At 36.9% G+C, this 144,179-nt stretch overlaps 3 non-coding genes and 1 pseudogene across 3 annotated transcripts; 2 read left to right on the forward strand and 2 right to left on the reverse strand.

Moving 5' to 3' along the window:
- Nucleotides 1-30,120: 30,120 nt before the first annotated feature.
- On the reverse strand, nt 30,121-111,328 carry LOC130033636 (nucleolar and spindle-associated protein 1-like; annotated as a pseudogene).
- On the forward strand, nt 33,502-33,663 carry LOC130033811 (U1 spliceosomal RNA). The gene has a single exon (XR_008793984.1). It is a non-coding gene; the product is annotated as a U1 spliceosomal RNA (small nuclear RNA).
- LOC130033794 (5S ribosomal RNA) lies at nt 98,267-98,385 on the forward strand. The gene has a single exon (XR_008793982.1). It is a non-coding gene; the product is annotated as a 5S ribosomal RNA (ribosomal RNA).
- A 16,570-nt stretch (nt 111,329-127,898) lies between the features above and the next one.
- Nucleotides 127,899-128,000, reverse strand: LOC130033919 (U6 spliceosomal RNA). Its single transcript, XR_008794022.1, has one exon. It is a non-coding gene; the product is annotated as a U6 spliceosomal RNA (small nuclear RNA).
- Between the last annotated feature and the right edge of the window lie 16,179 nt (nt 128,001-144,179).

The raw sequence follows: 144,179 nt of genomic DNA on the forward strand, positions 1-144,179 counted from the left end.
GCCAACCCGAGTTCGATTCCTCTGCCCCTCTCGGAGAGCCCGGTAAGCTACCGAGAGTATCTCGCCCGCACGGTAGAGCCTGGCAAGCTCCCCGTGACATATTCGATATGCCAAACACAGTAACAACAAAGTCTCCAATGGAGACGTTACTGGGCCCGCTCGAGCCTTTATGAAAGAAATATGAGGAAAAGAAATTCTTGAGTGTAGAATTCATATCTTGAATGAATTTATCTATTTGTTCCCATAGTTAACAGATCAATTGAATGAATCTAACTGTTCCATGAGTTTGTGTGTACTCTTTTGGAATCAACTGATGCTTAAAACAGAATTATCCATCTACCACTTATCATATAATTTTTTAAATATATATCCTGTAATTCTCTTTAAATTTAGCAGTTAGCTTAGCAGTTAGTTAATCCAGGAAGTTGTCCTGGTGATATACATTTCTATTGCTAATATGCTTTTAATATAGCACTTACTATGTTTTATGAATAAACACTCATCAATTTATTATTGAGGTGATAAATATGAGCAAGTGCTTATCTTATCTTCTTGATATACATTGGAAGTCATATCTCTTTCTATACTACCTCTAATTATTGCATCTCTATCTTTCCACATTTCAGGTTGTGAGGAATATATGATCCCTTTGACTATTCTTTCATTTTCTCGGTTTACTAATGAGAATAAAGAACTGCTTTAACATAAGCTTTAAAAGAAAAATAAAATCTAGCATATTTAAGAATTTGGTTAATTAACCAGTTTTAAGGAGCACTGAAACTTTAAAATTTAAACTAAACTCCCTGACAGGTTGATTTCATGATTATACTGAATACTAAGTTATACAAAGTCTTGAATAAACTCATACTAATTTAGCACTGTGGCACTGTCCTCCCATTGTTCATTGATTTGCTCAAGCAGGCCCAGTAACGTCTCCATTGTGAGACTTGTTACTGTGCTTTGCATATTAAATACTTCATGGGTAGCTTGCCAGGCTCTGCTGTGCGAGCGAGGTACTCTCAGTAACTTGCCAGGCTCTCCAAGAGGGGCAGAGGAATTGAACCCGGGTCGGCTGGGTCGGCCACATGCAATGGCCACATGCAATGCTCTACCCGCTGTGCTTTCACTCCAGCCAAATATTAGCTTGATTTTTAAAAATGCTATGTTTATTAGACATCCATCAGTTTTGTTACTTTTGTTAGCCATTTTGTTTATTTAGGGGGGCCACACTCAGCAATGCCCAAAATTACATCTGGCTCTGTGCTCAGGGGTCACTACTGGCGGGACTTTGTGGAACACTATAGGGTGCCAAAGATCAAACCACAGTTTGTATGCAAGGCTAGTAACCTACCTGGTGTACAATCACTCTGTCCCAGACTATCCATCATTTGAAAGCAAAGATAGTCCTGAATTTTTTTTTGGTGGGGGAAATCTTTAATGCTTTAGATAAAGGTATTAGTTTTTAAATAAAATAGGATATCTCAGCATGATTTCTATCAATCCAATATTTATATTATACTTCTTATATATTTAAGAATAGAAATATTAACAGTAATAATTGAAAGAACCATGGTCATAAGGAGGGAGTTCAATTAATTCCTTGCAACATTGCTTATAAAACTAATAATACACTCAACACTTAGCATATAATAATAAACTCCTAGTTATTTACAATGGCTCTATGTAAAAGTACTGCTGCAATACTTTATATAATAACATAGTTCTCATATTGCAGGTCTACATTTTCTAAGATTGTGCAATAAGATATTGGTAGAGCGCTACACAATCCTAGGTCTACCCTTTTAAGATTCAGTATTATTTTTGCTCTGATATGCTTTCCCAAGGACATCATTTTCATCAGAGGACATTAAATTTTCACTTTTCATCTGTATTTGTTTATAAAATGATTTAAAACATTGTCCCTGTCACTGTTCTCCCATTGTTCATCTATTTTGCATAGCGGACCCAGTAATGTCTCCACTGTGACACTAGTTACTGTGTTTGGCATATCAAATATATCATGGGGAGCTTGCCAGGCTTTGCCGTGTGGGCAAGATACTCTTGGTAGCTTGCGGGTCTCTCCAAAAGGGGTGGAGGAATCGAACCAGAGTCAGCCCAGGTCAAACCAGGTCGGCTGCGTGCAAGGCAAACACCCTACCACAGTAAAAAAAAAAAAAATTATCACAGTAGCTTTTTATTTTTATATTGAAAATATATAGCACAGCAGGTACAGCATTTGCTTTGCATGCAGCCGGCCCCAGTTCGATTCCTCCACCCCTCTCAGAGAGCCCAGCAAGATACCTAGAGTCCTCACCTGCATGGCAAAGCCTGGCAAGCTATCAGTGACATATTCTATATTCTAAAAACAGTAACAACAGGTCTCACAATTTGTTGAGAGTCGTTACTGGTACCCGCTTGAGCAAATCGATGAACAAGGATAGGATAGTAATACAGTGCTACATTTACATACTTTCTAAACATTGACCATAAGCTATCTTAAAATATTCTGGAGTAATATATTCCTAATATACATTCATATGTGAACTATATTTGATAAACTTTATAAGCACTAAATATTTTATATATTATTTACACTTTATAAATAGTAATTCATTAAGTTATATCACCATCTGTATTTTTTATCTATTTTTAAGATAAGATAGAAATAAGTTATTTTATTTAATAAGTAATGAAAATGAGCTTGAACCTAAGGTCAGGTTTTAAAGATACACATATAAATGCTTTAATGTGTTTTGTATCCATATATAAATAATTATAAACATTATATTAACATATAATGAATTATATGAATATTACACAATCAGACAAAATAAAAATTAAGAATCATGAAATGCAAGCATATTTTAAAGTATATCGTATACTATTCTAAGCTCAAATGGACCATAATATGCATGCCATTTTGTAAAAAACAGATTCTGAAAATTGCACTTCACTTGACTATTACATTAGTGAGACTATTTTCAGATATATTTTAAAAGAGAATTATATTCCTTAACAAAACAAGAATGAGAGGTATGTGTTTTATTTCCTCAAAAGGTTTTGTTGACTAGACCCAAAAGATCATCATTTGAACATATGGAAATTAGATGCAAACTATCAAAACAGTGACATTACAGAAGCAATAAGGAGAGTTTAAAAACCATCTGTGTATCGATTAAATATGTCTAAATAATAAACATGCTTTGTAGGAGATCAGTTGGGTTGGCAAGAGTAGATTTATCTTTGTTCTTTGATTAGTAAAAGTATACTAACTCTAAAAAATAGTGGTTTTCTATTAGGCATAGAAACTTTGTAAACAAAAATCACTAATTAAATATTTATCTATGCTAAATGTATCAACCATAGCATATACAAATGAAAAGACTACTTCATTTGCTTTTAAAAAGTACATACTGACACAGGTTTTTTTAAAAATATATAATACACCACTAGATTTCCTCTGTTTGTCCAATCTTTGCTCTAGAAAAAAACATGAGTTTTAGCTTCATTGCAAGTTTCCCTCTGAGTTTCCTCAGCCACAAGAAGACAGGTAATTCATATGTCTCAGTGGGGGTATTTTTGAGAGTGTTTCATGCATGATTTCTGAGAGAGAAGCAAATGAGATAACCAGGATAGATCCCAGGAGCTAACTCTTCCTAGGCAGAAGTTCCATTTAAAAAGCATAAAATTATAATAAAAATTAAAAATGCACAAAGTGCACAGAAGCGATGTTTGTGGTAAGAGAAAAAGAAAACAAATTTAATCAATCTTTTCTGTATGAATTCTATTATTTATTGAAAATATTACAGGAAATTGTTTTGGTGGTAGAATTTAGCTAGTAGGCAAATGTCAACATGAAATTGCCAATTTAAATCATCAATGCCAGTCTCCATATCCTTCATTCTGAAAATAGTGTCAACTAAATTTGCTAACAACCAGAAGCTAGTCTATTCAGTTTCAAATATTAAAAGCATTTGAATCCTTAAAAGTTTCAGATATGCTGTTTCTCTCTTTTTATTAAATCATTCCACTAAAAGTTGCTTTATTTATAATATACTTATAAAAATAAGGGTTATTAGAATGAGAGCCTATTCTAATTTGTGCATTTTCTAAATTTTTAATGAAATTGGAATTAAAATCTGTGCTGCATATTTTCACATATACCTAAACCAACAGATTTAATATTTGATTATATTTTTCTCTGGAATATTTTAGAAATCGTTATCTCCTAGAAAACAAATACATAACAAGTAAAATAATAAAGAAACTTACTTAAGAATATTAAATTCAATATATTTTATGATTAGTAGCCTTAGTTTCTTAGGAAATCCTAGATTTTCTATTACCAATGTTAACTGTTCCTCTTGCCAACTAAACCATATATTCTGATGATCTCACTGGGATAATTAATCAGAAGCCAAAATAATTTTAAATCTAAGACTCTGACATTTATTCTGTTTTCATATTTTAAAATTATGAGCAATACTAAAGGGTAAATTCTAGAAACTATAGAACCATAAAATAGGTATGTTAAATAGGATAGATAAGACATTGAAAAATATATCAAAACTTTATTTGATCATTGATGACAAAAACATTTAATATAAGAATGATTTTGCATTAATCAAAAGAATATTGTAACTTTTTGTTCATAGTAGTATTATTTACACAAGCCAAAATAAAATCTATATTATTGTCCACTCACTGATGACTCAATAAACATTGTTTTATATCCTTAATGAAATATTACTCAGCTGTTTAAAAATTATGATAAACTGCCTTTCTCAACAATAGCGAAGAAATGAGTGATGAAGTAAAATAAGCCAGGGAATAAAAATTTAGTTTTAAATTGTTCCACTCTTATGCAATATAAGTAAGAAAAAAACTAAAGCAGCAAAAATAACTACTAAACTCTAAAAATATAATGATTTGGGGGCTGCGCTGATTGCAGAAAGGGTGTTTGCCTTGCACTAGGCCAACAAGTTTTATATCCCAGTTGGGTTTGATTCCCACCAACCCATATAGTATTCCAATTTTGCCAGGAGTTACCTCAAAACACAGCCAGACATAAGACTGAATATCATAGGGGAAATGTATACAAAAAATCAACAAATAAATAATAGAGGTTAGCAGAAGAAGAGGATGGACATGAGAGAAAAGCACTGTCATTTTTATAGTGTGATGGCATTTTGGTGGTTGGTATGGTGAAACTTAAACACACAAAAAGAAATGAAACTTTATTTTCAAAGTTTATATTATAAACTAATTTTTATATATTAAATTTAAATTAAAAAATAAAAACAAAATGAAAACACATTTTTATTCATAATTCTCAAGTATTAAGAAGGAAATCTTCAAATGGAAATATCTTTTATATAGATATGTGTGAATATATTACACAATATACTATGTAGCAAGAAAAATATTTTCAAGGATCGAATTTCTTTGTTCTTTAAAGATCAAATTTTTCTCTTTGACTTTATTTTACAAGTTATTTTGCATATAATCTTTGTATACTAACGCTTTCAAACTTGAAAAATCCAAATAGACTTATTTTAAAGATTATAGTGTCAAATCTCAATGCAAATAGTGTCATATATGTGGTGTCTGGTATGGTACAAAAGCTTTCTTGTGCGCTTATTTTGTTTCCACACTGTAGCACTGTCCTCCCATTATTCATCTCCTTGCTTGAAAGGGCACCAGTAAAGTCTCCATTGTGAGATATGTTATTACTGTTCTTGGCATATCAGATACACCACAGAGAGCTTGCCAGGCTTTGTCATGTAGGCGGGATAGTCTCAGTAGCTTGCTAGGCTCTCTGAGAGGGAAGAGGAATCGAACCCGGGTTGGCCGCATGCAAGGCAGCCCATTTCCACACTGTTTTAAATATTTTAAAATTTTCTTTATTACACATATTTATTCAATCACATTATTATGAATTGCCTTTAACAATCTGTTCTATCTAAAAGGTAAAACATAGTATTTGCAAAGGATTGTGCTTCAGAGGTTCTGAGGTTAGGAGATTCAGAGATTAGGAGGAGTGAGAGAAAGGGAAGGTAGATTACAAGTCCACTTGTAGTTCTCAGCTAACCAGTCTGGTGGTTCAATGTAATGGTATAAGGATGTGAAACTGTTTGGGCTCTGCAGGGCCTGGGATCACCTCGTGCTTGGAACTAAGTAACCTTAGTAATCAGATTTGGTGGGGGTGGGGAAGAGGGCATGCTAGGCATGCTCTCTGACCTAGACTATACCTCTGCCCTTTTACACAGTGGTTAAAATTAAAAGAATTATAATCACTTGGACATAGAAGTTTACTTCCTTAAATACCCTTTTGCCATTCCTAATTCATTAACTCTTGGATACAGTTTACACTGGTTTGTTTTATAGGCAGTTTTGCTCAGTGAGTTGTATAAATTGGAGTAACTGAAAACTAGTATTTTCTATCCTCAAACCAAACAAATTACTTCTCTTATTACTTCCAAATTTTACCTATTTTGGGGGTTGCAAATGTATAACTTAGATGAAAATTAAGTCTAAAAGTTTTAACTTTAAACTTATCTTTTGAAAAATGATATTTATACTATTGTGCATTTATATGAATATTATACCTTTCAGATATTGCTGCTTTGCAATCTTATCATTTTACAAGTAATCTTTATCAGGATAAAAAATAGACATTATCTTATCAGGCACATGACTACAAGAAACAAATTAAGTCAGAACAAAGTCACCCTTACGTCAATTATTGAAGCCCACTTTTGTGCAAACCTTGGGAAAGAAGGACTATACTAGATGATATAAATAATAGTCTTCTCATGAAACATTCTAAATAAATTTCCCAATCCGAATGTCTATAATCATCCCATGTTTGAGTTCAAGAGATTGTCAGGACATCTGTTGGACTTCACACATAAATGAAAATGTATGTAGTAAATTAGCCTTGGAGCCTGTCTGTGTAAACACAAATATAGGGGGGCAGGGGGGCCCTATATCTCCACACTGCCTGTTCGGTAGTCTCACACCACTTACCTCACTCTGGGGAGGTCGTTGGTGATCGGCAGGTGAAGGAGGAAATGAGGACCAGGCTAGCTGGTGTCAGTTGCAGTTTATTTTATTCCCATCTCCATTCTCTGATTCTCCTCCTGCTTCTTCCTCCTCCATGCTACTTCATTCTCCTTCTGCCTCTCTCATTCTCCTTCTTCTCCTGGCTCTGACTCTGGATCCCCTAGCACACTCTTAGAGTCTAGTTAAATTCCCCCGCATGAGGGGTTGGGGTTTACACATAGGAGTGGTCACAGTCAATAGGGTTAAAGTTCTTTCCCTTGGGGAAAGCCGCTTCTACAACAGATTCTCATTTAGCAGGTCCACCCATCCTAGAGTGGAATCTCATGGGTGTGTTTCTCCTCTCCTTGTCCAACAAACATATAAGCATTCATAATATTAATCATTTTGTACTGACACAGTAAGAGTTTCATTAAGTTTATAGAATCTCTCTCCTGGAGTCATCTCAATCTCAGACTACAGTGCTCAGGCCAGATTAGTCTTTCCTATCGACTAGCAGGGTCCTAGTTTCATTGTTACTTTTGGATCATGACAGCATTTGTCCATGATCAAGCTCTTAACTTATAGTTAAGAATTGTGGTGCTTTGGCCTGGCCCATTTCGGTGCCAGGGTAACTCACAGTTTGCCCTGGGTCCATTCAGTCCCTTGTTGGGACCCTGCTTTTGGGGTGCTAGGAACTGAGGGCAACTGAGTCTTAAGTTGAGAGAGCAGATGCCCGGGAGTGAATAATATTCTAAGCCAATTGAATCCTAACTTACAAAAGCATAATATTAACTGTCTTCCTGTGTCCATACAAAATGACATTGCTTTAAAGTAAACTATTCTAAAAGATATATGGAAAGGAGAAAGGCAATATTAGCTTAAAATACATGTTCAGTGTCCTAGAAGGATCTGACCTTATAAATTAACATAGTCTGACTCAGGGGGGAATCTGATTAACTGGTTAAGGAAGAGAGCATAGAGAAGTGGTTACAGGTAAACAAAGGAATGGGAGTGACTCGGGAGCACTGTGATGGGTATAACCTGATAAACCTAAGCTCCTTGTGGCAAGGGACAAAGGACAAATCAATGTTATCCTACACCTGTCCAATCAGAATATGATATTTTGTCCATAAGATTGTGTCTATCCTTATAGATCCAGAACATTCAATAGGTATTTAGAAAATTTTGAGGAAGCTATACTAGTACAGAGGCTAGTACGAAAGATAGAAGAATTATAACAATGATAAGGCCCTGTTCCTATTTTTATGTAGATGCTTAAATAATAACCAAATATTATACATAAAGTTGTTAGTTGAAATTACACTTACATATTTATATAAATTTTCTCTTTTGTCACAGCAATTAATATTAAAGTATTTTTTAATTCCTCTAGAGCTCTAATCTTCAAGTAAAAGTGTTTTTCCTCTAAAATATTGTGTACAATATGGATTGATGGCAACTAAGCAACTATAAACATAGATCAAATGAGTTCTTTATAATTGTCCTGCATTAACATTTAAAAAATTTCTTTTGCAAAATTTTCATTTCAATTTTCTCATTGAACCAATGCTTGTTCAGAAATACATCATTTATCCATTCATTTATTCATTCATTCATTTATTGATTCATTTATTTATTCTATTTGTTATTCACCATTTATTATTCATTCATTTATTTATTCATAAACACATTATTTCTTATGTATATGTGCATATTATTTTCTTATTTATTTAATCATTCACTTATTCATTCATTTATTCTTTTACTTATTCACTATTATTTATTTATATATTTAGTATCATTATTTATTTTTATATTCATTATTGATTTTTCATTCATGTGTTGATTTATATATTTATCATTCGTTCATTCAGCATTTAATCATTTATTTATTTATTATTCTTATATTCATTTTTTATTTATATTTTTATTAGTGAAACACCATGAGGTACAGTTGTAGATTTACAAATTTCTGAGCTTCGGTTTCAGTTATACAATAATCGAATATCCATCTCTCCACCAGTGCCCATTCTCCACCAACACTGATCCCAGTATCTCTACCACCCCCTGTCCCCCCATCCTACCTGCCTCTGTGGCTCTCTCTCCTTTTGGGTGCTGTGGTTTTCATATTCATTTTTTATTTATTCATCTATTCATTCATTTATGTATTTATTATTTACTTATATATTCATTGTGCTGGAGCAATAGCACAGCGGGTAGGGTTTTTGTCTTGCAATCGGCCAAACCGGGTTGGATTCCTCTGCCTCTCTCAGAGAGCCCAGCAGGCTACTGAGAGTATCCAGCAGGCACAGCAGAGCCTGGCAAGCTCCCTGTGGTGTATTTCATATGCCAATAACAATAACAACAAGTCTCACAATTTGTTGTGAGACGTTACTGGTGCTCGCTCGAGCAAATGAATGAACAATGGGAGGACAGTGCACAGTGTTATATATTCATTATTTATTTATTCATCTATTTATTTATATATTTACCATTCATTCATCATCATTATTTATATTTTAAACAGTCACTGTCCTCCCGTTGTTCATCGATTTGTTCCAGCTGGCTCAGTAACATTTCCATTGCGACACTTGTTACTGTGTTTGGCATATTGAATACATTACGGGTAGCTTGCCAGGCTTTGCCTTGAGGAGGAGATATTCTCAGTAGCTTGCTGGGTTCTCCGAGGGGGACAGAGGAATTGAACCTGGGTCAGTCGGGTTCGCCGTGTGCAAGGCAAATGCCCCACCCGCTGTGCTATTGCAAATGCCTTACCCACTGTGCTATCATTCCAGCCCTTCCTCTTGGAGAATCCGGCAAGCTACCGAGAATATCTTGCCCACATGGCAAAGCCTGGCAAGCTACCCGTGACATATTTGATATATCAATAACAGTAACAACAAGTCTCACAATGGTGACATTAGTGGGTCCACTCAAGAAAATCGATGAACAACAGGAGTGAGGACAGTGACAATGACAGTTATATTTTAAACAATTATTTATTATTTATTTAATTGTATATGCATTAATTTATTTTTTCATTTATTCAATCATTCATTTATTATTTACTATTATCTGTTTTATTCATTGTTTATTATTTATTTGTTTGTTTATTCATTTATTTTATCATTTATTTGTTATTCATTTATTTATTCATTTATTTTATCATTTGGGCTGGCGAGATAGCACAGCATTAGGGGGTTTGCCTTGTCCGCAGCCGGCCCGGCCAAACCGAGTTCAATTCCTCCACCCCTCTCGGAGCCCGGCAAACTACCAAGAGTATACCGCCCGCACGGTAAAGTCTGCCAAGCTACCCATGACATCTTCAATATGCCAAACACAATAACAACAAGTCTCACGATGGAGATGTTACTGGACCCATTCGAGCAAATCGATGAACAACAGGAGGACCATGACTGTTATTTTTATCATTTATTTGTTATTATTCATTTTTTATGTATTGGTTACTTATTCAGTTATTTCTTATTCTCCCATTGGTTGCTTGGAAATACATTATTTATGTTTCAGATTTTGCCAATTTCCTTCTTTCTATTGATTTATAAATATATGATACTGTGATTAGAAAAAATATCTTTTATTTACAAAAGTTGGTTGTTGCTTTATATTTCACAGATGGTCTTCCTAAAAAGGTCTCATGTGAACTGAGAAAATTAAATTTAGTTATTAGGAAGTAGAATGTTCTTTCTATAAGTTCTATTAAGACTATCTTACCTAGTTTATCATTAAATGTAGCTAATATTTTATTCCTTTAATTTAATTTCTCTACAGTTATAAGAGGGGTGTTAAATCTACTATTATTGTGCCACTCTCATATTCCTCTTTTCATTATAAATAAATTTTAATATAATGTGGTACTCTTTGTTGTACAGATATTGATAAGTTTAATAGTACATCATTCTTATAAAAATTGCACTTAAAAATAATTCTTATATAGAGCCATTAATAACTACTCTTACTTTATATTCCTTCCATTAACTAGAAATCTGAGCTGGAGCGATAGCACAGTGGTAGGGCATTTGCCTTACAAGCAGCCAACATCCTGACCCGAGTTCGATTCCTCCGCCCCTCTTGGAGAGCCCGGCAAGCTACGCATGATGTATTCGATATGCCAAACACAGTAACAACAAGTCTCATGAAGTCTCATGATGGAGACGTTACTGGGCCCACTTGAGCAAATTGATGAAATCGATGAACCAGAAATATATAGAGTCTAATGAAGTATGTACATTCCAACTTCATAAAGTTAGTGTTTGCTTGTAGAATTGTTTTTAATTAAATCATCATGAGATCAAGCACCACAAAGCTGTTCATGTTTGGGTTTCAGTCATACAGTGTTCCAACACCCATCCCTCCATCAGTGTGATGCTTATATAAAAGTTTCACAACCATTATTTAGTGTACCATTGCTCTTTTTTTTTAATGATATAGAAAGGGTCACACCCTGAAGTGCTCAGTGACTAGACGTGGATTTGTACTCTGGAGTTCCCCCTGGTGGTGCTAAGGGCAATTTATGTGGTTCCAGGGATCAAATATAGATTGGTGTGACAGAAGGCAAATGCCGTAACCCATGTATAAGTTTCACCCACCAACTGTTTACTCAAAATTTGAATTTTCCTTGTGATGGAAAATGTGCTTCCTCTAGACAAAAAAGATTGTCTTTTGTTCACACCCAGAGAGGCTCAGTAGTTACTCCTAGTTTTGTGTTCAGAAATTACTCTTGGTAGGTCTCAGGTGACCATAAATGGTGTCAGAGGACTGAATCTAATGCAGCCATGTTCAGGGCAAGCTGAACTCTCTGGAAGCCAAAATTCAAACTTTATTTTGATGCATCTGCGCTGTCGCACTGTCGTCCCGTTGTTCATCGATCTGCTCAAACGGGCACCAGTAACATCTCCATTCGTCCCTGTCTCATGCTAGTGTAGCCCAATAGCATCTGCTCGCTCCGGGAACAGGAAGTGAGATGTGTTGTTATTTTTGGGGGGATATCAAATACACCATGGGTTGATTGCAGGCTCTGCCATGCGGGTGGGATACTCTCTGTAGCTTGCTGGGCACTCTGAGAGGGACAAAGGAATCAAACCCTGGTCGGTCACTTGCAAGGCAAACGCCCTAGCCGCTGTGCTACTCCTCCAGCCCTTTGATGCATCTAAGCCTTTTAATGAACAGCCAATCTTTTTTTTTCCTTTCTTTTTTTTTCCCTTTATTTTATTTTATTTTTTTTTAAGTTGTAGATTTACAATTTTTTGTGCTTTGGTTTCAATTATACAATGATCAGATACCCATCCCTCCACCAGTGCCCATTTTCCACCACCATGGATAATATCCCTCCCACCCCCATCCCCCCATCCCCCCTGTCTCTGTGGCAGGGCAATCCCCTGTGTTCTCTCTCTCCTTTTGGGTGTTGTGGTCTGCAAAAGAGGCATTGAGTGGCAAACATGTTCAGTCCATAGTCTACTTTCGACATGCATCTCCCCTCCTGGTAGGATCCTCCAAACATCCTTTATTTGGTGCTCCCTTCTCTATCTGAACAGCCCTTTCCTCTAGGATACCCGGCTGGCCTCTAAGTTATGGAGTAATCCTCCTGGTGCTGATCTCAGCTATTCTTGGGTATTAATCTCATACTTTGTTACTTTATATCCCCCAGATGAATGCAATCTTTCTATGTCTATCCCTCTCTTTCTGACTCATTTCGCTTAGCATGATACTTTCCATATTGTACCACTTGTATGTAAATTTCATGACTTCATCTTTTCTAAGAGCTACATAGTACTCCATTGTGTAGATGTACCAAAGTTTCTTTAACCAGTCATCTGTTCTTGGGCATTCAGGTTTCTTCCAGTTTCTGGCTATTGTAAAGAGTGCTGCAATGAACAAACAAGTGCAGATGTCACTTCGACTATACCTTTTTGCCTCTCTGGGATATATTCCCAGGAGTGGTATTGCTGGGTCAAATGGGAGCTCAATTTCTAATTTTTTGAGAATCGTCCATACTGTTTTCCAGAAGGGCTGAACCAGTGGACATTCCCACCAACAGTGAAGGAGTGTCCCTTTCTCGCCACATCCACGCCAGCATCGGTTGCTTTTGTTCTTTTGAATGTGGGCCAGTCTCTGAGGTGTGAGATGGTATCTCATTGTGGTTTTGATCTGCATCTCCTTGATGATTAATGATGTAGAGCATTTTCTCATGTGCTTTTTTGCCATTCGGATTTCTTCTTTGAGAAAGTTTCTGTTCATTTCATTGCCCCATTTTTGGATGGGGTTGGATGTTTTCTTCTTGTGGAGTTTAACCAGTATTTTGTATATCCTGGATATCAACCCCTTGTCAGATGTGTATTCGGTGAATATCCTTTCCCATTCTGTAGACTGTCTTTGTATTTTGGTCACTGTTTCTTTGGAGGTGCAGAAGCTTCTTAGCTTAAGATAGTCCCATTTATCTATCTCTGTTTTCACTTGCTCGGCCAGTGGCGTGGCATCTTTGAAGATACCATTAGCTTCAATGTCATGGAGGGTTTTGCCAACTTTATCTTCAATGTACCTTATGGTTTCTGGTCTGATGTTGAGGTCTTTAATCCATTTTGATCTTACTTTTGTACATGGTGTTAGGCAGAGTTCTGAGCCTATTTTTTTGCATGTAGCCGTCCAGTGATGCCAACACAATTTATTAAAGAGGCTTTCCTTACTCCACTTCACATTACTTGCACCTTTATCAAAGATTAGATGAGCATATGATTGAGGAGAGATGTCAGTGTATTCAACCCTGTTCCATTGGTCTGCAGTTCTGCCTTTGTTCCAGTACCATGCTGTTTTAATTATTACTGCTTTGTAGTACAGTTTGGAGTTCGGGAGGTTGATTCCTCCCATTTTCTTTTTCCCAAGAATTGCTTTAGCTATTCGTGGGGGCTTATTGTTCCATATAAATTTCAAGAGTGTTTGCTCCATTTCTTTGAAGAATGTCATGGGTATCCTTATAGGGATTGCATTGAATTTATACAATGCTTTCGTTAGTATTGCCATTTTGACAATGTTAAGTCTCCCGACCCATGAGCAGGGGATATCTTTCCATTTCCTCATGTCCTCTTTTATTTCCTGAAGTAGCGTTTTGTAGTTTTCTTTGTACAGGTCCTTTACTTCCTTAGTTAAGCTGATTCTTAGGTACTTGATTTTCTGGGGCACAATTGTGAATGGGATTGTTTTTTTCATGTTGCTTTCTTCTCTCTCACTGTTTGCGTATAGGAAAGCCATGGACTTTTGGGTATTGATTTTATAACCTGCAACTTTACTATACGAGTCTATTGTTTCTAGGAGTTTTTTGGTGGAAGTTATTGGGTTCTCTAAGTAGAGTATCATATCATCTGCGAATAGTGAGAGCTTGATTTCTTCCTTTCCTACCTGAATGCCCTTAATATCTTTTTCCTGCCTAATCGCTATTGCAAGTACTTCCAGTACTATATTGAACAGCAGTGGAGAGAGTGGGCATCCCTGTCTCGTCCCTGATCTTAGAGGGAAGGCTCTCAGTTTTTCCCCATTGAGGATGATGCTTGCTGTAGGCTTGTGGTAGATGGCTTTAATTATGTTGAGGAAGGTCCCCTCTATACCCATTTTGGCTAGGGTTTTCATCATAAAGGGGTGCTGGATCTTATCAAATGCTTTCTCTTCATCTATTGATAAGATCATATGCTTTTTATCTTTTCTTTTGTTGATATGGTGGATTATGTTGATTGATTTCCGAATGTTAAACCATCCTTGCATCCCTGGGATGAATCCTACTTGGTCATGGTGTTTGATCTTTTTGATGAGTAGTTGGATTCTATTTGCTAGTAGTTTGTTGAGGATCTTTGCATCTGTGTTCATCAGGGATATCGGCCTGTAATTATCTTTCTTTGTGGTATCTCTGTCTGCTTTTGGTATCAGTGTGATATTTGCTTCATAGAAACTGTTTGGAAGTGTTTTTGATATTTCAATTTCGTGGAAAAGCTTAAAGAGCATTGGGAGTAAGTCCTCTTTAAAGATTTGGAAGAATTCACTAGTGAATCCATCCGGGCCAGGACTTTTGTGCTTGGGGAGACTTTTTATTACCATTTCAATTTCCTTGATCGTGATAGGTCTGTTCAGGTATTCCAGATCTTCTTGGTTCAGCCTTGGGAGTCTGTAGGAGTCTAGGAATTTATCCATTTCCTCGAGGTTTTGATGTTCCGTGGCATAAAGCTTCTCAAAGTACTCCCTGAGGATCCTCTGAATTTCTGTGGTTTCTGTTGTAATGACCCCCTTTTCATTTCTGATTCGGTTTATTAGGGTTTTCTCTCTCCCTTTCTTTGTGAGTTTTGCTAGAGGCTTATCGATCTTGTTAATTTTCTCGAAGAACCAGCTCTTGGTTTCATTGATCTTTCAGATTGTTTTTTGGGTTTCCATCTCATTAATCTCTGCTCTGAGTTTTATTATTTCCTTTTTCCTGTTCGGGTTGTGCTCCTTTTTTTGGTCCTTCTCCAAGCTCTTAAGCTGTGAGGTTAGGTTACTTATGTGTGCTCGCTCCTCCTTCCTGAGGAATGCTTGTAGAGCTATAAACTTTCCTCTTAACACAGCCTTTGCTGTGTCCCATAAGTTTTGGTAACTCGTTCAACAGCCAATCTTTAGAAACCATAATGTCTTCAATTACGTTATGGTTAAAGAGTCATACTGTAATTATAATAACATAATACATAATATTATAACACTGACAGTTAATATTGTTAATTGATCACTTATCACTTAACTTCCCGTTAGTCGTCGATTTGCTCGAGCGGGCGCCAGTAACGTCTCCATTTGTCCCTGTCGCGTGCTAGTGTAGCCCAATGGCATCTCTTCACTCCGGGAACATGGAGGGCCTCAAACCGATCGTTCATGACCTTGACAAAGAAGTCTGACCATCTGGTAGGTGGGCGGCCACGCGGTCTCTTGACATCCCGTGGAATCCAATCAGTAACAGCTCTAGTCCAACGGTCGTCTTTAAATCTCATTACGTGACCAGCCCATCTGATTTTCGACACCTTGGCAAATGAGACAGCGTCCCTGATCCTTGATCGTCGACGGATGTCAGAACTCCGGATTCGTTCTCTCATTTGAGTGAAACGTGATATTCCAAGCATAGCTCTTTCTATTCTTCTTTGGGAGACCTGAATGGCGTTCTCATCTTGTTTGCGTAGGGCCCAGGTCTCTGAGGCATATGTTAATGCAGGAAGAACAGTGGAATCAAAGAGATGTGCCCGGAGCCAGAGGTTCTTCGTCCTCTTAGCTATTTCTTCGACGTTCTTGAAGGCGTTTCAAGCCGCTCTCTTCCTCCTGCGCAGCTCGGGTGCCAGGTCATTTGTCATGTTGACCTCTCGACCTAGGTACACATAGCTGTTGCATTCGGAGATGGTGGTTCCATTGAGAGCGAATGGGGCGTCAGGAACAAGGCTGTTTCTCATAAACATTGTCTTCGTAAGATTCAGCTGTAGTCCGACCTTTCCACACTCACGGTCAAAGTCGGCCAGCATTTGTGCCGCTTGACTGATGTTTGGTGTTATTAAAACAATGTCATCAGCAAAACGGAGGTGGTGTAGTTGCCGACCATCTATCTTCACTCCCATTCCTTCCCATTCCAGTCGTCGCATGATGTTCTCGAGGGTGGCACTGAAGAGTTTTGGTGAAATGGTATCACCCTGCCGCACTCCTCTCTTGACATCAACGATCACTTCTTTGTAGAATGGTGTGATCCTGGTAGTGAATCCGCAATACAGCTCACGGAGGATCCTGATGTATTGGGCTTGAATGCCCTGATTGGCTAGGGCTTCAATGACCGCTTCCGTCTCAACAGAATCAAAGGCCTTCTTTAAATCAATGAATGTTAAGCAGAGCGGCATCTTGAACTCCCGAGAAACCTCAATGAGTTTGGTTATCGTGTGGATATGGTCGATGGTGCTGAATCCTTTGCGGAACCCTGCTTGCTCACATGGTTGTCCTTCATCTAGTGTTCTGCCAATCCTATTCAGGATGACTCGAGTGAACAACTTGTAGATGACAGACAATAGGCAGATCGGGCGATAGTTGCCAATGTCATGGATGTCTCCCTTCTTGAACAGTAGTACGGTCCTGCTGGTTTTCCATTGAGATGGAACCTTGCATTCAGACAGGTAGCGAGTGAAGAGCCGAGCCAGTGTATTGATGATTACTGACGGCAGGTTCTTCAGGTGTTCAGGTCTGACCTTGTCTGGGCCGGGTGCTGTTTGCTTCTTTACTGACGAAATGGCGTGTCGGATTTCGGAAGGGAGAACGTTGGGAACGACATACCCATCCTGTGGAATTTGGTATGTCGGCAAGTGGACATGGCTATCGAAGAGATTTGAGTAGAAGTCATGGATAATCTTCTCCATTGCCGTTCTGGAGGATGTGATGGATCCATCAGGACGTCGGAGGGCAGTCATCTTGGTCTTATAGTTGGCGAAGGACAGGCGGGCGTTACGAATACTTTTCCCGGCTTCTGCCGCATCTACAAGTACTTCTGCTCTTCTCTCTTTGAGGTCTTCCTTGATCGCATCTCTGCACTGCTTTGCAAGCTCGGACGTTAGCTTGCGGTTGCCTGAGGCATGCGCCAAACCACGCTGGCGAATTAGCTCAAGAGTTTTAGAAGATAGGCGACTTTTTGTGGCTATCTCTCTCTTGGCGTTCCTCGCACATTCATGGAGGTGCTGAACCAGTCGATCGTATTCCTCGTCAATGTTGTCAACAATGGCATCTTCCCATGTTGCCGCAATAGTACCAAAGAGTTCCCAGTTGGTGGTCGTTCTGGGAGTTCTCTTTTTGAACTTTGCAGCCCTTTCTCCCCGCTCTGTGAAGTAGAATTTTGCACAAAGGAGACGGTGGTCCGATCCCGTTCGAAATTTTGGGACAACAGCGACATCAGTCAGGCAAAACCGTCGATTGAATATGATGTGGTCTATTTCGTTGTGGAATCGTCCACTGGGAGACTCCCATGTCCATCGTTTAGATTCTGCCTTCTGGAACTGTGAGTTACCATGAATGGTCTTGGTCGACATGATGAACTCAGACAGTCTCTCACCCTGTTCGTTCCATTCTAGGCCATGGGTTCCGATGTGAAGTTCTTCAGCTAATCTTCTCGGTCCTATCTTGGCATTAAAATCACCCACAATGATCTTGTAGAAGGTGTGGTCTTCTTTATAGAATTTCTCTAGCTCCATGTAGAACTTCTCGATTTCTCTTTCATCATAATGAGATGTTGGTGCGTAGACAACGAAGATAGAAACTGCAGGCAGTGAGCCACATCTATTCAAATGTAAACGTCCGATTCGGGTTGTTAGGCATTCGAATGAATCAATGCTCTTGGCCAAGTTTGTGTTGACAAGGACACCGACGCCTCCAACACCTCTTTTATCGCATGTTCCGAGGAACAATTCTTCTCCAGTGTCGAAAACGGCATGGTGAGATTCGTGTCTTCTTGTCTCAGTCAGACCAATGATGTCGTACTTGATCATTCGCGCTTGTACCATCAGGTCCTCGATGGATGCATCTGATGCTAGCGTACGTGCATTGAAAGTACAGACGATCATTTTTGTCTTCCTTCGTTGTGGCAGCCTAGGTCGGCCTTGAGATTTTGTCGGCCTCTCCTTTCTCATCCTTCTCAGTGCTGCCATGTCGGTGAAGCCTTCAGGGTCAGGTGAATGAGACCAGTTGTAGTTACTGGTTTTGGCATATCGAATACAATTATATTTAATTGATACACAATAATATTTTTGAAGCATTTTATTAGTTAAATATTCAATATTAATTAAATATAATGCTTGTGATCAATACATAAATAATGCAAAATTAATGTTAAATTTCTTAATATTTGAGACTTTGACAATTGGATGATGAGTTAATTCACAGGAGATTTTTCACATTTGAATGACAAATGTAAGCATTAAAAACAACCAGTGTTTAGAGAGAATCGTGATAGAATAATCTATAGAGGAAGGAATAATCATAAATAAGATGACCTACCATGATTTCTGTGTATCATGAGCATAGAGAGTTGGGATAGCAGGGCAACAGTCTCTTGTTAGGGAAGCAGACAGATGCTTGCATCTACAAATACCACCATCAAGTTTAAGATTGAAACAGTTTGATTGAAGAGGGAGATACCAGCCCCCTGCTTCTAGGGTACTTGAAGCTCTTGAACCATTCCTGTGGCTGCCAAGACAAATTTTTTTCTGAGCCAGAGATGATAACAGTCTAATTCCTGAACGCAGACTTGGAGTCTAATCCTCAGGTTGAAGGAAAGAGTCTAACTATGGAGTGGAGCATTTGAGCACAGAAGAGGGATGGAAGGACTTTCCCAGGGACCTTTTCATAAGAATGACTCCTCTTCACACATGCAGAGCACCTTTCCAACCCATATCTGAACACATTGTTTGTACTATATTTACTTAAAAAGCATCCTGCCTTTCAGGATTTGGGTTGAAATTAGTTTGCAAAGGAGGTATTAAAAATTGTTGGTCAAGTAAAACAATTTTATTTAAGAAAAAATTGCTTATAGAAATGTGATGGAATAGGGAGGGAGGGAGGGAGGGAGAGAGAGAGAGAGAGAGAGAGAGAGAGAGAGAGAGAGAGAGAGAGGCCTAAAAGAGAACAAAGGCATATCCAGAGTGCAAAAAGCCTACACAAACTTTTAAGAGAAGGTTACAGGAAATGTATCCAGTTTGTCTTGATCTGGAGGTCTCTGCATACATAATCTGGGTTCTGTAAAGTGGGGGGTGGGGGGGAACCTTGGGCTCTTGAGGGCCCTTTCGTATTCTTATCATGACATTTAGATTCTCCAGTAGTGTCTCCTTTCTAGAGGGAGTTTATTCTAGGCAATGAGGGGAGGCTATTTTTTTAATACTGCAGATTGTAAGAAGTACGTCATATTTTATTGTGGCTTTTAATGAGACTGATATAACTGAAACCCAAACTACAGCCTCATGATTGCTCTATTAATCTCTACTTTGGTGAAATATTTGTTGGGAAACACTACATCTGAGAGTTATCAGTAAATTTTAGCAGCTAACAAAGTTCACATTTTAGAACCCGCCTAGGAAAGGATTGAGGACTTGCAGACCACTCTCTCCTGTGCTTGGACATTTGCAACTCTTTGAAAGACTTGATTTCAACATCCCTTTCAAGAAAAACTCTTCCAGTTTCTGCTCCCTCAGCTTCTCCTGGTTGCCATTAGAACTTGAACTAATCTAGTAGGTGCAGGAGTAACCATGATTAAGCAATAGTAACCACAATACCCTGGGGAACATATCCTAGATTTATAGCCTTAAGTCAATTATTTTGCATAAAGATTATGCTAAGAATTTAACGCACATGAGAGCATAAGCAGAAAAAAGGGGAAAAATCAAACACACTGCCAATAAATCATCCGCATTCATAAAAGTTTAAAAAATAAAGGTTTATGAGGTGCAGATTAAGATAGTCCCATTTGTCTATCTCTGTTTTCACTTGCTTTGCCAGTGGTGTGACACCTTTGAAGTTACGATTAGCTTCAATGTCATGGAGGGTTTTGGCAAATTTTTCTTCAATGTACTTTATGGATTCTGGTCTGATATTCAGGTCTATAATCCATTTTGATCTTACTTTTGTACATGGTGTTAGGCGGATCTGACCCCATTGCCAGCACAATTTGTTAAAGAGGATTTCCTTGCTTCAGTTCACATTTCTTGCTCCCTTATCAAAGATTAGATGATCATATGTTTGGGGGGAGATGTCAGTATATTCAACCCTTTTCCATTGGTCTGCAGCTCTAACTTTGTTCCAGTACCATGCTATCTTAACTATTACTGCTTCATAGTAGAGTTTGAAGTTAATGAGTTTGATTCTTCCCAACTTCTTTTTTCCAAGAATTGCTTTAGCTCTTCCTGGGGGCTTATTGTTCCATATGAATTTCAGGAGTATTTGCTCCATTTCTTTGAAGAATGTCATGGGTATTATTATAGGGATCACGTTGAATTTATATAGTGCTTTGGGAAGTATTGCCATTTTGACAATGTTATTTCTCCAGATCCATGAGCTGGGAATATCTTTTCATTTTCTTGTTTCCTCTTTTAGTTCCTGAAGTAGCGTTTTGCAGTTTTCTTTGTACAGGTCTTTACATCCATAGTTAAGCTAATTCCTAGCTACTTGATATTCCGGGTCAAAATTGTGAATGGGAATTTTTTATGTCACTATCTTCTCTCTCACTAGTTGTGTATTTTTGGGTATTGATATAGCCATGGATTTTTGGGTATTGATATAGCCATAGATTTTTGGGTATTGATTTTATAGCCTGCAACTTTACGCTACAAGTCTATTGTTTCTAGGAATTTGTTGCTAGAGGTTTTAGGGTTCCCTAAGTATAGTATCATACCATCTGCTAATAGTGAGAATCTAATTTATTCCTTTCCTACCTGTATGGCTTTAATATCTTTTCTTACCTAATCACTATTGCAAATATTTCCAGTACTACATTGAACAGCAGTGAAGAAAGTGGGCATCCTTATCTCGTCCCTGATCTTAGGGGGAAGGCTCTCAGTTTTGCCTCATTGAGGATGATGCAGGAGATTCTGCCCCTGCACCTTGCTGTCCTTGCCGGGGCCCCTTGGAGGGGGGCGGGTTGAGTTTCCCTCCCTGCCCTGAGCAGAGCTCTGGCAGCCGAAGGCATCCAGAACCAGCCACAACCATGCTGAGACCACTCTCCACACGCATGAAGGTATCGGCAGAGGAACAATGGCATCTGGGTCCTGGGGCTGAGATTTCTAAGCCTGCTTTCAGGGCTGAGCATCCTCCACCCAGATCCTCCATCTTCCAGTAGGCAGGGGTCACACCCACCAATTAACCCCCAGCGCTGTGTAATCCCATCAATGGCCAAGACCCAGAGACTACAAAACCCAGCTCCCAGAAGTGAGCAGCCGCATTCACGGACACAACATCTTATTATCCCATTCTTTCTTTGGGCAACCTGGCAGGCTACCGAATGTAACCTGCCCACATGGCAGAGTCTGGAAAACTCCCCGTGATGTACCCAATATGCCAAATATCATTAACAATGATGGGTCTCATTCTCCTAACCCTGAAAGAGCCTTGAAAATGGCACTTATTAAAATCTCAGAGCTAGGGCAAATGAGACGTTACTGGTGCCTGCTCAAAGCAATTGACGAACAACAGGATGATCATGATCATGAGATCGAGGATGATGCTTGCTGTAGGCTTGGGGTATATGGCTTTAACTATATTGAGGAAAGTCCCCTTATGCCCATTTTCGCGAGGGTTTTCATCATAAACAGATGCTAGATCTTGCCAAATACTTTCTCTGTATCTATTGATATGATCATATGGTTTTATCTTTTCTTTTGTTGATATGATGGATTATGTTGATTGATTTCTGAGCGTTAAACCATCCTTGCATCCCTAGGATGAATACCACTTGGTCATGGTGTGTTGGAGTACACGGAGCTTAGGTTTATCAGGTTGCACCCATCACAGTGCTCCCTAGTCACTCCAATTACTTTGTCTGTCTGTAACCACTTCTATGCTCTCTTCCCCAACCAATTTGTAAGGTCTCATCCTTCATAGACACTGAAGCTGTACCGCAAGTTAATATTGCCTTTCTCCTCTCCTTATGTCTTTTGAATAGTTTGCTTTAGTGCAATGTCTTTTGTATAGATACAGGAAGACAATTAATTAATATAATTTGTAACTTAGGAATTTATTGGCTTTGAATATTATTCACTCCTGGGCATCTGCCTTCTCAACTTAAGCCTCAGTTGCCCTCACTTCCTAGCAACTCAAGGGCAGGGTCCCCACGTGGGACTGGATGGAACCAGGGCAAGCCGGTAAGTTATGTGCTACCCTGGCATCGAGATGGGCCAGGCCAAGGTGCCACAATTCTTAACTATAAGTTAAGAAGAGTTTGATCATAGGCAAATGCTGTCATGATCTTAAAGTAACGACGAGACTAGGACTGCGCTGCTAGGAACAGGAAAGATATCTGGCCTGAGCACTGCAGTCTGAGATTGAGATGGCCCTAAGAGAGCAATTTTATAAGCTCAAAGTATTTCTTACTGTGTCCATACAATATGATTAATATTATGTATGCTTATATGTTGTTTGGACAAGGAGAGGAAAAAGACATCCTAGAAGCAGTTTTCCTTTGTGTCCTGACTAGCTGGGATGAGACTGAACTTTCTCCCCTTCAAACTGCCTTCAGTAAATGATTTCAGTATATTGAGGCAGTTTCTCTTATCTCACAGGAACCTAGCTGGCCTTAGGCATGCAGATCCCAGGTGCTAAACCAGGCCTGATCTTTGGGATGTAGATGCTTGGCTCCAAGCTGGCTGATTTTGGAGATATAGATTCCAAGCTCTAGCAGACTGGTCTTTGTTTTGCTAATCTAAGTGCTTGTAGCTTGTAAAAAGGTGAGGCCAGGATTATTGGCCTGCAGATGTAAAGAAACAATGTATGTTTTGCCTCAATGTTCTTTCTGTAACTCCTTTTGATGACATCACTATATTGTGCCCTTTAGAGGTACTATGATCTATATAAGGGAGATTTCAGGGCTCTCTGGGGGGACACATGCATCAGAGAGCCTGGGAAGATGGGGCTGAGGACAGAAGCTGAGAGAACAAAGGAGCACGTGTTTGAGAGATCCTGGGGCCTCCATGACATACATCTCTTCCATGTAATAAACTGCTGCTAAGAAAAACCAGCCTGGTCCCCGTTCCTTCCTTTGCCTGACCATCGTCATCGACCTCCGTGGAGTGGGGAAATGGTCTGAGACTACCGAACGCGGGCGGTGGGAGAGATAGATTGCCGGCCTTTTTATTTTTTGTGTGTTTACACAATGGTGTATGATCTTTTTGATAAGTTGTTAAATTCTATAGGCTGGAGTGATAGCACAGCGGTAGGGCATTTGCCTTGCACGCAGCCAACATGGCTGACCCGAGTTCAATTCCTCTGCCCCTCTCGGAGAGCCCGGCAAGCTACCGACAGTATCTCGCCTGCACGGCAGAGCCTGGCAAGCCACCCTTGATGTATTCGATATGCCAAACACAGTAACAACAAAGTCTCCAATGGAGATGTTACTGCACCCGCTCGAGCAAATCGATGAACAACGGGAGGACAGTGACAGTGACAGTTAAATTCTATTTGGTAGTTTTTTTTGTTGAGAATCTTTGCATTTGTGTTCATCAGGGATATCAGCCTGTAGTTTTCTTTTCCTGTGGTGTCTTTGTTTCCTTTTGGTATTAGAGAGATCTGGGCTTCATAGAAACCGTTTGGGAGAGTTTCTGTTTCTTCAATTTTCTGGAAAAGCTTGAGAAGAACTGGCAATCTGTCCTATTTAAATGTTTGGAAAAATTCGCTAGTGAGTCCATCTGGGCCTGGGCTTTGTGTTTTGGGAAGACTTTTGATTACAATTTCAATTTCCTTGATGTTAATGGTCTATTCAGGTATTCTATATCTTCTTGATTCAGGCTAGGGCTGGAGCGATAGCACAGCGGTAGGGCGTTTGCCCTGCACACAGCCAACATGGCCGACCCAAGTTCGATTCCTCCGCCCCTCTTGGAGAGCCCAGCAAGCTACCTGCACGGCAAAGCATGCCAAACACAGTAACAACAAAGTCTCCAATGTAGACCTTACTGGGCCCGCTCGAGCAAATCGATGATCAATGGGAGGGCCTTTACCTTTTACCTTTACCTTGATTCAGCCTTGGGAGATTATATGAATACAGGAATTATGCATTTCTTCTAGGTTCTCTTGCTTCATGGTATACAGACTATCAAAGTAGTCTCTGATGATATTTTGAATTTCTTTGGTTTCTGTCGTGATATTCCCCTTCTCATTTTTATTTGGTTTATTAGGGTTCTCTCTGACCAAAATACAAAGACAGTGTACAGAATGGGAAAGGATATTTGCCCAATACACATCTGGCAAGAGGTTGATATCAAGGAAATACAAAGTACTGGTTGAACTCCACAAGAAGAAAACATCCAACCCATCAAAAAATGGGGCAACAAAATGAACAGAAACTTTCTCAAAGAAGAAATTTGAATAGCCAAAAGGCACATGAGAAAATGCTCTACATCACTAATCATAATGGTGATGCAGATCAAAACAACAATGTGATATCATCTCACACAACAGAGACTGGCCCACATCCAAAAGAACAGACGCAATTGGCATTGGCGCAGATGTGGTGAGCAAGGGACCCTCCTTCATTGCTGGTGGGAATGCCGAATGTTTCAAACCTTTTGGAAAACAGTCTGGACGATTCTCAAAAAATTAGAAATTGAGCTCCCATTTGACTCAGCAATACCACTCCTTGGAATATATCCTAGTGAGGCGAAAAAGTATAATCGAAGTAACATCTGCACTTGTTTGTTCATTGCAGCACTGTTTACAATAGCTAGATTCTGAAAAAAAAAAACTGAGTGCCCTAAAACAGATGATTGGTTAAAGAAACTTTGGTACATCTACACAATGGAGTACTAAGTAGTGGTTAGAAAAGATGAAGTCATGAAATTTACATACAAGTGGTACTACATGGAAAGTATCATACTAAGCAAAATGAGACAGAGAGGGACGGACATAGAAAGATTGCATTCATCTATTGAACATAAAGTAACAAAATAGGAGAATAACACGCAAGAATAGCCAAGATAAGTACCAGGACGTTTACTCCATGGCTGGAGGCTAGCCGCACACTCTAGGGGAAAAGGCAGCTCAGATAGAGAAGGGAGCACCAAATAAAGGTTTTTGGGAGGATCCTCCCAGGATGGGAGATGCATGCTGAAAGTAGACTATAGACCAAAAGTGATTGCCACTCAATGCCTCTTTTGCAAACCACAACACCCAAAAGGAGAGAGAGAACAAAAACGAATGCCCTTCCACAGAGGCATGGTGGGATGTGGGGATAGGAGGTTGGAGGCATACTGGGATCAGTGGTGGTGGAGAATGGGCTCTTGTGGTGGGATGGGTACTCAACCATTGTATAACTGAAACAGGAACCCCTATAATATTTAATTACATATTCTTCCAGAGAAATTATTCAGAACAGAATGGAATGATGTTATGACGTTAAAATCTGATGTAAAAATCAACTAAAAATACTCTGATACCAGGTTGTCATTTGAAACAGAAAGGTTAGAGATTAAGAGGTTAACAAAAATTAATTAATGCATCAGTACTGAAAAAAGTTTGTAAGAAATTAATATTAAAGGATCTTATAAAATGAAAATCAACAGCACCTAGAAATAGTAGTCCTAGAATAAAGTACTAGTGAATTCCATCCTTCAAGAGTAAATGTTCTCCTGGGGAGACACTGCAATTTAGCAGTCACTGCATTCTTTTATTTCCTTGAGTAAACCTGCATGCTTGTGCAAAGACCAGTAACCACTATATCTTGTTTTGTTGCATGCCAGGCTGGAGTGATGGCACAGTGGGTAGGTTTTTTACCTTGCATGTGCTGACCTGAGTTTGATTCCTCTGCCCCTCTCAGAGAGCCCGGCAGGCTACTGAGAGTATCATGCCTGCACAGCAAATCCTGGCAAGACACCCGTGACATCTTCAATATGCCAGACACAGTAACAAGTTTCATAATATTACTGGGCCCGCTTGAGCAAATCAATGAACAACAGGAGGACAGTTACAGTGACAGTTGCATGCTAGAAAGATCAGCTTCCTCACTGCTCCTTAAATAAAAACCTTTCTAGGGTCCCATTGCACAAAAATATTGTTAAAGCCAGCAAAATAGCATTTACTAAAGGGCATGTGTTACCACTCTTCTGTGAGCTCAAGCATATTATTGCTATGTGTCACCCTCATGGCTGAAAACAACAATACTGCTGGACATTATACTTGAGACAGAATTCATAAAGGATTGAACAATATCAGCAGCCACAAGCCAGAGAACATTACAGAACTAGACATAATGTACACCCTTCTGAAAGCCTCCACTACCTTAAAAACACTAGTTTTGTTCTGTTTAAGGAGTTAGCCTGGTAGAAATCTTTCCCCACACTGCGAAAAAATTTTCAAAATTCTTGTAGACTTTAAGCATTCCCAAAAGCAATGTAATGTCTGCTTTGCTTCATAGTTAGAAAATTACCTGATACTGCCCAATTTTGTTAGTCTGTCACCAATGTATTATCTTACTACAGTTTTATTTTCTCTAATAATTAATGAAATTATTTTAGTCATTTTGTTTAATTATCATTTATCTCTATTCATCAATATTCTATTAAAACAATTCTTTCTTTATATTATAGAACAGCATGATTTAATAATGAGTCTTTATGCATAGTCCATATATAAATTCCCTATCTGTCTGATGTGCATTATATTCTTATTCTTCATATCTTGTTTTTTTTGCACCCTTTTCTGGAGGGATACTACAGTGGGTAGGGAGTTTGTCTTGCACGTGGCCAACCCGGCCGACCCAGGTTCGATTCCTCTGCCCCTCTCAAAGAGCTCCACAAGCTACCGAGAGTATCTCTCCCCCACGGCAAAGCCTGGATAGCTACCCGTGACGTATTTGGTATGTCAAACACAGTAACAAGTGTCACAATGGAGATGTTACTGGGTCCGCTCCAGCAAATCGATGAACAACTGGAGGACAGTGACAGTGACAGTGATTATTCATCCTGACATTTGTCATTTGATTGTTTATTTTAAAATTAGACAATGCTAATGCTAATGAATTAAAATTTATTATTTCTTAAATAATGTTTTCTTAAAACTTATTTGGTGGATTTGGCCCTCTTAGTTTAAAACTCTTTATTTCAACATTCATTATAAAGCTGGAGCTATCAGGCTAATGTTAACATTGACAGAAGAAATAAAATTTAAAGAAGTAGAATAAAAGAAATAATGCACTCACATATCTATGAATATGATCAACATTTGACAAGTCACTGATAAATTAAATGGAGAAAAGTTTAAAACAATATTAATAAGAAATTGTCCAATCCAAGTGAGAAAAAATAAATTTCACTAACTCACACATCGCCCGCATGGCAGAGCCTGGCAAGATACCCGTGATGTATTAGTATGCCAAACACAGTAACAAAAATCTCCAATGGAGATGTTACTGGGCCCACTAGAGCAAATCGATGAACAACGGGAGGATTGTGACTGTGACTGTGACTGTGACCTCACACATCATAGTGATGATGAACTTAAACCTCAAACAGTCGGAATGGTAAGAGGATATAAATTCCACAAACCATAGCAGAATATATTTGCAAACTCTGATTAGACAATAATTAGATAGGTAAGACATGAAACACATAATGATATTGCAATCTGCTAGTAATTAATAAAATTGTTTCCTCTCCTCAAAATACTTTCATTTTCTTAAATCTGTATGAGATTTTACTGCAAAATATAGAAATCCAAGGTGAAAGATTCTTTTTAGTTTAATCAACATTTTAGCTGTGTATTTTTATGATTATGATGTTTTTCTCTTGAATAACTTTCAATTTTATCTATGAGTTTCAACTACTGATTTCATCAGAATGGTTAACTTATATTAATCTTTATTGGGTTATATCAAGTTTTTTGTATAACTAGTCCACAGTATACCACTTGTCATATTTTTTCTCTTAACATCTCTCTTAATGCAAGTCAGCTTATTGTAATATAAACTGCTTAGTATATCTCATAAGCCACTGAGAAATTACTATGCTAGTTTTTCTTATTTTTCTCTGTTATAGTTTTGCACAACAAAAGTACTGAGGCTTCAATTCAACAAATATTTTTCTTCTGCAGTATCTGACCTCCAGTTAATATCATCTACCAATGCCCAAATAAACTCAAATAATTTTTATTAATGCAACATTTATTTATAACTTTCTGTTTTATGTATATAAATTACCATTTAATGTATATATATATATATATATATTGAATGATGATGACTCCAGAAGTTCTCCAATACCAGTTTTCAATGTCATTACCAATTACCAATCTCCATACCATTTCATCGTTCCTCCAAGCCCCTTATCAATTTAACCCAACTTCTAACCTATTCTCTTTTGTTAACTTGTTAGATATTAACCCTAAGTTTTTTAAGCTTCATCAGTGAATCACCCCTTCATCCCCCCAGAAAAAAGTGCTCTTACAAGCACCCCTAATACCCTGAGTTTATCTTTAACCTTTCCTTTGTGTTTTATGCTTATTGTCAAAATTCCCCAAGTCACGGTTGGTTACTTATAAATCAAATTTTCTGATAACTCTGAACATTGTATTTGTAGTGAATTACTTGCCTCTATATTTCCCCTATAGCATTTTCATATTTTAATATGAGTAATCTTTTTTGCTTTAAACACAGAAGGATTGTTAATGCTATTCTCCTAATACTTGGGTATTGGTTGTCCCTGAAATATATATACTCCTGTACATCCGTCATAATTGACTCAGGCTTTGGTTGCTGTGGTTCCTAACACCCCAAAGGGGAGGTCCCATAGCAGGACCTGGATGGACCTGGGGCAAGTGGCAAAGCTCACTCAATGGCAAAGATAAACTCAGGAGATTAGGTGTGTTCTTAAGAGCACTGTAAGTTTTTCTGGGGGGAGGAATACAGGTGATTCACTTATGAAGTCTAAAACACTTAGAGTTAATATCTAACAAGCATTAAAATGAGACAGTCTAGAAAGCATAAAAGCTTGGTCTTGATGCAAGACTTTATGATTTAGAGATAGGATCCTCTTAAGGAAGGACAGGCTGAACTCACCTGAAAGCATGGTCTGGGATTTATGGTAAAAGACTTACTTGCCCTCAGAGCCCGTGGAACTATGTTTTGGAATCTATATTTCTTACTGTGTTTATCCAAATAACTGCAAGCATTAATAAGGAGTAAACTTAATTTTTTAATATTCAATAATATCTAGGGGAAGAGAAAGGCAATATAATGTTTGTCACTTCTGAGCAAATCTCTCCATACAGTCCCTGAGAGACAGAGCATCTTCTTTAGTTAATCCTCCAATGAGAATTGCCTCCAATGATAAGTTTTGCCTCAGTAGAGCTCTATGTGCAGTACCATACCTCGATCCTGTCAAATGTTCTAAGTATTCTAGCAGCCTGCTTCAATGGGCCATTTTCATCATCAGTATGTAGTGTCTTGGCTCTTTGCTCCTCTGCTAGGGAGGCCATTAGTAAATTATCTAGAAGATGTTTTTAAAAATCTTTTGAAATTTCTTAATGTTTTTCTTTCACTTATCATAAAAATATATTTTCTAGTAAATGTTTTGGTCTATTCAATATAGCTTTGCATCTTTACATTCTAAACTAGCAATATTTTTTTCTGTTTCATAGTGAATGTACTTTTGTTCTCTGTTACCATACGATTAATAATTATTTTTAGTTATTGTAGTATAATGACTTCATTAAATTGAGATTTTAGTTTAAGTAATATAAATCTTTTTATCTGCCTATAAATTTAGAACTTACTAGCTTATTTTGATAATTTTAAGGTAATATTTTTCCTTTTATAATATCTATTTTGAGATTGTATAGGATTTAAACATGCAGTCAGATTGGCCAGATTACATGTGGCACACCAGGGCATGATTCCAGTACTGCATATAAGGATATGTTCTTCTAAGCTAAGCTCACTTCTAAAAAGTGAGCACAGAGTCAGGAATAAGCCTTGAATACTACTGGTCATGATACAACACCCCATTTCTAAGTATTTTGTATTCTCAACAAATTTAGCCTCATCACTGAAGCATAGTTTTTTCTGAGGTCGCCATTGAAAACTTTCAGATTTGAAAGTTATTTTTCTGCACTAACTAGTGGATATTTAAATGATTTTCAGATCTAAGGAAGTTCAGAAAATGTAACTATGAAATTTTTTTCAATTTTTACCTTACATGAGTGATGATTCTTATTGATTACTATTGTCAAAGACTGAAGGAAAGAATAGAGTTTAACAGCTCCTTTAATGCTCTTAGAGGTCTTTCTATACTAGGTCTTCACATTTCCCCATGAGCAAACAATGGAGCAAATGTACAGCATGGTTCATTTTCTTCCCTTCATTTATCAAGTGTTTTATATTTAAATTCCTCTAATCCAAGATTCAAAATGTATATTTCATATTTTGCCTAATTTTCCAGTGATTAGGAATATAATTATTAAAAATTTTAGTGCTGCACCACTTGAAATAGAACTCTCCTTTATTCTCTTTTGATGATGATAATGTTTTTTTTATTATACAGAAAGATGTTATCTATGTTCTGCATAGGACAAAATGTCACATTAATTGTTCAAAACAAAATATTTTACTGATAAAATAGGATAAAACTTGCTACACACATAAACAAGGACACAATTTTATTTTATACAACAGTATTCTGCCAAAATCTTGCCTCAGAATTTTCATCAAAGATGACAGTTTTTCAAATTTTCCCTTGGAATTCAGAGCATGGACTTTTGCAAACAATTTGAAATAACCCATAAGAGATTTGAAACTTATCATTGAAGTTGCAAATTTATGGTTTTGCTTTACTGTGTAGAAAAAGCTTTCCTATGTCTACTACTAATTTAATATAATGTGCTTCTCTACCCTGGAAAGCACTAGAGGTAATGACCTGAATTATACTTTTGCAGTACTATATCTTAAAGAATAAGAGAATGCTCTAGGGGCTGTATACATAGGACACACTTCACTCATTGCTGAAATGATACTTCCTTTGAACTGAAATATCACAATGATTTCCAGTAGTTATGTAACATAATGGTTAAAAGGTTGTTGTGTAAAGAAATGTAGCATCAAATCTACAGATCTATGAAACTTATAAAATCACAAATCAACAAAAGAAGCATTGACTGTAATGAAACATATATGTAGAAATAATATACACATATAAAGTGTGTATGTGTGTATATATATATATATATATATATATATATATATATATCTTGCCTGCTAGAGAGGTTTATGCACGTCTCCTGCCCCCGTGTCTGGCTATCTTTATTGGAGCCCTTGGAGGGGGGAAGGTTGAATTTCCCTCCCTGCCCTGAGGGAAATTTTAGAGCCCCAGGAGCTGAAGACCTCCGGAACCAGCCACAGCCATCCTCAAGACCACTCTCCACATGCTTGGAGGAACCTCACGCATCAATGAACCGGCAGAGGAACCCAGGTGTGCAGGACTTGGGGCTGAAATCTCCAAGGCTGCTCAGATGGGGGCTGGGCCTCCTCCACTCAGATCCCCCATCTTCCAGGAGCTAGGCATTACACCCACCAACTATTGCAGCGCCGTGTAATCCTATCAACAGCCAAGACGCAGAGGCTATAAAATCAAGTTCCTGGAAGAGTGTGGCCTCTTATTGTCTAGTTCTTGCTCTTGGAGAACACAGCAGGCTACCGAGAGTATCCTGGCCGCACAGCAGTGTCTGGCAAGCTCCCCATGGTGTATTTGATATACAAAAACCCAGTAACAATGATGGGTCTCATTCCCCTGACCCTGAAAGAGCCTCCAATGTGGCCTCGAGCAGGCCCCAGTAACGTCTCTTTCATCCTAGCCCTGAGATTATATTCAAGGCTATTTAGGAGAATGAGACCCATCATTGTTACTGGTATTTGGCATATTTGGTACGCCACGGGGAGTTTGCCAGACTCTGCCCTGTGGGTAGACTACATTCGATAGCCTGCAAGTTTGTCCAAAGTAGGAATGAGACAATAAGATGTCATAAAAAAAGTTCTGATAAGATGTCTTGGCCGCTGATGGGATTACACGGTGCCAGGGGGCCAGGTGGTGGGTGTGACCCCCGCCTACTGGAATTTGGAGGATCTGGTTGGAAGATGCTCGACTCGAATTGGACTCCAATTCGAGTAGGCTTGGAGGTCTCGGCCCCGGAACCCGCGTGGCTTTGTCCCTCTGCCAGTACCTTCATGTGTGCGGAGAGTGGTCTCAGCATGGTGGTGGCTGGTCCTGGAGGTCTTCGGCTGCCGGAGCCCTGGTCGGAGCGGGGAGGAAAGCTCAACCCGCTCCCCTCAAAGGGGCTCCGGGAAGGAACACCCAGGCGCGGGGGCAGAAGACTGCACTGTTCTCGTCCGGGATCTGGATTTTATAGTCTCTGAGTCTTGGCCGCTGATGGGATTACACGGCGCCAGGGGGCCAGGTGGTGGGTGTGACCCCCGCCTGTGGCACTTGCTAAAATTTCAGGGCTAGGACAAATGGAGACATTACTGGTGCCTGCTTGAGGAAATCAATGAACAATGGGATGACAGTGACAGTGATGACAGTGCTAGAAGAGTTCATAGACATTCATGGTATAGAGATATTAGTAATATAAGTTAACATAATAATTCATTGGGCTATTATTAATTAATAGAGGGAATTCTTTCCTGAGAATAATTTAAATTATTAGAACATAGCCAATATCAGCATCAAGAAATAAAGGAGCATACTACGTGGCAGTGGGGATATGCTTCTCATAAAGATGATTTTTCCAGAGCAAGGCTTATTCATTGCACTCCACATATGCTGGTTCCTGTGATTTACCTGAATGTGGGAACTCAACTGCACAATATAAGGTAGTATGGGACTGTTTTCACACTATCCTCTAGGGTGGGGGATGAGGGAAAGAGAGAGAGAGAGAGAGAGAGAGAGAGAGAGAGAGAGAGAGAGAGAAAGAGAAATAGGGAGAGAGAGAAAAAAGAGATTAAGAGAGAGAAGAGATAGAAAAACAAGAGGAGATAAAACTACTATGGTCCAAAGTGCCACAGGGAAAATTGGAAATTCTCAAGTCAAATATGGCACTCTCAAACAATTTAAATATTACTATATTATAAATCATACTTAGAAATTCTATATTTTATTTTACCTTAAAGTTTTTGACCTAGGGTGATAACAAATATAGAAAATTCATTTGGTTTGTCTTGATATTAATAGGCCATCACTTTAAATAATTTAAAATTATTAAACCAGAAAAATGTCAAGAAAATTGATAACATTCAAGGTGTTTCCTATGTTTGCTTACCTAATACCTAAATGTAAAAATCACTATATATCTTTAAGACTATTTGTTAATATTTCAAATACTAATTATTTCCATAAATTCCAATAATGGAGAAGGGTTTTATAAATACTTTATATGTGAAATGGTTATAGTAGCAATGGAATATGCTACTATATGGGAAATATTTAAAAAAGAAAAGAACTACCACTGGTATTGAAAATGGTTTTCACATAAATCATATTTAGTTCTTTTTTAATTCTTTAAAAAATACTGTATTAATTACCTAATCACTTCTATAATAACAAGGATTTAAACATTTAATAAGCTTTGATAGTTTGTATGTGTTTATAATATTCTTGCTTTTCATTTTCTTGACAACAAACAATAAAATAATTGAGATAAGCGTGAACAAAATACATGAGTAAATAGAGAATCAGTTTCTCTCTGACAACTTCATGATTTTACCTATGTTCCTTATAAAATTTTTGCTGTCCAGCCTTTTCAACTTTAATCTACACTTGTATGTATGTTGTAATACCATATCTCCATGGAAAATTCAAAGGTGGTTGTTGCCAGGTAAAATTAAATAAAAAATAATAAATCAGCTTCCATTTGCACACTATCAAAATGAAGTGAAACTTTAAACTTACTATTCATTTGTTATTTATAAAAGACTATAAGAAATGATTTTCAATTGCTTTTTTAAATTTAGAAATTAAATATATAGATATGCTATCAATTATTTTTTAAAATCATCTGTGGAACTAATGAATATTTATGTCAGATATCTTCAAGTGCTACAGTTTATAATAGTATATCATTATTATTTTAATGCTTTCTTTAGACTGTAGAAGGTTGGGAGTCAAAATTTCAGTCATCCAATTAGAATATAATCGTTGTTCCCTAACTATAATGCTATGACTCTAGTTCTCATGGTTCAATTTTATCCCCTATAGTTGACTATCTATTACCTAGCAAACAGTAGGCAATCAATATAATAGTAACCAATTGATGAACAATTGATAAATCAGTTACCCTACTTACCTTCCATGATATTTAGTTTATTTTTGCTATTTTGAAATCACTATGTTTTATTGACATTAGCAGCAATGGGAGTATGGGAAGAAACTATTCCTTTATTTTTTTTAAACTTACCACAATTTTATTTATGGAAATCATAAACAGGGCAAACTCAGAAGCTTCTGATAGGTGCAAAGGACACAGATATGATACTAAGCCACTCAATTCTTTGCCCTAAACTAAAACTATAATGGACAGAGTACAGTAATTCTCAAAGCAATATTTTTCAAATATCAGAATACATTTTTATGAGCAGGGATAGCATATGCTTTAGTTTTTGTTAAGATGGCAAATACATAAAATGATCAGAGCAAAGATATAAATAAGCTTAAATAAAACCCTTTAAGATCCCGATGCTGTAACTGGCTCCTGTGGCCCACAGATCCATGGTCCATCAAGCAGGTCTTTCTAGCCTACTCTCATTGCTTAATTTCTGCTAAAGCCTGCAGCATAACTAGCTACTATTAGATAAATGTTTTTACCTAGAAGAGCACTGCAAGGTTGGAGCCTACAGAGGGAACTTGACATGAAAATATCTAGGTTAATAAACTACTGGGTGGAGAGATAGCACAGCGGTAGGGCACTTGGTTTGCACGCAGCTAGCCCAGCCGAGCCGAGCCGGGCTCGATTCCTTCACCCCTCTGGGAGAGCCCACAATCTACCGAGAGCATCTCACCCACATAGCAAAGCCTGGCAAGCTACCCGGAACGTATTCAATATACCAAACACAGTAACAAGAAGTCGCATGATGGAGACGTTATTCGGACAGCTTGAGCAAATCAATGAACAATGGGAGGACAGTGCTACCCAATAAACTACTGAAGAAGTCTTAATTAGAAAACAGTTGTATCGGGACTTAAATAAAAATCATTCTAAAGGATTCATGGTCTTTAGAAATGAATGTCCTTTCAGTGCCGTGGCACATGGAAGGCCCATTCCCATGATACAATGTCAGCAAGGAGCAGAAAGATAGCTAGTGACTGAAAAGGAGAACACTAAAATATTTACAAGAAGTTCAAAATAAAAGAATATTTACATAATATTACAAGATGATTAATTTTTAGCCACAAGTCCTCTTCGAGCTGCCAAAACCTTTGCTTTCTTCTCCTTTTGCTCTTTTTCTTTTTTTTTTTTAATTTTTATTAGTGAAACACCATGAGGTACAGTTGTAGACTTACGAATTGTTGTGCTTGAGTTTCAATTATACAATGATCAAATACCCATCCCTCCACCAGTGCCCATTTTCCACCACCACAGGTCCCAGTATTCCTCCCATCCCCCACCCCCCCATCTCACCCTGCCTCTGTGGCATTTTGTTCTCTCTCCTTTTGGGTGTTGTGGTTTGCAAAAGAGGCATTGAGTGGCAATCATGTTTCTTGCGCTGCTCCTCCCTGGTCTTGAAGCAAGGTTGTTTGTACGTGTTCTTGTGGAGGCTGACTCTGCTTATGTGTTCATTCACACAGTTTTCTTTAGATTGTCCCCATGGTTTCAGCTTTCCTTTGTGTGATTCATAGCTGAGTGGAGGAGACAAACTTGCTTTGAAATCAAGCACTTTTTTTTTCTGGGAGACTGAAGTATTTGAGGCCTCAGCAGCGTGCTTCAACTGAGGTAGAAACAACAGCAGAATCCCCTCGTGGGGTCATTAACTTGTTTGTCCCAAGAGCAGGCTGGCCTTTTGAGGTACTCCAAGGCATGGTCACAAGGGGAGACTTTCTGGCTGGAGTCTTGGTGAGTGAATACTTATGCTCTTTATCTTTAGTAGTGGCTGAAACCTGACGTTCATTTTTGTGGCTGAGCTCTTTCCTGACCTCTTCACACATGAGGTGTTTCGAGACTTGGGGGTGTGAACCCAGCCCTGAGAACACCACTGGCTGACAGGCATGCAGGCTTCAGAGACACATCCTCTCTGGGCCACTGGAGTGGCCACTACGGCCTTGCTGACCGGCTGCTTCTTCAGTTCACTCAGTGAACTGTGTTCTTCAAAATGCTTCTTTTTCCTTTCCATATATTGATCAATGAACTCCATTTCCTTAAAATGAGCCCCATGAAGTTTCTTAAAGTTTGGAGTAATTGTGCTTGCAATTCTTTTCTTTACTCCAGATTTATAAAACCCATAGGTGTCGAGAGGCTTCTTTTTTCCTGAGGGTACCTTTGAACCTTCCTGACCTGCTATTTCTCCTTTCCCTGAGGCCAAGGCATTCTCCTCCCTGCAAGTCTGGTATGGGTGTGGAGTCTTCACAGCAGTGCTGAGCCCCAGGTCTCCAGGCTCTTCTGGATTCAGACATGCGGCGGAGTCACTTGTTTTCATCCCTGAAAGGTCCTGCTGTGGGTCAAGGGGGATTGTGCAGAGTCCTCCTTCTTCTCTTGGTTTTGGTGATGTGGCCCGCCAGCTCCCTCTCTGATCTGTACCTTCATCTCTTCGCAAGAGACTGCAGGAGCTTGACTTTCATCCTGATTCTTTTTTCCTTTCTTATTTCTTGTTCCAGGTGGGCTCTCAAGGATTTTAACAACTTGTCTGCCCTCTGGTTATCCCGGAGGCCCAGACTCTTAGCCCGGTTCTGCAGGTCACTGTACTTGAAGGACTCCAGTTCCTCCAGCTAGGGAACAGTCGTCATGTTCTGGGATGCAGTCGACCTCCGAAAGAACAGACGCACCAGCCGCAGAAGTGCGCTGTGGTTCAAAACTCCACCACCACTATATGCGATTACCCGGCCAGAGAAACTATTCCTTTTAAACCTCCAAGTCTGAGCTGCTCTTCTTGAGGAGATAAAAATGAAATATGAAATTCTGTGATATTGCTCTGCCTTTCCCTTCTTCCTCATCAATTCTTCCATCTCTTTCTCTCTCCTTTCATTTTTTCTCACCATATCTGAGAGCAGCCACCTTCAGAAAACTCTAGAACTCTAGCAAAGAACACTTTATTTTTCAGTAAATGTATTTATTCATTATGTTGTCTGAAATTCTTAATATCTGTGCAGACGGTTATCTTTACTAACAGTTCCAAAAGGTGACCAAAGTCTTATTTTTTGTGTGTGTAAGTGTCCTTGATTCTTGCTGACAAATACAAATTAAATAGCAGTTACTTTATGAAAGCTAGTTATATCATTTAATATCTTAGACATATTCATGTGTACTTATTTATGTAATTATTTACCAGAAGAGAAAAACAGAATGCATATGTCTTATTAGGTTGTTTTATCTTCAAAATTTGGGGTGGAGTTATATTTTTGTTACTGCTTAAGATTATTGCTTGCTTTCTTGACTAATAGCTACATCAAATGTATAGTTTTCTGGTCATACTTTTCAAAAGATTGATGACACAATCTCAGGAAAGATTTCCTAAGCATCAATATACCATAAAATTGGCTACTTCCCAATTTACACAATGAAGTAGATTAAAGCATCTTGAGTATAACAATGAAAATATTATACCATTGGAATGCAAATGTAGAAACAGCCTAAGGCTATTTGATTCTCACCAACATAATTATATTTAAGCAAAGTAAAGAATTTCTTTTCTTCTTCCCTTTAAGGGAAGATTTATTCCTACTGAGAAATAAGTAGCATCCTCCTGTCAAATGCAAACTAATGTGGAATCTCTCTTACAAGTACTTATTGCCTCTAAATGGATATGTTGTCTAAACATGAAGGTACTCTGAGTCTCTTTAATACACAACTAACTGAAAGTACCTACTTTAGTTCAGCAATCAACTTCAATCAGTCACCTATAAAATCTAGTCTTAACCCCTGGTCAAAAATATCATATTTTATAGTAATGAAAATTATAGAAATCATGTATCACTTCTTTTAGTTGATCAATGAAGTAAAAAAAAATAACCATTTCCAATGAGTAATCACTAAGAAAATTTTTTTAAAAATTCTAAAAATTTAATACGGATTTTTTTCCTTCTTGAGGCAAAATCTTTGTATGATCATCCTCATTCAATTTCTTTGCTTAAGAAAATCAGTTTGAGGTTCTTCTTTTTGAGGTTCTTCTTCCTTATGCAAGCAGATGCCATTGGGCTACACTAGCACAGGGCAGGGACAAATGGAGACGTTACTGGCTGCCACTCAAGCAAATTGATGAGTAATGGGATATCAAGTGATCAAGTGATCAAACAAATCAATTAAAAAACAGATGGATGGAACTACAAATAAAGCTACCTGTCTAGCTTAGAATGTTCAGGAAAAGAAGTATGCTTCACTATAGAAAAATCCCTTGTTGATTAATCCAAAGATATCACTTGAAGAAAAAGAAAAACATGATGCAATTGGTAGAATAAATGTGCTTTGCCAAGTAAATTTATTATGTTGAAATGTATGAATATACATTTCTCCTCTTGCTACAACATGCCATATAAATAGGATTCTAAGAGAAGTAATATTCAATCAAAACCATGAATAATTTAATTGTTTAATCATTTTAATAATAATAAATTTAATCATTTTTTGTAATTTCTAAGAAGTATTTTAATTTTTTTAAATTTTTCTATTTAACTGATTGCATAATTATGAATGTTGTACTTTTGAAATCAGAGATAAGAATCACTTATATCGAAGTTATGTAAACTAACTTAATATCAACTTAAATCGAGTTAATATTAATTTGGGCTGGAGTGATAGCACAGCAGGTAGGGTGTTTGCCTTGCAAGCGGCCAACATGGCTGACCCGAGTTCTATTCCTCCACCCTTCTCGGGGAGCTCCACAAGCTACCGAGAGTATCTCACCCACACGGCAAAGCCTGGCAAGCTACCCGTGATGTATTCGATATGCCAAACACAATAACAATTGTCACAATGGAGACATTACTAGGCCCGCTTGAGCAAATCAATGAACAACGAAGGACAGTGACAGTGAATATTAATTTGAATATCAAGATTTCACTTCGTTGTTGTGTCATCATTATAAATAAGCACAGCCTTTGTAACAATTAGTCCATGTAGATCAAGCAAAAGACAGGCCAATGCTCTATATTATGATGTTCTAAAATTTAGAGTTGAATTAATTTGATGGCTACAGAGATAGTATAGGGTTTAAGGCACTTGCTTTTATGTGATCAATCTGGTTACTATTCCAAAAACCACCTATGATCTGTCAAGCACCACCAAGGGTCACTCAATTGACTGAAGCTGAAATAGTCTTTGAACATTGCAAGTTAATGCCCAGAACATTCAAATGACAGGAGGTTTATTACAAATAATATACTAAGATATGGACCTCACAGATGTTGATAAACTGGTGTATATTCACTCTATTTGATCTCTTTCTTTGAAGATGCATCCTCTTTGTAATAAACATATGAATTAATTATCTTGTAAATTTATTTTAGAAGATAATGCTGAGCATTTTGAAAATAAAATTATTGAAATCACAGCTACTTTTTAAAAATTTTGTAAGTCATTAACATACCACAAAAACTTATCTATTAGGAAATATTCAATTAATATTGATATTAACAGACTTCATAAAATTCTCTGATGAAAATATATGGATTTGATAAGTTGTGTGTGGGCTTTCAAAGCTTTAGTGAATGCCTCACAATATACATCTGCACCTGTTTGTACTAGAATGGGAGAGTAAAGTACAGTCAGGGACATATTTCCTATCCTTTGGAATCTGACATTTAGAGTAAACCAAATGTTCATCAAACAGTTGGAGAATAATAAAGGACAGAACATAAATATAGACAGGAAAATATTGAATAGGAAAAATGTTCTAATCAAGTTTTTTCCCCCTCTTGTTTTAGGCTTAAACCATGTCATTGCCAATGTAAAATGGAAAACTGGCAATAAAAGCATCCATTTACATGAGAAATTACCCAAGTGCCCCCACACATACTGCTTTCCATGCACAATACAAAGTGGTTCCATTTTCAGTAGAACATATGCTAAATGTTTAAGCTCAAAGATGATTTAGACAAAATGGAAAAGATTTTTTAAACATTTATTTTACACTTTACAGGATTCATTTAGATTGGCAGATGTTCCAAAAACCCAGAGAAAAGTAATTTAACTAGCTAGTGGAAAACACAATATTTGAGTAGACAGGAGAAAAAATCTCTCACCTTGTAGAATGTAGTATCTGCATTTATATAAATAAATTTACAATAAATAAATAATATTCTAGAGGAAATCTCATAGTTAAAAGACTTAAGGGTTTCCAAATTCTTTTGAGTACCTGCAGCAAATGATGTATTGATTTTGCTGTTAAACTGCACAGCTGTAACCAACACATTAGACATGGAAGATAAAAGCAATGACTAAAGCACCTTATTTCATCTGTCACACCTGAGGCATTGCCTTCTGCAGACCTTTAGTATATTAGCATAGAAAATCAATTAGGGAAAGAGCTAAACAAATGATGGGAGAATAAAAAAGGCCTCATTCACAAAGAGTCAGGGATGTCAACAAGCCCAGGAGACTCTGGTAAACTATATAATATCTTCAAATAAGCCATAACAACTTTCTCTGAACTTTTAAAAGTCAGTTGTTATGTATTGCAAATTCCTCTAAGCCTATTTTGTAAGGTCTGTAGCTATTAAACAACACATGATAACTTGAAATTGCTTGTAACTATGACAAACACAGCAAAATATTGCTTAAAGGTTGGTATACATATCTTAAGTCATATCAATTGTATGTGAAAAATAAAGACTGTAAGGGCTGGAGAAATTACATCTATTCAGACGCTTGCTTAGTCCCCATTTCAATCTCTGATACTGCATAATTCCTGAGCATCATGGGTGTGATTCTGAAAGCTTCTGAGCATTGCCTTGGTGACTCTTTAATCTAGGACATGGCTGTAGGCTAAGAGTCACCAGGTGGGGACCAAGTGACTATTGGTAAAACTCCTGAGACCAGAAAAGTACATCAAAAAACAAGTAAACATCTGAATAAGAAAACAAGTTTCTAAAGTATTTAAGAGATTATTTAAATATTGCATGCATGAGTCTTGAGATACGAAGCAGTTATTTAAATTTGTATGGCCTTTTCTATGCTTCTATATGATCATAAACTTGTAATGCAACTGAGATACTTAATTTTTAAGTCATATTCATAGTCTTATTTATCACAATGGTCAAATGACACCTTGTTAAATAAACAGATTGCCTAAGCACTGTTAGACATTTTAAGCATCATGGTATAAACTTTTCTTTAGGAACATTTTATTCCCCCACAAAGAAAATCTAGCTATTCCTTGTAAAGGATATTATCATTTCTGGAGAATGTAAGGAAGAGAGACATATATAATCTGAGGATATTTTTTTTTAAATTTATAGTCTCAGATTTATTTTTTTTATCTTTTTATATTTATTTATTTTTTAATAGTGAGGCACCATGAGGTACAGTTGTAGACTTACACATTTTTGTGCTTGGGTTTCGATTATACAATGACCAAACACCCATCCCTCCACCAGTGTGCATTTCCCACCACCACGGATCCCAGCATCCCCTCCCCCCCCAACCCCCATCCCACCCTGCCTCTGTGGCAGGGAACTTCCCTCTCTCTCCTTTTGAGTGCCATGATCTGCAAAAGAGGCATTGAGTGGCAATCATGCTTGGTCGACCATCTACCCTCAGCATGCTCTCCCATCGTGGGCGGATCCTCCCAACACCGTTTATTTGGTGTTCCCTTCTCTTTCTGAGCTCCTCCTTCCCCTAACATGTGTGGTTGTCCTCTGGGTCATTGAGTAAAATTCCTGGTACTAATCTCTGCCATACTTGGGTGTTAGTTTCCTATTTTGTTACTTTATGTTCCCCAGATGAATGCAATCTTTCTATGTCTATCCCTTTCTTTCTGAGTCATTTCGCTTAACATGATACTTTCCATGTAGTACCACTTGTATGTAAACTTCATGACTTCGTCTTTTCTAACAGCTACATAGTACTCCATTGTATAAATGTGCCAGAGTTTCTTCAACCAGTCATCTGTTCTCGGGCACTCAGGTTTTTTCCAGATTCTGGCTATTGTAAAGAGTGCTGCAATAAACAGACAATTGCAGATGTCACTTCGGCTTTACTTTTTTGCCTCTCTGGGATATATTCCCAGGAGTGGTATTGCTGGGTCAAATGGGAGCTCAATTTCTAATTTCTTGAGAATCATCCATACTGTTTTGCAAAAGGGCTGAACCAGTCGGCATTCCCACCAACAGTGAAGGAGTGTCCCTTTCTCACCACATCCGCACCAGCACCGGTTGCTTTTGTTCTTGTGAATATGGGCCAGTCAATCTGAGGATATTTTTTGACAAATGCTTACTCCTTATTTTTTTTTGTAATTTGGTAAAATTCTATCAAATTATAAAACTTGTTCTAATTTATATCTCTATTTATTTTACTTATGAATACTGCTCCTGGGAGAGAACAAGGCAGAGTCTCCTACCCTATGCCTGACTGTCTCCACCAGGGCCCAACAGCTGAAGACCACCGAGGCCCAGCCAAGGCCATGCTGGGACCACTCTCCACACACTTGGATGAGCCTCAAGCATAAAAGAACTGACAGAGGAACCCAGGTGTGTGGGACCCGGGGTTGAGATCTCCAAGCCTGCACAGTTTGGGACTGGACCTGCCAGTAACTAGACAGTTACACCCACCAACTGCCGTGTAACTCCAACAACGGCCAGGATCCAGAGATCATCACACTCAGCTCCTGGGAGAGAACAAGGCAGAGTCTCCTACCCTATGCCTGACTGTCTCCACCAGGGCCCAACAGCTGAAGACCACCGAGGCCCAGCCAAGGCCATGCTGGGACCACTCTCCACACACTTGGATGAGCCTCACACATAAAAGAACTGACAGAGGAACCCAGGTGTGTGGGAACCGGGGCTGAGATCTCCAAGCCTGCACAGTTTGGGACTGGACCTGCCAGTAACTAGACAGTTACACCCACCAACTGCCGTGTAACTCCAACAATGGCCAGGATCCAGAGATTATCACACTTAGCTCCCGGAAGCGCGCGGCCGCATTCGCGGCCGCGTGACATCTTATCATCTCATTCCTAATTTAGTCAAACTGGCAGGCTACCAAATATAACATGCCCACATGGCAGAGTCTGGCAAACTCCCCGTGGTATACCCAATATGCCAAATACCAGTAACAATGATGGGTCTCATTCTCCTAACCCTGAAAAAGCCTTGAATATGGCACTTTAAAAAAAAAAATCTCAGGGCTAGGACGATGAAGACGTTACTGGCACCTGCTCGAGGCAATCGACGAACAACAGTGTGGTCGTGATCGTGATCGTGATCGTGATGAATACTGCATTGCTATTTTCCTAAGTCACTTAACTGCCTCTTCCTCTTACTTACCTAGAGCTGTTAGAGTAACATTTGTCTCCTACCTTCCCTGCCCAAAGGTCTATTCTTCTCATGAAACAGTTTATAATTCAATACACAGAGCTCCACAATCTCCAGCTCTCTGCTGACAAATTCTCATAAACGTCCACATTAGTTTGTATAATCTACTGTCTCACGTTAGCCACCGAATTCAATACATTAGAACCTTTCACAGAAAAACACAATAGTCCTACTTACCTTACTTTGCTATTAATTTGCTTCACAATCTGGAATCCCAGCCACAAATCCATATCCCACTTTTCCCTTTCAGTTAAGTAAAGTAAAGTAAGTAAAGTAAAGGCCCTCCCGTTGATCATCGATTTGCTCGAGCGGGCCCAGTAACGTCTCCATTGGAGACTTTGTTGTTACTGTGTCTGGCATATCAAATACTCTCGGTAGCTTGCCGGGCTCTCCGAGAGGGGCGGAGGAATCGAACTCGGGTCGGCCATGTTGGCCGCTTGTAAGGCAGACGCCCTACCCGCTGTGCTATCGCTCCTGATATTTTTTTGCGTACAATATTCTAGGCAATGTATTCCCACTTAAATTATATTTTGTTATTACTAAGACAATTTTGTTGAAAACAATGCTAATTGTATGTTTCTAGTTTGTCCCATTCCTACCCCATTCCCGTATCCAACTACCCAATTTGTAAGCATTATATGGTTTAGCAAAAATCCAACACCTTCTTGTTTTGTTTTTCTAAAGTAGTTATCACTTGATCACTTGACATCCCGTTAATCATCGATTTGCTAGAGTGGGCGCCAGTAACATCTCCATTTGTCCCTGCCGCGTGCTAGTATAGCCCAATGGCGTCTGCTCGCTCCAGGAACATGAAGAGCCTCAAACCGTTAATTCAAGGTCTTGAGCAAGAAGTCTGACTATCTCTTAGGTGGATGGCCACGTGATCTTTTTACATCCTGTGGAATCCAGTCAATAATGGCTCTGGTCCAGCAGTCATCTCCAAATCGCATTATGTGTCCAGCCCATCTGATTTGTGATGCCTTGGCAAACGAGACAGTGTCCCTGATTCTCAATTGTTGACTGAGGTCAGAACTCTGGATTCCTTCTCTCACTTGAGTGAAGTGTGATACTCTAAGTATAGCTCTTTCGATTCCTCTTTAGGAGAATCAAATAGCGTTCTCATCCTGTTTTCATAGGGCCCAGGTCTCTGAGATGTATGTTAATGCAGGAAAAATGGTGGAGTCGAAGACATGTGCCTGAAGCTGGAGGTCTTTTGTCCTCTTAACTATTTTTTCGACTCTCTTGAAGGTGTTCCAAGCCACTCTCTTCCTCCTGAGCAACTCAGGTGCCAGGCCTTTCACCATGATGATTTCTCGACCTAGGTATACATAACTGTTGCATTTGGACATGGTCGTTCCGTTGAGAGTGAATGGAACATCAGGAAGAAGTCTGTTTCTCATAAACGTTATCTTTGTTAGATTTAGCTGCAGTTTGACCTTTCCACACTCACGGTCGAAGTTGGCCAGCATTTGTGCAGCTTTGTTATTAGAACAATGTCATCAGCGAAACAGAGGTGGTGTAGTTGCCGACCATCTATCTTCACTCCCATTCCTTCTCTTTCCAGTTGTTGCATGATGTTCTTGAGGGTGGCACTGAAGAGTTTTGGTGAAATGGTATCACCCTGCTGAACCCCTCTCTTGACATGAATGATCACTTCCCTGTAGAATGGTGAGATCCTGGTGGTGAATCCGTAATACGCCTCACAGAGGATCCTGATGTACTGAGTTTGAACGCCCTGTTTGGCTAGGTCTTCGATGATCGCTTCAGTCTCAACAGAATCAAAGGCCTTCTTTAGCCTGGCCAGCTATCCGTGGCATATTTGATATGCCAAAAACAGTAAATACAGTAAAATAGTTACATTAAAATAAATTTACTTAGTTAAACATGAGAGAATAAAAGAGGAAACATGTGTTTAAGAGAACACACAGGTTTTTCTGGAGCATCTCTATATCACTGATGTCCCATTGGTCATCGAATTACTTGAACAGGTGCCAGTAATATCTCTATTCCTCCCAGCCCTGAGATTTTAGCAACCGCTTCTTACTCTTCTTTCCCCAACAACTGGAGCCTCTTTCAGGGTTAAGGGAATGAGAGCTATTGTAGTTACTGTTCTTGGCATATCAAATACGCCAGGGGAGCTTGAGGCTCTGTCCATGCGGATGGGATACTCTCGGTAGCTTGCCAGGCTCTCTGAGAAGCATAAATGGGTAGAAAAGTGGCCTTGATCATGGCGGTGGTTGGGGGTAGACATCGGCTGCTGAGGCTGGGTTCCCTTGGATTGAGGAGGGCTCTCATCCACCTCACAGCCTGGCCCGGAATCCGATGGCATGGTTCTGGGAGCTTCCTTTTATTCTCCAGTCTGGGAGGAGCAACCGTGAGTTCTGGAGGGTGGCTGTTGAGGAAATTTTCTGGTACCAGAAGGGAGTGGTTTATGGGTGTGATCCCTGTGTCACCAGAGACAGGTGGAAGCAGGCAGAGGATCTCTGTTCCAGGTCCTGTTGAATTCAGAATCAAAACTCACAGTTCTTTTAATAAAAAGTTAAACTTTGCTGTGTGACACGTGAGCATTTTGTTTAGCAGGTAACATATATATTTAGCTATAATACAAAACCAAGTGGTTCTTGATGGACCATACAGACTAATGATAGAATAAGTTTAGGGCTTGATGCATACTGGCATATACTCCAGTCTTTTCAGCTTTGTTCTTGGTCTTAAAATGTGTTTATTTTGTATATCTGCCATGCTCACCCCTTAAGATGACTTAATGATATATAAACACTTTAACACAATTTTGACATACATAAGTATTAAAATATTCATGTTTTAGCGGCATAATTTTTACTCTTACTTGGATAAGAAAGTGATAACTTTGAAATTTTACCAGTTTCTTGCAGCTAAATATACACACGCAAAAAATTCTTGATCCATTTTCTAAAAGTGAACAATCCAGTAGAAATCAACACCCTCTGATCACTTTGACTCCTTATAATTTGAAAAGGCAGTTTCAAACTACTCTAAGAGTCCAAGATGTTTAAAAGTTCAGCTTTTACCAACACTTGGATGCCATGACTAAAAACGTTACCAATATTATAGTACTAAATGGCTTTCCAAGTGACTTCATATATTAGGTAAGAGGCTTTCTTGATGCCTGAAAGTCTTTTTATCTATATAAATTTTCCTACATAAGTTAATGTCATAAGTTAATGTATCCAGAATGGCTTTTTGAAATGCAACTCTATTAGCTGGGAAGATAGAACATTGTTCCATTAACCTGTGAGAGGAATTACTTAGCAAGGTCCTTAGGGAATGAACACCAATAAATAAATTTTGATAAGGAAGTAAAATAAAATATCATTAAACTTTGTAAGAATGTATTTTGCCAATCAAATGGGTCCAGGAAGATCAATCTAAAATTCAGTGTAAGGGAACTTTAAATGAAGAAGAGGTAACTATGAGATCATACCAAAGACAAAATTTGTTCTGAAAGTGTTTCTGGACTCTATATTCTAAGTATTCTTTATTGAACCATATAATATGTATTCATTCTCATATCCAGATTCACAATCATCTGCATCTACTTCTCTGTAAAATAGGAATAATATTGATTCCATATTATCACAGATAACTCTGGAAATGACATGTGTAAAGCATTTTAAAGTTTATTATTTAAAAAATTAACATTTTTGTAGAGTTGCATTAATATTGCAATAGACTCTCCAAGCATATTCTCCACTTTGAAAACTTATATTACTTTTATGAATTATTCATAGTTCCAAAAACCAATGCCCAGAAAAGAAAATATATAAAATTAGTTTGTACAGTGTTTTATTTTCTGAAGCATGATCAAAAGTGCTTGATTTTTATATTTTCATCAACCTAGTTAAATATCTGAAGTCTTCCTACGTTAGAGAATGATTTTCAAACCAAATATAAACATCTGTCCTCAATTTTCATTTCTAACAAATGGATATATATATATTTTAAATTATGTTACAGGGTATAGTTTGCACTGCTTGTAGATGATAGATAAATTCTTCAGGTACTTCCCATCACTAGGAAATAGAAGCTCTTATTGCTGTTTGAATAGTATGAGAATACATAAGTGTCTCTGGGAGACATAACCACTCACACATTTTTATTTGTTAGCTCTCTGTAGTCTATAAGTGTCTATAGGGAAACTTCTCTGGAAGGAATTCAGAATAAGGGTTTTCTCCTTAATTTCATGGATATTCTCTATATATCCTCACAGTTATTTCTAGTTCTTTGAATCAGGCTACAGAGATAAATGTGTGTGCATAAGTCATCACCCATTTAAAAGTGATCCAGCTGTGCTCAGGACTTACTTCTGGAACTGAGCTCAGGGATCACTCCTGGTGGGGCTTAGGGGATCACAGGAACAACAAAGGTTCAAACCCATGTCAGCCAGGTGCAGGGCAAAAGCCATACATGTTGTCCTATTTCCCTGCCTTTCTTGATCCTTCTTTAAATTAAAATTTTGTGTGACTAATATTTCTTTTAATTTACGAGATAAAGTGGTGGCTTGCTTTATATGTGCTCTCCTATACTGCGCTTAGTCCCTTTCTTTTCCTTTCCTTTTCCAGAAGGCAGAAAAATAAGCTTTTGTATTTCAGTTCCAGTACATTTCTTTTTTCTTTTGAGGAACAACCATGCCTGGTTTTGTGTCTAAAGACCCTTCTATGCACACAAAAGGGAATAAATTATGTAGAAATAAGTCAGTAATTACTCAATTAAACCCAGTAAAATTGAAAGAACATAAGATATTGTCTCTTTTTACTACCAATCTTAACAATCTAAATATATGTGTATGTACATACCAAAAAAAAACCCTTAAAATGTGCATTTACTCGATTTACTTGATGTATTATATTTTGATATCGTTTTACCAATTCAACTTTTGCTATAATTATCTGTTATTTGCTTCTTTCTACGTCAGTTTATCTTCTTTCTACATAATTTTCATGCTCTTACAAATATGAAATATGTTCTTACCTTTCAGTATAATCACTATTAACTCTTTCTTTTCTTTATTTTGTGGTTCTTTTCTTGTTCAATTTTGTTTGATTTTTGTGGGGGTCGGTCATGTTGGCTGCGTGTAAGGCGAACGCCCTACCCGCTGTGCTATCGCTCCAGCCCGGAGCCTGGCAAGCTACCGAGAGTATTCGATATGCCAGACACAGTAACAACAAAGTCTCCAATGGAGACGTTACTGGGCCCGCTCGAGCAAATCGACGATCAACGGGAGGGCCTTTACCTTACCTTTGTGGGGGTCACACACTTTGGTTCAGGCTTACTCCTGACTCTGAACTTAGGTGTCATTCATTTCTAGTTTGGCTCAGGGGCGCTTGTGGGGTGTGGCGGAATAAACTTGCATCAGGCGTGTGCAAAGCAAGTATCCAGGAAGTTGTGCTATCTCTCTATCCCTTTCTCTTGTTAATTTTTTCCCCTCAACTTATTCAAAATGTTACTTTTAATCAAGTGTACCTGTCAGGTCTTTTTATTTGTCTTTCTCTTTGCTGAGATTGCTGTCCCCCATCTTCGTATACAGTGTCTCCATTATGCAGTGAAACATTTTTTATAGAACAGAGGGATCTGAGGAAAATCCTATTTTCAGTCAATAACGAGAATATTTCTTTCATGGAGATGCTCTGTGTGGAAATTTTAAATAACTCTAGTCAGTAATTAAGTTCTTTTAAGATTTTTAGATTTAAAATATTATGATATACGTACTATGCTTCATTATTTTCTAACATGTTTACGTGGGGGATTGGGTGACAAGAAGGTTTTACTTGGTGTTAAAAGCAGATTCTCAGTTCTCAGCCATTCTGCATATCAGATAGTTTCTTCTACCAAATTTTGCTCTTTCCACTGCTGTTGATAGTTATTAAGTTCTCATTAACTTCCTCAGAGAGTAATTTTTTTTGATTAGCTGAGTACCAGTTTTAGGATAACTTAGGTCTTAGGAAAGCCTTGTCTGACTCACCCAGAAATGTATCAAAGAAGACAGGAATTCGCAATCATAACTGCTTAACCCAATTTTTAATTATCTCTCTGCATTCTTTTTATTTTACTTACATTTTTAAAATTTTTTTTACATTTTTGTAAATGCCTTTTACTTTTTAAGATTAGGTTGAATCATATAATTCCTTTGCTTCAAATAATGGCCCAGCTTTCTATAAAACACACAAATTAAAATTAAAAGCTTTCAATATCTCAAAAAGTCAATGATGATCAGTTACACAGTTCACTCTCTGTAACAGCTTCATTTATCATAGTATTTCTTAAATCATGGTCTAGCTTAGTATTCATAAAACCCTCTAGTTAGCAGCCCAGCCAATATCCATTTTTGACATAGAAGATTTTTTTATTTGTTTGTTTGTTTGTTTGTTTTTCCCCAATGTGCTCTCCTTATGTTTAATCTCAATTCTCTTTTGAGGATGGCATGTTTTTATTACCAATTTAGTAAAAACATCCTACATGACAAAAACATTCTCATTTTTAGGATGTCTTTAAGTACAGCTTCATGTACTTGGAAATATTAATATATGTTCAGTAATCCAAAGATAATAATCAGAGGATATAACGATGAATTTTGTTCTTTAAAATGTTCTTGTATAAATTATGGATTATATTTTTACTTTACTCTCTGCATGACTTACCTAGAGAAATAGAGAGTAAAAAGTGAAAATGCTGAATTATGTGAAAGATCTATTCCTAATATCTTGAGATGTCACTATGTTACTTTTCTAGAGGTTGAACCAAATTACCTTCATGCTAATAGTAGATGAGGTTATCATTCTCTGAAAATTCCCACCTGCACCAGGTGTTTATGGTATTTTTGATATATGGCAGACTGAACTGACAATTTCATTCTGATTTGTATTTTTCTGAAATTAAGTGATGAAAAGAACTTTTTGTATACATTTGAGTTATCTCTATATTTTCTCAGTGTGGGAGTCTGCTTAGCTTGTCTCCCAAGTTTTTGATGTGCTTCTATTGGTTTCTAAGTGTTGTGATGATTTATAATTTTTGAACATAAACAATTTGTCAGATGTGTGGTGAATGAATATTTTCTCAAACTCAGTAGAGTTTTCTTACTGTAGTCATTATTTATTTTATATTGAAGAAACTTTAGTTCGATATAGTCACTTTTGCTTTAGAATAATTTCTTTTGAAGTCAGTATCATAAAAACTTTTGTCTATATTTGCCTATCTAGTATGAATTTTGATCCGATATTAGGTATTAAATACATTAAATATAATTTACAAATTATATTTAAAAATATTTCTCTCCTATGTCATACAGAATTGCAATGAAATTCTACGTATTCATTGTGTGCTTTGACACTAGGCTGTATAGTTTTATGTATCTAAGGATGTTTTTGGTGGAGTCTGTAGTATTTACCTCATGCAATATTATGGCAGCTGTATAGAGTCATAGTGTGATATCCAATTTTCTACCTTTACTTTTTTAATTTAATAATATTATTTTTATTTTTCATTATCAAATAACCCTGAGATTCATAGTTACAAAGTTGCTTATCACTGAGTTTCACTTATACAAAGTTCTATCACCCATCAAATTACCAGTGTACATTTCCCACTGTCAACGTCGCCAGCTTTCCTCCCGCCCTTGACTCCAAGCCTACTTCTATAGCCGGCAATTTTCTTCTCTCTCTCTCATTCCTTTTGAGCATAAGGGCTTAAAGTATGGGTACTGATAGTTTATCATGTGTGTCCCTTTACCTACTTGCAGCACTCAATTCTTGTTCAAAGTGATCATTTCCAACTACCTTGGATGATTTTGATCCTTTCTCTATCCTAGATGAACAGTTCCAAGCACACGACTTCTGGCAAGCTTCCAGCTGTGGACCATTCCCCCTAGCACTTGTTTCTATAATTCTTGGATACTGATATCATACTTTAAAAAAAATATGTCACAAATGAGTTCAGTCATTCTATGTCTGTCCCCTTTCCTTAAGGCTAATTTCAATTACCATGATACTCTTCATGTCCATCCAATTATAGGCCAATTTCATGACTTCTTTTTCTTTGTTGCTGCACAGTATTCCATTGTGTAGATATACTATGGTTACTTCATTCAATCATATTTTCTTGGGCATCAGGTTGTTTTCCGATTCTGGCTATTGTGAATAGTGCTGCAATGAACATCGATGTGCAATGGCTGTTTCTGCAATGTGTTTTTGAATCTCCAAGGTATATTCCCGGAAGTGATATTGCTAGGTCATTCCGAAGCTTAATTTCTAGGTTTTTGAGGAAAGTCCCTTTCTTCCTGCATTCATTCCAGTACTGGTTGCTCTTGTTCTTTTGGATATATGCCAGACTCTATGGTATGAGATGATAGATCCTTCTTGTTTTGATTTTCATCTACCTAATAATTACCTATGTAAAGCATTTTTTTCATGTCTTTTTGGCCATTTACATTTCTTCTTTGAGGAAGTTTCTTTTCATTTCTTCTTCCCAGTTTTTTTTCAGGGGAAGTTATATCAGTTATATTAGAAGTTATATTTTTTTCTTGCAAAGTTATATCAGTGCCACTTTGTAGTAGAATTTGAAGTTGGGGAAGTCATGCCTCCCATCTACTATTTCCCAAGAATTGTTTAAATTATTTGTGGAGGGTTATTGTTATGTATAATTTTTAGGAATACTTTATTTCTTTGAATAAAAACTTATGGGTATCCATAAAGGGACTGCATTGAATCTGTATAAAGATTTGGGGAGTATATTCATTTTGACAAAGTTAATCCTTCTGATCCAGGAAGCAGAGGATGTGTCTCCAGTTCCTCTTTTCCTTTTTGTTTCTAGAAGTAGTGTTTTTTAGGTTAATTATTTATTTATTTATTTTATTGGTCCTTCACCTCTTTAGGTAAGCTAATTCTAAGTGAGGACTTTGATTTTCTGAGACATGATTGTGAATGGAATTTTTTTAAAAATATCTCTTTTTTCATTATTTGTATATAGGAAAGCCATGGATTTTGGTGTACTGATTTTGTAACCTGCCACTTTACTATACAAATCTATTATACCTAAGAGCTTTTTTGAATTTTGATCCAAATAGTTAAGAATATTTGATCAGAAACTATAACGACCAGAAGAAAGGAACACACCAGTTGAAATGATAAAAAAATACCTCATTGTAAATTAATATCCTGTAATCTACAAAATCAAAAGCAAAATTTTAAAAAATCAGAAAAACGAATTTATTATATGCAAGTGGGTCTCAAAGCAGAGCTAGATTAAATTGCGATGACAGAAGGAAAATTATATTAGAATAAAATTTGGAGCATGAAGAATGAAAGAAACCAAACAAGGTATTAAATTTAGGTCAATGTTAGAGTAGTGTTCCTGGTTTCATTTTAACTCTGTCAAATATGTATCTTGTTTGAAAATTGTCACAGTCCTCCCTTTGTTCATCGATTTGCTCAAGCGGGCCCAGTAACGTCTCCATCGTGAGACTTGTTGTTACTGTGTTTGGCATATTGAATACGTCACGGGTAGCTTGCCAGGCTCTGCCTTGCGGGCGAGATATTCTGGGTAGCTTACCGGGCTCTCCGAGAGGGGCGGAGGAATCGAACTCGGGTCAGCCATGTTGGCCGCTTGTAAGGCTAACGCCCTACCGCTGTGCTATCGCTCCAGCCCCTTGTTTGAAAATACATACACATATGTTGCTATGATATTCAGCATATTTTTATAAACATTATATTGAATAAGAGAATATTTTGTATGTTAATTCTTTCACATTACACTTTCAGTGATAGACTGGTGATAGATATAAGGACAGGAATAACAATCATCACAGTACACATTAAGATACAGTCAATTTGAAAAATGATTTAATGTATTAACTGAAAACAACCTATTACCCCAAATAGAGGATGGAAGAAAGAACAAAATATAGAAAAGGAAAATGAAAAAACAAATAATAAAATTCAATAAAAACAAATAATCTGTTAAATATTGATTTTATAAATATATATTTAATGAAAAGATTGAATATATGGTAATGTACAGTTGTCTGATTTCAAATGCTAATACCTATTTCAAATAAAAAATGATTTAAATATATATAATTTACCAAGAATATTTCAAGGAAGATTTTGAATGTATATTTTCAGTATGAAGCCTATATATCTTTTGACTGGAAGGCATTATTTTCTAAAAGTTTGATAAAGGATCACTATGTGTTCCATGGGTTTAAAAATGTATATCGAAGATGATGTTGATGTGCTGGAGTATAATCCTAAGATTAAATGTGCAGGGTAAAAATAAGGCCAATTTTTAAATTTTTTAAACAATTTTATAACTTTATGAACTTTATGCTTCAAAAACTTTTAAAGGAAAAATATTCCTCATATATTTGTTAATTTTACATGAGAAATAGCTAATACAGATAACTAGTAAAGATATCATAATAAATTTTAAATTAAAATATCTCAGACTGGATATGTCTGAATAAAGAAAGCAGTGAGAAACAAGGCTTAAACACTTATTTTTTTAACATAATAATATAGTTAGGGTTCATTTTCAATGAAATGTTTTACATGGTAGAATTTGAATGTTATTAAAATCAGATAAATTAGAATGTAAATTCATTGTTAGAGAGGCATAAACATAAAAGTCATGCAATTTTTTATTTATTCACTATGCAATGTGTCTTCTATCATTTCATTTTGTTGATCTAAATAAACTTTGTTTTAAAAACTCTGCAAAGATCAGTCAGATGAAATGTTTTTGAATGGTAGTATTTAAAATTACAGAGATCATGGGGCTGGAGTGATAGCACAGCGGGTAGAGCGCTTGACTTGCACGCGGCAGACTCGGGTTCGATTCCCAGCATCACATATGGTCCCCGAAGCACCGCGAGGAGTAATTCCTGAGTGCAGAGCCAGGAGAAACCCCTGAGCATCGCTGGGTGTGACCCAAAAAGCAAAAAATAAATAAATAAATAAAAATTAAAAAAAATAAAATAAAATTACAGAGGTCAAATAATTGCATTCATATCAAATAAATAAAACCAATTAATGAATAATAGTATTTTCCATAAGCAGCCTGCTTTCTGCGAAGGTCACTTCACAACCAGTGAGGTTGTGAATAACAAAATGATTCCTCACTTAACTATCTTCCTAGAAATCTCTCAGGATATTTAAATTCTTGTCCAAAAAAACAAGGGAGCAAAAAATAGCATTAATCACCAGTCCTTTGATTCTTCTCCCCTTCCTCAAAAAAAGCAATGAAATTAAAAAACTATAAATTTGAAATCAGATTCATAAATTTATTTTTAGATGTCTCAAAATAAAAATATATTCTATCTGTGTTTTTTTCCAAAATATATTCAGGAAATTAGTCATCTAGCTAAGCACAAATAGATTTGCTAAAAAGATTCACAGTTATATGCAATTATATAAATGTAAAGTGTTGCTTAAAATTCAAAAAACTTAATAATATTTCAAAGTTTAAAAATTTCAAAGGAATTGTTTTTATTTGTATTCAACATTTATTTGCTAATATATACCTGTGAGTTACATACATACACACAGACATACACACACTCATACACACATACAAGTATATGGAATATTTTATGTGAAAATCTAGAAAAAGAAGAAAACAATAGACCTGTTTTTTTCCTATGCTTTTTAAAATTAAAATAATTCAGTCTTCTTTCTAATTTTTGATAGGCTCATAATTAGAACCAAAATCTAATATAATTAGTCAATGACCTTCACATACATGTAATAGAAAGAACATAGTATTTTGTGTTAAACAATCTCAGTTTATGTCTTGCCTTCACTTCTTATTTGGTAAGTGATCTTAAGACCTTCCATCTCTAAATTGAGGATAAGTTATAAATATTGTTTTTATTTCACAATGTCAATATTATATAAGAAATATCTCTAAAAGCATTGCAGAAGCAATCTTCTACTACCATTTAATACAGTAAGAAAAATAATTGCATAAAAGGGTCATTAAATGATAGCCATTTTTATCTCATATGATGAGCTGAGATTTTAAATCTGATCAGGTATAAATAAAATATTAATCAACTCTAACAAAAAGTTCAATCAATTAATTGTGATTTAGGAAAATTTGTTTTCAAGTATTTTGTATCACTGACCATTATTTATAGTTAAATAAATATTTGTGCAATTTCTTTGGCCTTTAAAGATGTATTTTATGGGATTAAAGTAAATAATCTACATAATATTTTATATTTTCTAAAAGACAAAAAAGGTGCATGACCTTCTGAATCTACCTGACAATTTTAAATTGACATTTTTGGATAAACTGTTACTTTTAGTCACCATAATGACCAAGTATATGGAATACATGGCACATTTTGTCAATCGCGTCAAACTTATTCTTCGAAGGATCTAGAAAGTACATTTTAACTGTAAAGTAGTAGATTTTGCTCATAGATATGTTCTCGCTATATTAACTCTCTCATCCACTGGAACCATTTTAGATATACTGATGGGAAGACATCATTTCATGATTCATTCAATTCTCAGTTACCCTTGGAAATGGGAAATAGCAGAATCTGGATGAATGAAAATCTCAAATAACTCCTTCTGCCACTGAAGTCATTAATGTTCACATCCTTAACTAACTTCTGTCCAAAAGCTCCAGTAAATAAGCAAATGACAAATTTTAAATTAATCTCCAATTGTTTTTTCTATTTTCTATCAGATGCAGATAATAATGAGCAGAAATAAATGGTGCTCATTTATGAAGTCAAATGCAAGAGACCAACAAAAGAGATGTTCTAGTTCTATAAAAATTTAGTTTTTATTTTATAGAAATTGTGCAGTGCTTTGTATTACCCAACTATTATTTAAAATTATATTTGTAGCTCCATATATCTGATCACCGAAGTGACTTTATACAAAGATTTGAAAATAAGACTTTTTCCAATTTGATATGGGGAGGATGGTCAGACCTTATAGAGTAAAGAGACATAAATGTGAGAATGCGTTACATCTTCAAAATCCTTAGGGAATCAAACTGGTTTATAGTAGAGTTAGTGAGGCAAAATGAAAAATGTCTTGGTTTTACTATAGAAAAAGTTATTAAAAGCTGAAATAAAATTTTATAATAAAATCCCATCAAAAGCATTGACAATATATATGGTATTCATTGAATATCACTACACATTTATGTCATATCAAAATATCTTGGCATTTGATAATCTGAGAGATTCATTCAGAGCATGGCTCCTAATCTCAATGAATTAGAGCATTAATTTAAAATATATATTAATAAGAAAGATGGAAAATTGTTCTTTATATAAAATTCATCATGAAACAATATATTATAAATACAGACTACATAAAATCTGATAGGGTTTGGGAGAAGTGATATTCTAACTGAATTTTGGAGTATAGGAATTGTTTTATAGTAGAATATTTAAGGGATAGTCAAAAAAGAATGAAAAATGCATACAGATATAAAAGAGCATCATGTACTTAAATGATAAATTAGCAGCCACATTCCATTATTCACCTCTCAGTATTAAAAACTAATTCAATGCAATAGTTTAAACTCATTTTATGGTCTTCATTGTGAACTTTTATGATCCTTTAGATAAACTTGATAATGATTAATGGGTAATATCTCTTTTTCTCATACATCTAGTCACCTTCCAGAATGTGTGCCCTCATAAGGTGACTTCTTATCTTGCACTTTTGGTGAGTATTCTGCTTTTATCCTATAACCAAATTTCTCAAACTGTACTGTCCTATAGCTGTTGAATAAAGTTAAATAAACTGCATGGTTTGAAAGAAATATTTTGTAGCAATTATAGAGTCTAAACATATTGATATCAATAATTCTCCCTGAAGGCTTTGGGGAAGAAAAATGTTCCTTGATATTTTTAGCTTCTCATAGTTCACTTTGAAATTCTTAGGCTTTCTGATTCATCACTCTAAGTCATCACTCAAATCTTTACATTAGCATGATCTTTTCTCCTATAAGTGTTCAAGTGTCTGTTGTATAGTGAAAAGTTTTAAATAATGTTCATCTTTTTGCAATTTGAATATATTTGCAATACCTTATTTATAAAAATTATCATATTTACAAGTTCTGAGTAGATAAAAAAAATTTGAAGGGTGAGAATGTTAGCACTGTAGCACTAGCCTCCCGTTGTTCATCGATTTCTCAAGGGGATCCAGTAACGTTTCCATTGTGAGATTTGTTGTAACTGTGTTTGGCATATCGAATACGTCACAGGTAGCTTGCCAGGCTTTGTTGTCCGGGCGAGATACTCTTGGTACCTTGTCGGGCTCTCCGAGAGGGGCGGAGGAATTGAACCTAGCTCGACCGGGCTGGTGGCTTGCAAGGCAAACACCCTACCGCTATGCTACTGCTCTAGCCCAGTATCAAATATTACCTTAAGAACATCACAATCAGAAGTTATGTTATTTTTTGACAAATAAAAGTATGTTTATGACCTTATTTATTTCACAAGTAGGGCATATTTACCTTCATTTATTTGTGCAGAAAACTTTAACTCTACTATTTGTAGTTTCTGTCTTCAATTTTTCTCTTAGCATTGCTTCTCATATTTACTGTTGATTATAACCAACTTCTATTTTCTAAGTCACAAATATCATGCGTGTTGTTGATTTCAATGGTCAACATTCAGACTTTACTTTTTTGATCTTAGGTAAGTGTAGACATTTTCTTGACCTATTTATTTTACTTGGCTTCCAGGACTCCAGTAAATTTATATTTTCCTCTTTAGTTTTAAATCTTCCATGAATGAACTCTGACACTTTATCTTGGGTTTTCATATCTTGTGAATTCTTTTAGTCTTATGTTTTAATATACTATCAATGTTTTTATTTTCCTGTATATTCATTTATAGCTTAATCCTTTATACACATTTCTTTAAAGTTCCACTTTTACAAGTTAACTTAAAGGTTATATAGTATATAATTAGCACGGTTTTAAGATATTTCCTCTTGACCCACTTAAAAATATCCATCTGCAAAAGACTTCATCAAACAATATTGTTCCTATTTCACATGCAAAAGCAAAATTAAAGTAAAAACCTTATTTATTGCTGTCTCTCCTTGCCCACATTTTAATATGAGAAAATCTGACTAATTTTTCATGAACTTAGCCACCATTATCTCTTGTCTGTATCACATCTATTTCCTTTTAACCATATTATTTATTCCCTTGCTTATCCATTATTTCTTATTCATTTCTATGTACTCATTGTCTCACTCGCACTGTTATAAAGCAATTGGATTTCCTGATGATCCCTAAATAAGCAAGGCTTATACAGTAGTCTCTCTATTCTATCAGAGCTGACTTTTCCCCCAATATATAACCTGACCTAGGTACACATAGCTGTTGCATTCGGAGATGGTCATTTCATTGAGAGTGAATGGGGCGTCAGGAACAAGGCTGTTTCTCATAAACATTGTCTTTGTAAGAATCAGCTGTAGTCCGACATTTCCACACTCACAGTCGAAGTCCGCCAGCATTTGTGTCGCTTGGCTAATGTTTGGTGTTATTAGAACAATGTCATCAGCAAAGTGGAGGTGGTGTAGTTGCCGACCATATATCTTCACTCCCATTCCTTCCGATTCTAGTCATCGCATGATGTTCTCGAGGGTGGCACTAAAGAGTTTTGGTGAAATGATATCACCCTGCCGAACCCCTCTCTTGACATCAATGATTACCTGACTGACAAATGACCTGGCACCCGAGCTGCGCAGAAGGAACAGAGCTGCTTGGAATGCCTTCAAGAGCATCGAAGAAATAGCTAAGAGGACGAAGAACCTCCAGCTCTGGGCACATCTCTTTGATTCCACTGTTGTTTCTGCATTAACATATGCCTCAGAGACCTGGGCCCTACGCAAACAGGATGAGAACGCTATTCAGGTTTCCCAAAGAGGAATTGAAAGAGCTATGCTTGGAATATCACGATTCACTCAAATGAGAGAAAGAATCCGGAGTTCCGACATCCATCATATTTCAAGAATCAGGGACGCTGTCTAGTTTGCCAAGGTGTCAAAAATCAGATGGGCTGGTCACGTAATGAGATTTAAAGACGACCGCTGGACTAGAACTGTTACCGACTGGATCCCACGGGATATCAAAAGACCCCGTGGCCGCCCACCTACCAGATGGTCAGACTTCTTCATCAAGATCATGAACTTGATTTAAGGTTTGAGGCTCTTCGTGTTCCTAGAGCGAACATACGCCACTGGGCTACACTAGCGCAGGACAGGGACAAATGGAGACGTTACTGGCGCCCGCTCGAGCAAATTGACGATTAACAGGAAGTCAAGTGATCAAGTGATATAATCTGACATCATTTTTCTTTGTACAAAATGATCTCCATGAATCAATCTTATGATGAGCCTTATTTTGCTATTACTGACATCTCAATTTTTGTTATCTATTTAATTTTGTTTGGGAACCACACCCAACAATGCTTAAGGATCACTTCTGGCTCTGTGTTCATGCACTACATGGGGTTCTGGAGACCAAACCTGGTTGGGTGCCTTGCAAAGTACCTCCTGTACTATTACTTCAGTTCCATAGCATCTCAATTTTTAATAAACTTTGCCAATTGACTTGATCATTCTTTATATATATATATATATATATGTATATATATGCATGCATATACCCGTACATCACTATCACAATCACAACCATCCTATTGTTCGTCGATTGCCGCGCGCAGGCCCCAGTAACATCTTCTTTGTCCTAGCCCTGAGATTTTTTTAAAAAGTGCCATATTCAAGGCTCTTTCATGGTTAGGAGAATGAGACCCATCATTGTTACTGGTATTTGGCATATTGGGTACGCCACGGGCAGTTTTCCAGACTCTGCTGTTTGGGCAGTTTACATTCAATAGCCTGCCAGTTTGTCCAAAGTAGGAATAAGATAATAAGATGTCACGTGGCCACATTCTGGGAGCTGGGTTTTATAGTCTCTGAGTCTTGGCCGTTGATGGGATTACACAGCGCCAGGGGGTCAGTTGGTGGGTATAACTCCTGCCTACTGAAATTTGGAGGATCTGGGTGGAGGACGCTCAGCCCCGATCCGAGCAGGCTTGGAGATCTCAGCCCCGGGACCTGCATGCCTTTGTTCCTCTGCCGGTACCTTCAGGCGTGTGGAGAGTGGTCTCTGCATGGTATACCCATACATATCTACTTTTAAATTGTGGATGTTTGTTTTATGGTTTTGCTCAGATGCATCATAAAGAGATTGTCTGAATGAATTATTGTCTGTAATGGGGAAATAACCTCTTCAGACTTTTTCTTTCAGCATATTATGTGCTCTAATTTGTCTACAGGTTTCCTACAGGGTGATTGCCAGAACTAATATAACTAATCATGTAGAAAATGATTCTTATAATATACATATAATATGCCAGGCCCTGTGCTAAACTATTTACACATAGTTATATGAGACAAACTTTGCCTAGTTTTTCTTTAGGGTCAAGGAGGCAGCTCAAAAGGTTACTGAGATCTGTTCATATGTGGGAGCTGGGGTTCAGTCCTTAATGCCAGGAGCAATCCCTAAGTAATATAATCCCTAAGCAAGGATTAGCCCCAGAATATAGTTCTTGGAGAGTGCTGGATATGATACAAATAAGCAAACACAACCTCTTGAGAAATAACTAATTGTATTGGCTCCAATTGTACTTTGAGAATGTCATAAAGACAAATAAGTATGATAACCAAAATATATAATCAGAAAGGAAAAAAACAATTAACTATTAAATAACATTATCCTCTATATTAACACACAGTATTGAATCTATTTACTTATCACCAATGTAGTGATTGCCCATGTGGTGTTATTAAATTATATATATGTCATAATTAAGATTAGCAAAATAAGGTTAGTATAATTTAAATCTTTTATTTTTGTATTTAATAGTTTTATTAATAAAGTTCATGATAATGTTGTAATCTAGTATTTTAAAATGTGAATATAAAGATATAAATATGTTAGTAGACATTTTATTGTATACCTAAAGTTACTTTTTTTCTGACAATATTAAAAATATACTTATGTAAGACACAGGAAGATATATATTTAATATATCAAATAATTTAAATGTACCTCAATTAATTAAATCTTTAATATAAAACGAAGTTAATACAACCCTGTAAAACAGACAAAGCCAATGAGTCTTTTCCTAGTTTGATTTGAATAAACACTTCACAGAATAAGAGTTTTAATGCTGGAATAGAAATTTCAGTTGAGAATCTATTTCAATATGAATAAAACTTTTAATTATTTCCTGTTCATCCAAACAAATTTATATTTGTGGATTCCACTTATTCAGAATCTCAATGCATCTGGCCACCTGTGTCTTTTCCCATTCTGCAAGGGCATTAAAAGTCTGCTCTTGTGCTACTTTCTACTTTCTATTCTGAGATATATTTTGACTGCTTAGTTTGTGAATTGGTTCCAGTGACATTTGTGGGACCATGTGATTACAGGGATCAAACCTGGATCCCCTGCAAACAAAGCATGTATTGTAGCCTTTTCCCCAATTTCTATGGCATTAAACTATATTTTAATTTTTAAATATCAAATTTATTCTTTATCTGTTAAGAAAATTGTGATTTTTGAATTGTGCAAAAATTTATTTTATTTTTGGAATTTTTCATTTTAAATTTTCTTTTATTGAACCATCATTAAATAGAACCTTATAAAGCTGTTCATGATTAGTTTTTAATAATTCAGTATTCCAACACCATTCCTCCACCAGTGTACATTTCCCAGCCCCAGTGTCGCCAGTTTCCTTTCCATCATCCCCCACCTCTCAGCCTGCTTCTAGGCAGGGGCTTTTCTTCTCTCTCTGTCTCTTTCTCTGTCACTCTCTCCATCTGCATCTCTCTTTGTTTCTCTCTCCTTTGGGGCATTGTGGTTTGCAATATTGCTACTGAAAGGTTATAAAGAATATCCCTTTACTTACTTTTAATGTTCAGATCTTGTCCAGTGTGATCATGCCCAGCTATTATTATCATACTGATCTCTTCTCTACCTTACCTACCCTCCGCCCCAAGCACACTTGTGGTGTATTCTAATCATTGACCAGTTCTCCTGGGCCCTATTTTCACTGGCCATGGATATTAGTCTTCTTCTATGTTATTTTTATATACCAAAAATGAATGTAGTCATTCTATATATGGTGAAGAGATGGGGAGAAAGATCCTTTCATTAATGCTGGTGTGAATGCCAACTGATTCAGCCTTTTGTGGAAAACAATGTGGACATTTCTCAAAAAATTAGAAATTGATCTCACATTTGACCCATCAATACCACTTCTAGAAATATGCCCCAAAATGCACAGCATAAATACCATCTGCACTGATTTTTTCATTGCAGCACTATTCACAATAGCCAGAAACAACCTGAGTGCCCAAGAACAGAAGAAGAGACTAAGAAACTATGGCACATCTGCACAATGGAATACTATGCAGCTGTTAGGACAAATGAAGTCTTGAAATTTGCCTATAAATAGTTGGACATGGAGAGTGTCATGCTGAATGAAATGAATCAAAAAGCGAGGGACAGATTTAGAATGATTGTAATAATTATTAAATTGATGGTTATAAAAAGGGAAAGTATGTGTAGTTGAAACAATTTTTATTGTATTTCTAATACAACAAAATGTTAGTCAAATGGAATACTAAATTAGGCATTTAGCACAGCGAGTAGGGCGTTCGCCTTACAAGCGGCCAACATGGCCGACCCGAGTTCGATTCCTCCGCCCCTCTCGGAGAGCCCGGCAAGCTACCGAGAGTATTCGATATGCCAGACACAGTAACAACAAAGTCTCCAATGGAGACGTTACTGGGCCCGCTCGAGCAAATCAACGATCAACGGGAGGGCCTTTACCTTTACCTTTATGATAGACGCAAGTAATTCATTTTTATTTGCTTGATAAGAGTTCCTCAAGCTTACTTTTGACTCAATGTTCAGGGACCACTCCTTACAGTGCTCAGGGACCATATATAATTCTGGGGACAAACTGAAGTTGTCCACATGTAAGGCAAGAGCTTTAAATCTTTTGCTATTTTTCTGGTTTCAAAAGCCATATCTAAGGATAAAAGTAGACATTATTTAAAAGTTGAATTGTGTCATCTACAAACTAAAATAAAATTTTAAATTTAATGAGATCTGTAACATAAATATCCATGCATATTCTATCAAACACTCCTAAATGTTGGTATTCTTCCTTTCATTCCTTTATTATATTCCAGAACCAGAGTTCCTATAGTTATTTATAACACAAAAGCGTTAAATAAAGGTTACTGTCTTTCAGACTTATTAAGACATATTTTGATGGATTTAAACGTCCTAAGGTATCAATGTAATCTTCCTTTGTCTATAAAATCACATAATATATTTTTGTATATATGCATTAATATTGGGCTGGAGAGATAGCACAGCGGGTAGGGCGTTTGCCTTGCATGCAGCCAACCAAGTCGCCTCAGGTTCAATTCCTCCGCCTCTCTCGGATAGACTGGCAAGCTACCAAGAGTATCTCACCCACACGGCAAAGTCTGGCAAGCTACCCCTGACGTATTCAATATGCCAAACACAGTAACAACAAGTGGCACAATGGAGACATTACTGAGCCTGCTCGAGAAATTGATGAATAATGGGAGGATAGTGCTGTTCCGTATTCAGCACTTCATATGATTCCCCCCTCACGCTTCCCACCATACCCAGGAGTGATGCTTGAAAAAGAAGTCCCGAACATTACTGACACTTGAGCAAAAAGCCCTGGACACTAAAGGAAATGCCCTGCCACAGAGGCAAGGTGGGATGGGGGGTATGGGAGGTGGGAGGGATACTGGGATCCGTGGAGGTGGGAAATAGGCTCTGGTGGAGGGATGGGTATTTGTTCATTGTATAATTGAAACCAAAGCACAAAAATTTGTAAATCTACAACTGTACCTCATGATGTCTCACTAATAAAAATTAAAAAAATAAATAAATAAATAAAATAAAAAAGAACATGAAAGAGTCCAACAAATATTTAAAGCTCTGTCCCAAGAAAATTCCTCCATAAACTCCTATTTTTTTTTTTTGAGAATTCCCAAGTCAAGGACTTTCTGAAGATAATCCATCTATAACTCAAAGACCATTCAGGTCTTTTATCCTTCTGGAAAAATCATGGTCCATATGAAAATTATGTTTTTCTCTTTAGCTCCTTTGATATTCCCTGAATAAACATGTCTAATTGCACTATTTTTCTCTTTCCTTAAATTGTCTGTGAGATTGGGGGATTATCCAGTGAACCAGAAAAGAGGTCAGTGTTGATTTCCTTTTCCTGTAGGGAACAAATCTTTATTCCATCCACTAGGCTGTGAAATCTGGTGGTGGAAAGAAGTTCTCACATTATGAAGATCAAGTGGAATTTGAGCACCTAATGGGATTAAGTGTCCATGCTGGGCAGGTGGTAATTTTAGATTTTACTAGTCTTAACCAATCCAGGAATTTTTCCAGGAAGGACAGAACATTATCAAATAAGATGATCGTAGAATTCCCTTTCTTGAGACTATAGTCTCACTTGCTTCCTAATTACCTAAGTGAAAATTAGATATTGCACATCAGATCTAGGAAACAGATGGATTTTCAATATCTCAAAAGCTACCTGTTAAACCAGGTGGCTTTTGAGATATTGATAATAACATGTTTTTGTTGTTATTAAGTTAAATCCACTTCTTCTTTGGATATGTGTGTGTGTATATATATATATGTATATGTATATATATGTGTGTACGTAAGTACATAAATACATATACATATATAAATAAATGCATAGGACACCATATATGAGTTATCAAGGATTGAACCCGAGTTGTGCATATCCAAAACCAGAATCCTACATCCTTAATAGTGACAGTTTTAAAATATAGAAGTCCTCTGGTATTATTTTTTCAATCAGTATTTTGTCCATTTTATTTTCTCTCTTTCTGAAAACTTTGTGTTATTTTTCTAATGCTGCCCATTAAAACAAACAGCTGTTTTTTTTTTTTCAGTTTTAACTATCATTGTTTTTGTTGCTCGTTGTTGTTGGGTTTTTTGTTTTGTTTTGTTTTGTTTTGATGATTTAATCTACCTTATCTTAGAGGCACTCCTTTGCTACCTGGCTCATACATTCTGTTGCTGAGGCCCTCTGTTTTGTTTTTGTTGTTATTAAGTTAAACTAATTACTCTGTTCTTAGCTATTTCTGCTTGAATTTTTTACAGATTTTTTTCTGTACTTCTTGAAGTCATTTTTTATTGCTTTTCTAATTTCAACGAGGATCCTAATTATAATTGCTTTAAAGTATTTATCAAGGACTTTAGAAAGTCTGATGTGCTTGGTGTCTATACTGGGTTTTTGTTCATTGATTTGCTTGAGCAGGCCCAGTAATGTCTCCATTTTGAGACTCGTTTTTACTGTGTTTGGCATATTGAATACGTCATGGGTAGCTTGCCAGGCTTTGCCATTCAGGCGAGATACTCTCCGTAGTTTGCTGGACACTCGTAGAGGGGCGGAGGAATAGAACCCATCTCAGCCGGGCTGGCTGCGAGTAAGGAAAATGCCCTACTGCTGTGCTATCGCTCCAGGGTTTTTGTTATAATCCAAAATAATCACTTAATCACTTAACTTCCCGTTAGTCATCAATTTGCTCGAGCGGGCACCAGTAACATCTCCATTTGTTCCTGTCGCGTGCTAGTGTAGCCCAATGGCATCTGTTCGCTCCGGGAACATGAAGGGCCTCAAACCGATCGTTCATGATCTTGACAAAGAAATCTGACCATCTGGAAGGTGGGCGGCCACGCGGTCTTTTGACATCCCGTGGAATCCAGTAGGTAACAGCTCTAGTCCAGCGGTCGTCTTTAAATCTCATTACGTGACCAGCCCATCTGATTTTCGACACCTTGGCATATGAGACAGCGTCCCTGATTCTTGATCGTCGACGGATGTCAGAACTCCGGATTCTCTCTGTCATTTGACTGAAACGTGATATTCCAAGCATAGCTCTTTCTTTGGGAGACCTGAATAGCGTTTTCATCTTGTTTGCGTAGGGCCCAGGTCTCTGAGGCATATGTTAATGCAGGAAGAACAGTGGAATCAAAGAGATGTGCCCGGATCCGGAGGTTGTTCGTCCTCTTAGCTATTTCTTCCACGTTCTTGGAGGCATTCCAAGCCGCTCTCTTTCTCCTGCTCAGCTCGGGTGCCAGGTCATTTGTCATGTTGACCTCTCGACCTAGGTACACATAGCTGTTGCATTTGGAGATGGTCGTTCCGTTGAGAGCAAATGGGGCGACACTACTTCCACCACCCAGCCATCACCACACTCCAGGACGCTTTCTGGACACATCATAAGACACTAAATACCCATCTTCTGGAATTGTCGTACCATATTTCATAGGGTTCAAATATGGTAACACCTACAAGGGTGATTAGAGGTTGCCCCAAAAGCCTCTATCCCTCTCGGAAAGACTTGCAAGCTAACGAGAGTATTCCGCCCGCATGGAAGAGCCTGGCAAGCTATCCGCTGTGTATTCGATATGCCAAAACCAGTAACTACAACTGGTCTCATTCACCTGACCCTGAAGGCTTCACCGACATGGCAGCACTGAGAAGGATGAGAAAGGAGAGGCCGACAAAATCTCAAGGCCGACGTAGGCTGCCACAACGAAGGAAGACAAAAATGATCATCTGTACTTTCAATGCACGTATGCTAGCATCAGATGCATCCATCGAGGACCTGGTGGTACAAGCGCGAATGATCAAGTACGACATCATTGGTCTGACCGAGACAAGAAGGCACGAATCTCACCATGCCGTTTTCGACACTGGAGAAGAATTGTTCCTTGGAACATGCGATAAAAGAGGTGTTGGAGGCGTCGGTGTCCTTGTCAACACAAACTTGACCAAGAGCATTGATTCATTCGAATGCCTAACAAGCCGAATCGGACGTTTACATCTGAATATATGTGACTCACTGCCTGCAGTTTCTATCTTCGTTGTCTACGCACCAACATCTCATTATGATGAAAGAGAAATCGAGAAGTTCTACATGGAGCTAGAGAAGTTCTATAAAGAAGACCACACCTTCTACAAGATCATTGTGGGTGATTTTAATGCCAAGATAGGACCGAGAAGATCAGTTGAAGAACTTCACATCGGGACCCATGGCCTAGAATGGAACGAACAGGGTGAGAGACTGTCTGAGTTCATCATGTCGACCAAGACCATTCATGGTAACTCACAGTTCCAGAAGGCAGTATCTAAACAATGGACATGGGAGTCTCCCGATTCCACAACGAAATAGAACACATCATATTCAATCGACGGTTTTGCCTGACTGATGTCGCTGTTGTCCCAAAATTTCGAATGGGATCGGACCACCGTCTCCTTCGTGCAAAATTCTACTTCACAGAGCTTGGAGAAAGGGCTGCAAAGTTCAAAAAGAGAACTCCCAGAATGACCACCAACTGGGAACTCTTTGGTACTATTGCGGCAACATGGGAAGATGCCACTGTTGACAACATTGACGAGGAATATGATCGACTGGTTCAGCACCTCCATGAATGTGAGAGGAACGCCAAGAGAGAGATAGCCACAAAAAATCGCCTATCTTCGAAAACTTTTGAGCTAATTTGCCAGCGTGTTTTGGCGCATGCCTCAGGCAACCGCAAGCTAACGTTCGAGCTCGCAAAGCAGTGCAGAGATGCGATCAAGGAAGACCTCAAAGAGGGAAGAGCAGAAGTGCTGGTAGATGTGGCAGAAGCCGGGAAAAGTATTCGTAAGGCCCGCCTGTCCTTCGCCAACTATAAGACCAAGATGACTGCCCTCCGACGTCCTGATGGATCCATCACATCCTCCAGAACGGCAATGGAGAAGATTATCCATGACTTCTACTCAAATCTCTTCGATAGCCATGTCCACTTGCTGACATACCAAATTCCACAGGATGGATATGTCATTCCCAACGTTCTCCCTTCCGAAATCCGACACGCCATTTCGTTGGTAAAGAAACAAACAGCATCCGGCCCAGACAAGGTCAGACCTGAACACCTGAAGAACCTGCCGTCAGTACTCATCAATACACTGGCTCGGCTCTTCACTTGCTACCTGTCTGAATGCAAGGTTCTGTCCCAATGGAAAACCAGCAGGACCGTACTACTGTTCAAGAAGGGAGACATCCATGACATTGGCAACTATCGCCCGATCTGCCTATTGTCTGTCATCTACAAGTTGTTCACTCAAGTCATCCTAAATAGGATTGGCAGAACACTAGATGAAGGACAACCATGCGAGCAAGCCAGGTTCCGCAAAGGATTCAGCACCATCGACCATATCCACACGATAACCAAGCTCATTGAGGTTTCTCTGGAGTTCAAGATGCCGCTCTGTTTAACGTTCATTGATTTAAAGAAGGCCTTTGATTCTGTTGAGACGGAAGCGGTCATTGAAGCCCTAGCCAATCAGGACATTCAACCCCAATACATCAGGATCCTCCATGAGCTGTATTGCGGATTCACTACCAGGATCTCACCATTCTACAAAGAAGTGATCGTTGATGTCAAGAGAGGGGTGCGGCAGGGTGATACCATTTCACCAAAACTCTTCAGTGCCACCCTCGAGAACATCATGCGACGACTGGAATGGGAAGGAATGGGAGTGAAGATAGATGGTCGGCAACTACACCACCTCCGCTTTGCTGATGACATTGTTTTAATAACACCAAACATCAGCCAAGCGGCACAAATGCTGGCCGACTTTGACCGTGAGTGTGGAAAGGTAGGACTACAGCTGAACCTTACGAAGACAATGTTTATGAGTAACAGCTTCATTCCTGACGCCTCATTTGCTCTCAACGGAACGACCATCTCCGAATCCATAATAATAATCCATAAATATACGTTATTCTTTTTTTCACTGTAAACAGTTATAGGTAAGTGCTAAGAATAAAAATCTGATTTCATAAGGCTTTGTAGCAATTTGTGGTTTATATTTGCTAATTCTATACATAGACTATATTTCTAATTTATATCATTTCTAATTTATATCATTCTAGGAAACTACTGGGTATTTCCAGTCACAAATATATGGTAGCAACAATAGCATCATGGCTTGAAAAATGTTGCTATATCCCAGAGTTTTCAGTTACACGTACCATGACATTTCAGTCAAGAAAGACTTTTCAGGAGGTAATGGAGAGTCCGGGTAATGAGTGTCTAAGATAAATATAATGCGAGCAAACCTGTGTAGTTATCAGGGTATTTGTATTTGTTAGTACTTGGCACCAACGATATTCCTAGACTAATGCATACCTGGAAGCATTCTGTGACCTAAAGATGCAAAGTTTAATGAATTCTATGACTCCGACATTGACCAATACTGGGTTGCAATAGCAAGTTAAATATTTCAGGTAAATCTGGTCACCAGAACTTGGCAACCTCCAAAATTTACCCACAAGATTACTCAGGTCTGCAAAGGTGATCTGTACTGGATAGTGTGGTGAGGTCAGATTAAATAGGTGTCAAAATCACAGAGCATATATTGACTGACTGAAAGGAGGCATGGAAGGTAAAGGAAGAACTGTTGGATTCTTTTCATCTTTTTTTTTGTATTCTAGAACATTTTACTATGTCCTTTTTGAAGAGTTTTTTCTTGATTCTATTCATTATAGAAGTCATAATTATCTACACCAGTGTCTGAATTATTTCATTCTTGGTCACTGATTTTCTTTCTCAACTGATATAATATATATGTAATATATATTTTTGTGTGTATATATATTTATGTATGCATATATACACTAGGTATGCTTCACTATATATTATATACTACTTTGGATTAATAAAACATCACTATTAAATAGAAGACACAAGGGTATGAAAATAGTTTTTGTTCATAGATTAGAATAATTAATGCTAGTAAAATGATCAGTCTACAGTAAGGTTGCACAGATTCAATACAATCTCATTCACAATTCCAATGACATTCCATATAACATTGTATTGTAAAGCTAAAAAATAAATATACTTTTTTAAAATCACTGGATATTTATTTCCTTTTTTTAAATTTTCTGGTGTACCAGTGCTTTTTTCAAAAAATTATAGTGATATTATTAAATGAAAGTTCTGTTTAGACAAAAGTTTCAAGCACTGAAATTTATTAAGGAACCTCAGTCCACATCCACAAAATTCAATCTCCATGCACAAAAACCTTTACTCATTTTAGTTTGGTAAGCTTGGGAATTTGCCAAATTTCTTAGTGGTAGAATTATCCAGAAATTTTGTCTCTATAAAATAAATCGATTTGCTCTATCACCTCATGCAAGTAATATTCATAATATTCATTCTTAAACAGTAGTTAAATCACAGCTTTTGTTAGTTCTTCTTCCAGATAATTAAAAATATTTATGCACAACCTATTAATCTTTAAGGATCATACATAATGGTAGGGCTTGAATAGGAGCAGAGAGTGAAGGACATGCTGGTTCAGTTACCAAAAAATCATGGTCACTAAGTACTACTGGCAGTACAACATGAGAACCACAAGGTATAACAGCAAAGACTGGAAAAAAAAGATATATGAGAACATAATCATTGTGATTTATCTTTTCATATTTGTTCTAGTGATTTCCTTCTGTGAAATATTACCTTCTCTTCTAAACTACATATATATTTATACATATTGCATCATATATAATATTTTAGCTAGTAAAAACTTGTTTGTATAAGTATTTGCCAAAATGTAAAATCTTTTTCTTAAACAGCATTTTGTAACATATTCCTTTCAGTTTGACCTAATAATGGAACACCTTTTTATGGACTGAGAAAGATAATGTTTCATTGAATATTTACAAAAATTTTATGTTAAACAAATATTATTCACCAGGTACTGTTCTAAGAAGATACTTGGATACTTAGTAAATGAATCATTTTGTTTCTGTTAAATGGTGATGATTCTGTCATCACAAGTTTCTTATGCATATGATATGCATAATAGATTGTAACAATAAAATTTAATACAATTTATTATAGTACAAACTTTTTTTGCCATTGTTTTCCTTCCTGTTGAAAAACATGTAGTTCTTATTTAATAATGTTCAGTAAGATGAGAGTAAACAAGGGCACTTGGTTCTCAGTAGTTCTTTGGTCATGTAAATTACTTCAAAGAATCAATTCTTGGCTAATATTGATGACAGTAATGCAATACCTCCAGGTGATGCCAAAACAGATCAAAAGTGCCAACACTGGTTTCACATTTTCTAATTCTAAACCAATGGTGGTGAAAGTCTTGGAAAACAGGAAAAAAAATCTGTCAACTCCCTCACCAGCAGCTGTCACCTATAGTTAATCTTTTTATTTCTATTTGTGTATTCCCCCTCACACCATCCTACCTCCCACACACTATGTCACCATCTGCCACACATTTTACTGCATCCAATTGACCTCTCCAAATATGGTCCTGCTATCATTTTCTGTAAGCTGGGCATCACTAAGTAAGTGATAGCAATGTCCTTTGAAAAAATAAAACTAAATATTAACTTCAACAAAGAGAATTTTAATGATAAACATTCTGTTTCATTAGTGTGTGAATATCCAGTTGTGTTCAGTTGCTCAAAGAAACATAGACGTTATTCTTATGTCAGTTATGTAATGGATTTGACTGTTTTCACAATTGTGTTAGCAAAAGAGACATAGTAAGGGATGTTAATGTGGGTTTCCTCTATGCCAATACTGAAGAGATCAACAATCATAATGAAATCATTTTTTTCTGGAAAATGTTCTAGAGACTTCTATCAGAAAATAGCATTTTTCTGATGTGACAAAAGAGGACGAAGAAACATGACCAAAGCTGATGCCTCATGACACTGAGTTCTTATGGATTATGATCAAAACATAGAAGCTCAGTTAGGAGTAAACACTAGTAGAGAAAAATTATTTTCTAAGTACAATAATGAATATTTCTTTTTCTTTGAAAAAGAATTAAATAGAGTGAATTTGGATGGGTTCCCAGATTGCACATCTGCCTGTCTAAATAATACCTGAGAACTAGCAACCAAACAGATGGAAATGAGGAGGATTAGGAAACAGTTTTCTTTCGATTTTATATGCCTATAATCAGTATAGCTCATACCACTCACAACAAAGGGTCTTCAAACTAACAGACAATCTTATAAATACAGAGAATAACACCTGTGTGTCAAATATGTGAATAATGTGAATATAGGTACAATGTGTGCACTCCCTTGACAAATAAAATAAACTTCACTGAGTTAGATAAATTCGTATTATTCTTGATGCTCTGCTCCTTTTCTAAGCAAGTCATTTATTGATTTTATTTAAAAAGATAATATTTAGTAAATGATGTATTTTGTTAAATTGCTACATTGTAGCAGGGTAGTCTGCGTATTACATTTTATGATCTACACCCGTTCTCAGCCTTACAGACTTAGAGCTTCATCAAAAGATTTTACTTAGTAATTTGGAGGCATTGCAGAAAGTTTAATGCTCAAAATGTATTGTCTTCCCATTAAAAATTTTTCAACGGCATTTAATATATTTAGTGAGTAAAATAAATATTTTTTTCAATAAACTTAAAACTGTCGAATTATTACAATGAGATTGAATTAACATTGTGCGCTTTACTTCAAAATACATTGGCCACATTTATGAAGTTGCGGGCATTTAAATGAGAGTATATAGAAAAATAATAATATAAGACAAGGGGGTAGTTAATGTAGTTTTGGGAAATTCAGTTGTACGGCATTTATGTTTGAGAAAATTATTTCTACTCAATAAAAGATTAAATGGGTGTGTTAGAGGAATTTTAAATAAAGTATAAAATGCCTCATCATTGCTATAGATCAACCACATAAAACCAAGACAGGGAATAACTGGAGGCAAAACTAACAAAGAATTAACTGACAATGTAAATTGATTTGCCAGTTTTGAGTATAGCACATGATATTTTTCACTAAATGATAAACAATTATGTTGTTTACCATTAATGACTCTTATGTGTCATATTTGTTAGCCCAAGTTCCTCAAAACAATCTGTGAGGTCCGAAGCAATTTTTATAAAATCTACTAGAAATGTAAGTGCAATTGGATTTTGCATGAAAAAACAAATAATGTTCTTATTAATTATAACTTGAAATCTACTTTTAAAAAAGGAAATGTATTCATGACTCTATAAATTATGTAATGGTTTGGAGCGATCATTTTAAATTATATCTGTTGTATATCATAGTCAAATACATTTTACCTTTTTTCTAACAAAACATGAAAAAATGGCCATTCTCTCCATTTCTAACAAAACTAAAATATAATTCACTAGTAATTGATTAAATTTAGATGAAACCTTGGCCCTCTGAAAAGAATGGCTACAGATAACTGATTTAAACAAATTTATATGGCAAAGCTTGTTTTCTCATCATTTAGAAAGGGTCATTATGAATTAGACAGGTCAAAGAAAATTTTATTGCAATTTGTCACAGCTTATTTAAATATCAAAGATGTGAGAAGACACAATATTACCAATTCTATAACACTCATTTATTATATATTTATTAAACGTGGCTGAATTAAATGAAATAAAGATACAGCAAATCATAGTTACAAATTCTTAGATTTTTGATGGCACAAAAGTCATGCACATTTGCAAATTTCATCTTAACTAGTTTCACATTAAAAGTAGATAAACCACATACAAACAAATTCACGCAATATGGAATATCTAATTCTCTGTGTGAGACTATTTTGATATTTTACAAAGCTTTCTATATATCAGGTTATCCCTTGTTCCTAGAAAAATTGATTATCACAGTACATAGAAGTGCACACTTATAAACATGCAGTCTTTTCTAACATTGAGTATGTATATGTGCATATATATTCTATATAAACATATTTATACATATATATATATGTATATCACCTTTAAAAGCACCTAATAGAAGAAAACTGGGGCATGATGGTATAATGAAAATTTTACCATTGGTCATTGGTGATTGGAAATGTACACTGGTGGAGGGATCAGTGTTGGAACATTGTATGACTGAAACCAGATCATTAACAGCTTTGTAACTGGCATCTCGTGGTGATTCAATTTAAAATAGAACAAAACAAATTAAAAAACCTAATACACGTTTGACTAAGAATAAAATAAAAAAAGGAAACAACAAAATTTATCAGCTAATGCTTTCAAAAACATTGAACTTCGGACTAAAGGACACTGATTCCTGAGACATAAGAAATTAGGATGACCCAATGATTTCCCAGGTTTATTGTCTTTATAAATCATAGAAAGGTAAGAAAAATGCTAGCAGATACATTTAAGATGTTAAGAGTTTCCAAGTTCAATTTTTATCAGTTACACAAGTTCACTTTCCCATTGTTTTCATCACCACATTATACATCTGAAGCTTGCTTGATAGAGGAAATGAAGCACTCTTTCCAGATTGTGCCATGAGTAGTGGACTGGAGAGATAGCACAGCAGGTAGGGCATTTGTCTTGTATGCACCCAACCTGGGTTCAATTTCTCTGCCCCTCTTGGGGAGTCTGGCAAGCTACTGAGAGTATCCTGTATGCATGGCAGAGCCTGGCAAGCTCCCTGTGGTGTATTTGATATGCCAAACACAGTAACAAGTCTCACAATGGAGATGTTACTGGTGCCCGCAGAAGCAAATCAATGAACAATGGGAGAACAGTGCTATGGCACAGACAGTGCCATAAGTAGTGATTTTCTTCTGATTCCTGGGTCTCCCATATTTTGCCCATATATTTAAGTCTACGGTTAACTAATTTATTAGATAACTAATAGGCTACAATCTCAAATACTTTGATTGAAATAAAAGCACATCTCTACCAACGTAAAGGAAAATTCAAATTTTACCTATTGAAAAATAATTAAAAAAGGAACAAGTATCTAGCAATAAAAATAGTGAGCTCTTCATGCGTACTTTATCATTGATTAATCTGAAGACAATTATATATAAAACACATAAGATAAAATATAAAAACAAATATTGAAATAAAAATATAGATTAGTAACAGAACATATAACTGGATCTGGTCACGAAGACTCACCATCTTCAACACAAGAAAATTCTAGTCAGTTTCTCTTCCCTATGAACATCTAGTAGATTAAATAACTCTAGAAAAATTGCAACCCTGTCTTACAGATTTATTGTTTCTGTGATTTTAGTTGGCTACCCTGGCAATCAAAATAAGCAGAATTTCCTACTAAAAGATGGGTATTTAGTGTCTTATGATGTGTCTTCGCTTTGCGGCCGCGCGGGTCAGGAAAGCGTCCTGGAGTGTGGCGAAGGCTGGGTAGTGGAGGCAGTGTCGATAGTGGAAGTCTGCCAGTGGGGTATTTATCTGGGTAGGGTGGGTCTTCTGTGCGCAATCCAATCCCTGGGTGGTTGAAGGAAGCAGACAGGGCAGGGTAGGGTGGGGCTCCTGATTAGAATCCCTTTGTCACCTGTGGTTGGTGGGAGCAAGCAGAGAAACTCTGTCCCTGGGTCCACTGAGCTGGAGTCCAAGGTCTCAGAGAGTTCCGCTTATCGTGTTCTGTGGGTCTTCAGTCGTGCGTGAGTCTTGGCCAGAGCTGCCATGCGGGTCCGGAAAGCGTCCTGGAGTGTGGCGGTGCCTGGGTAGTCATAACAAACTTGGCCATGAGCATTGATTCATTCGAATGCCTAACAACCAGAATCGGACGTTTACATTTGAATAGATGTGGCTCACTGCCTGCAGTTTCTATCTTCGTTGTCTACGCACCAACATCTCATTATGATGAAAGAGAAATCGAGAAGTTCTACATGGAGCTAAAGAAGTTCTATAAAGAAGACCACACCTTCTACAAGATCATTGTGGGTGATTTTAATGCCAAGATAGGACCGAGAAGATCAGCTGAAGAACTTCACATCGGGACCCATGGCCTAGAATGGAACGAACAGGGTGAGAGACTGTCTGAGTACATCATGTCGACCAAGACCATCCATGGTAACTCACAGTTCTAGAAGGCAGAATCTAAACGTTGGACATGGGAGTCTCCCGGTGGACGATTCCCAACGAAATAGACCACAACATATTTAATCGATGGTTTTGCCTGACTGATGTCGCTGTTGTCCCAAAATTTCGAATGGGATCAGACCACCGTCTCCTTCGTGCAAAATTCTACTTCACAGAGCGTGGAGAAAGGGCTGCAAAGTTCAAAAAGAGAACTCCCAGAACGACCACCAACTGGGAACTCTTTGGCACTATTGCGGCAACATGGGAAGATGCCATTGTTGACAACATTGACGAGGAATATGATCGACTGGTTCAGCACCTCCATGAATGTGCGAGGAACGCCAAGAGAGAGATAGCCAAAAAAAATCGCCTATCTTTGAAAAGTCTTGAGCTAATTCACCAGCGTAGTTTGGCGCATGTCTCAGGCAACCACAAGTTAACGTCTGAGCTCTCAAAGCAGTGCAGAGATGCGATCAAGGAAGACCTCAAAGAGGGAAGAGCAGAAGTACTGGTAGATGTGGCAGAAGCCGGGAAAAGTATTCGTAACGCCCACCTGTCCTTTGCCAACTACAAGACCAAGATGACTGCCCTCTGACGTCCTGATGGATCCATCACATCCTCCAGAACGGCAATGGAGAAGATTATCCATGACTTCTACTCAATTCTCTTCGATAGCAATGTCCACTTGCCGACATACCAAATTCCACAGGATGGATATGTTGTTCCCAATGTTCTCCCTTCCGAAATCCGACACGCCATTTCGTCGCTAAAGAAACAAATAGCACCCGGCCCAGACAAGGTCAGACCTGAACACCTGAAGAACCTTCCGTCAGTACTCATCAATACACTGGCTCGGCTCTTCACTCGCTACCTGTCTGAATGCAAGGTTCTGTCCCAATGGAAAACCAGCAGGACTGTACTACTGTTCAAGAAGGGAGACATCCATGACATTGGCAACTATCGCCCAATCTGCCTATTATCTGTCATCTACAAGTTGTTCACTCGAGTCCCCTTGGCTAGGTAGTACTGCACTGTAGCACTGTCCTCCCATTGTTCACGATTTGCTAGAGCAGGCACCAGTAATGTCTCACAACAAATTGTGAGACTTGTTACTGTTTTTGGCATATTGAATATGTCATGAGGAGCTTGCCAGGCTTTGTCATATGGGCGAGACACTCCCGACAGCTTGCCGGGCTCTCCAAGAGGGGTGGAGGAAAATATTCTTAGATATTTTTATCTATTCTTACTCATCTACTCTTATTTATCAGTGCTTATTTTTCACTTTCAAAGGGAAATTTTGCCGATTTGAAAATTTGTGGACAGTTTTCAATTATTGATTTACTTATATTTCCCTTTGAGAACATCTGATACTATCCACTGCATCTGGTTTGCACTTAACTTGACAAAGAGTTATATGAAGTCGATTTTAATATTATAAATTCTTGTTGACTATTACTTTTTCATTTCTTACAAGAAATATTTTTCTTTGGCTTTAAAAAATGAAATTTTACTGTCTTGCTAGATTTTTTTTAATTTCATGAATATCATTTTTGATATTAGTATAACTTTTAGCAAGTTTGGGAAGTTTTCAGCTATTATTTTTTAATTTCTTTTATTGGTCCAACAATATCACAGTGGGCAGGGCGTTTACCTTGCATGTGGCCAACCCAGGTTCGACTCATTCGTCCCTATAGCAGAGCCTGGCAAGCTACTGAGAGTATCCCGCCCACACGGCCGAGTTTTGCAAGCTTCCCATGGCATATTCTGTATGCCAAAAACAGTAACAAGTCTCACAATGGAGACATTACTGGTGTCCACTAGAGCAAATCGATGAACAATGGGAGGACAGTGCTACAGTGCTACTTCAATCGCATTTCTACTATCCTCTCTTTTGAATACTGACCTTACATTTGCAACAATAAATGAAAAATTCTTCATATTTCTCTTAAACTCTGTCCAATTTTCATCTTTTTACAAATTATGCAAACTTCATTATCTATCTTAAAGGTCACTGATCAAACTGTGAAGAAATTTATGCTTTATTTATTGTATATTTAATCTCAAATATTTAGGTTACACTTTATCATTTGAATAAAATGATAGTTTCATTTAAATTTTTCATGATGTACATTTTTCACTTTTTTTGGATAGTACTACTGATGTTAAATCTAAGTATATTTTGTGTAGTTCCAGATCCCAGAGACTTAAGTTTCTAATTTTTAGGTTTATATTTTATCTTTCTGAACTAATTTGAACAAATTTTTATATATGTTCTGAAAAATATTCTGAAAAGATAGAGTTAATCCTAATTTTAAAGTTTGTTATAATTTGGCAGAATTCAAAATTATAGTTTAAATTTACATGCACATTTTCAACAAAAGTAAATTTATAATTTGTGATTACATGATGTATCTCACTGCAATTTTATGTTTATGCTATTAACATGAAAACATTTTTTTCTCAATGTCTCTATACTCAATATTCCTGATTACTCTATTTAAAATAAAAGCATTATTATATTTATATATTGCCACTTTTTTTGCAAGTGACACTAATTATGAAGAATTTTGTTTATTTATTTTTTCCTTATATTGTGAATAATGTGTTAACTTCTGAGATAGAGTTTGTCACATTAAATGACTAGACAAATATAACACTCTACAGCATATTTACGGATATGAATATCATATCATAAAATAAGGGTAAATTACATTACTTAGTATAGTTCTTTTATGATTTTTTTAAAATTTTATTTTAAAATGTCTTTAGTTTTCTTTATACATTGATTTCACTTAGTATCTTAATGTGATGCACTTTATCTTTTATTTATTTTTATTTTATTTTTTAAAATTTATTTATTGAATCACCGTGAGAAAAGTTACAAGGCTTTCATGTTTAAGTCTTGGTCATACAATTATCAAACACAGATCCCTTCACCAGTGCACATTTTCCATCACCAAGAACCCCAATACATCCCCCATGCCACCCCTCCCCTGCCTCTGAGGCAGATGATTTCCACTTAACTCTCTCTCTACTTGGATTACATTCATTATTTAGACTAAAGATGTACCATTATTATTTGGAATTTTCCCCCAACAATCAAACCTGCTGAAAAGGCATAGTTAAATAATTTGTTTTCTATTGCTAGTTATGAAGAGTATATGACGAATTTGGATTTCTGATATTTTACTAATTATGTCTGGAAGGATTTCTGCCAAAAGCTGCTGTGTTCTGAATTGGGTCTGTGTGCATCTGGGGCCATGAAAGTGCCAGAAAGCCATTAGTGGGGGGAAAGTCATGGTCTCGGTGGGACAGGAAGGACGGGCTGGTTCTAACTCCCATTCCATGAGGCTGCAGTTGCCCCGTCACTGCCGGCTCATAGCTGGCTGTCCAATAGGCTCTGAGGCGATGGCCATTGTGCTACCGGGGGGTAGAAAGGTGGAAGGACAGACATCCTCCTCCAGTACCCCCACCCCAGTGGGGCATGGCGCCATAGTTTAATGCAAAGTAAAGTCACATTTCTGCCAAAAGCTGCTGGTTTCCGAATTGGGTCCATGTGCCTTTGGGGTCATGGCCATGCCGGAGAGCTGCTCATGGGGGACAAATCATGGTCTCAGCAGGACAGGAAGCTTTATCTTTGATTTAAATACAAAAATAATAAAAGGAAAATAAACTTGCAAAGTATGGTTTTCTTTCAATACACAAATACTTGTTAGCATTTCACTTATTGTTGTGTTGATACATACAATTAGATATTTCATCTATGCTTTTCACAGAATTTCTGTGTCTGCTCTACCTATCTTAAGAACATTAGAGAAATCTCATAAATAAAAACTTCAAATTCATTTATTTCAAAACTGCGTTAATAATTTTCATACTAATTACCCCTGCTGTATTTCATTTTATTAAGATATCATCCACTTGGTTATTCTATAATTATGCTAGTCATACCTGTTGATACCTGAGTAGCACTGCACTGTAGCACTGTCATCCCACTGTTCAATGACTTGCTCGAATGGGCGCCAGTGATGTCTCCATCCGTTCCAGCCCTAAGATTTTAACAGCCTCTCCTCATTTAAGGTGTTTCTGTTTTCAGTTAAGATCATGTGCATAATGGGAGCAGCTCATGAAGAAATTTTATTGTTCATGAACCCATCCTTCTTAAAAAGGAATGACTCTGTTCTCTTCCTCCATGAAAACTTTTTCTGTTTGTTTTTTATCACCATTTCAGACAATGTGATTGCTTTGAGGACATTATTTCCTGTCTTCCAACCTTCCAACTTTGTGAATAAATTTCTTCCTTAGTTTGTCATTTGATCCTTGAGTGACCTTGAAACTGAACCTTCATGGTTACAATCGTGGCTTGCTCTATTTGGTAATGTTTAATGTACACTTGTAAGCAAACATGTAACAGTTATACTCTTATATATCTTGTCACTTTCTATAGTAAATGGTTTCAGTCTTTTATCAGCTTATTTTAAATAACAGTTCAGTAGTATTTTAAATCACAAATTCAGACTCTGAGATATCACCACCTAAATTAAGATTTGGATATATCCTTCTATTTTATTTTGTCGGATTTCAAAAAATAAGTGCTAATATAGAAAGTTGTTTGCTGAAATAAATTCTTGATTTTTACACAATATCCTTTTAACATACTTAAATAAGGGTCATCTTAGTATATCTGTGTTAAAGGCACCTACATTATGTGTATTAACTTTTTGAATCTCTTGGGAGATTCTCATTACATATATTGGCAAACGTGTGTTTATAATAGTCTTTGAGACATGACTCTGAAATAATTAGTGTGAATAAAAAACAATATAGCATTGTCAGATTTCTAGGCATCATACTTGAGTATTGTGTGTTTATGATAATAAGAAACAGTGAGAGGTTCAATATATCGTACATTATTTGATGATTGTTTATTAATCAGGTATTTCTATGTAATTATTTTTCAATAGGATTGTATAGAATAAACTTATAGTAAAGCACATATTCCTAAATAGCTACTCTAATTATGTTTCAGGTTAAAAGACAGAGCTAAAAATTCCATTAAGACTTTTAAAAATATAGAATATGATATTAATGGCATAAAGTTGTATACTTCCCTGAAGAATAGGACTTTTAATAACCTCTAGTATCATAGATAAAACCGAGGCAGTAATCATTACTGAAATGGATTTTCTGGCAGAATTAGACATCACCTTCAAGAATCAATAATCATTTGAAGCTAACAGGGTGATTAAATGACCTCCTTTTTATTTTACCTCATGTTGAGTTGCTTTTTAATCTTGATTTAGAGTCACACTGCTAGAAATAAAGATAAACCGAGGACTCAGAACATGAGAGCAGCAATGAGAGGTCTATTCATTATGAAGGTTAAAGGTTTCCTTCCTTCAATCAAGGCATTTCTAGCTAACCAATGCATTCTAAAGGAAAACTTGAGTAATGTATGTGCAGACTGTATAAATACTACTATCTAAGGCTGTTAAATCATTAAAATATATTGCAAACTATATGCACCATTAGTTTTACTATAGGAAGTTATATGTATGCATACATATATGCATTTTATACATATATATGTTTATGTAATTTTTTAATAATTTACCATGCAAGCAATGCCTCGGATATCTTTGAATTGACAGAAAGTATTGTCATTAATTATTTTTATTCATATAATTTACTCTCCCGTCTTTTTTTTTGCAATTTTTATACATTTTATTTTCATTAAGTAGTTCACAACAGTTCATTACACTTAATATTCAAACACCCACCCCACCAGCGAGCATCTTCCCACCATAGTAAGAGAGAAGTGTGAAAGTTGTATTTCATTCTGGAGCAATTTAAGTCCATATATAAGAGAACACAAGCAAGTATGGAAAAACCATACAAATGTGTTCTACTTTTGGTATGTAAGTGGGCTAGAGTATAATAGGTCATCCAGGAAATACTGCATTGCTATCTTCTGGGAGCTTTGTTTTAGAGTCTCTGGATCTTGGCCCTAGATGAGATTACATAGTGCCCAGGGAAGTTTGTGTGTGTGACTGCCAAGCTACTGGCAAACTGGGGAGCTGAATGGAGGAGACCCAGCCCCGATCCAAGCAGGCTTGGAGATCTCAGTCACGGGTCATGCATACCTGGGTTCCTCTGCCGTTTCTTTCATGTGTGAGGCTCGTCAGACCATGTGGTGAGTGGCCTTAAGCATGGCTGCAGCTGGGGTCTGGAGGTTTTCGGCTGCTGGGTTTTTGCTTGGGGTGGGGAGGAAAAATGAACCCATCCGCTCTGATATGCCCTGTTGAAGACAGCATGGCACGGGGTCGGGAGATTCTGCTTCCTGTCTCTTTAGAGTACATAAAAGAAGTACATCAAGGAAGCTGGAAGTTAATTATGACAGTCAATTATTTCCTATCACAAAAAATGATGCAGTAATTTCAAAGTCACTGTCACTGTCACTGTCCTCCCATTGTTCATCGATTTTCTCGAGCGGGCCCAGTAACGTCTCCATTGGAGACTTTGTTGTTACTGTGTTTGGCATATCGAATACATCATGGGTAGCTTGCCAGGCTCTGCTGTGCTGGGAGATACTCTCGGTAGCTTGCCGGGCTCTTCCAAGAGGGGCAGAGGAATCGAACTCGGGTCGGCCATGTTGGCTGCGTGCAAGGCAAACGCCCTACCGCTGTGTTATCGCTCCAGCCCGTGTATTGAATCACTGTGAGATAGATACAAGCTTTCATGTTTGGGTTACAATCATACAATGATCAAACACCCATGCCTCCACCCATTCACATTCCCCACCACCAATATCCCCACTATACCCCCCATTTTCCTCCCTCCCCCTGCCTTCATGGCAGACAGTATTCCCCATACTATCTCTCTACTTTTGGGCATTATGGTTTGCAATATAGACACTGAGAGGTTATAATGTTTGATCACTTATCTACTTTCAGGTAATGTTTTTTTATAATTTTATTTCTTTATTATTGTGAAAAGAACTGTTAACCCAAAGAATTTTATGATAGTCCCTAATTATAAAATAAAAAACATATTATGTATGCTTATATGTAATAAGTAATAAAAATTTAAGAAATATGTAATCAGCCGAATTTTATAAAATTTAAAAACACATATTATTGATCACTTATCTAGTTAAATATTTAATCAAAGATAAATAGATACTTGGAGAGATTGATAGAATATGTGACCAACATGTCTATTTTATATGCATGAGTGGGAAAGAAGACAGTGATATAAAGATAAAAATAGTCTATGGAGATAACTATATTTAATAAAAATGCAACCAAAGACTTATTTTCCTTATTTTTGTGATTCTGAAATTACTAGATGTTATGGATAATTACTTATAGTTAAGTATTAACTTCTTAAGTTGTCTATCTCATGTGTTATACAATTAATATAAAATGACAATATAGATAAAACATATTAAAATATGCATTTAATAGCAAATGATTTCAATATAATTTAGTTATGATATAAAATTTGTACCGCCAAAATTTTTTTCCATTTTTTATAATTTTATTTATTGAATCACCATGAGAGCAGTTACAAAGCTTTTGGGTCTAAGTCTCAGTCATACAATGAAACACCCATACCTTCACCAGTGCCCATTCTCCACCACCAAAAATCCCAGTATACCCCCATCCCACACCCTCCCCCTGCCTGTGGGGCAGATGATTTCCACATTACTCTCTCACTACTTTGATCACATTCAATATTTCGACACCAGAACCACCATTATTTGAGATTTTACCCCAATACTCAGATCTGCTGAAAAGGCAACAATAGGCAATTTGTGTTCTGTTGCTGGTTATGAATAACATATGATGTCGTGTGGCTGCAGTAGGGCCATGTGGTTTTGAAATTCCAAAATTTTAACACTTAAATCTGGAGGGATTTCTGCCAAAAGCCACTGGGTTTAGAGATCTGCTCCTGAGTCTCTGGGATCATGGCCGTTGAGCAGCTTGATGAGGAGCCAGAGAGGCTGTTCGAGGGCGATGACTTGGAGTCTCATTGGGGTGGGGAGGACAGGCCCGGCTCCAACCCCCCCCCCCCCATCCCGTGAGGCCCAACAAGTTTCGTCACTGCGGGCCCAAACCTGACTGTCCAGTGGCCTCTGGAGGATGACAGCCACCAAGTCGCCAAGAGCGAGCAGGCTGAGGGACCGCACCCATTCCCCCCTGGGGTGGCCCGGCGACAGTAACCTACTGCGGGGTCCAGACACATTTCTGCCAAAAGTCGCTGTGTTTCGAGATTTGTTTCTGAGTCTCTGGGATCAAGGCCATTGAGCAGCTTGATGAGGAGCCAGAGAGGCCATTCGTGGGCGATGACTTGGGGTCTCGTTGGGGTGGGGAGGACAGGCCCGGCTCCACCCGCCCCCCCATCCCGTGAGGCCCAACAAGTTTCGTCACTGCGGGCCCAAGCCGACTGTCCAATGGCCTCTGGAGGATGACAGCCACCAAGTCACCAAGAGGGAGCAGGCGGAGGGACAACACCCTTTCCTCCCTGGGGTGGCCCGGTGACAGTAACGTAGAGTCCGGATGCATTTCTGCCAAAAGCCGCTGTATTTTGAGATTTGTTTCTGAGTCTCTGGGATCATGGCCATTAAGCAGCTTGATCAGGAGCCAGAGAGGCCATTCGTGGGCGATGACTTGGGGTCTCGTTGGGGTGGGGAGGACAAGCCCGGCTCCACCTCCATCCCGTGAGGCCCTGAGTGTCTCGTCACTGAGGGTCCAAATGTGACTATCCAGTGGCCTCAGACGGATGGCGGCCACTGGGCCACCAGGGGGAACAGGCCAGGGCACGAAACCTATTCCCACCTGGGTTGGCCCAGCACCGGTAGCGTACTGCAGAGACCAGACGCATTTCTACCTAAAGTCACTGGGTTCTGAGATTCGTTTCTGAGTCTCTGGGATCATGTCCATTAAGCAGTTCAATCAGGAACCAAAGAGGCCTTGCCTCCAATTATATAGCTGAGCCGGAGGTGGTTTGTGGGTGTGTTTCCGACATACCTAACTTTTGGCCGTTTACTTTCTTGGTAAACTTTGTCCCAAGTTTTTGGGGTCTGGCCAAAGGCACAGCAGCAATTTTGGGGTATCTGGAAGTCTGAAGGCACCATGAGGCTGCTGATGCACTCGCCTCACAGGTACAGATTGACCTGCTGGCGGCACCATACCCCCCGCCAAAATTTTTTAAAGAGCTATTTAATAGCAGAGGATAATTTTGAAAATGTTAAAACTAAATAAAATTTTGCCTTTAGAATTGACTGCCAGTTAGAAAATATATTAATGTTTTATAAGAAAACTTTTTATTTGGGGGGTTGAGAAATAGGTCAGATAAGTCATTTGCCTTGCCTGTGGCTTACCCAGTTGTTATCTCTGATACCCTCATCTTGTCCTCTTCACTGTCAATAGTAACTCCTAAACTTATATACAGGAGTAATCCTTTTGTGTGTTTTTTTATGATTTTTAATACATATTATTTTCATAAAGTAGTTCAAAGTAATTCATTACAGATAAATATTCAAATACCACCCACCCTACCAGTGAGCATCTTCTCACCACAAGAAAAAGGGAAGTGTGTAGAGGTTGTTGTATTTCATTCTGGGACTATTTAAGTCTGCATGTACAAGAATACAAGCAAGTATGTTAAAACCACATGTATGCTACTTTAGGTACATCAGTGCACTACAGTATAAGTGGTCATATGGCCCCCTTTGCGGCCACACTCTCCGGGAAATACTGCATTGTTCTTTTTCAGGACCTTTATTTTAAAGTCTCTGGATTTTGGCTGTTGATGAGATGACACCTGGAAGGGGGGGTGTGGTTTGTGGGTATGACTGTCATCCTACTGGAAAACTGGGAACCTGGGTGGAGGAGGCCCAGTCCCAATGCAAGCAGGCTTGGAAATCTAAGTCACGGGTCCTGCTACAGGAGTAAACCTTTTGTACCATCAGATGCAAGCTCCCCCTTCCCTGAAAATAGAAAAAAAAAACTAATATTATTTATTTTGAAACACTGACTGGAGCGATAGCACAGCACGTAGAGTGTTTGCCTTGCACGTGGATGACTTGGGTTCCATTCCTCTGCCCCTGTTGGAGAGCCTGGCAAGCTACTGAGAGTCTCTCGCCCATGCGGCAAAGCCTGGCAAGCTACCCATGATGTATTCAATATGCCAAAAACAGTAACAACAAGTCTCACAGTTTGTTGTGAGACTTTAGTGGTGCCCCACTTGAGCAAAGCAATGAACAATGGGAGGAGAGTGCTACAGTGCTATTTTGAAAACTATTTTAGCATCATTATATGATCTATCCATCATTTTTTAAATTTATTTATTGAATCACTGTAAGAACAGTCACAAAGTCTTTCAGTTTAAATCTCAATCGGTCATACAATGATCTAACTCCCGTTTTTTCACCAGTGCACATTTTCCACCACCAAGAACCCCAGTATACCCACCTTCTCACCCACCCCCCACCTGTGTGGCAGATTTCCACTTTACTCTCTCTCTCTACGTTGATCACATTCAATATTATGGCAAAAGACCCACCACTGTTATTTGGAATTTTCCCCAACATTCAGACCTGCCAAAAAGACATCATTAGATAATTTTTCTATTGCTGATTATGAAGAACATATAATGTCATGTGACCGCAATATCAGCCACGAGAATTTGGATTTCTGATATTTTAGTAATAAGCCTAGAGTGATTATTGCCAAAAGCCCCTAGGTACTGAGATTATTTTGTGTGCCTCTGGGATAATGGTCATTCAGAAGCCTGAGGAGGCATTTGAGGGTGGCAACCCGGGGCATTGTTATGGCAGGGAGCAGGCAGCCAATTCCACCCCCCATCCCATGAGTCCCCACATGTCTCGTCAATGCAGTCACCTACCTGGCCATTCTTAGGCTCTAAAAGATGCAGGCCATCATGCTGCCACCGCAACAGGGGACAGGTGAAGGGACAGACAGCCTTCCCTCCCAGAGTGGCATAGCACCATAGTCCAGATGTATTTGGGTTTGGCATTATGTTTTGCTCAGATTTTCCCACCACCATTCAAGCCTGTGTTTCAGAGACAAACTCTAGATCATTTACTTTCCATTGATCATTTTGTATTACGCAGCGGCGCGAGTCAGAAAATAGTCCTGGTACCTGCATATGGAGCAACGCTTTTAGAAGCTCATGGTCTATGCATCATTTTTAAGTGGAAAATATTTGTTCTCTTAATTTTAGCTAACAGTTTGTTATTTAACCTTTTATAGTCTTGAAACATCGTTGATACCACATTTGGGGGTGGGTGGAGGCAGGTGGTCCCAAGTTGTGCCAGGGAGATTGAGAGTAAAATGGCAAAACACAACCATCATGGCTGGTGGTTCAGTGCAAGAAACTGAAGAATCAGTGCTTTTCAGGTCCTCCTACAAGAGAATAAATGACCATCTCAGCAATGTTCAGCATCTCCAGAGCCAACTGAAGCGTACATAGACCTCCATGTCCACACCAATTGACATTTGGAGGGCCATATGGCACTGAGGATAGAAGCCATGTGCATGCATGCTGGGTTGTACACAGATTGCTCTACTATTTCCTAGATCCAAGACTACATATTCATTATCTCTAGGTTTTAATTTTTGTAATAATTAAATTTTTCAGTGGGATTTTAAAAATTTTAAATATTCTTTGTTCTAAAAAATTGGTAAGTCCTTTCAGCCTGAAAATTTAGATTTTTCAAACAAATGGCTTCACTAATTTCTGTGAGAATTAAAGATATCATTTTATGGCTGGGTTTTTAATTGAATCTCCATAAATTACAAAGTTACAAAGATATTCATGTTTGAGATTCAGGCATATAGTATTCTAATACTAATCTCTTCACCAGTGTCCACTACACTTCCTTCCTCCTAGCCTGCCTCTGTGGCAGGCACTTTAATCCTCACCCATTTTCCTAGTGGTCCTTCTCTAATTCATCACCCCTACCGCCCCCTTCCACACAAGCTTCCTACTGAACAAGCTTCTGACTGATGACCAGATCACCTACTCTCCATTGTTTATTACTTAGGGCATTTAGGACATATCCCTCACCCTCACCCCGAGTTTTTTTATGTCCCACAGATGAGAGATCACTCTGAGTCTTTTCCTCTCTCTCTGAATTCACTAAACATGACACTCTCTAGATCCATTCACATAGTTTCAAAGTTGCATGACTTCATTTTTCTTACAGCCAAATACCATTCTACTGTGTATATGTACCATTGTTTCTTTATGCACTATCTGTTTTTGTATACTTGGGTTGTTTCCAGATGTTTCTTGTTGTAAATAGTACAGCAATGAAAGAAGAAGTAAAAGTGTCATCTGCATTGTGTTTTTGGGTCCTTGAGATATATTCCCAGAAGTAGAATTGCTTGGTCAAAAAGAACAGTTCCAATTTTTGGAGAAATGTCCATAATGTCTTCCAGAAAGGCTGCACCAGTCCACTTACCCACCAGCAGTGAATGTGGGTTCTTTACCACCATATGCTCAGTCTGAACAGTTAAGATTCTTCACCACCATATGCTCAGTATGAACAGTTAAGAATCAACACTTCTTGTTGTTGATTTATTTTTTTGAAGAGTGCCAAGCTCTCTGGTGAGGTGAGATCTTGTTTTGAATTGAATTTTTGTGATTAATGATGCAGAAAAATTTAATATGTCTTTTGCTGATTTGTACATAAATTTTGAGGAAGTTTTTGTTTGTCTCTTCTCCCCATTTTTTGATGAGCTTGGACGTTATACTCTTGTACGGTTCTACCAGTGCTTTGTTAAGCTTTTATTGGTTGAGTTCTGGCAAATAATTAACCTTTTATTGGCTGAGTTATGACAAATAATTTCTGCTTATATGGAGGATGTTTCTTCATTCTGATCATTATTTCCTTTGAGGTACAGAAGTTCTAATTTCACGTGGTCCCATTTGCTCTTCATTGTTTCCATTTGCTTGGTCAGTTGTGTTTCATCCTTAACAATGACTCAAACTTCAGCCCTACATAGAGCTCTGCTTACAGTTTTCTCTATATATCTTATACATTCAGACATGATATCAAGGTACCTAATCCATTTTGATTTGGCTTCTGTGCATGCCACCAGAGACATGTCTTAGGGTTTCTTTTTCTTTGCAAGTGGCCAACCAGTTGACTCAGTACTACTTGTTGAGGACAATTTCCTTGTTAAAATTTATTTTTGGGTTTTTTTGTTTTGTTTTTTGCTTTTTGGATCATACTCAGTGATGCTCAGGGTTTATTCCTGGCTCTACACTTAGGAATTACTTCTTCTGGCAGTTCTTTGGAGAGCATATGAGATGCCAGAGATTGAACCCTGGTCAGCTGTGTGCAAGGCAAATGCCCTACCCTCTGTACTATCACTCCAGCCACCATGTTCCACTTCATATTGTTTGCTCTTTTATCAAAAATTAACTGACCATATACCTATAATCTGTCTCTGGGTTTTCAATTCTACCCGTAGATCTGAGGACCTATCATATTCCAGTATCATGCTGTTTTATTTACTACTTTGTAATGTAGTTTAAAGTTGGGGAAAGTGATGCCTTCCATCTTCATTTTCAGGGAGTGGATATTGTTCCATATAACTATCAGACTTGTTTTATCTATTTGATATGTCATGAGATTCCTTATAGAGACTGCATTGAATCCTTATAATACTATGGGAGTATTGCCATTTTGACAATGTCTCCCATGAGCAGGCAATATTTTTCTATTTTCTAATGTATTATTTTATTCCCTTAAAAAGTGTTTTGTTGTTTTATTAGTATATGTCTTTCCCCTCTTGAGTTAAGCCAGTAATTGGGTACTTTATTTTTCTGATGCACAATTCTGAGTGGGACTTTTTTGACATCTCTCTCATTTCTTTATTTGCTTATAGGAAAATTATGGACTTTTGCATGTTGTTTTTATAGCTGCCACTTTACTACACAAATATATTGTTTCTAGTGACTTTTTTGTAATCTTTGGTGTTTTATGATATAGTGTCATGTTATCTGCAAATAGTGAAACTCTGAGTTCTTCTTTTCTGATCTGGATGCCCTTAATATATTTGTCTTGCCTAATAGTATAAAAAGTACTTCGAATACTATATTTAGTGGAAGTGGAGAAAGTAGGAAAACTTGTCCTGTGCCTAATCTTAGGAAGATTTTCAGCTTTTTTCTGAGTATGTTTGCTCTAGGCTTGCAATAACTGACACTGGCTAAATTGAGGGAAGTTCCTTCAACTACCTTTTTTTTTGAGAGTTTTTACCATGAATGGTTGTCGATCTTGTCAAATTCTTTGTCTGTATCTATTGATATGATCACATGATTTATATTTATCTTGTATTGGTATGGTATGTTACATTGACTGACTTGTCTATGTAAAACCTTTTTCGGTCCCAGAGATAAATTTCACTTTGTCATGGAATATTTTTTGATGAGTTGTTGGATTAGATTTGCTCGTGTTTTATTGAAGTTTCTTGCATCTATGGTTATCAGGGATATTGGTCTGTAAATTTCCATTTTTAATATGTCTCTGCTTTTGAAACCAGGGGAGTATTTGCTTCATAGAAACTGTCTGGAAATATTTGCATTTCTTTAATTGCCTGAAAAGGATTGGAAATATTGGTAATAACACTTCTGAAACAATTTGAAATAACTCACATGTGAAGCATCTGAGTCTGTTTATTTTTTGAGAGGGGTAGGGTTTGGGGAGACATTTGATTACCATTTTTATGCCTTCAATAGTGATAGGCCCATTTGTTTATTTCTTGTCATATTTGTTCAGCTTGGGAGGTAATAGGACTCAAAAATTTGACCATTTCTACTAGTTTCTCTTGTTTTATCCATAATGATTTTCAAAGCAGTATCTACTTATTCTTTGAACTTCTATGGTACCTTTTATAATGTACCACTTTCATTTGCAATTCAGATGATTAGAATTATTTTTCTTTGTAATTCTGTCATGTGGGTTACCATTATTGTTTATTTTTAAAGAACTAGCTCTTGATTTTATTGTTAGATTTTTTAAATTCCACTCATAAATTTTTGGTGTGTTTTATTATTTCCTTCTCTCTGCCTTTTTTTGGTATCCTTCTGTTGGTCATTTTTCATTTTCTTACACTGTACTGTTACCTTATTCATATGATCCCTTTCTTTGTTGTGAAAATTTGCATACCTATGAATTTTCCTTTTAATACCACTTTGCTATATCCTAAAAGACCTGGTAGCTCATGTAATCATTCTCATTTGTTTCCAGGAATCTTTTGATTTCCTCTCTAATTGAGTTCTGGAGATTTGTGGCTGCTGGGTTTCTTTTGGGGCAGGTGGAGGGACACACATGTACCACTATGAGGCTTCCCATTGAAGTCACCCTGGTACAGGGTAAGGAGACATCTCTGCAATGTGTTGCTTTCTTCAGAGATTTACTTGTGAGTCGACTTTTTCATTTTTCCCTTCCCTTTAAGACACGGTACGTTTCCAATTCTGTTTCTGATTGAATATCATGCATATCACATTATCTTCTTTCAGAATCTCATCCTTGTCAGTGATCACTTTCCTCTACCATTTTTCAAGTGGGTTTTTCCTGCTTTATCCTCCAAGCCACAACTGGCAAACTTTCTACTAAGATAGAGTATACTAGATATATAAAGCACTGGTAGTAATTTTCAAGGGAAAACTAATCCAATCCAATCAAAAAGTGAGAACTCACTCAAAGAAGAAATATACGTGGTCAAAAGTGATATTCTATAAGTGTTTCACAATCTAATAATGTTCTGTATTGCAACTAAGTAAGGAAATGCAAATAAACACAGTGGATATCACACCGTCTCACAGAGACTGGTATTTATGAAAAATAATGAGACTAATGAGTGCTGGCATTGATGAAAGTAAAAAAGGAAACTTTATTGAGCTTCAATATGTTCCAGCCATTCCTCTCTCTGTTTCTTTTTAATTCCTGAAATAGATCTTATCTTTTACCAGTATGGTCATTCTGGTCATTTTACAGAGATTGTTTTCTTGTAACATTGTTTTCCAATAGTTTGTGTTTACCTTTCCTATCAAAATGTGTTTCTTGTAGTGGGCAGAAGGTTGAATTCAATTTTCTAATCCACCCTAGCACTCCGTATTTCTTCATTGGTGCATTTACGTCATTGATATTGAGTAAGATTACTCTCATGGAGTTTTGTGCCATACTTTTGTAGAAATCTGGCGTATTTGTTTTGTCTTACAGTGGCCCCTTTAGCTCTTCTTGTAAAGATGGTTCTGAATCTATGAGCTTCCTAAATTGTTGTTATTCTGTTAATTTCTTTATTGCTTTTTCAAATCTGAGCAAAACTCTGTCTAGGTAAAGTAATTTTGGCGAGTCATTTGTTTCATTTTGGTGTTGTTTTTGTTGGTGTATGTGCGTGTTTGTGTGCTTTTTAATACATTTAATACCCTTGTCTTCAGGCCTATAGGGTCTTGTTTGAGAAATCTTTAGGAAACTCCTTTGTACACAGTTTCCCCATTGATCTTGATGCTTTCAGTATTCTATCTCTGTCAATGACTTCCATAACTCTGATTAGGATATATATGGAGTCCTTTTATTGGTTCTCTTCTAGCTGTTATCCTTCAGGCCTCTTGAGTCTGTGTGCATGCACTCATCACTTCTGAAAAAGTTCTCAGTGATGATCTGTTTGACCAATGATTCTTTATCAAAGTTGATTTCTTGGGTCTCTGGGAAGCTGATTATTCTTATATTCCTCTTGAATTCATGCCAGAGTTCTCTTTTCTACTGTTCATTTATTTTAAGACTTTTTTAAAAAAAATATCTTCTTCTGTGGTATGGAACTCACTGATTTTGCCTCCAGCTACTGTTATTCTAATGTCAAGGTCTTCCATTGAGTTTTTCTTTTCACCTACCAAAATCTTTATCTCTTTCAGTTCTGCTATAACTTTCTCATTTCTGCTATCATATTCTTTAATGTGTTATTGGCTGTCCATTCCATTGTTTCTTTGAAATGATTAAACATATTCCACATTTCCATGTTAAAGTCCTAATTTGAAAGTTTAACATATCTGACTGGGCTGGAGTGATAGGACAGCCTGTAGGGTGTTTACCTTGCATGTGGTTGGCCTGGGTTTGATTCCTCTGTCCTTCTCCGCGAGCCCAGCAAGCTACAATAGTATCCCGCCTAAAAGCTCCCTGTGGTGTATTTGATATGCCAAAAAACAATAACAACAAGTCTCACAATTAAGACGTTACTGGTACCTGCTGAAGCAAATCGATGAACAAAAGGAAGACAGTGCTACTGTGCTACATATCTGGCTAGTACTGGTTGAGTCTTCAGGGATACTATTTGGCTCTCTGAATATGGTAGGATTCTGCACCACTTTCTCACTGTGCATGTTGTAAACTCTCCAGCTGACTATTTTTACTGCTCTACAATGAGAGAACTTCCTAGGTGACCCCACTGTTTTCGGTACTGTCTTCATTCCTATCAAAGCTTTTCAATGTGATCTACTACTACTTATTTGGGTTCCTCAAAATGGTCCCAGGAAACATCATATTCTATGGCTGACCACTGGGGTGTCAGACTAAATGTTTGCTGAGTCCACAGCCCTGAGCATAGATCTGCTAAACACCCATGGCTGCCATATTTTGTCAATCATATTGCCTTAATGAATGTCTCTTAAAAAAAGAGAGAGAAAAAGAAATGGTGGTTTAGACACAATGAAACATTTTGCTGTCATAAGCAATAATCTTGTCAAATTAACAGCAAAAATAAATGCTATTTTGGTGGGTGGTGGAAAAATCTGGTGAAGTTTGGGGATTACTCCTGACTCAGAACTCAAGGATAACTACTGATGGGGCTGGGAGGACCATAGTTAGTATTGAGGATCAAATCAGAGTTGGCAGTGTACAAGATAAGTCCCTATCCACTGTACGATCTTTCTTACCCAACTGCAAAAAAAAAAAAACAGCTTCAATAAATGAACAAATACATAAATACATTATTTTATTTTATTTTAAATATGAATAAGGGGAATTATTAAGCATCTCTTTGAGGATACATGGGCCTTTCTCAGCAAAAAGCACAGCTTAGTTGTGTGGTAAGTAAGATGGTGCAGCTTAGGCCCAACCATCCTGGGAGCCACACAGTGCTCAGGACCATGAAGTGCCTCTGTAGGCATGCATGGGATGAAGCCTTATAAGTATCTCTCAATTTAATAATTAAAAACATTCTAATCTTTGCATACCAACATCTCAGAAAGGACAGACCTTTAATGCCTTAGGTGAATCCTCTTATATTCTTTTCACTACTATTTTTTAGGCTGCCTTTGTATTTTTTGTACTCTCAGTATGTTTATAGATACATGGTTAGGCGAACAGGTAAATAACCTCTATCTTGTTTATATAGCTATCAAAAAAGAGACAATTAGACTCCAGTATACTTTCTTGGTGTTTTTTCTACTCCATATATATTCATTTTTATGAACCTTTATCTAATGTCAGTATAATAGTATTTTGATGAAAACTTTTTATAGAATAACATTTAAAAATTAAAAATAAACATTTTTTGTAGCACTATCATACTTAATATTTCTACTCTACCTTCTTCTCTTTCTTCATTTTTTTCCTTAGCACACTTTCAAACATACACTAAATTCTTTGAGAGAAACCTTCCCATTAGAACCATTGACATGCTCATTCATCCAGCTATTCCTGCTAAATATTCTATTTACACTTCATCTTTTAAATTACTAACATTTTATTTTTCTATGACATATGCTATATTACAAAACTTTGAATATATTCAATTTAAATAAAAATAGCTAAGTTATTACCCTCTACAAGGACAAATAGAATGTTTTAAAGTACCTTAGAAACCCTTTGTGCTTCCTCTTAAAATAACTCTTACTTCCCCCAGGAAATTAGTACTATCCTAAACTGCACATTTAATACTCTACTGCTAAAATAAAATGTTTAGCCTAATTAAAAAATGTTAAAAATAATAGATGCATTCTTTGTATTTTATTCATCAAATCAGTATAATGATTTTGAAATCTACCCATGCTGTTGTATCTAATTATATTTATGAATCTTTGCTAAAAATATTCCTTTGCCACTGCATACCATAATTTTATACTATATAATATGATTTGATGTGCATTTTGTTCCCAGGATTTTATTGTTATATATATATTGTTATATATAAATATATAAATATATAAAAATATATCTGGTTTCTAGGTGTTTGTATTACAGAATCTTTATTGATTACAAATGGTTAATAATATGTGAAAAGTCCTGTGATTCAGAGAAATAATCAAATGGAAGTTCAGCTTACTATATTGCTATAAACTTTCAAAAAGTAGTTGTTACAGTTTTCATGTTCATCAGCTGCATGAGATGTTACACTGACTTACATTTGACAGAAAACTTTATATTAATAAATTTATGCTGATGGCATTTACTCTTGGGGACTCAGATTTTTGCAGCCTCAAGTAATTTATTAGTCTGTGAAGGACGGTATGAGGAGAGGGCTCTACTTTTCCCCAAAGCAGGGAAATGTCAGTTTCTGCAGATCCTACCTAGTGAAACCCATGTATGTATATATATATATATATATATATATATGTATATATATGTATATATATATATTCACTTGCTTGACTTTCTGTCTTTACTTCTAGTATCATATGTGCGGAAAGTTATAAAATACAGAATATTCTTAAATAAGAGTTATGCATGTAATTATTCACTTTTATATATATATTATGCCTGTGGGATGGAGCGGTAGCACAGTGGGTAGGGCGTCTGTCTTGCACGCAATCAATATGACCGACCCGAGTTCAATTCCTCCGCCCCTCTCGGAGAGCCTGGCAAGCTACCGAGAGTATCTCGCCCGCACGGCAAAGCCTGGCAAGCTACCTGTGATGTATTCAATATGCCAAACACAGTAACAAGTCTCACGATGGAGATGTTATTGGGCCCGCTTGAGCAAATCGATGAACAATTGAGGACCGTGATTATGTCTGTTATACTGGAAGAAATAGAAATTTATTGTTTTTATTTCAATATATTCAAGAAATAAATGATTCTGACAAATGAAATATCCAAAAGTTAAATAATTTAGATGTCCCACTCTATCAGCCTTTATATTAGCAAGCATTACACTATCACAATAAAACTACAGTAAAGTATACTGATATAGAGATTTATAGAATTGTAAGCATACAACCCTTAACCTCTCTGTGCCTCAAGTTCTTTAAGTATGGGGTTAGTAACAGTCTTATATGTGTGAGCTTTTTTTAAAAGAGTATTATTTCTTTCTGACTATATGTGAGTCATCACATATTAGGATATAAATTCAAATATATATTATAAATTCAATTATATTACAATAAAAATTTTCAAGAGCAGTCATTGAATAATCTCTCTTGTTCTCAATTTCTCATTCTCAATCACTTTCTTAATAAGGTAAAGGTAAAGGTAAAGGCCCTCCCGTTGATCGTCGATTTGCTCGAGCGGGCCCAGTAACGTCTCCATTGGAGACTTTGCTGTTACTGTGTCTGGCATATCGAATACTCTCGGTAGCTTGCCGGGCTCTCCGAGAGGGGCGGAGGAATCGAACTCGGGTCGGCCATGTTGGCCGCTTGTAAGGCGAACGCCCTACCCGCTGTGCTATCGCTCCAGCCCTACGGCCATACCACCCTGAACGCGCCCGATCTCGTCTGATCTCGGAAGCTAAGCAGGGTCGGGCCTGGTTAGTACTTGGATGGGAGACCGCCTGGGAATACCGGGTGCTGTAGGCCACTTTCTTAATAAGCACAGATATACATGTACAGAAAAATACTTTGGGATTTATGAAGAAGGGAAACATTGTTTCATAAATAAGTTTGAAGATGTTAAAAAACAATAGATAAATTAATGTGCTAGTTTTTAATATACTTAAAGAACAAATGAAATCCTAGATTTTTTTTTATTTATTTTTTTCCCTTTATTTTATTTTATTTTTTTTTACAGTTGTAGATTTATAATTTTTTGTGCTTTGGTTTCAATTATACAATGATCAGATACCCATCCCTCCACCAGTGCCCATTTTCCACCACCATGGATAATATCCCTCCCACCCCCATTTTCTTTTACTCCCTGAAAATGTTGATCAAATCTAGGTAGTCTTAACATTGTCAAAATGGCAATACTACCTAGATTTGATCAACATTTTCAGGGAGTAAAAGAAAATGTTCAGAATTATAAGGATCTGTGTATGAAGTTCATAAATTAAGAAACAGATTCTGAAAACAAATAAGTTAACATCTATAACTGTGCTTACAACAGAAGTATTTATGTGCAAGTTTTTTTTAAATTTATGACTTGCTCTTTAAAAGTTAACTTAATATAGAAAGGTCAATTTATTGTTCAAATGCTTATTGAGGGCTACTATGTGTACTTCATATGAGCCATGTAATCAATTTGGTCTAATATGCTGTATCCCCTCTTTTAGGCTCCCAAATAAAGAAAAAACCCTAAAAATAGCTAGTTCAATAGCTTCAGAGAAATCTTAATAGGAATAATGGTTCAAAAGAAAAGCCTATAACCAGAATCAATTTTTACAACACTTATTTGGGATTAAGCATTGCTCTGTTCTTTTCTTACATCTCTGTATGTATATACTTTATTTTCAGTTATTTCACTTTTTATATTTTACATAAAAATTAATTAAAAGTTGTAAATTTGTTAGATGAATACACACAGTACACCATGATCTCATTAGCTTGTGCAAAGGCATTTCCTCTAAAATTTGAATTCAAATTTAAAAATCATTTCCTTTAAAATATGAATAGGCAAATTTTAAATAAGTTTTAAAATTCAGTTTACCATTGTTTTTTGAAATTACTCATTCTTCTGTCTATATTTAACATTTTATATTTTATGTCGATTCAATTGTTCTTTTTTCATCTAATTTTATATCAATATCTTATTAAATATAGGATTAATTTGTTTATACTACTTATACTGAAACTTTATTTTATTTTATCAGTTTGATACTTGAGCGGGCCCAGTAACGTCTCCATTGGAGACTTTGTTGTTACTGTGTTTGGCATATCGAATACTCTCGGTAGCTTGCCGGGCTCTCTGAGAGGGGCGAGGAGCAGAGGAATCGAACTTGGGTCGGCCAACATGGCAAATTGACGATCAACGGGAGGGCCTTTACCTTTACCTTTACCTTAGTTTGATACTACTGCTGCTTACTTAATTAATGACACTGCTGTTAAAGTTGGAGAATCAAGCTAAGAATCAAATCACTTTTTTCAATTGGGAATTAGAAAATAAAATTCTAATTGAACCCAAAGCTTATCTTATATTCTCAGTCTAAAATTTCAACCTTTATTGACTAGTATAAAAAAGTATTTGTTTTTGTCACAAAAGAATTTGAGCCACATCCTTCCAGAACTTTACTTCTGGGTCTTGTTCTGGAATCACTGTGGTAGTGTTCTAGGTACCAAACGTGGTTGAAGGGGACTGAATCAGAAATAACCATGTGCAAGGCAAGTATCTTTTCCCTACTACTATCTCTCTCACAGATTGAATGGCTTTAGAGGGTAGGAGCTATATATTTAAAGCATTATAAAAGTCTAATCATCAACTATATTTCTTGGAAGAGAAAGATCCAAATTATGTAATAACTGAAGCCTATATAATTTGATGGCCCACTCCAAATATTTTACTAGTGCAATATTTCATACCTCTGCCCAAGGCCTAAAGAAACATGTCTTTTGATACTCTAAAATTTTTGATCCATTATACACCTATGTCTGCTCCTGTCTTAATTTTTAAATGAGGATTATTTTAGATAGAATATTTTTCTGTATATTTAGCATCATCTGACAAATTTAACTGATGAAAGATTTATGCCAATACTATAACAAATGATTATAGTATATACTATAATAAATGATTGTAGTATTATTTAAGACTTCTTAAATTTGCTTTGAAATCACAAAGTGTGGGTGAATAAAACACTGTATTAAATTGACTTATGATGGTATTGATGTATTTCATTGTGGGGAACGAGCAAAAGCTGAGGTAAAAGAAATGAGGATGAAAATGTTGAATCAAATTTTAATAGGACATGAGAACATGCAATGTGATGAACAAAGAAATTATAGGGATTTAGCAAAATATTTGTTCTATAAAAACTGTGTAATAGTTCAAGCTTTTTAATTGATAATCAAACATAACATTATAAAGGAGAGGCAATAATTCTCAATTGTAAAACTAGTAAAATTTCTGACATATTCACACACAAAAATAGTGTTTAATGACTAAGATTTAACAATAAATTATTCACTTTATTATCAGATGATTATCTTAAGGCAAAGCTGCAGAGTATATTTTTTTCATGGTCTTTTTTCTTGGCCTATATTTGACCTGCTTCTTTTTTTAAATTCAAATGTCACATTTTTTCACCCTTAGAAATGACAGATTCATCTTTTAATGACTTAATCCGTAGGTTAGTAATTCTACATTGAAGCATAAGTCCATGACGATAGAATAAATCAAGAAAAAAGTGATTTGTAAAAAAAAAAGAAAAAAGGATTGCTATTAAGAAAAAGTTATTGAGAGAAATGTGGGTGCATCTAAGGGCAAATAATTCTGTAACATGTCATGCAGTGAAGTGAACTAATATTATTATAAGCATGATTATGCTTCTTGAGATAACATACTTGATTGTAAACTGACTGGAATATTATGATTAGAAAAGCATTTTAAATTAAAATCTATAGAAATTAGGCTTAGGAAAAGACTGGATGAGAATCTTCTTTCTTTAATTTTTATTAGAGCCGTGATTTACAAAGTTACTGGTAGTTGCGTTTTAGGCATTTAATAACACCGATTCCTCCACCAGTGTCAACTTCCCTTCACCAGCGTTTTCATATTCCCTTTCCATCCCAATTCCAATGCTATCCCCACCTGTCAATTTGACAGGCACATTACAAAGCTTCAATGGTTGAAGTTCTAAGAATCTCATGCTTTCAGTTCTATTGAATCGGTGTTTTGAGTATATGGCTATACCCTTCACTCATGTTACTGGTATAACTGAAAAACTATTTTATCTTATTGGTTTCATGCTGCTACAGTTTTCTTAATTCATTACACTGCCCTTAAATTTGGAGAATCAAGCTAAGAATCAGATCAGTTATTAAACTGGGAAACAGAAAATAAAATTCTCTGTACTTGTAATTGAACCCAAAGTTTATATTATTTTTTAAGCCTAAAATTTTGACCCGTATTCAAGAGTATAAAAGAAAATTATCAGTCTGGGTTGTTGTACATATTTGAGTCACATATATTTAGCAACATATCAATTAACAATTCTCAAGCCTTTGACACGTTACTTCTTTTCTTTCCCCCTGGATTTATTCCCTTCACTGTTTCCTGTCTGAACACTGGGATCAAGAATGATCTAGTCCTTCCTCTTTTAGTACAATACTTTTACTCATTTGACTGGATGGAAATGTTAAAGTATCAAGTCAAAATAATAATTGATATGTTTTTACATATATTTAAGCAATTATAAAGTCAAAATAGCAGATGAATTAGAACAATAGTACTGTAGCACTGTCCTCACGTTCATCGATTTGTTCAAGTAGGCCCAGTAATGTCTCCATTGTGAGACTTTTTGCCATTATGTTTGACATATCAAATACGTCATGGGGAGCCTGGCATGCTTTGCCGTGCAGGCGAGATACTCTCGGTAGTTTCCCCAGCTCTCCGAAAGGGGCGGAGGAATCGAATTCCTGTCGGCTGGGTCAGCCATATGCAAGGCAAACCCCTTACCTGCTGTGCTATCACTCCAGTGCTAGAATAACAGATGAGCAATTTATTTTAAAAATTGGATACTAATGACCACAAGCAGAGAATAAATCTGCTGAAAAACCCAGGTATGGGGAGGGGGGCAGTGACTCAAAGGGTCAGGACTGGGCTGTCCCTTCCCATCTCCTCACGTCTGAGATCCTGACTGTCACACCCATGAACTGCCTCCAGGTGCATTTAAGCTCATTAACAGTCACAAACCAGAGTCTCACAAATGAATCTCAGAACCAAACAGCTCACTGCAGAGATAGCTCCAGATCCCACTTATCAAAATTTTTAGAATCCCGATATCTCGTACTCTTTTTTTAGAAACATTTTGTTGTATCACTGTGAGATAGACCCTGAACAAACATCTTATACCATTCATATCAAGCAACACAAAATTTATTATCTAGCATCTACCTGTGGGGAAGGTTTGAGTGGTGATGGGAAACTTTGAAATAATAGTGGTGGGAAGGTTTAATGGTGGTGGGATTGGTGTTGAATTATTGAATGTAACCAATTATTGTGAGTAACTTTATGAAAATAAAATTTAAAACTGAAACATGAAAAAGACCACTAGCACCCATTTGGAAAACAGGACACACTGATCTTACACAGCAACAAAATTACTTGTTGCTGTAATAAAATGGTATAATAATCCATTATTAAAATTTATAAGGAAAAATAGGTAATACAATTTGTTATATAATTAAAATTATTATTTAATAAAATGATCTCAAATATACTAAACATTTAGATGTTCACACATTTGGGAAGATAGTAATTTTACTTACTTACTGGAAAGCACTTTTTTCAGAAGTATTGATTTATACTCTGTTTCGAATTTCTGTACAAATGTGTATCCTAAAATTACTCTCAAAATGCAACAGAAACTGAACCTGTCTTTAGCAATTACTTACCAAGGCAGGTCAACTGGATGGGAGAAATAGAAGGAAGAACTGGGGCAATGGTGGAGAGAAGGGGACATTGGCAGAGATTCTAATGCTGGAGTATTTTATGCATGAAACCATTCCAGTAACAGAACTGCAAATCATGGTCCCCCAAAGTCAATAAATTTAAAAATTCATTGAATACTAGTATTTTGTGGTGATACACTAAAGTCAAAAGTATAAAATTTATAGGGGGAAAAGAAATATGAATGAATACATAAATATTTGATTTATATATAAGTGCATATATAAATATGTTAACTTAAACTAGACTGATTATCACTTTAATGAATTGAGTTATATTTTGATGCTATGGGACTTTTTGCCAATATTTACAATCCAAACATCAATAAGTGGATATGTGTTCTGTTTGTGATTTTGAACTTTGTATTAGATCAATAACGTAAGGTACACGAAAACTTCCTGAATATTTTAAATTATTAAACTAATATAAAATATAATTATATTAATATGAAATATACTGCAAAATTGTGCTTGCACTAATATGAAATCATCTCAAAATTTATCTCAAGAATATCTTTTAAAAATCCAAGATGATTTATTTGTGTACTTCTTAAAAGTAATATCTTATCAGCTGTCAAAAAAGAAATAAGAACTATGTAAAGCATATTATTCTGGTTGAGATTCTGCTATCTCATCACTGCATAATTTTTTAATGCTGCATTAGCACTAATTCAGTTTAAGATAGAAGGCAAAGAAGAGTGGTTAGCAATGAATTAGACCTACAGTCTGTTCTCAATTATCTTACAAGTGGATGCCCAGGGAAGGTATTTTTTTTAAAACCATATGTTTATTTCCTTAGAATGTCTGTCAGTGATTTAGACTCTGATTTTATTGCAGACAGTATTTTATTTCTAATTTTATGTTTTAATGTAATGGGAATATAATAGATGTGGAAAAGCAGGAATAAATTGTATTATAGCTCTGAAAAATACTGAAGACTGCGTAGAGTACTATAGGATCAAACGCTTTAAAATATCAGCTAGAACTCCAGCAGACCATGCCTTTTATTCTTTGAATAAAGACTATAAAGTAATAACAGATCGATCTGAATTCCTTCAATTACCTTTCAGAATCAACAGGTTAATAATACCAATAGAGGTCTAAAAGTTGGATAAAAATATTTTTTAAAAATATCACTTCCCAACTGTGTTCAAAACCCTTCTCATTCAGTTAGGATCTCTCTCTCTCTCTTTCTCTCTCTCTCTCTCTCTCTCATTCTCTTTCTCTTTGTATGAGTGTGTGTGTGTGTTCGTGTCTCTGTCTCTCTCTCTCTGTCTCTACTACACACACACACACACACACACACACACACACACACACAGAGCTATTGTCAAAATTATCTACTTTCTTAGTGACAACCTATACTCAGCGGGGTTTTTTGCCATTTGATATGTGTCAATCAGCTCTCAAATTGAAAGGAATAAAGTGACAGCTTTTCCCTCTAGTGATAATTTGGGTTATAGATATTTACATTTATAAGATTCTATCTTCATGCATATTATAGCACTTCATATACCATGTAAGAAGCATTAATCTCTCACTCCTCTTTCTTTGCATTAGAGTAATGCTCTTTATTTTTACTCTCTATATTATAATCCTCCAAACACCTGCTACTGTGAATATTTTTGTTTCAGACAAAAGATTTAGTATAAGGTTTAGTATATTCTACATTTATATAATGTTTATATTCCTGCTTTTGAATTATTTTACTTTTATGAAAAATAGCTTCTCATATTCTTTGTATTTTTTAAATATGGCAGTTCTACTGAACATATATTATATTCATAATTTTTCTGTATTTTATTTTTGATTTATGTTCTAGATAGGGTAGGGAATACCCTAGGGTGCTAAGGCATTATTGCTGACTCCATATTCTGAGGAGAGCCAGGAAGTGCTTAGGGGATTATATACTACTGTGGCATTAAGCATTTGAACCAGGGTTGGGCAATCACAGCTTCTTATAAAAAGTATCTTTCCTCCTGGACAATCCCTCTAGATCTTACAAAGGTAAATTTTTCTTTATTTTTCTTTGTTTTGGGTCTTAACTTAATGGCTTACTTCATACCCCTGGCTGGACTCAGAGGACCATATGGGGTTCAGGGTTTGAACATTGGCTGCATGCAAGTGACTTGCCTTCTCTTGCCCCAATAGTAAATTTTTCTTATTCCTAAGAATCTCTTTAACATTTTTGTTTACTGGTGTCATTAGTTCAACGAATGCATTTGTTTTTGTGTGCTATTTTATGATGTGTTAAAACTATTACATTTTCAAATATTTCTTCTGTGTGTTCTCTTCCCTTACTTCCCAATCAGACTTCAAAATACACAGGGTTTGACCATTGTATAAGCTCCTATTTGTTATATTCTGAATTTTTATCTTAAATTTTTGGGTCACAAGAGCCGATGCTCAGGGGTTACTCCTGACTCTGCACTCAAAAATTACTCCTGAAAGTGCTCAGCAGATCATATGGGAGCTGGGGACCAAATCCGGTTTGGGTAAATACAAAGCAAACACCCTGCCTTCTGTACTGTTTTCCAGACCCTATTCAGAATTGTTTTTTTAATAACTTTTAAAATGTTGTTGTTTTGTTTTTCCATGCTGTAAAAGCCCATGTTTTCTCTTGAATGTGTGTTTCTCTCTTGTTCTCCTCTCACATTTCTCTAAATTTTTATCTATAAAACCTTTTCCGCTTCACTGAAATAAATAAATAGCTTTATAAATTTCATTGCAGTATCTTTCATTGAAAATAGCTTTATAAATTTCATTGCAGTATCTTTCATTCCTGATTCTTTGGGGTCCAATTGAAAGTCACATCAACTAAATAGTTTATATATATTTAATTTTCTAGGGTTACCAATTTCATAATTATTTTTGCTAACCTTCATCTCTAGAACAAAATAACATTTTTTTGTTTGTTTTCTTTGCAGAATGGAGGGGCAACACCCTTGCAGTGCTCAGAGGACAATAATTGATCAACCTAGTCACCTGTTCAACCCTGGGTCCCAAGTTGCTGCAGACCTTTTAGTGCATAACCACAAGATTATGGAACCTCTGGAACTCTATCCCTTCCTCAATGATTGTAAAGGCCATGTAGTGCTGTTTATCAAGCTAGAATTTCTCACAAGCAAAGCCATGTGCTTTTCACTCAAGCACTTCCAAATTTCTCCTATTGCATATTAAATAGTGTGGCCTTGACCTTCAGTAGTTTTAGGGTTACAATTTCACACTTCACTAAATATTTGTCTTTTTACAATCAACATCAAAATACCAGTATTCCTCCACTACAAAATTGTATTTATGTATTTCCAGTGTCTCTTCATATTAGCTCTTTTTAAAAATCATTAAATTTTCATTGTTCTAGCAAATGATGTCCAGCAACTTGGTAACCTCTAGGCATTGTTCAGTCAATGATAATTTTATATGTATGCTGCAAAGGTTTTCTTTTGTCTAGTCATCTAGTCTAATAGTATATTGAGCAAATAATAATGAAATGTTTATAGTGAAAACAGGATTGAATATTTTCCTCCCTAGCTCTAGCTTTCTCTTAAAAAGAGATTCCTCTTCAATCCTTTTAAATGTTATTAAATATAATTAAATTTTACAAGTTTTATCATCTATTGTAAAGACTATTTAAATAATATTTAAATATTTATGCACCAACCCACTTTTGTAAAGTCTTAAAGGTGCTTGTGAAAGCTACATGTTGCTGCTGCAGCTGTCATTGCCGGAGTGATAGCACAGCAGTAGGGCGTTTGCCTTGCATGCAGCCAACATGGCCGACCCGAGTTCGATTCCTCCGCCCCTCTCGGAGAGCCCGGCAAGCTACCAAGAGTATCTCACCCGCACGGCAGAGCCCGAGCCCGGCAAGCTCCCCGTGACATATTCGATATGCCAAACACAGCAACAACAAAATCTCCAATGGAGACTTTACTGGGCCCGCTCGAGCAAATTTTCTTATAACTAGCAATTAATTTTATCAGTGAACAAGTTCTCATTGGGCATTTAAAAGCTATGTTTTTGTTTATGCTATTTTGAAAACATTTTAGAATTATGTTTTGTGGAGTTTGGCCGCATCCAGTGATTCTGAGGATTTCACAACTGGCCTTGTGCTCATATATTACCTCCAGCATGCATAGGACAAAGTAAAACTGGAATTTGTTCACAGTTGGCTGTATTTAATCCCTGACATGGCATTTTCCCTGAGCATTACTGGGAACTACTCTTCAGTTCAGAGTCTCGACTAATCTTTATTATCCCCTGCTTTCTTTGACCACAAGCAATTATAATAATAGCACTGTAGCACTGTCCTCCCATTGTTCATTGATTTGTTCAAGTGGGCACCAGTAAAGTCTCCACTGTGCGACTTGTTACTGTTTTTGGCACATCAAGTATGCCATAGGGAGCTTGCCAGGCTCTGTCGTACGAGCAGGATACGCTTGGTAGCTTGCCAGATTCTCCGAGAGGGACAGAGGAATCAAACCCAGGTCAGCCATGCGCAAGGCAAACGCCCTACCCGCTGTGCTATCACTCCAGCCCAATATTAATGATAATAATAATAATAATAATACCATTAGTAATAAAGAGAAAGATATTTAGGTTTATATTCTACTTCAATTAGCTATTCTTATTTTTCTATCCAAATTTTAGATATCACAAATGAAATGTTCAACTGTTTAAATCAGTTATTAATTTTATCATTATTTATTTTAAAGTATTTCTCTGAGGGTATTAAATATATTTATCTTATATTAATTTATTTACTTATTCATCTTTAATGCTTTCAGCATAATAAATTTAAGATCTTATATCTTCCATTTGAGATAATTATGGATTACCTTTCATATTCTGCATGCATATTTATATATGTGGTTAAAATACATGTGTATGCTTGTATATAGGATGGCAAATAGATCTGCTGTTAATATGTGCATAAAATGTTAGTACTTGAATAGACTAGAACTATTTTCATAAAACCCTCCCTCCCTTCCTTCCTTCCTTCCTTCCTTTCTTCCTTCCTTCCTTCCTTCCTTCCTTCCTTCCTTCCTTCCTATTTTCTTCCTTCCTCCATTTGTCCTTTTCTCTTTCTTCCTCTCTCTTTTTCCTCACTCTTTCCTTCTCTTTTTTTATTTATTCTTTGCATTTTGACCACAATTCTTAGTGCTTATGTATTCTCTACGCTCTGTGCTCAGGGGTCTCTCCTGGAGGTGCTTCAGAGACCACATATGGTGCTAGGGAGCAGTCCTGATGAGCAACATGCAAAGTAAATTCTTTACCCCTGTTATGTCGGTTTTATCTCTCTGATCCATGCATATAACTTTAAATATATACAATGATAATATAGTGAGTTGGGCCTTTTCCTTGCAGGAGGTGAACCAGGGTTTCATTCTGGGCACCCCATATGGTCCTCTGATCATGCCAGGAGTAAGTCCTGAGCAACTTTAGTTGTGGCCCAAACCACCACTTCCCCCAAAATGTACTAAAAAAATGTTTCAGAAGTTAGAAATATTGACAGTGTAAACAAAGATTTAGACAAGTGAAGAACAATAGTTTTGCTGAATGAAGTATTTTCTTAGTCATAATTAGGAACATGAAAACTGGTTCTCCCATAGTTCCGGAACTATTTTGTTATCACTAAGAATTAGAAGAAATATACCACCATGGGTGCTGCATGCCCAAATAAGGAACTAATGTGTACCTGAATGATTTTGTTCAGGGTCACAGGCCCTTAACTAATTACCTCTTCATGCACTTCTATCATGGTAATTATGATCTCTGTGATAGATCATCTCACGCATTCTAGTCTTTCCAGCACTAATTGTGATTTAAGATTTTCATCAGTAGTCCTATTCTCTATAATTGCCAGAACTCAAAGATTTTTCTTTTTTCTGCTATGCAGAATATTCTTACTCTTATTTCTCAGTTTTCATTTATAAAAATCTTGTAATATGTTTTAGACACCCAAGTCATTTTTTAAAAACATTTCTAACAAATTTGTTACTATATTGCAAATATTGGCAAGATTTGTTCTCAATCTTCACCTGAAATTGTATAATTTTGTCACATTTTTGTGATACATCAGATATCACTGGATATACACATTTATAGAGAGGCATATCTAGTAAGTCATAGAAGTAGAGAATTACAATGCTAAAGATATGTCCTCCCGTTGTTCATCAATTTGCTCGAGCGGGCACCAGTAACATGTGCTTTGTGAGACTTATTGTTACTGTTTTTGGCATATCGAATATACCTTGGGGCATGAATCTTACATGAAGAGATTTTATTAAATATATATGAATATTAAAACCAAGCTAATTAATTAAATATGTCATCACAGTATAATGTATATGCATTGAGCAGCTCTTCAATGTGATTTTTTTTTTTTGCATTTTGGGTCACACCCAGTAATGCTCAGGGGTTACTCTTGGCTCTGCACTCAGGAATCACTCCTAGCAGTGCTCAGGGGACCATATGGGATGCTGGCAATCGAACCTGGGTTGGCCACATGCAAGGCAAATGCCCTACCTGCTGTGCTATTGCTCCACCCCCAATGTGAAATTAATTGAACTGAGTTTAATAAAAATTCATGAGGTGCCTGTTATATGTTAGACTAATTTAATTTCATAGGTAAATTTTCATTTCCATCAAAGGTTTTATTTAATAAATTTAACATGTTTGTAGCTACTTCCTAGAATTCCATAGTATCATAACTACTTCAGTTTTACTTGAGGAAAATACTATCTTCTTAACATCAGTTGAGGATATAATCAGATACCAGAGTCAAGAACATTTTAATTCTCAAATAGTAAGTATAATTGGTTTATAAATTCTTTTATGAAACAGTTTAATTCTGTTTTTCTCTGAAAGAAAATACGATTAATATACACATGAATCAAAGTTGCAATAAAACTTTATTTTTATATTTAAAAAGTCAGTGGGGTGTGGTTTAGCCTGTAGGCTACAGTTTTCTTTCACTAATTCAATAATATAAAAAGTTAAGGAATTAAAGCTACTGCTTTTTATCTGGCGGGGAGGAGGAGATGGGCATATCCAGTGACATTCAGGATTTATTCCTGGTTCTGTACTCATGGATCACTTCTGACCATGTTCAGGGATGCATAAGTGGAGCAAGGAATTAAACATCAATTGGCCACATGCAACCTGTACATCTCACGCACCCAGAAAATATATATAGATTACTTTTTCTCAATATGACAAGTTTTGTATTTATAAATTTAATAAAATTATCTTTACCACTAAAAATATATGGGACTTAATTTCATGTAAAATCAATAATAATACTTGAAATGTAATTCATAAAAGTAATTCAGAATCTTTTATTTTAATATGCATTACTATCTTTTTATTGCAATCAAGACCCAAGGATAAAAATAGAAAGTCCTATCTCAAATTCCTGATGAAGACGAAACATAACTTGTAAGCTCATATTCTACTATATATAGGATAATAAAATATCTGTATTAAGTAATTTATTATATACAATTTCACAGTATTTTCTGTTTAAACTGAGAGCAAAATATATTATGAACTTAAACAATAATTTAATGGCTATTCTTCATAAATCTTTATTATAAAATCATGATAAAATATGAGGCCCATTATTTTTACTGTTTTTGGCATACCAAATACGCCTCTGGTAACTTGCCAGATTCTGCTGTGCAGGCAGGATACTCTTAGTAGTTTTCTGTGCTCTCTGAAAGGAATGGAGGCTTTTAGGGTGGCCTCTACTCACTCTTACAGGTGCTCCTAGTTTACCTAATGCAAGCATTTGGTTGACTGGCATGTTGTAGCGATCTGCAGCACCTGTTGGTTCACTCTTCACAGATAGGCACCGTTGCCTCACCACCACCGCCACAGCGAGGCGGTGATCCATATGGTTCACACCATAATTGAAACCCATCGAGTATGGTGTGGTAGTTTTTGAAAATGGATAAGAAGTGTCTTATGATGTGTCACGTGGCTGCTTTGCGGCCACGCAGTCTGGAAAGCGTCCTGAACCAAGGGAGCCGTTGGGTAGTGGAGGTTGGCCGAGCTGGTACCAACTGGATTCCACAGGACGTCATAAGAATGCCTGGACACCCACCTATGAGATGGTCAGACTTCTTTGTCAAGACCCTGAATGAATGGTTTGCAGCTCTTTGTGTTCCTGGAGCAAGCAGATGCCATTGGGCTACACCAGCACGCCGCAGTGATGAATAGAGATGCTACTGGTACCCACTCAAGCTAATCAATGAGTACTGGGATGTCAAGTGATCAAGTGATAAAAATATAACCTATTATTATGCAAGTGCTGTTATATAAAAGAGAAAAGAACTCAGGTTATAACATTTTAATGTAAATTTGATACAGTAAAATATCAGTATGTACAACTACCTCATCTGTCACAAATTCTGATAGATCTAATTCATATTTTAAGGTACTTTGTTATATTGGTGATAGATTTTTTTTAATTTTATATATGTCCTCACAACTGAATGACCACAATTGTTTTGCTCTATTCCATGCAAGGATGCTGCATAAGTTTTCCCTGAAAAACAATCAATATTTGTACTTACTTTGATTAACACCTTGCTCTTTAATGCTGGTTACCATGAATTTTATTTGTGTGACTGTATCCTCACTACACTATCCTTATTGAGTTTACTCATTATTATCTCTAAACTCCTGTAATCATGTATTATAGTATTAATCCCCCCGCCAAGTACAGAATGTATAGTTAATTATTACTTACCCTGATTTGGAGATTAGTACATAAGACAACTCAGAAAGCCTTGTCTCAGCCCTGTATTTCTTTTAGCTGAGCATTTCTTGAATGCATATTAATCTCCAGGATATCTCTCACCACGCTTTCTAGTTCTCAATGGATACCAAGACAATGGTTGTCCTCCTTTTGTTCTTTCAGTGTTAAACAGAAAAACATACTTCTTTCAATAACTTTGAGTTGACTAAACATAAAATTTTGATTTCTCTGTATTGCCCAACACATGTCTCTAAAATTATATTTTTCTTAAATAACTGTTTAAATTATGAAGACATTATATTGTCTTGGGCCTTGATGTAAGGAGTAAGTTATTTCCAAAATTCTATCTTGATTTTATTCAGTACAACAATAATGAAACATGAGAATCTATAAGAAATGAGAAGTCTAGAGTATTACATAATATTAATAATAACAGATAATAACAATGATTATTAGTTACATACTACATCCACAAATATTTCTTTTCACTATAAATTAGCCCGTTGTATATGTAAAATTAGATCCAAAATATATAGGTATACAAATTCATATATTCAAATATACAGATAGATGATAGATAGATCTAGTCCTATGTAATTTTATGCTCTATTCAGATCGAATTGTTTGATCATATTATATACTTAAAATATTTGTATTCTTCCTTATTTCTTCAACTAAAGTACTACATTTTACTTGATAATCATTCCATATTTTACCATAATTTTCACTTTATGTAATAGTTTATAATAACATGAAATTTTAAAATAGATGCTATAGTGTTAATTAAAAACAAGGCACTGTGATTATGTGGTGGCCGTTATTGTGCAATGAAATGGAATACTCTTCCTATATTAAAATATAATTTATTAATATTTTATCCAAGAATAAAATATTTGGACTTGTAATATTAAATTTCTACTGGCAGTCTAAATTTACATGAATAGTGAACATCTTGCTATCATAGTATAAAAAATTATGATAATTCATATACCCCACTTAGTTTAAATATGTAACATTTTAATTTTAACAACATATAAAATATCCACATTTGGTCATCTACCCCCAGGACAGAAAAAATATTCCTTCAGTGTTTGCACACCATTGTTCATTGCAGCATTCATATAGTAGATAAGATTTGGAATCCGCCTAGGTGTCCAATAATGATCATTGAATTATCAAGATGTGAGATATGTGCACAGTGGAGTACTATGCTATAAGGAATGATGAAATCATACAATCTGTTGCAACATAGATAGAACTGGAAGATATGTTAAATGAAATAAGTTAGAAGAAGGATAAATACAGGTTGGTATCACTTGTCTGTGGTATTTAGAAAAACTGGGATGAGGAAAGGTAACAATTTAAAGAGCCTGAATCCCCTTTGGCTCTAGAGTATATGAAGTAAAAGAAAATAGAGTGAAGGAAAAGAAAAGATAGATGAGAAATATTGGGATAAGGGGTCAAGAGGATTCTGGTACATCACTGCTGATGTTTAGAAATGATAGAGGAAAATATCCAAACTTCAGATTAAATAAATTACTGACTCTCTGAAATTAGGAGAACAAATTTTAATAACCAAACTTAAAAAAGGATACCTCTGAAGATTCAGGATGGGTCTGGTGGTAGTCGAGGGAACCTGAGAACGCTGGGAGAGGGAAGTGAACATTAGTGGCAGGATCTGGAAGGAACGCTCTATGTTAGAAACCTAACTATGAAGAACATTGTAACTCACAGTGCTTTGCTTTAATAAAACAAAATTGCTGTTGTCCCAAAATTCCAAACAGGATTGGACCACTGTCTCCTTCGTGCAAAATTCTACTTCACAGAGCGGGGAGAAAGGGCTGCAAAGTTTAAGAGAACTCCCAGAACGACCACCAACTGGGATCTCTTTGGCACTATTGCTGCAACATGGGAAGATGCCGTCATTGACAACATTGACGAGGAATACAACGACTGGTTCAGCACCTCACTGATTGTGCGAGGAATGCCAGGAGATAGCCACAAAAATTGCCTGTCTTCGAAAACTCTTGAGCTTATTCGCCAACGTGGTTTGGCGCATGTCTCAGACAACTTCGAAGTCTTTCTCTCATTTGAGTGAAGCGTGATACTCCAAGCACAGCTCTTTCGATTCTTCTTTGGGTGACCTGAATAGCATTTTCATCCTGTTTTCATAGGGCCCAGGTCTCTGAGGCCTATGTTAATGCAGGAAGAATGGTGGAGTCAAAAAGATATGCCCAGAGCCAGAGGCTCTTTGTCCTCTTAACAAGTTCTTCGATGCTCTTGAAGACATTCCATGGTTCTCTCTTTCTCCTGCACAGTCCTGGTGCCAAGTCATTCCTCATGTTGAGTTCTTGACCCAGGTACACGTGGCTCCTTCATTTAGAGATGTTCGTTCCGTTGAGAGCAAATGGAACGTCAGGAACTAGTTTGTTTCTCATGAACACTGTCTTGGTGAGGTTCAGCTGCAGTCTGACCTTTCCACATTCACAGTCAAAGTCAGCCAGCATTTGTGCTGCTTGGCTAATGTTTGGCGTTATTAGAACAGTTTCAATAGGGGTTGGAGCGATAGCAAAGAGGGTGTGTTTGCCTTGCAAGTGGCCAACACGAGTTTGATTCCTAGCATCCCATATGGTCCCCTGAGCACTTTCAGGAGTAATCCCTGAGTGCAGAGCCAGAAGTAACCCCTGTGCATTGCCAGGTGTGATCCTTCAGAAAAAAAAGAACGATGTCAGTGAAGCGGAGGTGGTGTAGTTGCTGTCTATCTTCATTCCCATTCCTTCCCATTCCAGTCATCTTAATCTATTTAAGATGAATCAGATTCTGCACAAAACAGAAAAATTAGGTATTTAAATATAAATAAGACATTTACTTTATCTTCACATCAAATTATGGAATGCCCTATTTAAAATTAAATTGCTATTCTCAAAAATTAAATCTAGAAATTCCTTGAAGATCACTATAATCTGGTGCTATCATTATGTGCCATATTACTATTACTTCTGAATTGTGTCTCAAGTATAATGACTATGGCTGCAGTAACCTAAGGTGACGTTACCTGGCTTGTGCATTTTTCCCTCTTCCTCCAAGATTGCACTGCCAGGAAGTGATACCAATCTTACTAAACTTATTTAGCTACAATTCTTTCTTCCTATTTCAAGGAATACAAGACAAAACCATATTTTCACACATTACATACTGCTTGTAGTTTTTTCAAATTCTGCCATATGTTCCTAAGTGCTGCAATAAAGGTGTAACTGCTAGAAGAGCTAGAACTATAGTACAGCAGGTAAGCATTTACCTTGTATGAGGCCATCTCTGGTTCAATTCTGGTATCCCATATGATCCCTCCCATACTGACAGAAGTGATTTCTCAGTGCAGAGTTAAGAGTAAACTCTGAACACCGCTAAGTTTGTGGTCAAACAAAACAACAACAACAAAACTGTTAGAAAATTAATTACCACATAAGTGAGAAGACTATTTATTTGCGCTATATGATTGGCAAAGTTTATTCTCCTAAACACACATATGGGTACCACACACACAGAATTATTACATACACAAGAAATCTGAGGTCTAAGCTTCTGTGATACTTAGTTTAATCTTTATTACTGTTATTTTTAGAACTCATGGTAGAACATTTTCAAAATTATTTACTGCTTTTCTATTATCTATCTTGAACCTTAGCTGTCAAACAATTTAGATTCCATGTTTTCCTCATTTGAGTAACATTTTTTATTTTAAAAGTTTGTTTTTTCTCTTCTAAGAATATGTCATTATCAATGAAAAATAGAGCAATTTAATGTAAAGTTCTGGTGCTTATACCCTACACACTCAGTCAGGCATCAGTCAACTATGTTTAAGAAGATTTTCTATAGTTTTATTATTCATTGTTCCTATAATTGTCAGAATTCTAAATCTAAAATTGAGAAATAATAATTGCCACTGAATATATTCTATATTCTCTATAGTTAAGATACTAACATTTTACATTCCGGACCTCATTAAATCTTTGTAACACTCCATGAGATAGTATTCATTAATAATGTCATTGTACAGATGGGAAAGTGGAATTATAATAAATCAATGCTTGTCCAAGAATCCCTACACTTGGCAAGACCCAAATTTGGACACTGTTCTGATTATGGAGCTTCAGCCTTTACTAAAAAATTGTTAATGTGTTTCTTAGAATCTCTTATTTTAGAAGTTTGAATTTAATTTCCTTGTAACACTGTACTATACTATTCTGCTCTAAAATATACCGAGAGTTATTTTTTAATTAAACAATATGATTTACAAAGTTGTTCATAATAGAGTTGTTTCAGTTCCTTCAATGTCCCTGCGGTAATCCCACCAGCAGTGTGGCCTTTCCTCCACCAGTGTTCCCAATTTCCCACCTACTCTCCAAGCCTGTCTCCTTAGCAGGCAAAATATTATTCATTTTATATTGTTTGCTGTGTCTTGCATCTTGCAAAAGTGTTGTTAAAGTCTTTGCAAATTTACTGAGGTATTTTGTGCTATTTAAGCCTTCTGCATTTTGTTTTATGTTCATTGAGCTTAGTGTCTTTTAGATAACTTTCGCAGTCTAATTTTCTCTGATACTATTAGGCTGTCATTACTGTCTTATTTGGAGGTGTCTAGGAATTGTGGGGCTGGGGCAATTCAACAGATTAATGTCTTGTTGATATCAGTCACAGAGTTTATGAAGCTTGGGCATTTATGTGCCAGAGAATATTATGTATGGGTTGCTGGGTCTCTGGGAATGGTGAGGACTTGAGTATACTCCATCTTGAAAGGTTCCAGAGATCTCAACTCAGAGGCTAGGCTGACCTGAGGTGTTTCAGATGAGGCAAGGTGAGTCACATTATTTTTGTATACAATCACCAATGATAAAAACCTATTTGAAAAATGTAGAGGAACAAGGGAAAAAAATCATTCAGTTAACCACTGGAACACCTTGGGACCCACTGCCAATTATATTCTCAGTATCACTTGTCCCATGAGCATTTGATGGGTGGCCTGGTGACTGCTGGAACCCGAGTCTAATAAAACCCACTTCTTGGTTCTTTGTGTTGAATTATTTTGCCCACATGGCTGTGTATCACAAGGACTAGCTCCAGGACTCCTGGACACTACGTGGAAACTCTTAGACCAAAAGTAGAAAAAGATAAAAAGTGTGAGAAAACAGAAAGTTAGTCTATAAAAACAAGCATATTACCTTACAGCAGCGATAACTGTACATTTGTTTTTATAAATTAGATTGTGTGATTACTAGAATTGGTTTGTAATCTGTAGGGCAGAATGGCAGTCAAAAAATCAGATAAGAGGTACTGGCTTCAGTCTTGAGGAAGAATGTTCATTTTGTTTTTTTTCTTCTTTTCTCAGAACAGATCTTATGGACTATTCTGGTATCTCTTAAGTCCAAAAATTCTTTTCATTTTTTAAATTTTACTATTTTTTGTTGAATTACCGCAAGATACAGTTACAAAGCTTTCATAATCTGTTACGGTCATACAAAATTCTAACACCCATACCCCCACCAGTAACATTTCTGTCCACCAATATTTGCAGTAACCCTCCCACTACCCCACCTCACCCAGCCCCACTCCCAGCCTGCCTATATGTGATAGCACTGGTTGTTGTTCTTTTTTATATGTGCAAATCGCTGTGGTGTAAGATATTTCATTGTTGTTTTCATTATCGTAATGTTTTACCAGTGCTTTTCTTCTTTATTTTTATCTCTACTTTTGGGCATTATGATTTGCAATACAGATATGAAGAGACCATCATGTTTGGCCCTTTACCAACTTTCAATAAACATTTACCATCCAGAGGAATACCTTCCAACCATCATTGTCATAATGGTCTCTTCTCAATCCCAACTCTCCCCCAAACCATGAGGAGACTTTCAACCATGGCCCTTGTTTTTAATCCTCCTGGTCCTTGTTCCTTCTCTCTTTAGGTTTTAGTCTCATACTGTGCTTTTTTTTATACCCCACAGATGATTACAGTCATTCTTTGTCTGTCCCTCTCCTAATTTCACTCCAGCATAATATCCTCCATAACCATTCGTTTATAAGAAAATTACATGACTTGATTTTTTTTTCTAACATCTGCATAGTATTCCGCTGTGTAGATGTACTATGGTTAATTTAACCACTCACCTGTCCTTGGAAACTCAGGTTGTTTACTGATTCTGGCTATTGTGAACATTGCTGCAATAAACATACAAGTTCAGATGTCATTTCTGCTGTGTGTTTTTGCACATTGGGGATATATTCCCAGAAGTGGTATTGCTGATCAATATGGAAGCTCAATTTCTAGATTTTTGGGGAATACCCATACTGTTTCAAAAAAATGCTGCACCAGTCGACTTTCCCACTAGTAATTAAATGGAGTCCTTTTCTACACGCAACTGACCTGTGATAGCACAGGTAGTTTTTTTTTTTTCTGTGCACCAGTCTCTGTGGTACAAGATAATATCTTATTGTTATTTTGATTTGTATCTCCCTGATGATTAACAATACATAGAATGTTTTTTACATCTTTGGCCATTTGTATTTCATTTTTGAGAAAGTTTCTGTTCACTTATTTTCCCCACTTTTGGAAGGTTTGGAGGTCTTTTTATTGTAAAATTCTACCAGTGCTTTATGTATCTTATTATTAACCCTTATCTTATGGGTATTGTGTAAATACTTTCCCATTCCATGTGCTGTCTCTGTATCTTGGTCACTGTCTCTTTTGAGATGCATAAGCTTCTTAGTTTAATGAAGTCTCATTTGTTTATTTTTGCTTCCACTTGTTTGGTCTGTGGTGTTTCTTCTTTAAATTTGCGTTTAGCTTCACTGCCTGTCTTCCTCTATGTACCTTATGAATTCAGATATTGTATTGAGGTCTTTAGTACATTTTGATCTGACTTTTGTGCATATTAGACAGAGATCTGATTTTTTTTTGTTTTTTTGCATGTAGCTGTACAGTTTTCCCAGCAACACTTGTTGAAGAGGTTTTCCTTCCTCCACTTCACATTTATTGCTCCTTTATCAAATACTACATGATCATATATTTGAGGGTCTATGTCAGAATATTTAACAATATTCCATTTTCCTGTGGATCTGTCTCTACTGCAGTACCATGATATTTTAATTACTACTGCTTTGTACAGTTCAAAGTTTGGGAAGGTGCTGCTTCTCATCTTCTTTTTCCCAAGGATGGCTTTAGCTATCCGTGTGTGTGGGGGGGTATATTTTTCATATGAATTTCAGTGTTTCATTCTATTTATTTGGAAAATATCATGGGTCCCTTCTAAAGACCACATTGAATCTGTAAAATGCTTTGTGAAGTATTGCCATTTTGACAATTTTAATCCTTCCCATCTGTGAGCAGGGGATGTGTTTCCATTTTCTTGTGTCCTTTTTTACTTCTTGAAGTAGTATTTTGTAGTTCTCATTGTATATTTCCTTCATTTCTTTAGTTAAACTGATTCCAAGATACTTGATTTTCTTAGGCATGATTATTAACAAGATTTTTTAATATCTCTTCTTTTTCATTATTTGTATATAGAAAACCATGAATTTTGGGGTATTGATTTTGAAACCTGTCACTTTCTCATACAAATCTATTGTGTGTAGGAACATTTTGGTGTAGCCTTCAGGATTCTCTGAGCGTAGTATCACATGAAACTGCTAACAGTGAGAGCTTGACTTTTTCCTTTCCTATCTGATGCCTTGATATCTTTTTATTGCCTTGCTGTATGGCAAGTACTTCCAGTACTATTGAATAGAAGTGTCAGGAATGGGCAAACTTGTCTTGTACCCGATCTTATAGAGAAGGATTTTAGTTTTCCTCATAGAAAATAATGCCTGCTGCGGGCTGGTGGTAGATGGCTTTGACTATACTGAGGAAAGTACTTTCAATTCCCATTTTGTTGAGAGTTTTTATCATAAATGGGTGCTGGATCTTGTCAAAGGCTTTCTCTATCACTATATCATATGGTTTTAATATTTTATTTTATTTATATGGTTTATTATGTTGATGGATTTGTGAATGTTAAAACATCGTTGCATGCCTGGGATGAATCCTACTCGGTCATGGTATATGATCTTTTTTGATGAGTCATTGGATTCTACTTGTTAGTATTTTGTTGAGGATCTTTGCATTTGTATTCATTGGGGATATCAACCTGTAATTCACTTTTTTGTATTGTATCTCTATCTACTTTTGCTTTCAGGGTTATATTTTCCTCATAAAGACTGCTTGAAAGTGTTTTTGTTTCTTTAATTTCCTGGAAGAGCTTGAAAAGTATTGGGAATAGGTCTTCTTTAAAGGTTTGGAATAATTAAATAGTGAATTCATCTGGACCAGGGATTTTGTTTTGGGGAGACTTTTAATTACAATTTTAATTTCTATAGTGATAGGTCTGTTCAGGTATTCCAAATCTTCTTGAGTCAGCCTTGGGAAATTATTGGAATTCAGGAATGTACCCATTTCTGGAGGTTCCTTTGTTTCATGGCATAAAGTTTCTCAAAGTAATCTCTAATGATCCTTTGAATGTCTGAAATTTCTATTGCGATATCCCCCTTTCATGTCAGATTTTGTTTGTTACAGTTCTCTCTGTCTCTCTCTTTCATGTGAGTCTTGCTGGTGGTTTATCAATCTTGTTTAGATTTTTAGAGGGACAATTTCATGATAATAGAGTGTGAAGAACCTGCCATGGTTCACACACCTGAGTTTCAGATGTCATGCTTGAGGTTTGGGGAGAATTTCCTCACAAGGGAGGTGGTTCTCAGGGTGAAACACTGAGTATCCAGCTGCCAGATTTCCTTTTATGTGGGTACATGGACTTCAGAATGGGGGATGTGAAGAGCCACCTGCGCTTTACATACCTAAATTTAAGATGTTAGATGGACCCAGTATTTTATTTTTGAAACAGTAAAAAACAGTAAAAACAGTAAAAAAAGGACAGTAAAAAACAGTATTTTATTTCTGAAACATAATATTGTATATTATGTATACAATAAAGTGATAATATGCCATAGAAACAGAGATTGGAGTTACATAAGCTTAAATCCCAAAAGTATTCACCAATCACAGAAGCTTCAAAAGCCTGACAAAGGAGTCTTATCAGGAAAATGCTCATCTAGATTTTTGACTTCTAATCAATGAAACTAAGACAATATATTTATTACATGTAAAGAAAATAACCTTTAATAATTTGTTATAGAAGCAAGAGGAAGCTAAGAAAATATTAAACTAGAATTTATAAAATTAGTGACTAATAAAAATGAAAAAGGTAAAGATAAAGGGCCTTCCGTTGATCGTCGATTTGCTCGAGCGGGCCCAGTAACGTCTCCATTGGAGACTTTGTTGTTACTGTGTCTGGCATATCGAATACTCTCGGTAGCTTGCCGGGCTCTCCGAGAGGGGCGGAGAAATCGAACTCGGGTCGGCCATGTTGGCCGCTTGTAAGGCGAACGCTCTACCGCTGTGCTATCGCTCCAGCGATCATTTCATAAAAATGAAAGACAACTAATAATACAGAGGTTAGTGCACATGTAAGGATTCTGAATCCCCAAGCCCATCTATACTATACACAAATGTGTATATATATATATACACACACATACATATGTATATATGTAATATATGGTGATATATAATAATAATTTATTCATAGATATATAGTAATCCTCTTTATGATGTTATGGTCTATAGAAAGCACAAACAATAAAGCAAAACATATATGAATTAAAAGTTGTGGAAGTAGCTCAAACATTTGGTGTACATACTTTTGAAGTGTAATTTCTCTGCCACATAGGTCCTGAGCCAGTCCTCCCAGGGACTGCAAGAACAGTTCCACATACACTGTACATGCATCACAGACCCTGGGTATTAAAATGCTTAGCCTGCATCCCAGATGGAGAATTATAGTTGGTGGGCACTTTAATGCAATTAGATTCAGAATAATAATTATTTACTTGCTGTCAGGAGTAGTCATGGAATCATTGAAAGAAATAGGACCTGACTAATCCAGAAGCATAGGGAAATTGTAGCTAAAATGTTCCGTTTAAGTTGATAAGTGATTATTGTATACCTCTGAGTAAGTAGATGGAGAAAAATCAAACAGAAAAACACCCATGTTGAAGCTAAATTACCTTGAAAAAATTTTTATGGACTTTTATTATGGTCAGAATAGAGAGAGAATGGTAAAAAAGTGCTAAACCTTTTACATCATTGTTCCAGAAAATAATGTAACTTTGTCATATAAACCATCTAATATTATGAAACGATCGGAACCTAGTATTTCTGGCAATAGAATTTAAGAGAAATCTAAAAACTGAATTGGTAAGTACCTGCACTAGAGCAAAACCCAAGATCCTCTCTTGTTTTATACCTCTCTTGTTTTATAAAGAGAAACATGAAAATAAAATAAACAAACAAAAATTATAGAAAATAAATATCCAGTCCAAAGATGCCAGATGTAGTTGTAAGTAGATCACAATGATGTTCTAAACAACTAAATCTGAAATATACATAATATTTTTTATCAGTCTCCAAGAAAAAGAACACTTTTTTTTGCTATATTCTAGATATGATGTCAACATAAATTCTCTTCCTAAAATTCTGCATAACTGACACCACACATGGAAAAATTTCTTTATTTGTTTTTTGAGGGGTATATTGCCTGGATTCACTTGTGGGATATAAAAAATAACATATAGCATGAGACTAATATCCAAGGCCGGGGAAAACAGAAACAAGGAGTTGGTCAATGGTTGGAAGCTTGCCACAAGAGTGTCTGGGATGCCAAGGGAAGTTAGGATAGAGAAGGGACCAGTATACAAAAGATAGAGAATAGAAAAGTACCTGCCACAGAGTCAGGTGTGGGTTTGAAGGGGAAACTGGGGACATTGATTGTGGGAAATGTACAGTGGTGAAAGGATGGGTGTTTGAACATTATATGACTGAATCCCAATAATGAATAACTTTGCAACAATGTATCTCACTTTAATACAATTAAAATATAAATATATTAATTTTAAAAGACTACTGGTTGGTTTGGGCTCCTTTATTGGTTATATTCTAAGATCTTAAGCTATGAAGTCAAGTTATTTATGTGGGCCCTTTCTTTATTTCTGATGAGTGCTCGCAGAGCTATAAACATTCTTCTTAACATTGATTTTGCTGTATCCCACAGCTTCTGATAGCTTGTGTCATTTTCATTTTTTTCAGGAATTTTTTTTATTTCTTCTTTGATTTGGGCTGGAGCAATAGCACAGCGGATAGGGCATTTGTCTTGCACGCAGCCAATCCGAGTTTGATTTCTCTGCCCCTCTCAGAGAGCCCGGCAAGCTACTGAGAGTATCTTCCCCTCATGACAGAGCCTAGCAAGCTACCTGTGATGTATTTGATATGCCAAAAACAGTAACAACAAGTCTCACAATTTGTTGTAAGATGTTACTGGTGCCCTCTTGAGCAAATCGATGAACAACTGGAGGACAGTGCTATAGTGCTTCTTTGATTTCCTCCCAACCATTGGTTGTTCAGTTGTGAACTGTTTAATTTCCGGGTGTTTGATTTGATTGTCTGCTTCTGTGCTTGATTAAATAAAAATGTTTGTGGTTGTGATTAGCCATTATCACAACTTAAGAAGTATCCATAAGTTTTCCATAAGGTATACCACATACTGTAAAAAAAAATTAATAAGCATTTTATTTTACTTTGCTACCAGTATTTTATGTTAAAGTAGCATAGAAAAACATATTAAATAGACAACATTATCTCTGAGTTAAATAGCACTGTCCTCCCATTGTTCATCGATTTGCTCGAGCAGGCCCAGTAACGTCTCCACTGTGAAACTTGTTGTTACTGTGTTTGGTGTATTGAATATATCACGGTAGCTTGCCAGGCTTTGCCATGCAGGTGAGATACTCTCAGTAGCTTGCCAGGCTCTCTGAGAGGGGCAGAGGAATTGAACCTGGCTCAGCCGGGCTGGCAGCTTGCAAGGCAAAAGCCCTACCACTCTGCTATCACTCACAACATTAAACGTATTTATTTAAAGAACAAAATATTTTAAATATCTTAAAATGGGCCAGAGTGATAGCATAGTGGGCAAGGTGTTTGCCTTAAATGTGACCGACCCGGGTTCGATTCCTCTGCCCCTCTCAGAGAGCCCAGCAAGCTACCAAGAGTATCCTGTCCTCACAGCAAAGCCTGGCAAGCTACCCCTGATGTATTTGATAAGTCAAAAACAGTAACAACAAGTCTCACAATTACTGGTGCCCGCTTGAGCAAATTGATGAACAACGGGAGGATAGTGCTAGAGTGCTACTTAAATATCAATGTGTTTGAACTATTAATACTATTATTATTGAACATTTATTCTATGTCAGTTAGATATTTTTAATAGGAAACCTCCAAAGCTGAGCTCAGGAGACCAAAATCTCCATATCTGCAATTCTCAGTCAACCACTCTCTAGGTTCCATCTGAGAATTCAAGGATGCAGATTGCTCAGGCCTCACAGGCTGAGCTAGCTGTGGAGCACCCAGGGATATATATGGCAATAGTTGGGGACAATGCAGTTTCAGGGTCTGAACTGAGGTAGGCAGCAGGGAAGGCATATGTTTTAACCCCTGTGATCTGTCTTTGGCCCCTGTAAATATTGAGTTCAATTCTTACTTGGAATTCCGTATTATAACCTTTTTTGTTGTTGTTGTATTAATATGACAGCACATCATGCCGTTGCTGGGCACAATGTAACTTTCTGGACACATATTACTGGTAAGCTGTGTGATGTTAAATGTGTGCACCAAATTTGAGGAAAGTGAGAGCCAAGCAATATTCCAAACTGCATTCTCCTGAAGCAAAACTTAAAATAATGATAAAATTGTTTTCAGTTGAATACCTGTAAGCTAAAAGTTTAAAACTAAAGTAGAAAAAGAAATATAAGCACCTCTTTTCAGCTCTACTCTACTCTTGCATTATTTATTTTCTTACTCTGGTTAATCAGAAAAAAATAAGTTAAGCGAGACGAAGCAAAGATCATAAAATTCTGCCCAAAATATTATAGAAAAAAGTTGTATTTATGAACTTTAGATTTCAGAATATCATTATAACAAAACTGGAGGGATTTTCATGTGTAAATTTCAGTATAGTTTCCATTAAATATTTCCTCTGTGGTTGGAAAACAGTAATGTTAGATGCTGATTTTATTTTAAAAGCACTTTGAATACTTTCAGCTGTTTAAAAACAACTGGAATTATATGTGAAAGTGATGTAGTCATTTTCACATATACAGAGCTTATTTTTTCCAACATAGTATGTGTTTTATATTATACAAATGTGACCCATCTTATCATTTTATTACAGCCTATATTTATAGAACATGAGGAAATCCATACCTATTTAATCCAGGATATCAGAAGTATTTTTCACTTCATCGAATTAAACTAAATACTATTTTGGAAATATAGATACCACATGAGTTTAGCCAAGTTGTCACTGTGAGTAATTTCAGAACAATTTTATATATTCTTCATAGCGATTTCAGTTTGCTTGCATACCAATGATCTAATTTTTCAATGAGAATAATGCATCGATCCCTTTCTTAAGACAGTAGTATTTGGGTATATGTCTAATAAATATAAGGAAAATTCACGCCCTCAAGACAGTACCATTGGCTGTGGAGAGGAGATTTGTATAAGAAGCCAGGGATTCACACTAAGGTTTTAGCTGCCATAGCCAAATTCAGGGCAAGTGAAATCTCCTGTACTATTTCTCTAGCCTATTTTAAATTATGCCTCTTAAGGTTTGTTGCCAACTCGGCAAACAGGAGTTTCCCAGAGTTATTTCTTTTGTGTTTCACAAAAATAATGACATGAGAATGTTTTCATTTGAATTCCAATAGACTATCTCTCCTAGATGATAGTGACTCATAATAATTATTTTTATATCTGCATGATTGCTTTGCAGTAAAACTCTTTAGGTAGTCTATGAATTTAATAAAACCACATCACTGTAATTTGCTTTGTTGGGGGTTGGGCACATAGGGCCACACATGACTCCCAAGAGAGATTGTTATTGTCTTAGTTAAAAAATTCCATATGCCGGAAATGAATCAAAGCTGGTTGCTCAAATTATATAGGAACTAGATCTGGACCATTAAATAAGAATAGTTGTTGGCTATGGAGTCTTATTCACAGAAATAAAATGGCTAGAATTTTTGAAAGAACGATTAAAACTTCCTAGTTCCTCTGTCTAGGAAGTTTCTATCTTAAACCTTTTAAGCCTTGCCCCTTGAATATCAGCACTGGCTCTAAATGGTTGTGAGGAAAGAAAACTCGTCTACATCTTAGATAAAAAAGAAAACTGTGCTAGTCCTTACTGAAATGTATTAGTCAAATAACTTCAGAACAGTAATATAATTTCCTGAACTTAATGTCTTCCATTATAATTTTAAAAAATATTTTGTATGTCTTTTACAAGAAGTTAAAAATGAAGTTTTACATGAAGTTTTACATGCATGTGTAAGAAAAAAGACAGAGCTTGTGTACCTTACTCATTTCCCCTTTGGTGGTAAAATGTTGTAAGAAAGTACAATGTTACAATCAGGATATTGTTTACATTGTCATGACGCAGAGTACTTCCATCAGCACATGGATCTGACTTTTACCTTATTCTTTTTCCCTTTAATAGCATCCCACACTCATCCTGGTCCCTGACTACCATTAATATGAACTCTTTTCCCATAAGTTTATCATTGCAAGAAGAATTTATAAATTAAACCATAATGTATGCAATCTTTGGATGAGCTATAGCTAAATTTCAGTCAATTTAATTCACTCTGTTCAATTTTCTTGAAAAATATCTAAGCTGTTATTCAGTGTATTTTGGTATATTCTGCAACAGTCTTGTACAACTTGGATGAACCACACTTTCTTTATTAACAATTTAGACATGAAATTTGAAAGACATGAAGTTTGTTTCCAGTCTCTAACTACTAGAACTAAAACTGCATGAAAAATTAGGTGCATGTTTTGGAAAAGATTTGAGTTTCTCTGACATAAAAGGCCAAGAACACTTTTATTGGGCATAGTTTATAAGAGATTTTTTGAAAGTGTTGGTTTCTATATTCTGGAGTAGATTTTGTAAAATTTGGAAATAACTAATTTTCTTGTGAGGAGATGGTGTAGCACACGGACGGTGCTCTGAATTCAGGGATCATGAGTGGTGGTGGGACTTGGGGACCATGTATTGTGCTGGGGATCAAACCTGTGTCAGTCACAGGCAAATCAAATTACCCTTTCTGCTGTGCTATACACTCCAGCCCCAAATTAGGAAAATTATCAAAAATTTTTGCTACTTTAAATGTTTAGTAATATTCGACAGAAAACAACATGAATGGAGATTTTTCGAGGAAATGTTTTAAGATACAATAAATTTAAATTATTATTACAGCAATCAACTTTATTTCATTTCACGGATCACGGTCACGATCCTCCCGTTGTTCATCGATTTGCTTGAGCGGGCCCAGTAACTACTCCATTGGAGACTTTGTTGTTACTGTGTTTGGCATATCGAATACGTCATGGGGAGCTTGCCAGGCTCTGCCATGCGGGCGAGATACTCTCGGTAGCTTGCCGGGCTCTCCGAGAGGGGAGGAGGAATCGAACTTGGGTCGGCCATGTTGGCTGCATGTAAGGCAAACGCCCTACCCGCTGTGCTATTGCTCCAGCCAAAATATGGAACGCTTCACGAATCTGCATGTCATCCTTACGCAGGGGCCATGCTAATCTTCTCTGTGTCATTCCAATTTTAGTATATGGTCTGTCTTGACCATTATTTCATTTAAGTTTTAGTAATTTGGAGATGATTTTAGAGTTTACCTCTTTATGCTAAGTTTTTAACAATTAAAGTTATCATGGTTAATTTAAATAAATGGATACAGGATATCATGGTTAATTTAAATAAATGCAGAATTTATAGCAATAGGTACTCTTTTATTTCTGATACTGGTAATTTGCATCTTACTCTTCTAATGGCAGAATCTTCTGCCCCTGCACCACGCTGTCTTCACCTGGACCCCTCAGAGCGGGGCAGGTTGCGTTTCCCTCTCTGCCCCAAGCAGAACCCTGGCAGCCGAAAACCTCCAGAACCCAACCACAGCCATGCTCAAGGCCATTCTCCACACGCTCGGACGAACCAGTAGAAGAACTCAGGTATGCAGGGCCGGTGTCTGAGATCTCCAAGCCTGCTCTTGATCGGTACTGGGCGTCCTCCACCCAGATACCCCATTTTCCAGTAGCTTGGCAGTCACCCCCACAAACTACATCTGGAGCCATATAATCCCATTAACAGCCAAGATCCAGAGACTATAAAACAAAGCTCCCGGAAGTGCATGGCCACATTCACAGTCGAGTTACCTCTTTCAGTCTAGCCCACTGATGTACCTAATATACATTCTCTGTCCTCTGGGAAAGTCCGGCAAGCTACTGAGAGTATCCTGCCTGTAAGGCAGAGCCTGGCAAGCTCCCTGTGGCATTTTCAATATGCAAAAAACAGTAACAATAATGGGTTTCGTTCCCCTAACCATTAAAGAGACTCCAATAATGGAAAGGACGAGTTAGGAGAGGTTGTTAAAGTTTCAGGGCCAAGTAAGGAGAGGCTGCTAAAATCTCAGGGCTGCAATGAATGGAGACGTTACTGGCGCCCACTCGAGCAAATCAATAAACAACGGGATGACAGTGATACAGTGATACTCTTTTAATATTTATTAGCCTTGCTAGAATTTTTATTGACTTATTGTTTAAATAAACTTTTGTTGGTCTGGAGAAATAGTACAGTGAGTAAGGTAATTGCTCTACATGTGGCTACTCCAGATTTGATTCTGCAGCACCCTGACCACTGTCATAAAACATTTAATACACCATTCAGTCCATAAAGTTTCTTGGTATACTGATCCTTTAATCATTATTGAAGAGTTTTATCTCTAGTAAAATTTGTAAAATTTGTAAAATACTCTAGTGCTAGGCTAGAGCAATAGCACAGCGGTAGGGCGTTTGCCTTGCACGCAGCCAACATGGCCGACCCAAGTTCGATTCCTCCGCCCCTCTCGGAGAGCCTGGCAAGCTACCGAGAGTATCTCGCCCGCAGGGCAGAGCCTGGCAAGCTCCCTGTGACGTATTCAATATGCCAAACACAGTAACAACAAAGTCTCCAATGGAGACGTTGCTGGGCCCGCTCGATCAAATCGATGATCAACGGGAAAGACTTTACCTTTACCTTTACCTTTATCTCTAGTAATTTTCTTTGAAGACTACTTCATCTGATATTAATATGGTCAGTGTTATTTTGTTTTATAAATTGATATTAATCATGGAATTATTATATTTCATCCATCATCAAATTTTGCCCTATTTGTGATGCTTGAAGTGAATTTCTTTGAGACAGCATTTATTTAGATTGTGGTTTATCTTAAAATCATTCTAGAAACTTTCCTTTAAAGTTATGCATCTAGATCATTTACACCCAAACTATTTTATTTTCTTTTTTGTTCCTCAATTTTTCTGTTTTTTCTTATTTATTTGAAAAAACTTATAGATTTTTATAGATTCTATAATCTTATTTATATATTATCACTGTTTTGTTAATAGAATTATCTTAGTGGAATATTTTAATTAGAGAATATTTGGAGGGTGGGAAGAGATAGAAAGAGTCCATAAAGAAAGATAAATTACATACTCTTGAACTTCCAATTCTAAAGTGCACAAATACACAGCACATACTTTTTTCAAAAAAAAAATTCGATTTACACAGTTTTATATTATTTGTTGTTTCCCAATGTAGAATAATATACACACATATAATTATCACATCTATTATTGATATTTGGCCACTTTAGTGAAACATTTTGTTTTTGGTTATGTGGTGCTGAAGATTAAACCCAGGGCCTCATAAAATGAGTTGTATTCCATTAGCTTTATTATATAAATTGCCTTATATTCATTGAAACTCTAATGTTTTAAACCAAATTTAGGAAAATTCCACTGGTTATTTCTTGGAATACTTTCCCGGAGCCAAATTATTTTTTCTTTTTTCTGTTTTTTTTAATAAGACAAAAGTTTAATATTTTATTTAGTTCACTGTCCCTGTGGCTATGCAGTTTTTAAGCTTGTATTGATTATGTAGTTCAATTGAGAAAGCTCAGCTAATCTCTCAAGTGTGTTGCTATTATTTTCTGTCATTTCAGGTACACAATTAAGGTGATATAGCATATTTATTTCTTAGTATACTTTTTATTCTGTAATTTATACTCAGTTATTTTATTTCTTATATTATTCCGCTGAGACTATTTTTTACTTTTAGATATAATAAATTAAAATTAAGAATATTATAATAACGCTTTGATATATATGTTACATAGTTATATCTATTTCTGTAACATATTGAAATGAATAGATTTTTTCACAAATTGTGGTTTTACTTGGGTTTGAGATTAATTTTTTTTTACTTCATTCTAAACATGTAGAACTTCTCAATTTTTCCTTCATCATAATTGGATGTTGGTGCATAGACAACGAAGATAGAAACTGCCGGCAGTGAGCCACATCTATTCAAATGTAAACGTCTGATTCTGGTTGTTAGGCATTCAAATGAATCAATGCTCATGGCCAAGTTTGTGTTGACAAGGACACGGACACCTCCCACACCTCTTTTATCACATGTTCCGAGGAACAATTCTTCTCCAGTGTCGAAAACGGCATGATGAGATGGGTGCCTTCTTGTCTCAGTCAGACCAATGATTTCGTACTTGATCTTTCGCGCTTGTACCATCAGGTCTTCAATGGATGCATCTGATGCTAGCGTATGTGCAATGAAACTACAGAAGATCATTTTTGTCTTCTTTCATTGTGGCAGCCTAGTTCGGCCTTGAGATTTTATCGGCCTCTCCTTTCTCATCCTTCTCAATGCTACCGGTATCGGTGATGTCTTCAGGGTCAGGGAAATGATACCCATTGTAATTACTGGTTTTGGCATACAAATACACAATAGATAGCTTGCCAGGCTCTGCCTTGCGGGCTGAATACTCTAGGTAGCTTGCCAGGCTTTCCGAGAGGGATAGAGGCATTTGGGGCAACCTCTAATTGCCCTTGTAGGTGTTACCATATTTGAACCCTATCATATATGGTATGGCAATTCTGGAGGATGGGTATTTAGTATCTTATAATGAATCGCATGGCCGAAAAGTGGCCGTGCGGGTCCAGAAAGCATCCTGAAGTGTGGCGGCGGCTGGGTAGTGGAGGTAGTGGGGTAGTGGAGGTCTGCCAGTGAGGTATTTTTCTGGTCCCTGTAGGGGTAGGGTGGGTCTTTTGTGCGCAATCCAATTCCTGGGTCTCTGGTGGTTGGTGGAAGCAGACAGGGCAGGGTAGGGTGGGGCTCCTGATTTTAAACCCTTCATTACCTGTGGTTGGTGGGAGTAAGCAGAGAATCTCTGTCCCTGGGTCCATTGAGCCTGGAGTCCAAGGTCTCGGAGTTCTGATTATCTTGTTATGTGGGGCTTCAGTTGTGCATGCGTCTCGGCCGGAGCGGTTGCGTGGGTCCGGAAAGCATCCTGGAGTGTGGCATCGGCTGGGTAGTGGAGGTAGTGGGGTTCTACATGGAGGTGGACAAGTTCTATAAAGAAGACCATACCTTCTACAAGATCACTGTGGGTGATTTTAATGCCAAGATAGGATGAGAAGATCAGCCAAAGTACTTCACATCGGGACTCATGGCATAGAATGGAACGAACAAGGTGAGAGATTGTCAGAGTTCATCATGTCGACCAACACCATCCATGGTAACTCAAGATTCCAGAAGGCCGAATCTAAACGTTGGACATGGGAGTCTCCCGATGGATGATTCCTCAAGGAAATAGACCACATCATATTCAATAGACGGTTTTGCCTGACTGATGTCGCTGTTATCCCAAAATTCCAAAGGGGAACAGACCACCGTCTCCTTCGTGCAAAATTCTACTTCACAGAGTAGGGAGAAAGGGCTGCAAAGTTTAAAAAGAGAACTCCCTGAAATATCACCAACTGGGAGCTCTTTGGCACTATTGTGGCAACATGGAAAGACGCCATTGTTGACAACATTGACGAGGAATACAATCGACTGGTTCAGCACCTACATGATTGCGCGAGGAATGCCAAGAGGGAGATAGCCATAAAAAAATGCCTGTCTTCGAAAACTCTTGAGCTTTTTCGCCAATGTGGTTTGGTGCATGCCTCAGGCAACCGCAAGCGAACGTCGAGCTCGCAAAGCAGTGCAGAGATGCAATCAAGGAAGACCTCAAAGAGAGAAGAGCAGAAGTGCTGGTAAATGTGGCAGAAGCAGGGGAAAGTATTCCTACCATCCACCTGTCCTTTGCCAACTACAAGACCAAGATGACTGCCCTCCGACATCCTGATAGAGCTATCACATCCTCCAGAATGGCAATGGAGAAGATTATCCATGACTTCTACTCAAATCTCTTCCATAGCCATGTCAATCTGCCGACATACCAAATTCCACAGGATGTTTATGTCATTCCCAATATTCTCCCTTCCGAAATCCAACACACCATTTCATCAGTAAAGAAATAAACAGTACCCCGCCCAGACAAGGTCAGACCTGAACACCAGAAGAAATCAATACGCTGGCTCGGTTCTTCACACGCTACCTGTCTGAATGCAAGTTTCCATCCCAGTGGAAAAACAGCAGGACTCTACTACTATACAAAAAGTGAGACATCCATGACATTGGCAACTATTGCCCGATCTGCCTATTGTCTGTCATCTACAAGTTGTTCACTCGAGTCATCATCAATATGATTGGCAGAACACTAGATGAAGGACAACCATGAGAGCAAGCCAGGTTCCGCAAAGGATTCGGCACCATCGACCATATCCACACGATAACCAAGCTAATTGAGGTTTCTCAGGAGTTCAAGATGCCGCTCTGTCTAATGTTCATTGATTTAAAGAATGCCTTTGATTTTGTTGTGATGGAAGTGATCATTGAAGCCCTAGCCAATCAGGGCATTCAAACTCAATACATCAAGATCCTTCGTGAGCTGTATTATGGATTCACTACCTGGATCTCACCATTCTACGAAGAAGTAATTATTGATGTCAAGAGAGTGGTTTGGCTGGGTGATACCATTTCACCGAAACTCTTCAGTGCCACCCTCGAGAACATCATGCGACGACTGGAACGGGAAGGAATGGGAGTGAAGATAGATGGTCGGCAATTACACCAACTCCGCTTTTGCTGATGACATTGTTTTAATAACACCAAACATCAGCCAAGCGGCACAAATGCTGGTCGACTTTGATCATGATTGTGGAAAGGTAGGACTACAGCTGAATCTTACGAAGACAATGTTTATGAGAAACAGCCTCATTCCTGATGGCCCATTCACCCTTAACAGAATGACCATCTCCAAATGCAACAGCTATTTGTACATAGGTCGAGAAGTCAACATGACAATACCTGGCACCCGACCTGAGCAGGAGGAAGAGAGCTGCTTGGAACGCCTTCAAGAACGTTGAAGAAATAGCTAAGAGGACGAAGAACCTCCGGCTCCGGGCACATCTCTTTTATTCCACTGTTCTTCCTGCATTAACATATGCCTCAGAGACCTGGACCCTACGCAAACAGGATGAGAACGCTATTTGGGTCTCCCAACGAGGAATTGAAAGAGCTATGCATGGAATATCACATTTCACTCAAATGAAAGAAAGAATCCGGAGTTCCGACCTCTGTCGACGTCAAGAATCAGGGACGCTGTCTCGTTTGCCAAGGTGTCAAAAATCAGATGGGCTGGTGATGTAATGAGATTTAGAGACGACCACTGGACTAGAGCCGTTACTGACTGGATTCCACGGGATGTGAAAAGACTGTGTGGCCGCCCACGTACCAGATGGTCAGACTTTTTCATCAGGATCATGAATGATAGGTTTGAGGCTCTTTGTGTTCCTAGAGCGAACAGACACCATTGGGCTACATTAGCACACGACAGGGACAAATGGAGACGTTACTCGCGCCCTATTGTGCAAATCGACGAATAACGGGAAGTCAAGAGATCAAGTGATCTAAACATGTTGGATATTAGGAATACATTTGATTCTGTTTAAAGGGTTCTTTTTAGCAGGAAGTCACATCTCCAGGACTATACCCAATGACTCTCTGGGAACTATGTGATCAAACCAGGGTTTCAAGTATGTTGCTACATTATGTTTCTGTCCGCAAATAGTAGTCATTTTGTTTTGTTTTGTTTGGGGAGCCAGGGATAATTGGCTGTGCTCAGTGATTACTCTTACCTTTGTGCTTAGGGGTTACTCATGGTGGGATTCACTGGATTATAAGGGGTAATGGACATTGAACCTGGTTGACTGCAAGAATATAGGAGTGAAAATGACTTTTCTGCATTGTGCTTTTGGGCCTTTTAACCCTCAAAATGCACTGCTATTGGGCCAGATATATAGTCCAAGAGTTAAGGTGCTTGCTTTACACTATATATGGTTCCCTTAAAGCTGTTCAGTATAAGGTTTTATCACTTACTTTCTTAGCATCATGGTGAAAACTTATTCTCATGGCCATAACTAGGTATGAGGTGGAAAACACAAGTCATTTCTATTCTTTTTTATTTGTATTTATTTATTTATTTTTGCTTTTTGGGTCATACATGATGCTGCACAGGGGTTACTCCTGGCTCATGCACTCAGGAATTACTCCTGATGGTCTTGGAGGGACCATATGAAATGTTGGGGATTGAAGCCAGGTTGGCCATGTACCAGGCAAATGTGCCCTATCTGCTGTGCTATCACTCCAGCCCCACCATGTAATTTCTAGGTGGACACTTATAGATAAAGGAAAATTAAAAGATTAGGTTTGGGCTTAGGCAATGTGCAACTTTTTCCTCTATATTTTACTCAAAATTTATATTTGTTAAATTAAAATATTGCATTCCTCCTCTTCATAATTTCTGTCACTGTCACTGTCCTCCCGTTCTTCATCAATTTTCTCGAGCGGGCCCAGTAACGTCTCCATTGGAGACTTTGTTGTTACTGTGTTTGGCATATCGAATACATCACGGGGAGCTTGCCAGGCTCTGCCGTGCGGGCGAGATACTCTCGGTAGCTTGCCGGGCTCTCCGAGAGGGGCGGAGGAATCAAACTCGGGTCGGCCATGTTGGCTGCATGCAAGGCAAATGCCTACCACTGTGCAATAATTTCTATAGAAACAAAAAAACTGAATTCAATACTTGTGTCATTAATAATGAATATTAAATATTTTGCTGTATTCAACAGCGGGTAGGGCGTTCGCCTTACACGCGGCCAACATGGCCGACCCGAGTTCGATTCCTCCGCCCCTCTCAGAGAGCCCGGCAAGCTACCGAGAGTATTTGATATGCCAGACACAGTAACAACAAAGTCTCCAATGGAGACGTTACTGGGCCCGCTCGAGCAAATCGACGATCAACGGGAGGGCCTTTACCTTTACCAATTATGTTATAGTTATTTAATAAGATATTATACTGTTTCATCAGTTCTAAATAAATTCAGAAATGTTAAACAGTTACTGGGCCCGCTCAAACAAATCGATGAACAACGGGAGGGCCTTTACCTTTACCTTTTTAAACAGTTATCTACTTCAATGTTTATATTTTTAAAAATTTTACAAATCTGAAAAAAGCATACTTATTTCTTTCTTAAGATAGACTTTTGGACTTTTGGTGAGATGTTATAAATTTTATTTTTTCCTTTAAATGAAAATCTGGAGCATTTTAATTGCACAACTACATGATAAATCCTTAACTGTGCACTAGTAAAAACATAATGAAGGTCCTTGACCCCAGGAGAGTTCTCAGGTTCATTAAACATGTGTAGTAGCATTTGGCTACAATATATGCATTCAACCAAATGCTTACTTCACTACAATTGAAAAACAATTTGGAAACTTCCATAAACTATGAAAGCCAAATTTTCTGCTGAAACAAATGTTTTCATCTGAAGCAAATGCTTGGGTTGTTATACATGCCCAAACCAAATATTGCCTTGTAACAATAAATATGCTTCCAAGCCATGTATACTCTGTACCATTTATTAAGTAAGGAAAAAAATCATACAAAACAAGACAGGATGTTATCCTATACAGTTCTAATGCTCCATTATGAGGAAATACATACTGATTATGAGATGCTATTTGTAATCTAAATATAGTGCTTGATTACAGAGTTTTTATATGTACAATGTCCTCTGCTCAACATAAACTTTCCTTAACATCTATTATTTATTCTTTTTTCATGTCAATTTTAAAATTCTTCAAAAAATTTCTAACTACCAAAACGTTGTATATTTATTATCTTAATTTTAATTAGTATATATTATGCCATGCATACAAGTATATAGTATGGTTAGACATATATCCTACTACACTACAAGTGAAATAAAACCACCTTTACTCTATGGAATAAATAACAATCTTTTTTTTTCTTTTTGGGTCACACCCGGCTTTGCACAGGGGTTACTACTGGCTCATGCACTCAGAAATCACTCCTGGCTGTGCTCAGAGGACCACATGGGATGCTGGGAATTGAACCGAGGTCAGTCCCATGCAAGGCAAACACCCTACCCGCTGTGCTATTACTCCAGCCCCATAACAATCATTTTTATCTACATTAATGGAGTTATAAATAAATCAGGGAGTAGATTGAGAAATAAATATCACTGTCTATTAAATCGGTGCTCACAGCACATGGGGAAGTAATTCTTATTTCAGGAAAATGTAAACTCAATGACATCAGAGTTTTTAAATATCAATATTCACAATATTTAGCAAATAGTACAAGAATAATAAATATTGCCTATCTAAAGTAAAATACAAAATGTGTAGATTAAAATGAGTTTTTATGTAACAATAAAACCCATAGGGAGCTAGAACATTTCAAGAGTAATCTTACTTATGAGTGATTATGAAATAATGAATAAATAAATTTATATCTTAGTCTATGTATACAATTGTTTTTTTGTGACTCTGCTGGGAGTCTATGCATATAATCTTAATCTATTTTTGTTCTGTTCTCTTTGATTGTACTAACAACTCCAAGAGAAAAACAAAGAAAGAGAGCAAGAGAGAGAGGTAAATGAAACCTTGTTGGACTAGAACATTCAATACTGAAGACACCCTAAAACTTTTTCAGATTTGAATATACTGTATATTTTGATATCACTTAATTAAAACTGACTTAGACTTTGTGAAATACCTAAAATAAAAATGATGTTATTGGAATCCATTTTGAGAGATCTATTAGCTTGAAAAATATAATTAAAACAAATCAATTGTGAATATATATACCATTAAAGAATAAACATAAAATTCAGGAAACAATTTGATATAAAATAAAACATGAAAAGTAAAAACATAATAAATCAAAAAATTAATAAAGGCTAGTTTTAAAAAAAGTGAAGGAAGGAAATAGAGACAAACTCCATTATTAAAAAAATTCAAAAAGATCTTTTCAATGCACTGTAAAATGCATAGAACTTTTAAATCTATGAAAATTTCTGTTGTTTCTTAGAAATGACAAAGTTTTGTCTTTTCAGGATATTAATGAAATGGTGATTGTCTGGAATGAAAAACACAGTGTGTAACTGCATGAAAAGTTCAACATTTATTTTCTTTACCAAAATGATGTAAATAAACATTATCTCTAGGAAGATCCTTTAAAAATTTAGGCAGAAAGAATGCATATTATCACCTCTTTGTGCCTGAAAAAAGGAAATGCCCATATCAAAAGTTATTTGATGCATTTGTATGGCTTAAACTTTCGAGTATATTTGAATTTGTGAGAAACTTCAAAGTTTTTGCAAATCCTGTTTCAGTAAAAGAGTTGTCAATTTTTATGTTTTGTGCTTATATACAATGTAATTCAGAAAAGCTCAACCCGCTCCCCTCCAAGGGGGCCAGGCGGTGAGGGCAGTCAGGTGCGGGGGCAGGAGACTGCACTGTTCTCTTCCGGGAGCTGGTTTTTATAGTCTCTGAGTCTTGGCTGTTGATGGGATTACACGGCACCAGGGGGCCAGTTGGTGGGTGTGACCCCCACCTACTGGAATTTGGAGGATCTGGGTGGAGGATGCTCAGCCCTGATCCGAGCAGGCTTGGAGATCTCGGCCCCAGAACCTGCGTGACTTTGTCCCTCTGCCAGTACCTTCATGTGTGCGGAGAGTGGTCTTAGCATGGTGGTGGCTGGTCCTAGAGGTCTTTGGCTGCCGGAGCCCTGGTCGGGGCGGGGAGGAAAGCTCAACCCGCTCCCCTCCAAGGGGCTCCGGCGGCAAGGACAGTCAGGCGTGGGGCAGGAGACTGCAGCCAAAGACCTCCAGGACCAGCCACCACCATGCTGAGACCACTCTCCGCACACATGAAGGTACTGGTAGAGGGACAAAGTCACGCGGGTTCTGGGGCCGAGATCTCCAAGCCTACTCGGATTGGGGCCGAGCATCCTCCACCCAGATCTTCCAAATTCCAGTAGGCGGGGGTCACACCCACCAACTGGCCCCTTGGCGCCGTGTAATCCCATCAACGGCCAAGACTCAGAGACTATAAAAACCAGCTCCTGGACATCCTATTATGACATCTTATTATCTCATTCCTACTTTGGACAAACTGGCAGGCTACCGAATGTAGCCTGCCCACACGGCAGAGTCTGGCAAACTCCCCGCGGCGTACCCAATATGCCAAATACCAGTAACAGTGATGGGTCTCATTCTCCTAAAGAGCCTTGAATATAATCTCAGGGCTAGGATGAAGGAGACGTTACTGGGGCCTGCTCGAGGCAATCAACAATTAACAGAATGATTTGTGATTTGTGATTGCATTTTAGTTCATTTATAATTGGTTTATTATAATAACAAATTTTAGATGATAAGATTCTCACATCTACATATTTATAGCCCTCACCAGACCCTCTACTAAAGCTTTAAAGTCATACATTTTTGTAGCAACCTTTTCCAGTGTCTACAGCCTCTTTTCTATCTCTACAGAGTATATTTGTGAACAATGTTGTAATATGGAACATATTAACTATGGATATAATATTTCATGGTACCTTGGTCTATGTATTATTAAAGTCCAATGTAACAATACTAATTTCTATGTCAGAGTAAGAAGAAGCTTAGATTATGCTCAAAATGCTGAGGTACAGAATTAATTGAAATGATGTATCTTTAGTTATCACATACTAAATGATTTTCTTCTTTTCTTTTGTAAATACTGTTTTTTTCTGATGTTGCACACCAAAAGAGAGCCTCAGACCTAAATTGCAAGCATTTAAAAACAAATATTACCTAAGTAATAAGATACATTGTTTGAGTAAAATTGTTTTATTATTTAATGTAGATTTCATCTTTTTGGAGTAAAAAACTTAATTGTTAAATATTAACTGGTACAAAATGAAGTGCAATGGTTTGGTTTAGTCTGGCCACATCTTGTGGTGTTCAGGGATAACTTCTGGCTTAGGGGGACAATATGTGGTGCCAGGGATTGAACTCTTGTGTACAGGTTGCAAGGCAAGTGCCCCGGCAGGTGTACTATAGATCCAACCCCAATATGTAAGTAAATTTCTTATTTAATTATATGTTTAAACAAAAATCCAATAATGGTGTGAATACTGTTTTTAGTTTTTGACACATAATAACTAAAATGTTTCCATTGCTTTGAAATCTATTCATGACTCTCCTCAAGAATAGATTTTTTCTGACAGAAAGCAAAAATCCTATCTGTATTTTATTTCCTTGATGTAATTTATAATTGTACTTTATCATTTTATTCTTAGTAATATATTATTTAATCTTTCGCATGCTCTTTAAATTAATACATGTATCTGTATTTTATTTTTTGTATCTCATATTTCATCCCCAAGATTGTCATGTTTTACAGTTATTTATTTATTTCACTCATGTATAGAACTTCTCTCTCTTTTTTTTGTTTTTGGAACCATACCCAATGGTACTCCTGGCTCTGACCTCAGGGATCACTCCTGTTGGGCTCAGAAGACCATGTGGGGTGTCAGGTATTAAACCCAGGTCTTTTTCATACAAGGTGAGTGCCTACCTGCTGTACTATCACTCTATCATTTTATTTGATTATTTTACATGATTATTGGGGATGATACTACTGATAGATAAATAATAAGATTTCTGTTTTGTGTAAGGTAACGATGATCTCCCTGGTCATTCTGATATGCCTGTACTTGTACACAAATATATGAAAGTATTTATTGTTTTCTAAGGCTGGAGTGAAAGCACAGCGGGTAGGGTATTTACTTGCACGTGGCTGACCAGGGTTCAATTCCTCCATCCCTCTCGGAGAGGCCAGTAAGCTACTGACAGTATCCTGCCCACATAGCAGAGTCTGGCAACCTTCACATTCGATATGCCAAAAACAGTAACAAGTCTCTCAATGAAGACATTACTGGTGTCCGCTTGAGCAAATTAATGAACAACAGGAGGACGTGCTACAGTGCTATTGTTTTTCAAAAGTTTTACTGTTTTTTTTTTCCTTTTTGGTGTGTTTGCAGGTTATATTACACGTTAGCACTTTCTCTTTGCTCTGAACTCAGAGTTCATTCTTTCTGGTGTTCAAGGGACCAATGATGTGCTGGGGACCTAACCAGTATTGGCTACTAAAACGCAAGAACTTTATCTACTAAACTATGTCTCCGAATCAACTTTTTGTTGCAGTAATAATTTTCTTCCGTGTGTGCATACCTTCATGTGTGCCTGCCCATACGGCAGAGTCTGGCAAACTCCCCGTGGCGTACCCAATATGCCAAATACCAGTAACAATGATGGGTCTCATTCTCCTAAAGATCCTTGAATATAATCTCAGGGCTAGGATGAAGGAGACGTTACTGGGACCTGCTTGAGGCAATCGACGAATAACAGGATGATTTGTGATTGATTGTGTGATTGTGAATAATTTTCTTCCATAGCAGAAATCTAAATGGACCCAAATATCATTCTTTTAGATAATACTAATAAGATTCTTATTTTAGTTACATTTAACTAAAATTAGATAACATAACCAATCATTACTAGAATAATTTATTGAAAAGTTGATCAAAGAACACAGAATCAAAGCCAGTGTTGTATAAAACTAAACAATCATGTATTTATTGATCATTCAGATTTTTCTAACAACTTTAAAGTTTACTAAGGTTGCACATAAATAACCAGTATCTTATTTACTATACATCTGTAATAACTCATGGTATCTCAGCAGCAGTTTTCTCCAAATGCTTCATAGAAAATTTTGGCATTTACTCACCTATTTAAACCATAGAATCATCCTGAAAATTCCTACAAAATGAACAATGTGGATTTTGATTTAAAGTGTTCTAATCTACAATTAAGTAAAAAAGCATTGACATTTCATGTAATAAAATTGTCTCATCTATAAATCTGATAACTATCTCAATTTAGCATCATTTTTGGATTATCCCAGTGAGGTACTTTTATTTTCACCAGCATTAGTATGTTAGGTGGAAAGACAACACAAGGTAATTGAGCATGTGCTTTGTGTCCAAGGTTTAACCCCCAGAACTATATGGTCCGTTGAGTACAACCTTGAGAGATTTGTGAGCTCTGTACTAGGAATAGCTCTTGAATACGAGTGGGCTTGAGTAGCCTCAAAACAAAATTAATTAGCATATTAATGTTCTTCAAAAGAACTTTGATTCTGATGTAATACTTCTTGATTATTGTCGCTGCCAGAGTATAGATATGCACCGGAACTGCACTCATTTGTGAAATATGAAGTAACATAATGGGAGGCTAACACCCAAGGATAGTAGAGATAAGGATCAGGAGGATTGCTCCACAGCTTGGAAACTTACCTCACATGCTGGGGGAAAAATCAGCTCAGACAGAGAAGGAACCACCAAATAAAAGATGCTTGGAGGGCTTGCTCGAAATGGGAGATGCATGCTGAAATTAGACTACAGACCAAACACGATGGCCACTTAATACCTGTATCACAAATCATAACACCCCAAAGGAGAGAGAGGGTAAAAGGGAATATGCCTGACACAGAGGCAGGAAGACGTGAGGGAAGGAGTGATGATAGTGGGAGGGATACTGGGAACATTGGTGGTGGAGAATGGGCACTGGTGGAGGGATGGGTACTCAATCATTTTATGACTGAAACGTAAGCATGGAAGCTTTTAAATTTGTAACTGTACCTTATGGTGATTCATTTAAAAACATTTAAAAATTAAAAATTAAAACAAAGAAATTCACCTGAGTTTTATATTATGAGTTTAGTACAACTGCATTATTTTTTTATTTTAGTTGATTTCTCTACATTTTTGTATATAATTTTACCATTATATAAATTACACACAAACTTTTTCATATAAATGAAAGGAAAAAATTTAAACTGTCTCTAATTCTTAGAACTACAGACTTTAAGTGTTAAATAGTTGTGTAAATATCAAACACCCTAATTCCTGATATTAAATTTCATATACTTGAAAGAACAAAATTGAGTATGTAAGAAAATTAAACTACAATAGCAGTTCTTCACAAGACTTCTAATGTCAAATGCATCTTACTGTATGTACTATAGTTAGATCATAACTTAATGATCATTTAGAATATCTGGACAATTACTTTATGGGTTATTTTCTTCTTTTGTTTGATTCCTTCAAAAACTACTGTTTTTAACACAAGTCATAGATAACTAAATGTATCTTATATTTTCATGGTACCTTTTGTGTTTTAGATCACATTGAAGATCATTATATATCACGAAGCTTATCTGAATTCAGTCCTCAGTATAGTCCTCACCATTCAGTACCCTTAGAAGTGATTACTCATAGTCCATTCAGTACCCTTAGAAGTGATTCCTCATCAAAAAGTCAGGAGTAAGCCTTGATCACTGTCAGGTGTGGCCCAATCCACAACCCTCTGTCAAAATGATTCTATAAATTTATAGTATCACACTATGTCATTTTTTTCAAATAGTTCTTAAATGATAATAAAACACCTTAATTTCATTTTATTTAGAGAGAGGGATTGTTTTGATCATACCTGGTAGTACTCAGGACTTACTCCTGGCTTTGTACTCAGGTATAACTTCTGGTCATGCTCAGGTACCATAACTGGTGCCAGGGATTGAACCTGAGTTGACTATGTGAAAGGCAAGCATCCTACCCTATGTACTATTTCTCTAGCTCCCCTAGTTTCTTTTTAAAAGTATCCTTCTGTGCATAATTTTATATGCAAATATACTTTGTAATAACATTATTTTATGAGAGACAAATTTGGGGGGATTAATAGAAATAGGTAAAATATGTTTCATATTTCTTCCATGGTAAGTATTCTTTTTTGGGCACACCTAGTGGTGTTAGGGTTTGCACCTGACTCTGTCATACCTGACAAACTCAGGATTTAAGCAATTATCAAAATCCCAGTCATACACAAAGTATATGTGTTGATCTCTTTATTATCTCTCTAGCCCCCATATTAAACATCTTAAATACACACTGTGATTAAATTATAACAGTAGTATTTTCAAAAATGAATGTGCATTCATTCTGTAAAGTGACAGTATCAAAAACATTGTTCCCCATCTCACATTCTCTATGACTGCATATTTGACAATTATCACATGCTCTTATAAAACAACTTCCTACATAAGGAATAGATTAATCAATATTCAGTATGTGACCAAAGTTTGATCTATTATTTATCTAATTCCTTACTTTAAAAAAAACTGTTGGCCTAACTCACAATAGGAGATATTTCAAAAAGACATCGGTTTTAATTTATTCATCTTATTTTACCCAATACTAAACCAAGTGGTGACTGTTTGGGACCACAAACCATAATCGAAAATATACAACTAAATAACTTGCAGGAAAATTGATGTCACAACCTTAGAATATTTTAAAATGTGTAGGTTTTTGTATTCTTACTGAGCTAAGGGCTAAG

This window comes from Sorex fumeus, unplaced genomic scaffold, assembly GCF_029834395.1.
Source record: "Sorex fumeus unplaced genomic scaffold, SorFum_2.1 ptg000054l, whole genome shotgun sequence".
Lineage (NCBI taxonomy): Eukaryota > Metazoa > Chordata > Mammalia > Eulipotyphla > Soricidae > Sorex > Sorex fumeus.